General features: G+C 33.4%; 1 protein-coding gene, 1 long non-coding RNA gene and 1 pseudogene across 2 annotated transcripts; all 3 read left to right on the forward strand.

Annotated features, from left to right (window-relative positions):
- The first annotated feature begins 642 nt into the window (after positions 1-642).
- CDH9 (cadherin 9) lies at positions 643-64,835 on the forward strand. The gene is made up of 11 exons (XM_028517943.2): positions 643-913; positions 33,199-33,493; positions 38,935-39,054; positions 39,899-40,066; positions 42,202-42,389; positions 43,378-43,631; positions 54,788-54,924; positions 55,400-55,521; positions 59,150-59,267; positions 59,362-59,613; positions 63,851-64,835. Exons 1-11 carry the CDS (start codon positions 686-688, stop codon positions 64,336-64,338), a joined length of 2,370 nt encoding a protein of 789 aa, XP_028373744.1. The 5' UTR covers positions 643-685; the 3' UTR covers positions 64,339-64,835.
- A 13,254-nt stretch (positions 64,836-78,089) lies between these two features.
- LOC114502335 lies at positions 78,090-99,265 on the forward strand (annotated as a pseudogene).
- A 3,612-nt stretch (positions 99,266-102,877) lies between these two features.
- LOC118499299 lies at positions 102,878-122,751 on the forward strand. The gene is made up of 3 exons (XR_004901824.1): positions 102,878-102,889; positions 112,463-112,466; positions 122,659-122,751. It is a non-coding gene; the product is annotated as an uncharacterized LOC118499299 (long non-coding RNA).
- The last annotated feature ends 21,428 nt before the right edge of the window (positions 122,752-144,179 follow it).

The raw sequence follows: 144,179 nt of genomic DNA on the forward strand, positions 1-144,179 counted from the left end.
TGGGGTACTCATTTAAGTGAGTGTTGGAAAAAAATAGTTATCAATTGTAAAGGATCAATATGGTACAGTGTTACATATTGCAAGTACACTCCAAAGCGTATTTGGTATCATTTAATTGGCCTTGAGGCAACAACTCAGCCTCAGAAGACAAAGCAGGGGGAGGAGGAAAAGCAAGAGGAGAAGAAAGAGAAGAAGAAGAAAAAGCTTGTAAATTTAAAAGATTGTGGGCAGAAAACAGTGTTAAAGTATATAGTTTCACATACATGAATATTTTAATAAACAACCCACTTTTATTAATCTTAAGCAAGGCTCAGGATGATCTTTGATATATTGTAAAGATTAGTTGTTCAAAATATTTAATATTTTAAATTACAAATAAATCACTTTTGTATGCATTATAGTTACTATATTAAAGTCAGTGATTGACTTCCTGTTTAGTTTGCTTGTGTTACATATGTCTTCCAACTTATCTATATGAGGTTTAGAGAATAGTTTACGATGGTACATAGAAAAATGGTGTATATGTAACATTTTATACATAAAATTTAAATAACATTTAGAAAATTTTTTACAGTTTACAGGTTATTTTAAAGTGAAACACAAGCTAACAAACCATTTTCTCCCCCTACTCCTCAGGGGAAATAGACGGTACATTGAATTTGATATCCTGCTGAAGCCGCAGATAATGAGGACTTACCATTGCCTACCACTATTCATCTGGACCTATATGTTTTATACAGTTGATGCTATTCCATTACAAGAAAAAGCTAACAGTGGTTTACCAAGCAAAACGATACTGAGTCTGACAAAAGATGATGGTAAAATGCTACGTCGCACCAAGCGTGGCTGGATGTGGAATCAGTTCTTCTTGTTGGAAGAGTACACAGGAACAGATACCCAGTATGTGGGCAAGGTAAGGATGTTTACGTGATAATCTAGAAGCTGAAAGTGGCAGCAATTTTATTTTTTTTTTACAGTAATGTTTCACATCACTAATGATTACTCAAAAATATTTGGCTAATTATGATCTGCAAAAGGCATGATATTGCACAATATTTCAGTAGGGTAGGGGCAGGAATGTGATTTGACTAGTTAAATGTAAGTCTGTATTCATAGTATGCCTCAAACTGAAATAAGTTATATATGGACTTGATTTATTATTAATCAACTAGATAAGATTTAATCTTATATGTGCATCTAAACAATTAAAAACTTTCTTTGAAATTTAATTTAAATCATGGATAAGAGATAACTAGAGTGTTATAGGTCACAATACAAAAGCAATTATACCAAAAATCACAAAATTATATTTTTCCCTATCGATGAATAACTTATTATAATTAAGAATAGTATGATATGTATGAGAAGTAAATGGACACAAATACTTGTAGATGCTCCTGTTTCTTAATATCAAGTTAAACTGAACTAGTCCCTGCTTATAGTCCAGACCAAAGGGTTTGAGGCAGAAGGAGGAAGAAAAGAAAAAAAAAAAGAAAAAAGAAACTTGCTTTAGAAAGATTTAATAGCTTTCTAGTAGCAGGATGATGTTGCTCATTATCCTTCTGTAGAGTGTTGATGTTGCTCATCAGCAGTTGGGAGCAAATGACAATGGAGGATATGTTATTCCCTTCTTGAATTCAATTTTGAGAAACAGATTCATTACCTTTCTCCCTCTCTTCTGTGTCTCAGATTATGTAACATGATTCTTCTGATGCCCAAAGTTTTCTCTTTATCTATCTCTGCCTTAACTATCTCATTCACACTACTTTATATGCCAGGCAATTCCTGTATTCATTGTGATCATCCCCTATTTATGCCCGCTAATTTCAAATCATGAGAATAAAACATGCTAAACAATTTTGTTTTGAATGCCTATTTCCCATAGATCCTTGTTTATTTTTCTTGATTCTTAGCATGTGATAATAGAAATTATTATAATGACATGAGTATTGATTGATTCACTGCAACCTCAGACAAATATGATAGACCAGGCTTAAACTATAACAAAGAAGGACCTGATGTCACCAAAGTTATGCCTGTTGCTTTTAAACAAGACATACCTTTATTTATGAATTTTCCAGAACCTTAATCTGACTCTTTATTTTTTTGTGCATGACAGTATATATTTTTTCAGATGCAGCTTCCTTTCTCAGAAGTCTATTATTTCCACTTCTGTTGAAATCTGTCTCCTCTGGTTTCGTAGGTCAGATTCATTTTGCCCCATACAGCTCACCTGATGATTTCTTTGTCTCTCCTATTTCTCCTCAGGTTAGTCATCTGGCATCCTCCAGCAACCCACTTTAAACATCACTTTTCATTCCATACTTAATAACCAACATCCTGATATTTCAAGTTCAACTGACAGATATTTTTATGTCAAAGAATTTGAAATTGCTTTATGTTTCTTTTTCTAAGGCAATGTATAAAGGACACATTTCGTTCATGGGGCCTTATATAAAGGGTTTCATCCTGGGAGACTCACAGATATAGGGACATATAAAAGGAGACGCTCACAATCTTAAGACAATCAAGGCCACACTGCAAGCTTTTATTTTTAGCTGTAAACAAAAAATGATTTCTGTTTAAAAATTGAGTGTTCATTGATTAATCAACCACCATTGCTGCACTGATATTTTAAAATGTACATTGCATCAGGCCTTGGCTGGGTAATTCAGTTGGTTAAAGCATTGCCTCAGTGCAGCAAGGTTGCAGGTTTGACTCCTGGTCAGGGCACATAAAAGAATCAACCGGTGATTTCATAAATAAGTGGAACAACAAATGGATGTTTCTCTCATTCTCTAAAATCAGTAAATAAAATATACATTATGCTGTAGATATTTTTGTACCATTTTTCTTATTTTTAATTAATTCTATAATCTGCCAGAGGTAGCTACTAACAGTGGATATATAGTTTTTTTTAATTACTTTTCATTAAATCTTACCAATTATTTTGGGAAAATAACCTGTGTGTTTACCTACCAACAAACTAAGGTGTTCAATTATCTTTTACAGCCAGATCATGAGCCAAAATGGGAAGCCCATACATAATAATCATAACTTTTCTCAACTGAGAAGAACAAAATAAAATCTGTGTCAACTATTTTATGTTATCCATGGGAAACAATCTGCACATGAAAGAGAAATTTCAATGAAAACATCTATGCTACTTTGTAAAAAAATTACTTTCTCTCCTTTGTAATAAGGCCCTGTCTTAGATATGCCATACACCACATATTTATTTCACCATAAAAGTGCCTTTCTAACTACTTCTTAGCCTTCCTTCGGCCTGTTAGGGTCTGTAAATCCTCTCCTACTCTGCTCTCCAGACTTTTGCCATTATTATTCATTTGTGTATACAGAGCCTAGCTAGACTCTTACCCTGAACTTGGTTGAAACACATGAGTTTTGATGAAGATTTAACTGCTTGAACATCAACACAGATTGTCTTTTTGATCACACCTCTCTGGTTGTCCTGGGTAAACACAAGCCCGGTCTTCTCAGATCTCCTGTGCTGACAATATCCCATGTGAAGTAGAGGCTTACCATATTCACTGTATACCACCAGCATTGGGAAAGAATAGGTAACTTCTAATGGGAAGAGATTTTTACATTTTTTCTTAATTTTACAGAAACTAAGTATTCCAGAAAAATAAGACCCATACTAATTTATAGGTTATATAAAATTGTATAATGTCAGAAAAATACATGATCCTTGACTGCAAAACTCAGGGTTTGACTCTGAATTTAAAGGAAACAGTTTTAGAACAAAGAAAGTGGTACTAACAAGGTTTAATACAAGCTATGTATGCACACTTACACGCATGCAACTTCCAAGGTTCAGTCATGGTTACACCATTTAATAATTATGCAGAGTTTAGAAGTCAATTAAACTTCCTAAATATCAGATTCTTGTTAGGTTAAATTAAATTATCATTAAGATTTATTTAAGTCCAAATTTCTGATATATTCTAAGATTGTGGAGTAGGCTGTGACTGTGGGCTGGAGGAGCTAGTAAAAATGTAATAAAAAATTGCCTGTGGCTAATCCAAGGAGGGGGGATTGCTTAGGGCCTGATAAAAGACTCACAGCCCCCCCACCTCCACAGGCTAGTCCAATGGGTTAAGTATAGACCAATACCATAAAAGGGCCCAAATTCCAGGCTGAATTGTTTTTACATAACAGCATAATATGTGAGTCCCTGCTGAAAACTTTTGTACAAATGCATTATGGGTGGAACCCAGTCTGGGATGATAAATTTGCTTTCATTGTCAGGATGGACTGAAGGAGCAAGAAAATAAACCACGATAATATTTTTATAAGGAAATACTATAGAATGTTTGTATGTCATTTCAGATAGTTGCAATATAGGAGAGAAAAGTCAGAAGTGTTGAGAGAAATTAAGAGCAATTTTTGTTTTTCTCAATAATACCATCTGGAGTTTGGTTGCTTACTTCTGGCTGAAACTGTCAGATATTTACCAATTCTGTTTCCTGTACCAAGAGAAACCATTGGTATTTACTTAAGAGGATTACAAAGTCATAGCAATTGCCGTGTACCTTCCCTATAATTTGAATAAGTACATGTGACTGAATTACTTAGGCAGACTAGTAACGCTACTTGAGACAAATTAAAATACATTTAACAGAAGTATAGCAAAGGCTTCTACTTATCTGTTTGAGAATTTTCATATGCATTTGCTTCTTTGCAATTAGATTTAGTTCCTGAAGAATCCCTAGTTGTTATGGATTAATCACTAATTGATCATATGCCTATTGTTATTAAAATTAGCAGAATTTAAGTATTTGATTTTAATACCTGGTTATTAAAGCTCATTTATTGAATGAAAAGATGCCAAAATTACAGGTATAGCACTTATTTATTTTTAAGGAAAACATTAGGTTATATAAAACGATTTTGAAATATCAAGTTAATTGAGCATTCAAAGCTATAAATGCTCATAGCATTTTAATTCAAAGCTATGTTTTTCCCACTTACTTTGCTCAAGGCAATGGGCATAGTATCCAGGAACTGTCTATAAGTAGTCACCATCTGAATATTATATATCTTTCTTACAGAGTTAGCTATCATTTTTTCATAGTTTTTATTAAAAATTACTATTCCCTATCTAAAATCATGATTAGTGTAGCCATACAATCTTAGAATGGAAGAGGATTTTAACATTTATCAAGCTTTTGTAAAAATTCAATAGAATTGGTTTAGATGTTAACTAAAACAATGGAACACAGATACCAACTCCAGATAAGAATCTGATTTATATTAAATTAAGTTATCAAACTGTTGAGTGATCAAGCATTTGTACTTATCTATGTTGGCATAAGCACTAAACATTGATATTTTCCTAAAGCATACATGAAATAATGTATTTGGATACACAGGTTTCTTTTAAGCTTTAGAATATGGCAGTTTGATATGTGTAGACAAAGGAACAAAGTCTCAAATTTCCTGCAAGATGTTTGAAAATTTTTTATAGTATTACAGTGTTTTTCAGAATCAAAATAAATTACGTGTATAAAGGTTTTAGAATGCCATTTTTCATGGTGCAGTACATATAGCAGCTGCTTCTGATTTGAAAGTACCTTGTATCCCCAAATTCTCTTTATAGGTTGGTTGTTTAAAACTAGGAACACATGAGAAAAATATTAGGCATTAAGACTAGGTTCTCAGGAGAATGCACTAATGCTTATTTCACGTGAGTTATATAAAAATCTGCTTTTATGATAGAATACTATCATTTAATTCTTACTGCCAGTACTGTATAATCACATCACTGCATAGTATAGTACACTAAATAGCCTTTTTACATGAATTTATTTTAATTTTCAAAATATATTGCATACTCTTTCTTGAATGATACCTGTATCTCGGACAAAATATCTATAGAAAAATAACTCAAAGTTACTTAAATATGATTCAAAGTATTCAATACCATTAAACATTTCAGCCTCTGTTTTGTGTTACTCTAACTATGTAGTTTTAGTAATAGTCTTAGTCTCAGGATAAAACTTCCTCCTCCCTTATACTTGACCGATATCTAATTATGTTCACAGACCTTTTGCCAGGACATATCTAAGCACCCTTTCCACGATTGTTTCTCTTCTTGTTTTACACATTTACATCAAATGTGTCCTGTCACATAAAGCCCACCTTCCTTCTCCCCAGCTAGAATTTCTCATCAAAATTATATCACCTATCAAAATCTTATTCACGGCACAATTTTAATTATTCTGGCCTGTTATTTTACCACCTAGAATCTGTGACCTTTGAATCTGTGTTGGGTTTTAGTTCTCCAAAGTGTTTGACATTATATACATGCTCAAAATTCATTCATGTGCTCCGAGTAGACCTTTATTGAGCTTTTATAACCTGAGTCCTGAGAGACTGACACTATGAAACACAGAAAGAGCAGAGAAAATTTAAAATAAGTGTATTCCCTTTTCCTGACAGATTTTGTGCCAAACTCAACTCCTTCCTGTATTTCCATTGTACTTGGGGGTCCTAACTGCAGCCACGCTGCTCCTGTTTTGCTCTCTTGCTCTCAAACAGCACATACTTTAGATTTGCTTTCACTCCGGAGTAATTTCTATGCCCTTAACACAGAAAATTTCAAAAAGGTATTCATGATTAAAGGATAAGATTAAACAAATTCCAACTGAATAAGGAAGGGAACTGTAACTACTCTTAGAAATATTTGCATTTAAAATATTAATGATTTTTTTTTGCTGGAATATAAATAACTGTTAAACCATTGAAAACAATTAGAATGTGGTAGAAAATGTTTATTAGTATGATTACAAATTATGTGTGATTTCCCTGACATTCATTTCAGTACTTTAACACTGTTTCTAATACTCCAACATTATATCCTATTTCCAGACTTGTAGAACATCAAATCTACCCTTACATACTCATCAGTGTTAATGAGAGAAAGAAAAAGAAAGAAAGAGAGAGAGAGAGAGAGAGAGAGAGAGAGAGAGAGGAAGAAAGAAAGAAAGAAAGAAAGAAAGAAAGAAAGAAAGAAAGAAAGAAAGAAAGAAAGAAAAAGAAAGAAAGAAAGAAAGACTAAAATAGAATAAATCTTCAGGAGAAAACACAGAGAGGAATAGAAAAACACATATTTAAGCACAAGCACCATCAAGAATAACATAAATAGTTCATTTTTCAATTTCTTTCTCTACCTTGGTCATTTTATTCCTTCATTTTTATGCAATCATCAAGTGAATAGCCAATTATTTCTTATGTTTCTGATTAATTGATGTTTTATTATTATAAAATAGGGCTCTTTATGTTTGATAATACTACCTGTTTAAAGTTTACCTTCTCTGACGCAAACTTACCCACACCAGTACTTTTATGATTGTGTTTGTGGTGTTATATCTTTTTCTATCTTTCTGCTTTCAAGCTTTCTGTGTAATTTTATTTAAAACTCAGTTTTGTAAAGAGCTAAAATTTGATTTATGTTTTTTTCCACTCTGAAAATCTTTAACATTCATTTAAAAAGTGAAGTCCATTTATATACACAGATAATGAAATTAATTTCTAAAGATTTTAAATTTTATTCATTTTTAGAGAGAGTGTAAGGGAGGGAGAAAGAGAGGGAAAGAAATATTAGTGTGCGGTTGCCTCTTGAGCTCCCCCTACTGGGGACCTGGGCTGCAATCCAGACACATGCCCTGACTGAGAATCAAACCAATGACCCTTTGGTTTGCAGGTCTGCACTCAATTTACTGAGCCACACAAACCAGGGTGTATAATGTAATTATTGATTCATTTGAATTTAAGTCTACTATTTTCTTGTTTTCATTTATCCCACTGTTCTTTAAACTTTTGTGTTTGCTTTCTAACTTATTTGGGTGAATTCAGGACTTAAAAAATACCTGAATTTATGCTCTTTATAAAGAATCCTGAACTTGGTATAATATAAATTAATGTTATATGTTTTAGTATATGATGAAATAATTGTACAATAGTATAATTTAATTTCCCCTGTGGGACAGGGGAAATTATTTTTGTCATGTACTTCCTTCTGTATATACTATAAAATTCATCACACATTACTAATCTTTATTCTAAGCATTTTAATATTTATTGAAAAACTTACAAAAAGAATATTGTATTACTTATATTGCTTATATTATATTATAATGTTATAGTTCATATTATTACCTTTCCAGTCAGTACATGTTACACATTTGCATAGATCTGAATTTCTGTTGCTATCATTTTTCTCAACCTGAAGACTTCTTTTTACATTACTTGTAGTGTAAGATCTCTGCTCAGTTTTTAACCTTATGGCTGAATTTCTTGGAGTCTTACTGTATGAATTATCAGTGTAAAAGTCAGCTACCTGTAACATGTTGAATGTATTCAAAGTTTAGGGCTATCTTTTCTCTGGCTTCCTCTGTTCCCAGATTTCTTCCTCTCCATCTTTAGTCATCATGACAGCCCTGGATGTTGATCTCTGAGCACACACATGCACCGACTTGTGCACACAAACTCACTTCCCTTCTTTTGTTTCCCAGTTCCGTGCCTTGTTCTTCCCTTCCATGCTCTCTCCCTCCTCCACCCCTCCCTCCACCTTCCCCTCCCTTTCTCACCTCTCCCTCTCCTCCTAACTACAATTCCTCTCTAGCTTTGTTCTTTGGGTCTCTTTGAACTCTGCTCTTGATTCTCTCCCCTCCTCTTCCTTCCCCTTCTCCCTTCCTCCCTCCCTTCCCCCTCCTGAAGTCTATTCTCTCTCCACAGGCCCCTTTCTCCACAGTCCCCCCTCCAGTCCCACCAAGGAAGGCACATATATGCGCACATACTCTTTTATGCCATATTTTACTGTATCTTTTTATGTTTAGACATCTGTAGATGCACAGCACTTACCATTGTGTCATAATTGACTACATTATTCAGTAAAGTTATATACTGCATAGGTATTTAGCCTAGGAGCAATAGGTTATACCATCTATCTTAGGTGTGTAGTAGGCCATACCATCTGAGTTTGTGTTATTTCATTCCACCATGCTTATGCAACCAAATCATTTAATGATGCATTTCTCAGAACATATGCCCATCATTAAGCTATGCTGACCATAACACAAATAATGACTCTGGACAAATAATTCTGAATCAATAGACAAAAACTTTAATGAACATGTGGGTGTTTCTATGCATTTATATTGACAACTTTCTTATTCAAAGATGCATATGTATAAGTTAATATATGTACATCCTAATCATGACAAAGAGATTTTACATTTGTATATACCTATGTTAATAGAACCAAGGCCAGGATGTAGAAAATTGGCCATCCAGGAATGCACCCTGTCATTCATGACTTTCTAATCAATACCCTAGAGGCAACCACTTCGCTGACTCCAATCCTTTATGAGAAGTTTGACAGTCCTTGAGTTTAATATGTGTGGGTTTAAATGCCATGTCTGGCTTCTATCAATCAACATCATGGGGATGAGTTTATTGATGACACTGTGAATAGGATTAAATTTCTATAGGCAATACAGTTTTCCATTGTATAAATGTACCACAATTATTTGTTCTACTATCAATAGCTGATAGATGTGCTTCTAAATGGAGATTATTATAAAAATGCTATAAAATTTTATACATCATTATTTTCACATATGAAATTTTTCCCTTTGGGCATATTTCAGCAATGGGTTCGCTACATCATGGAGTAGACATATGTTGTTAGCAGATGCTAGCAAAAGGTTTTCCAAAAGATTGTACAAAATTACTCTACCCAGGAATTTGTGAGAATTCCATTTACTCCACATACTTACTAATGTTTTATATTGTTATTATATATTTTTAAAAATTTAATCTTTTTTGGTGATGTGTAGTACTATTTCATTGTAGTTTTAATTTGAATGACACTGAAAATTTTCAAGTTAGGCATGTTTTCATTTTATATTGAACAATTGGAGACCTTAGTTTTGAATTGAATGCATAGGCACTTACTCAATTTTTTTATTGTTACCTAACTTTCTCTTGTCATTTCATAAAGCTCTTTATTTATACTACATACAAGTCATTTATTAGATAGAGATATGGAAATTATTTTCTTCCAATTTCAGGTTACTTTTTTCATTGCTGTTATAGTGTCTTTTGCTGAACAAAGTTTATTACTTTTAATTCAGTTCAATTTATTAAACTCTTAAGGTTATTAATTTTGGTGCCTATTTAAGAAACATTTGCTCAGTGTTCAGGTAATTTTATGTATCATAATTAGGCCTATAAGCGAATTTGAATTCATTTATGGACTAGATCAAAGGGTCCATGAAGATCTGGAGGTGCACAAGCATCATTACTTTTAAAAAATCATGTATGTATCTAATTACAATGGCCTGTAAAAAATTCACATGTTTGTTTGTGTGTGCATGTATTTCTAGTCATTTTTTTTTTATCTTTTGTTAATCTGTGTGCTGATACCAAGCTGCCTTAATTATTGAAGTAATTTTTTTAAACTGGTCATTTAAATTTCCCAACCATGTTTCTCTTTTTTCACTGTGTTTTTCAAGGTCTTTTGCATTTTCATAAAACTTTTAAAATTAGCTTTTCAGTTTTCACTAGTTTCTAAAACTATTTCAGATTTATGAGATTAAAAAGACCTACCTATTTAAGAAAATATGTGATCCTGGATTGAATCCTTGGTTTAAATGGGAAATTACAATAAATATATTATTAGAATAATTGACATATTGACATTTTAATGTTAAATAGAATCATATTGTTAACTTTTTAAGGTTTGTAACTTTGTTATGATATATTAGACAGTTTCCTAATTCTAAGGTTATAGAGATGAAATAATCACCTAGAGGTATAAGAGGATAGGATACCTACAAATGGGAGAAGATAATTTTAGAACATATAATCCAGGTAATAATACATAGGACAAATACTAACAGACCTACAGAAGTCTATAAAACAATAAAAAATATGAACAGGTATATAAAAAATGGCAAATGTTTGGATAGCTATTTCAAAGAAGATGATATCCAAGCCTGCTGCAGTTATCCAAGTTATTAAGTCCTCATCTCATTAGGAAATGTAGATTTAAACCACTCCAATCCAGAGTGGCATAAAGTGCAAAGGGGAGATGATGTTATGCACATTGTGGGACTCTCACAGATTAAGATTAATCAACAAATGCTAGAAACATTAAAGGAGATTTAAAAGGAGAAATACACTATACTTACAGATTAGAAGACAAAAAAATGTAAAGATTAAATGTATTCCAATCAAGATTTCTATGTGTTTCTTTAACTTATTTCAAAATAATTTAAAATGTTGGGTCACTCAAATTGTGTGAAATAATTCTACACACTATTCAGCACTTTTACCAATTATCAATATTGTATCTGATTTGTTCCATCACTTGGTTTATAAAGGTTTTATGTTATAGTAGAACTATTTCCATTTGCTTATTGCTTCTAGGACTTACCTTTTTTAAATACTACAGGAGACTTGCAGTACTTGCGAAGCCACACTGACTTGGCAAGGATTCAATTCTCACTTCTGTTCTCTGCTTATCAAATTTCTGTTTAGTTTCTTAGCATTCTTGCTGACATTATCTATCTTACTTCGAGATTTATCTTATTCACATGAAGTTTAGACATCAGCTAAATATTTGGGGATTTTAACAGAGCCTTGCAGGATCAAATCTCTGTGACTCCCTCCTCCTTATGAGTATGCCCTCCAGTTTCCAGCTACTGCAGCAGACCCAAAGTTAACCATCTCCACAGCTCAACACTACCACTTCTTTCTCCTTGGGCTCTAGTTACACATTGTCCCCAACCCCATGACTAGAAAGTAGCCTCTGTAAGGAGAACAGGCAGAGGCCATTCAATGGTACAGGGTTTCGGTTTGGGGTGATAAGAAAGTCCTAGAGATGGATAATGGTGATGGTTGCACAACAGTGTGAATGTAATTAATGCCAATGGATTATACACTAAAAATACTGAAGATGGTTACTGAGCATGGTGTATATTTTACAATTTAAAAAGCTTGTTTCTATTATTAGATTGTCCGGAACTTAAGACTTTATTATTAATAAATTTTGACTTCTATCAGTGCCTTGTATACAATAGAATTCAATATTTTTTTGCAAAACAAAGGTTTCAACTTTCATAGAAAAAATAAAGTACTTATTTTTAAAAAGTCAACCAATGTGGGGATAAAATAAAGAGTAAAATCCCCTTTGCATCTCCAAGGGTGCTAGGAAGAAAGGAAAAGAGGAAAAGAGGGAGGGAGGAGGGAGGGCCTGTGGAATCAGTGATTGATGTCCCTTCTTTTCAGTGCAGTTCTGACGATCTCCACTTATTCCACCAGTACATCAATGAGAGTGAAGGTCCGAAGTCAGGGCACTAATTTCTCATCATCTTTGATTATCCAATCCTTTATTTTATTGTATATATAAGAGTTATGTAAAGTAATCATCACATCACTGTTTTGTTTTTACTGCATTTCCAAAAATGTCCTCTATTATATTCAGATGGTTTATTGTTTGAAAATACAGATACTTCTCCTTCCCTTAGTTCAATTCTTGGTACATATTAACACTCATTTCAATGTTATTTTTAACACAGGTTTTTCGATAAAACTGTGTGATGTTGTCATCACTATTATAAATACTGCACAGATTAAGCACACGATAAGAGCTAAAATGAACAGGCATATAACACATTGAACTTCTGTAGTGAAGTTTTTCAAAGGGAAGAAAACCCATGTATCATACCTCTTTGGTAATTTACCTGTATAGGTACAGAATCATCATTTTAATCACTAAAGATAGATTTTTCTTAATATGAAAACATGATCTTAAAAAATGGTACAGGAGAGGAAAAATAAGTTTTAAAATATATGATGTGGGGTACTTAAGTAAAATAAGACATATTAAATAACAAACTTTATATTCTTTTTTGTTCATTTTTGATGTACTTTGAAGTATAAAAATGCACTATAAACACTGTTTTGAACTTAAAACATATACATGCTATTAAAAGAGATAATGAGATCACAATACAAACCCAAAGAAAAAAATCAAGAAAATATCCATTAAAACATGTTCCATAAGGGTACATTAAGGCGAAGAGACAAACACTAAGCTTAGTGAATTTTCTTTTCTTTTTAAAGGTTTTATTTATTTATTTTTAGAGAGAGGGGAAGGGAAGGAGAAAGAGAGGGGAAGAAACATCAATGTGTGGTTGCCTCTCACACAACCCCTACTGGGGACCTGGCCTGCAACCCAGGCATGTGCCCTGACTGGGAATCAAACCTGCGACCCTTTAATGTATAGGCCTGTGCTCAATCCACTGAGCTACACCATCCAGGACTCAATGAATTTTCTTGTTAGAATAATTTGAAAAGTGTTGGTTATGAAAGAGTTTTAAATTGATAGATAATATTTTATAATTAAATGTTTGTGATGAATTTAAATTCCATTTTAACTATGAATCAATAGTTAATATGGCTCATACCACTAATCTTCAAGTAACTTCTTCAGTAAAAGAACACAAAATAGAATCAGTGTCATTGAGGTGATTGCAAACTAACATACAAAAGCAAATGACATATTATTTATTCAATCAGATATCTACCAGAATCATACACAGGGTATTCGGATCTTGGTGCCTTAAGCTTTGCAATTTCTTAAGCTCTAAATGTAAGACATTGTATAGAACTAATACAGAGAACACATTCAATAATCCTATTTGAAGCCACATCTCATGAGCACGTATCACTTCACAGCTGGATAAAAATATAAGCTTACTTCTACCTTGCTGCAGTTAATATCCTAAGAGGAGTGCTGGCTTATGTACACACACACACTGCTTTGTTATCATAGTAAGAACAGCTGTTTTTTATAAGGAAATTCAACTTCACAAGCAAGTATCTTATGGTAAATTCTCTTGTCAAAATATTCCAGCCATGAAGTTGATTTTAACAACATACACACATATGTCACATAATAATGATTCAGTCTATATTTCCTTCTTTTTGACTTGCAGGTTTATATTTAATGGATTTTGTGCATTGAAAACACAATGAATAATATTATTTAAAGTTGTTGCTACTGAGGAATTATTTTTCTAAAGTTGGAATGAAAAAGAAAGAGTGATAATACATTGCTGTAGTTAGCACTCCCTAGAGTATAAAAATTGCCTCTTGAAAATGATGTATTCTAGCTATAATCTTTGTTTGTGTTCTGTGAGATACAATATGACCAATGAGTGAATCCCAATCTTCTCTCATGTCATTTCACTCCTGGTAATATGTGCGTCATCTTGGCCATTTTTATGGTGAATAATTCTGAAATGGGACAGTGTACCTTCTCTTTTCCGATGTTCTGGTCAAGTCTAGAAATAGAGGTTCCCATTTTAGTTTTGCATAAAGCTGAAAAGAAGCCAAGTTTGCATTTATGTCAAAAGGAACTTCATAGAATAAAAGGTAACAAATGTGTGAATTGTGATAAGAATGGCCTCTTCTTGTCAGTAGTATTTCTGAGGGTTTTGTTGCTAACATCCTTTTCTCTGCTAAAGATCAGAAAATTTAGAGAAAGTAATAGTTTGTGTTGACATTCATTTTGAATTGTATGTGACAATTCCAGGACTATTTCTATCATACTTATATGTGACGTTTGAATCACTGTAGTATTCGGTGATATTTATAAGAAAGAAATTGTCTTATTTATACCTGTATACAGGTATACAGGACAAGGTCAAATTTGCAAAATTAGTTTTTTTGTCAAATAATTAACGTAAAATATATATATATTTATATATATATAGAAAAATATATATATTTTCTCTATATATATATAGAATATATATATATATATTCTATATATATAGAAAATTCAGGAAAGGCAGCGAAATGAAGATTCTGATTACAAATGAAACAACTTTAGCTTGTACTCAGTTATTCTATTATTTTTCTTTGCAGTGTTGCAGTGACTTAGTTATTTTCTATGTTTATCTTAGGCTAACAAGCCTGAGAAATGTGATGTGACTTAAACAATGAAGCTTGACCGTGACTGTCCAAGAAAACCAATGTAGGGAAACTGTTTCCAGAGCACATGGAACCACATAAATCATGTGTATGTGTAGATGCTGATACAGTGAAGTTGCTTTTCTTCACTCATTTCTAAGATTAAGTAAGTTGTTAGCAAAACTATGAATACACCTATGAGGATGATTCTTTACTGCTAACCGATGTGCCTCATGGTAATTTCTTCAATAAGCTTTGAAAAAGTTTAATTGGTTATAAAAACTGGTATTTAGATTAGAAACAATAAGTTAAACTGTACCTATAAACAAAAAGATGAAAAAACAACACCTCTCAAATTATTGGCTCTTACTTTTCTGTGTATGTCCCTGCTCCCTGTGCTTATTGTAGGCAAACATTCATTGCAAACCTGAGATATCCTAGAATAGTACCTGGAACTAAATGATACCAATACAGAGTTGTAGAGTTTAATTGGGCTCTACTGATACTTTTAAAATTCAAAATTCCTTCACCTGATAACTCTGCTTATTATTTATTTTAATTATTTTTCCTTTTTTTCATTGCTGACATCAGGAATCCTAGAATTTTATTTTGCTCTGCTTCTGTTGATTTTGCTGGTAGGCTGATAAATTTTCAATGCAGTCCAATTAAACTCTACAAGTATGCATTGGTATCAGTTAGTTCCAGGTTCTATGCTCAGACATCTCGGGTTTGCAATGAACGTTTGCTTACAGTGAGCACAGGCAGCAGGGACATACATACAAAGGTAAGGGCTGATTTTTTTCACAAGCCACTTAAATAGAATCCCTGCTTTAGCCTTACTTTCATGTTCTAATTTATCATACCGATATTTCAAAAATTTGAAATGATTATCATTCTGAAAATCATTTTCTGCCTGCTAACATAAGAACAGGTTCTCTATTTTATTCAAAATAACAAAAACAACACCAAAGCAGGAGTGAAATGTAATTCTTCTCCAATAAGAGTTGTGAAATGAGAAAGTTTGATACTTGTCAAGGGATTTTGAAGTGCATTTTAGTGATAAGTATCCTCAAATAACAAAGAAAATAATTAATAGCTGATGCAGCAATTCACCCACTAGAAATTTATCCCATAAATATAATCTTAGAAATATGTGAAGATGTATCTTTAAGAGTACTCACTATAGCACTCAATGTAATAACCAATGAAAATAACAGAGGAATCACCCTAAATATTCATTCATTGAAAATTGTATAAATATCAAAAAAATTATTCATTCAAGTGAAAAACAAGCACATGAAACATTTTAAAAAGGATGTAGAAGCTATCTGATATAGATTATTTAGTGAAAAAGTACATAGTTTAATTTTAGGAGGACAAAAAATATCAGGTAATTGTTGCATATATATACCTTCTGATATATTAGTCTCTGTTTTAGGTCAGTAAGACGAGGTCTTCATATTCACTTTGCCTTATATACTTGTTTGTACGTGTGTGTATGTATGTACATATTTCTTTAGTCTTTGGAACAAGCTATAAAGTACTAGACTGAAATGTCAGCAATGAATAGTTGCTGTCACCAAAAACCAGAGAAGACAGAGTTGCCATTCAATAAATTTGTGGTTGGCCATCTTTTCTATATAGAGTTTGAGAGAGTCTAAGGCATGAGTGTCTTATTCAAAATCAACCTAAAAGTAGTTTTGCCATAGGCACTTTAAAGGGGACTGGAGCCAGAAGCTATATCCACTGTTATCCTACAATGAATATAAATTATCTTGATACTATTTATGTTCTATATTTTCTTTCAGACAAAGCAAGCCCTATACCTCTAAAGGGGGGGGCTCTAAATGCTATAGATTAAAGATTATATCATTACCAGAAGTTCTAAGTGATTAATTCTAATGTGATTTAATGGGTCTCACCAACTATTGCTCAGTATTTATGTGTATCATTGTAATTGTATTTGCAAGTAATAGTAATGAGTAATACTTTTTTTTTACTTTTTAATGCTCATGAAACTATTCTGCATATTGTTCAAAAAGAATATAGTTTTTGTTGTAAAATATGTTGACTTAGCTCTCAAGAGGATTTTTTTATTATAAAATATTTTGGAAAAATTGATAAACTTATTAGAAAGTGAAATCTTTATGTCAGAATTTAAACCAACAACATTAAAAACAAAAAGTTAAAAGGAGAAAGTGTTTGTTGTTGTTGTTCTGTTTGACTCCATCCTGTTGGTGGGCAGTACAAGAAGAGAAGACAGTAGTTTAGGAAACTACCAGTGATAGGAGGCTGACTGCCTTGGTGAAGAAGGGTCAGTTAAAAGTCAGTAAGAACATCTTGTGTGTATTTTCTAATTGAACTGTTTATACTTTCCACAGTATTTTATGTTTAAGTAACTGATTTTTTTATGTTAACAAAAGTTATAAATGTTATTTCCAACCAAAAACCCCAGTGTTGTAATTGCATTACTAATTTGAATGATTAATGTGATGTGTAAACTTTTCAGTTATTTTAGAAACAAGATGTAAGCTTTTTGCGTCTGTGCATGAATTGTCTTGATTGTATCCTTATTTTTAAAAATCTACATATTTATTTATGTTTAGAGAGAGGGGGAGGATGAGAGACAGAGAGACAGAGAGGTGGGGAGAGAAATACCAGTGCAAGAGGGAAATAATTTGTTGCCTCTCCTGGGAACCTAACCATAGATTTCACCTGCGACTCAGGTGAAATGACTGGGTCATGTGTCCCAGTCATGTGTCCTGACTGGGATCGAACTGGCAAACTTTTGCTTTGTGGGAGGACATTCAACTGAGTTACACCAGTCAGGAGTATCCTCATATTTCATTAATAACTGTACTGAGTATACAATTCACATTTAGCAATAATTTGAACATAAACATTTAGAGCATTGATCACTCTTTTATCATTTAGTGTTCAAGATTGTTGATGAGAAGTCTAGTATTTATATAATGCACATTCCCCTGCAGGTGAACTGCCTATTTGCCCTTACTAGAAGCCCTGAGGTGATTCTCTTTATGTAGTGAAATGTCATGACAACAGAAGAGAAACAAAGTCAAATGAAAGAGATCCAAATTTCTATGACTTGTTGCTTTATCTCTTTATTTTAATTTGTTGAAGTATTACTAATGTAAAAACCTTTTGAAATGCACCAGTCAACGGAATTTAATACATTTTTAATGTGCAGCAATCACCTCTATTTCCTAAACATTTCATCACCCCAAAAAGAAATTCCATACGTACTAAACATTTGCTCTCTGGTCCCCCAACCTCCAGACCCTGCCAAAACTAACCTGTTTTCAGTCTCTAAGGATTTACCTCTTCTGCATATTTTATATAAATAAAATTATACATTGTGTTATATTTTATTTCTGTCTTCTTTCACTCAGTATAATATTTTGAGGTAATCTATATTATAGTATGTATCAGTGTTTTATTTATTTTTACAGTAGAATAACATCCCATTGTATAACTATACCAAATGTTCTTTAGTCATTCTCCATTGATGGATGTTTGGTTCCACATTTTACTCCTGTGAATAATACCGCTACAAACATTAGGATATGAATATTTATTTTAATACATGCTTTCAAACTTTTGGGCATATGTTATAGGAGTAGAATTGCTGGATCATATGATAATTCTATTTGTAACTTACTGAGGTACCATTAACCTATTTTTCAGGGTAGGTGAACTGTTTTACATTACCATCAGCAATACTAAAGCATTCCAATTTCACACCCTTGCCTAGATTTGTTATTTTCCATTTTATTTTCAAAAGTTATACAGTTGGTGTAAAGTGCCAACTCATTGTGGTTTCAGTGAGGATTTCTCTAGGGCACAGGTGACAAACACAAGGCCTGAGGCCGAATCAGGCCCTCCACCGTGTTTTATCCAGCCTAAAACTGGATAAAAGGCTCCTTGTTTCTACCCAGCGGCAGTGCCAAGCTCCTTGTGCCTAGTTAAGGAGTAGTTACATTTATACAGTCCTAAAACTACATTCGGCCTTTTAAAGGCAACCGCAAGGCTGATGTGGCCCACGGTGAAAATGAGTTTGACACCCCTGGTCTAGTGACTAATAATATTGGGCATTTTTCATGTTTTTGTTGCTGTTTTGTGTATATTCTTGGGAAAATAATCTATTCAACTTATTAAACTATTTTTAATTGTGCTGTTTACCTTTTCGTTGTGAATTTATAAGAGTTTTTGTATATTCTGGACATTAAAGCCTTGCCAAATACATATTTGCAATTTTTTTTCCCATTATGTAGCTTTTTTTTTTTTTTTACCTTCCTGGTAGTGTCTTTAATGTACACAGTTTTTTGTTGTTTTTTTTTTTTTCTTTTCTAAGACATCCAATTTACATATGTTTTATTTCTTTGCTTGGGTTTTTGGTGTCATATTTAAGAATACACTGCCAAATCCAAGGTTATGGAGATTTACTCTATATTTTCTTCTAACAATTTTATTTTTTTAACTCTTAAACTTAGATCATTGACCTATTTTGAGTTAATTTTTGGCCTGATTTAATTTTTATTCCAACTTTTGTCTGGTTATTCTTATTAACATTTTTGCTACCTAGATTCTTTCTGTGTTTCTAATTGTTCTTCTTTTATAATGGAAATTTTTCCTTGGTGAGCCTAAGTTCTTTATGAGTACAGTGAGCACACTATTTAGAATTTATTTAATGTAATTTTGTCTTCATTGTAGTGAGGCACTATCTTCTCTTTTTTTTTTTTTTTGCATTTTTATTGTTATTCAAATATAATTGTCTCCATTTTCCTGCCACCACTTTCTCCCACCCCATCCACCCCCACCTCCCACCCTCAATCCTTCCCCTCTTTGGCTTTGTCTACAGGTCCTTCATACTTGTTCCTTGATGACCCTTCTGAGTTCAGTTTTCTAATCTCAGTTACTTTCTAGTCACCAGTTTCCTTCAAACATGTCATGAGCATTCTTTGTTCATATCTATCACTGCTATCTTGTCCACTAGCCCCTACTTTCTAGGTGAACCTCACTTTTGTGCTTAGGGAAGATCCCTACAGAATGAGAGCCATTATTTTAGCAAGCATGTGTGGGTAGTTGGCAGGGAAAAAAAAGTCAGTCATCTTTCTGGTAAATAAGGAAAATTACTGTAAGACTTCTGATATCTTAGAAAGCATATCTCTTGTTTCAAATTAAATGTTGGTTAGGGAAGAAGGGTGCCAAAAACCAACTAATCGATAATACCATTTGATAAATCATTCTTTGGTGAACTCCCTCAGTGCTCATGTTTCTCATTTTCACTTTCCATGCCTGCTAACCTAAGAGGTCCATAGCACTAAAAACTAGTAGACTCCACTGTTCCTCACTAGATTGTTATTTGTTGTAGTTCACTGAATTCGGGCTCTTCTCTCACAATCATGTGTTAGTAAATCCCACCCATTTGCTCTCCTCGGGGAATTGGCCAAAATTAACTAATGCATCAGTTCATATTCTCAACATTATTTTCAATCCATTCATTTTAGCATTTCTTTTGTCTTGTTTCAGTTTGTTTATGAGAGAGAAAGAATGGGGATCTAAATTTGTTCTCTTATTCTATCATTTTAAATCAGAAGTCTCACATGACTTTGAGGTAATTTGTTAATATAATCATATGTGAAATAGTAATGATTTATTTAAAACATAGGCAGTTCCAGAACATATTAATTAATTTTATGCAGAGCAAGCATATCATGGTATAATGTGGAATCTGCATAATACCTATACTTATGCACTGAATTTGTCATTTAGGTAAGTAATTCTAAATATTCATAGAAGTAATTCTAAATATTCATAGAAATAATTCTAAATATTCATAGAAATAATAATGCCCGTCTTATAGCAAATGCAATTACAAATTTCAAAAAAAGTTTATTTATTTTAGTATTTTACTTGGAAATAAAAAATATATAAAAATTCAACTAACTCTATATTTTTGAATAAGCAGGAAAATTAAATTAAAAAATGGAGGTACAGAAGTTTTCAGATTAATCCCATCATAATATTTTAATAAAATGTTAAAAGCTAAGTACTAAAGATCAAAACTAATTAGATGTCCTCATAGACAAAGAAAAAAGCAGGGGAAAAGACAACTTTATGGACTTTACTGATATTTATGTGTAATATTTATTAAGCACTAACCATGGCTTAGGTATTTTATTATTTCATATATTTTAAAGAAAAATTAAGCCTCAATTCTAAGAGTGATTGATATTATCATGATTTTATGGAGATAAAGAAAGGTTAAATTACTTGTTCAAATCCCATAGCACCAATTGCAGATCTAGGATTTTAAATATGTTTGTCTGCCTCTAAAAATTCATCCTTTTGAACCGTTCCACTATACTGAAGCCTAGTGTAGCTAGTGTATGATATAGCAATAGTGTATCTGCTCACTGTAGAAAGATGAGTGTATGAAACTCTACCTGAAGATATGTGATAGGAAGGAAGAATGGTATCCCTACATCCTCATATCTAGAATATGTGATTTTAGTGTGTTATATGGCAAAAGAAAATTGAGGTTGCTAATCAGCTATTCTTAAAATAGAGATGATAGAGTAGATAGATAGATAGATGACAGATAAGTAAATAGATGAGAGGTAGATAGATAGATAGATAGATAGATGACAGATAGGTATGAATGTAACCATAAAAGAAGGTTCAGAGAGCTACCATGTGAAAATCACTTCACCTGCTGCTGCTGGTTTCGAAGATGGAGGAAGGAACTTAAGAGCCAAGGAATCAAGCAAGGAAATGGATTGCCCGAGCTTCCAGAAGGAATGCACTCCTGCTGATAACTTGATTTTAACCTTGTTAGATCTGTGGGACTTCTCATTTAGAGAACTGTAAGAACTGTAAGATAAGAAATGTATGTTACTTTAGGCCATTAAGATTGTGGAAATTCTTAGACCAGCAACAGGAATGTAACACAAGTTACATGGAAGTTATATAAGAAGAAGTGTTCCAATTTCACTATAAGGAAGTGGTGTACAAGTATATATGTATACTTCTACGTATTGTAACATTTAACCTGAGCCTTGAAGAACAGTCAGCAAATGATACTTCAAGAAGTATAGAGAAAACTTTCTGGGTAGTGGGAGCTAATGCTTGCAAAAAGAGAGGGAGCAAACAGCTGAAAGAGAATAGTTGATGACATACAATAGAGAGTGATGTTGGTTTTGGTTGACAGAAAGTGTTTAACAGCTTAGAAAAACAGCCTAACAGTTTGTTGTAAATTGTAGTTTAAATTGAACTTTATGATGACATATGACACAGCATTTTAGTTTAAAAAATCTTGTTGGAATTATTATAACTTAAAAATTATCTTATATTTCCTTATAATTGTTTACCAGAACATGTTTATTTCAGATGTAACAGCAATTCTAAAGCCAACAAATTAAATTCTTAACCTTACCACATAAACATAGCCATTTAACTATTTTTCACAGTCAACTCCTCTAAAAAAATTAAGGGAACTTTTCTCTTCTACCTCACACACCAACATTCCACAGTGATTCTGTTTTTGGAGGGCTTTAAATTGAGTAAACTGCTTTGGGAATATTTCAGAACTTCTTTTTACAAATAAAAACTAATATGGACCGATTATATATTACATATTTTTCTACAGATTCCTTTATTGAGTCCAAATGCAATTGCCATCAAATATATATATATATATTTTTTTTACCTATTTTTCCCACATTAAAAATGAGTAGGTCCTGTGATCATTCAGTTAATAGAAGTGTTTGACCTCAATGATAATTTTCATCATATTTCAAAATAACCAACTCTACTTGGACATTATTGTAGTCTTTACAGACTTATAAGCATATGAACTAATACTCAACTTCTACCTGTTCTGTATAATCTTCCTCCATGACTATGTATATAATTTTTTATTTTTACCACAGAAAGGGAGTTCTTAAGACTCAGAGTGATGATTAATTTTTTTCCAAATGGGGGCAGTTGGGCAGTTACCAAAAAGAAAAAGATTTAAATTTTCCAGAACTCTAGTTAGAGAGAGAATTAATACTCAAAATTGATACTAAATCACTAATGAAGGAAGCTGTGGAAAGTGTTACTGCTAATTGGAATTTATATCTTATAGAAAGGAATTAAACACAATAATGAGGTGTCAAGAAATCTTGTTTTAAATACCTTTTTGCAATAAAAGTCTATCATGACCTTGGGCAAGGTAATTAATCTGTCACTCTAAAGAATTTATACTCAATTAATTATATTGAGATACATGGTAAGCCAATATGGGTATAGTTTAGTGAGTGAGGAGGGAAACAATGAGTAGATAATTTGAAGAAGTAGAGAAAGAGATAGTCATGTAGGTTATTGGAAGTCACAGTAATCTTTTGGTTTTATTTGCTTCTTTGGTATGTGTGTGTATGCATGTATCTTTTGGGGGGGGGGGGCAGACAGTGGAGGAGGGAGAGGTAGAGAGAGAGAAGAGTGAGTTATTGGAATGAAAAGCCATAGATCTGCTTAAAGCAAGTGATTCATATAAACTAAATCTAGTTTGAAAAAAAATTACTCTGATTGTTATGTGGAACACGGAATCTGAAGGAGAAAGACTCAGGGAAAGTGGATAGGAAGCTACTTATTCAAGTGGTCAATGTTGGTGACTTGAACTGAGAAGTTAATAGAAAAGATCGAATTGACAAGGTTTACAGATAGAGTGAATGAAGGAGATGAGAGAGAAAGGAAGGAAATAATTTTTTTTAAAGATTTTATTTATTTATTTTTAGAGAGGGAAGGGAGGGAGATAGAGAGAGAGAGAGAGAGAGAGAGAGAGAGAGAGAGAGAGAGAGAAACATCAATGTGCGGTTGCTGGGGGTTGTGGCCTGCAACCCAGGAATGTACCCTGGCTGGGAATTGAACCTGGGGCACTTTGGTTCCCAGCCTGCACTCAATCCACTGAGCTACGCCAGCCAGGGCAGAAGGAAATAATTTTGATGTAATTAATCATACAAAGGATAGCACCATTGACTACAGTGGAGTGTACTGGAAAAGGCAAGGTGCAAGGATGGCTAAGAGAGAAATAAAGAACTCTGTTTGGACCATATAAAATAAAATGTGGATTATTTGACACATTAACAGTATGAAAAGCAGGCATTGAAATATTAGATTTGAAAAGACAGTAAAAATTATGAATGAAATGTCATTGTGAGAGTGCTTATATATAATTTCTCTACAAAACCACTTGACAAGGTAAACTACTTAGAAAGTACAAATAGAAGACAGAAATAAGAACTCATCATTGTATACTGATACATTTATTAGGGCAGCATCTATGACACTAAGAGAAATGTTTTGTGAATTCACTTGTAGAATATTAGTGCATCGATTTTACTTTAAAAATATTTTTGAAATATAATGGAGAACAATTTAGTAGAATGATAGTTATCACTTAAAATTCACACTGTAGTAATTAAATCAAAATGATATAAGGTTTATGTATGTCAAATTACTAACCTTATTAGATTTTCTAAAGAAAATTATGTATTAGTATAAACTTTAATGTTTTGCAATAAGAAATGAGTATAAATATGTTGTAGAAACATAAAAGCTTCTATAAACACTAAGGTTACACTGAAGTCAATGAGAAAAATCCACTGAGGCCAGTATGTTTTATGCTGATACGACATAGAGTGTTAATTATATAACATGATTCTTAATTACATATTTATTTTAATTTTCTTACCATTTTTAAACAGCCTTGGTATTCAGTTTTGACTTTTCTCTACTAAAACTGTGTGTTTTTAAGGAATGGAGACATTTTGGGTTAATTCAATGAGAATTAGTGTCTTAAAGCAGAAAATTTAAATTTTTAGAGATAATTTTGTTTTTTATTTTAACTGTACCTGTGCGTTGAAGATGAAAGTTTTGTGGGCACGACTGGACCACAGAAAGAGGTATCTGTGAGAACAGCATTGGGATGTCACTATTAAGGATTGATTAATGATTGTCCTTTCCTTCTGAGCAAAGACAAGTGATAAGGAATTGTCAAGTCAGACTTGCATAGAAAGACATATTGCCCAATATCAAGCTTTACTGATAATTTCAAGGGCATGTACAAGCTATGGAAGAACATAAAGTGAGAGAAGGTGCAAGGTATTCATTGCAAGTTCCCAAATCTCCAAGGAATGGATTTCTAGCACATGTCTAAAGAATAGGTCCCTAAGTAGATAGACAGTCACCTGCTTTTAAAAAACATTTCATTTAAGTTATGAAGCATCTCCATTATGTACTCACATAGCTTATGAGACATTTTCCAGAGGGTATGCCTCATTACTTGTAAATTCTTGACTTAAGTAGCAAAAGCAACCCGAAACCATTAACAGTCCACTAAACACTATGGCACTTTAAAGTTAAATATTCTCCTTCTACCAAATAACATTAGTGTTTTTAGGGCATTTTTTCAGCATGCTTACAAAAAGAGAAGTCATGTTCACCAGCCTAATTTCACCCTCTCTCCAGTACTATGAAGGAAACCTGTTGTAGGTGGACTGTTGGACTTCCTCATCAATCCTCTATCCTGGGGCAATATTTCTGTATTTCTAAGATGTTTTCAATACTCTGTGTTATAGTTTGTGTTGTATTTTCTACAAAGATTAATCTTAATAACACCATACCAATAAAATGGACTTAACTCACACCGTATTTAATAATAATTTCCTTTGCAAAGCTTCTTAGCATGGTGGTATCCCTTCAGAGTTATTTTAATAGTCTTTTGTCAGTGTAATTATTCTTATCTCCCCAGTGGCCGTGGTCATTTGAACATTTTTATATGCGTTGATGTATTTATTGAATGTGTAATTTTTATAAGGCCAAATTTTCTTCCTTTTCTGGACAGTTTTCAGAAGACTTTTGTAAAGTGATGACTTCTATTCAGATCATAAAATATTTTCTCATTCTGGAGAGTTATCATTCACACAAGCCTAGTTTTAATTTAATTCTATAAATCCATTTGTGAAGCATTTGTTCATCCTATAAGTTTGCCAAAGAGATTAATATAGTAACTTCCCTGTATACCATACATTCTAACTGACTGAGATGGTAACCAAAAAACATCATTTTATGAATTCTTTGTCACATTTGGTTTGTGGGTATAATAATATCGCAGTTAAAACAGGAAAGGGTTTAGAACACTGGCTGCCAGGTGTAATAACAAAACCTTGTTGCTCTATCTAGTGAAACTCAGTGAGTTACACCATTGTAAAGACTTTTTAATCTGTAGTATTCAGGACTTTAAAAACTATGATAAAAGCCATAGTTTTATGTGATGTCTTACTGTTGCTGAAGTTTAATATAGTATTCACACAATTGCATTTCCTTTTTTTTTAAGATTTTATTTATTCATTTTTTTAGAGGGAAGGAAAGGGAGGGAAAAAATCAATGTGTGCTTGCCTCTCACACGCCCCCTACTGGGGACCTGGCCTGCAACCTGACATGTGCCTTGACTGGGAATTTGAACTGGTGACACTTTGGTTTGCAGGCCGGTGTTCAATCCACTGAGCCACAGCAGCCAAGACCAAATTGCATTCCTTTTATTTGGCTGACTAAGCCACAGAGTTACTGGCCCTTAAAGCCACCAGGGATTATGACATCAGATAGACTTTTTGTGTAACAAATAAGCCCTCTTCCACCACTGTTGACAGCTCTGCTAAAGTTATTACTTGATTAATTAATTTAATTAGAGCATTGTTTTCTTTCAAGATCAATATCCAGCCATCACCAGTCTCCTAAAGAAGAGATTTTTTTTTAATCTCTTTATATGGGTTAGCAAGACTGTTTCATCATGCTGACAACATTCCAGGAATGTTACTTTAGTCCTACTCAGAATCTACAGATGAGCTCTTACCATATCCACAGAACATTTTAAATAGTGGGCCAGTGATTATCAAGTCACTACATGTATTTTTGCAATGACAAATGAGCAGGAGTTCAGTGTTTCTTCGGTAGGGATATCAAGTACTGAGGTCTTTCCCCCCACTTGCCACTGGTCCTTATTAGATTGGAAAGGGATAACTAAGAGTATCATTTTCTTGCCCTGAGATGCTCACCTGGAAATTGCATAAACACATTCCTCCCTGCTGCACTCATCTTTTTATGAGTACCTATTCCTTTTGCTATATCTCCCATTTATATTTATTATTTTTCCACCTAAGATCGATTGTTAATTTAGCTGGCACGTCATCTGCCTATGGAGATATTAATAAAAGCAGCCTTACTTACAGTTCTCAGCCATTTTCCACCCTGTCTCTAAGCAGATTAGGGATTTGGCAGGTAGAGGATCCAAGACAAGCCTGTTGCTTGATAATAGAACTGAATTTACAGGTAGCTTTAATTAGTCAATAAAGGTTGATGTTATGACTCATCTTAAATACCATTAGAAATATGAGCTGGTAAATTCAATTACTTCAAAATTAAACCTTAGGCATTAATTATATATACAAAAATTTTAAATTGCCCTGGCATCACTGGATAAGGAATAATGGAGGAAACGGTTTCATGCGTGGAAATGTGAAGTGTTTGTAATTGCATCCTCCTACTCCTCTATCCTTACATCTAGGGTCTACAAACAATTCCAATGACAGCTCCCTTTACTTCCTGTGATATTCAAAATTACAGCATGTTCATTAAATGATAAAGCCAACCTATAGAGCCTTTTCGTCACCTATTTTAAGTAGCAGGTGTCTCAATTACCTATTGAATAGAGCATTTCTCCACAAGCAGTGAGTTATGTGATACAGACATAAAAGATATTTCCTTGATTCTTTCTGTTTAATAATAACAGTGAAAAAATGTGTAACTTACTCAAGAAGAAAACTATACCTTTAGTGATGTAAAACATACTATTCTTGAAAATATATTAGTATAATGCCCTGGCTGGCATAGCTCAGTGGATTGAGCGTGGGCTGGGAACCAAAGTGTCCCAGGTTCGATTCCCAGCCAGGGTACATGCCTGGGTTGCAGGCCAGAACCCCCAGCAACGGCACATTGAATCTCTCTCTCTCTCTCTCTCCTCCCTCCCTTCCCTCTCTAGAAATGGATAAATAAAATCTTTAAATATATATATATATATTAGTATATTTGAACATTATTAAAACATCAGACATAAATACTATTATTAATAGTTCTTTTTAGCAACTATCAGCAATAGAGCATATGTCTTTCCTCATTAAAAACTGAATAAAATGATAGAAGACTTCAAATATATTTTTAAGGATACATCAGTATTGCTGATAATAAGAGTTGGACATTATGACATGCTTTGGAATTAAAAACAGTTTAAACAGAAATAATTTAACCATTAGCAATAACCATTAATAACCTTTAATAATAACCATTAGTGGTCTTATATGGATTAAGTTGTTGTAGTTTTCCATTGACTTTAAGCACAGGACATAGCGATATTAAGAGATCCTCTAGGGGACCTTATGTTTCCATATACTCTTCCTTGCCTTGCTTGTGGAATAGCAGTCCACTTTTCCCTGTAGAGTCAGGATCAATCACCCCAGGCAGTATAGTTACTCCTTTCTTTGCCTCTTAATTCAGAGGCATGAGGAATCCAAAATGGCCCAAGAATTGTTCTCCAGGTCAATGGAATCATTTTAGTGTCTCTTTGTGGACATTCCTGTTTCTGGAATTAAAAATGTTAGTCCATCATATTATAAGGTTGCTAGAATTGGGAACAAAACTTTTGCTAGTGAGTCACTAATAATAATAATGGTGCTACCCCTATTTTGATCTCTTGATTCTTAGACCCATGAGTCTAGTACCATATAGTGGGTGCTGATTCGGAGCATATACAGCATTCTCTGGATATTTGCTCTAGTCCTGTAGGTATTAGCTCCTAGCTGGCCCAGTAATTGAGTCTTCAGAAGGTCATTCCACAGTTCTGTCAAATCAGGGTAATGTGAACCATTGTAAGACCAATGAATTACATGAGCTTTCCATTCCCGTTCCCATTGACTTTTGCTGTGAAGTTATTTCCTTGATTAGAAAAAATGTTGTGGTGTTTATCATGATGATGGTAACACATTCTCTAAGTCCACAATGGTAACTTTGGCCAAAGCATTGTGTACATGGAAGGCAATTCCACATCCAGAGTATCTACTCCAGTAACAATAAAACATTGCCTCTTCCATGATGGAAGCAGCCCAATGTAATCAATCTGCTTCCCCTGGAATGGTGTCACCTCAGGAACTCAATGTTAGCCAGCTGTTGGCAGATCAGGCATTCAGCAGTGGACAGATGGCCCTGAGTGAGTGGATGTCGGAGCTGCAGAGATCACGCACAACTTCCATCTCTGCCCCGGTGGCCAGTTTGCTCATGAGCCCATGAGATGGCAGGAGTGGCTGGGGAAAGAGGCAAACTGACATACACAGAACAGTTCATTCTATCTACTTGTTATTAAGATTCTAGTCTACTGAAGTCAACCTTTGGTGAGCATTCACAGGGGATGCATGTTTTTTGCACTTTAAAAGAGATGTGCCCAGAAGATTCTTCCTCAAATTTTCTTTTCACCATTTTTTAAACTCATGGTCTTTTCAACTTGTTGAACATCCAGCCACACCATTAGTGACAGCTCATGAATTGATACAACCAGGTATACTGCCTGAAGCTCTGCCTACTGAGAGGATTTCTCCTCACCATTGTCCTCTAAGGATGTTCCAGAAAGGGGACTATAATGATTCAGCTGACCACTATGTAGTGATGCCTGAATATCATGAAGAAGTATCTCTAAATCAGGTCCAAGACTTTTCTTCTTATGTCAGCCGGTGGAAGGAATTCCTTGTGAAACCACAGGTACAGCCTGAGACAGAGAAGACAGTGTAGGATGGGGACCATGGGCATAAAGAGGGAGAGTGAAACATCAATGTGTGGTTGCATCTCCTGAGCTCCCTACTGGGGACCGAGTCCACAACCTAGGCATGTGCCCTGACTGGGAACTGAACCAACAACTGTTTGGTTTGCAGGCCAGTGCTTAATCCACTGAGCCACACCAGCCAGGGCTGAATGTATGATTTAAAATTAATAATGTAATTGATAAAGAATTTCAGGATAGTAGTTGAAGTTTTGTAATATTGCATAAGAAAATAGCCATTGGGCGGTTTCATTCTTAAAATGAAATTATGAATTAAAGACACTGTTTTAAAATATATGTTTAATTATGTGTTAAATTGTTCTTTTAAAATGCTGTTCTAAATGAACAGAATAAAGAGCATATATATCATGACAGAAACTAAAACAAGCATGAACAGGTTAATCTAAATAATGATTTTAACATATTAATTACTAAAATTATATAATTTGTCCAAATATTTTATTTTGTTATTAAATTTTAATAAATTTAGATATGTATTTACTCTGAAAATCTTGTAATTCAATCATTATTTTAATTTATCTTGGACATCATTTTCTGTCTGAACACCATAATTTTAATACTGAATTTTCCTTGAAATTTTTAATTGAATATAAGCCATGCAGAGAAATTAATATAAATATTTTATAAAATGTGCAAAATATGTAATACTTAAAAATAAAGAAAATGTTTATAAACTATATAACTGCATTCAATATTATGTATTTGAGTATTTTTATAAAAATGTATAAAAAGTTTTAACTATACTCTATCATGTATTTAACATGAATATCTTAAATGATTTATGTCCATACACACACACACACATACACACATATAATCATCATTTTAATGGCTAAAATTAATGCCATTGTACCTTAATTAGCCTAACCAAATTCATAAGGTGAAAACTCTAGCTCTTTCCACAAGTTTTGCCAAATTAGGCCTCATAATACATATAAATCCTCAATCTATCCACCTTTCTACGTTTCTCATCCTTTCCTCATAATTCCCTCTCATTAACAACATATTTTCCCCTCTTATAAGAAAAATACTATCAATACAAGGATATAGGTTCAACAATATTCATTATAAAATAGCTTGGAAAATATCTGTAAAATTCAGTCATTAAAAGAATGTTGTTTACATAGAGATTTTTAAGGTGTGAAATGTGTAAAAGAAGCTTTATATTATTTATTACCTGATTTTTCTAGTAATTATAATTAAACCTGTAGTGTACATGTGAAAACATACTGTTTAAAAAGGAGGAAATATTTGGGATAGAACGTGTTGAGATTCTAGATTTTTTAAGGAATCTCTTTATTTTCCAGTTTAGTGAGCATGGTAAACAATTTCAAATGTGATGAATATCATAATAGAAAGTGAAATGTGCTTCATAATTACAGAGCAGTCATGTCTATTTTAATCTACAGACTTTTGCATCAGCATTTGAGGGTCTCTATGGAGTCAGAAAAGGCATCCCTAAGAAGAAAATTTTAAAATGAGATATGATAAATATTTACTAGGGGAAAATGCAGAGAAGAGGAAGGACGTTAAAGGGTGAGAGAAACATATGCCAAAATTGGGTGTAAAGTCTGCAACAGTACTCAGATATGAAGAAAATAAAATGAGGCCCCCAAAATGGTTTATGTAGAATGCCTAGCTGAAGCGGTAAAGGTGGTAGCATCACGTATTGGAATGAGAACTGGATTATGGATGACGTATAAATAAAGCCACAACGCCCAAAAGTTAGAATTACCATAAAAGATTCTTTTTAAAAGGAATTTCATGCCCATTAATAAAACAAGTTTAGTAAACACACACGCCCACATAAACACACACACTCCATTTGCCCACTATAACGCTGACATTTGCATGAGACTAACGCAGATTTGTAAGGCTAGATTCATGGTGGTTACACACTATGCCTGATTAATTTTTAAGCTGGAACCAATATGACCAGATTTGTGACACAGATACAACTTCTTTAGTGTGGGAAACTGTTTGGAGTAGCACAAGAGAGGAGGCAGGCTTCATTTAGGAGACTGTTGTAGTAGACTAGCTAAGATATGATAGAAAACACAAAAAGAGTACTAACATGCCATGCCAATGGAAGCAGGTAGATGAGTGACGAAGATATTTCAGAGGAAAAAGGCTGCAGATGGTTATTTCAACATTGGAGTAAAAAATAAAGGAGGAGTAAAATGTGAATTCCAAGTTTCTAGTTTTGGCTAATGTAAAAAAACATATAAATAGTCAGATAATTAACAGATGGCATGTGGAACCAAAGAAATAGGTGGATCCAGGATGTAATGAAAACTGTGTAGCACATAATTGAGGTACTGTACCCTGACACAGCAGGTACAGGGTAGCTAAAGCTCAGGTTTCAGAACAGTTAAGTTTGCAAACATGTTAAGATTCTTTTCCAATGTAAATTGTCTGTGAATATTTGATTACTTTACCTGTTTTAAATACCCAATGAACCACCTTCTGCATTAAGAAATTTATTAGTAAGATGTGTATGTATCAAAAGAAAGATATTTTTTGAAAAATCCTAATATTTTTATTAAATTATTTATATGGTCAGTGGAAAAGCCCTGTGTCACTTAAAATTTCAAATGTCTATAAAATGTTAATTTCAAAACAAGAAGGAGGGAACACTGTGTTTGAATGAGTACCCTCCCAAATTCTTACAGAGAATAATATGCAAGATCAAAATCCTCTCTCTCCGATTGGACTCTCTAATGACAGAAACCGTGCATGTCTAAAAAATAGGCTGAAGGAGCTAAATTACTTTAAAACTACAATATTTTTCCTAAACTTACCAGCATTATAAGTTCAGAAATTCCTCATATTACTTCTTTGAGTTTAGTGATTTTTAAATGTAATCAAGAGTCTTTAATAGTATTTTGCACTCCAGATGTAGCTTAATAAACTTTTTTCTTGTTAATATACTAGAGGTTTAAATCTCAGTAACTTTCTATTCAAAATATTTTTGAAACACTGTGTCTTGAAAAAAGATATATTCATTTTCATCATATTTTATTTTAGTCCCTATGGTGTATAAATATTATTATTGAAAGGTTTTGAGAATGTTAAAACTGAAATGTTGAGTTTTCTCACAGTGAAAATTAAGATAACCATTGCAGTCATTGTCCCAGTGATGTTATATGGAGACAAATTGGTTTGTGCCAAACTCTTTTTTCTTTAATAACAATGTATATATTTACAGAACTCTTTTTTTGTTTGTTTCTACTTCTTTAAAGCTTCACACTGACCAAGATAAAGGAGATGGAAATTTAAAATACATATTGACAGGAGATGGGGCTGGCAATATATTCGTCATAGATGAAAATACAGGAGATATTCACGCTGCAAAGAAATTAGACAGAGAAGAAAAATCCCTGTACATTCTTCGTGCCAAGGCTATAGACAGAAAGACGGGGCGACAGGTGGAACCTGAATCTGAATTTATCATTAAAATTCATGATATCAATGACAATGAACCAAAATTCACAAAAGACTTATACACTGCCAGTGTTCCTGAAATGTCTGGAGTAGGTAGGTATATGTTAATCCATGTAAACTAACTTTTTAATGTGTTTGCAAGGTAGTAGTATAGACATTCAGACATATGATGTGTAGCCTGTTTCAGGATAAGAATCATAACCAAAACTAGCATTTAATGTTGTCTATCTCACTTATATGTGTTTCCAATGCTATATATTTTAATGTTTCCTGCTATGTTGTAACTGACATCTACGTGATTAGTAGTGAGGACAATTATTCTTTGCATTTCAACCAGTTGCAGCTCAACACAACTGCCATTCTAATGGCAGTTGACTTGAGTACATTTTTTGTCTAAAATGAAAGGAATACAAATAGTATCAGTAGTTTGGGACAGTTTTGCTTGCATTATTTTGCATAATAACAACTAATGCTCTTGCATTTGACAAATTTCTTTTGATCATCTCATTTGATGACTGAAACAACATAATGTTGTAGGCGTGAGAAGTACAACTTCAAATCCCCATTCTATTAATTAGGAACCCAAGATTCAGAAAGATTAAGCAACTGAATTAAGATCAAATGACTTGGTAGCATCACAACAATATTTGAATTATTTTCACTTATATGTCACTTCAGTTCCTATTGTGCAAACTGAAAATAATCATTTCATTTTTAAAGCTACCCATAATTTTAAATACCATTTGGTATGCATTATTTTTTTTACCTTTATGTCTGACCACATTTAGCTCCACTTTTATGAAAAGTTTAGATTAGTTAATGACATAAGAACTGACTTTTAAATCATAACATAGTCCTAAAAATAAACATAAAAAATAAGCTTACTATAATATCTAAATTATGCATCTGATGTTCACAAATTAATGCTATTTATTTTAATATTATTTAAAAATCACCTTTAAGTGTATAATTTTGACATTATTCTAATTAGTGCATTTTTCAGTCTAAAATAATTTTATGAGGAAAATAAACATATCCACGCTTTACTGAGTGACTGATCTAAAAGTGTTTTTTAACTTTTTGCCATTTATTCAGAAGAACAAAGAGTTTGTTAAAAAAGTTATAATTTCCTCTAACAGCAAATGAAATCTCATCTGTCTGAGAAATCTGCTGTTTTACTGCCTGTTCAGGCATTCATTTCAATAACAGGAAAGGGACTTACCAAATTGAAAGGAATCCTAGCCAATCACAAAGCCTTGGATGAGATATGAGCAGCTGTGTTCTCTTAAATGATTTAAAATACATATTATCTTGGTACAGTTCCATGAAATGTACTGGTGTGGTCCAGGAAGGTCAGCCAGGGGGCCAGTGTCCATATGCATCACGTTCTCTTTGTGGGATAACGTTTCAGATGGAGATACATCTAAAAACTCTACTCTCCACCTCAACTTGCTACTAATGAACATTTTAATGCAGTGTGGTATTCTTTAAAAAAAACATTAGTGCTTTTCTTGTTATATACATTTTGTCAGATATTTTGACATTTAACAGTACACAAACTTTCACTTTTCCTTCTCTGAAAAGGTGTGATACACCTATAGGAGTAAAATGTATAATTGAGATGACAGAGATATTTGGCTATACTATACTTTTATAATAATTGCTTTAATTTGTAAAACTTTGAATTTTTCAGGCATTGCCTCATTTTAAAAATCACATTTGTTAGAGACCATTGCTATTTAAACTAAATGACCTGGACTTTCTCCTATATTATTTTGCGTATTTAATGTAATATTATCACCCACACCAGAGTGGACAAAAGTAGTTTTACAGTTATAATACAAATAAATGATACAGTAATTAATACATAATAATACAAGAATGAACTCCATTTTATGTATTCACAACTGTAAACCTACTTTTTATATCCCCTGTAGACCCAATTCAAACATGTTCTTCTTCACCTGAAATACAAACACAATCTAGATTCTATTAGTACTCACGACATTTGTAATAAGACTAGTAGTGGACTAAGCATGTTTATATTTTATTTTTTTAAAGCCCTCCTCAGCCCTGGCTGGCGTAGTTCAGTGGATTCAGCGCGGGCTGGGAACCAAAGTGTCCCAGGTTAGATTCCCAGCCAGGGTACATTCCTGGGTTGCAGGCCATAGCCCCCAGCAACCGCACATTGATGTTTCTCTCTCTCTCCCACTCTCTCTCTCTCTCTCTCTCTCTCTCTCTCTCTCTCTCTCTCTCCCTTCCCTCTCTAAAAATAAATAAATAAAGTCTTTAAAAAAAAGTTTAAAAAAAAAAGCCCTTGTCTTGCTCAAAGCTCATGGTAAAATACAGAATATACAATTTATGCATGGAAGAGGGCTTGCTTATAATCTTGTCCAAAATACCCTTCCCATAAAGCAATCCATACTTTATTATATAAGATTTAAATTGTGGGCAGTACAATTTCAGATAATTCCAAGAATTAAAAAATAAGAATTTGGGCCATTGACAGTTGCATTTCTTCCATTTCTATACTTACAAAAAAAAAAAAAAAGTAAAAACCACAGCAGGCAACAATATGGCTATGGATGCAGGTTTTGGTACTAATAGATAAAGATAAGAACTACAGGGAAGTCTTAGTCCTATTTATACAGGATAGTCATTATTCTTATTATTAATAGTAACATCACAGCATCACTTGCTTCTTCCTCGGCCCACCCAGAGACTTTATATGCGCTTCTATCTTTAAATATGTAACTATTTACATGTGGAAGATATACTTGATTTTTCATATATTTTAATACATAAATAAAAATGAGCCCAAATGAGTTAAACTGACTTGTTCCACAATATACAAAGACAGTTTATTACAATGTTAATTTTAAAAAAATGTTGAACCTTGGCTGGTGTTGCTCAGTGGATTGAGCATTGGCCTACTAACAGAACAGTTGCTGGTTTGATTCCCACTTGGGGCACAGGCCTGGACTGCAGGCCAGGTCCCCACTTGGGGGTATGCAAAAGGCAACCATTCTATGTTTTTTCTCACATATAGATGTTTCTCTCCTTCTCACCCTCCCTCTCTCAAATAAATAAATAAAATCTTTAAAAAATGTTGATAAATGTCAAATAGAAGGATAAATATAATGCTTTACTATTTTTCTCTGCTGTAAAATTTTTGTGCTTCGGCAAAACATAGTTTAAAAAACTTCTAATTTTATTATAGTCTTAGTAATTCCTCAAAAGCAGCATTTTTCTAACTTTATTATTTTACTTAGAATGTCCCCTCCCTCAGTAATATTGAATATAAGTAAGAGTAGACATGGGAGGGAGGAATTGCATTTTACAGTAAGATTTTCTAGCAAGTTACTCCCCTACATAATTGAAAAGAATAAAGATAAACTCATTATAATTTTGCATATCTGATTTCCTCTTCTTTTTCTTATACAAGTAAACACAGGGCGGAGCTAAAAGGATGTCAGATGATGTGTAAACCACAAATAGTCTGACAGTTAAAGCCCATGCATCATCAAATAATAAAGAATGCCTCTACAAATCAGTAAATAAACAATGATTTAATTCTAATATTATTTTTAGTATATTAGTGAATTTGATGTAAGTCAAAGAGTTGAAAAACTATTAACTATTAACTTTGGGGGTAAATGGACTCTTATGCACAAAATAATTCTTTTATTCTAGACCCTTCTTTCCAATGTTATCCTCTGACACTCTCTGTACAGTTCTCCTCTTCCTGTTTATCTACTTTTTATTTTTCTCAATATATTTTATCTCCTTTTTCTTTCTCACCAACTGTTCTTGATTTTCCCTCTACTCATGTTTCTCTCAAAATCATATGCATTATTTCATTTTAATTATCAGAATCATGTGCCCTTCTCCCTTTTTAGTTGAAATCCAATGATCCCAATTAACTCTTAAAATCTGAAACACACTATCCTCTTCTGAGCAGAATGCATGACCTGGGTAACATATGAAGATATAAAATGATAAATGAGATATGTCCTAATTCAGGAACACGGTAGAGGTTCTCCACCTATGAATTCGATATGTAACATGTACCATAATACCCACAACACCAGACAGGCCATTTAGGAAAGTATTTAGAATGAAGTTTCCTTCCTCAGACTGGTGAGGTTGAATCCCATCCCCATCACTTCCTAGGTGTGTGATTATTAGCCACCTCTAAATGCCCCAAGGCCTAGCACTATGTTTATGATTAGGATACAGTAATAATACAAATCAAGTGCCAAGAACTCTGAGCATTGTAATTAGGGGGTCACTTTGCTTTGGTCTAGCTGGAAGTTAGTGTGTTAGTGGGTATTTTCTACATAATAAAAGAGTACATCTGGGATTGACTGAGTTAGTTGTAGCGTATCTCCTCACAGGACATACCAGTTCTATCGCAGTTGAGGAAACAGAGGCCTCAAGAAGAACTAAGCTTCTCATCTTTTGATAATTAATTTGAAGAACACAAAAGTCTTGTTGAATTTATCATATTAAACATGTTGGTTAGGAAATGAGCTGTTAGTTTAATCTTAATGCACAACATATTAATTTTCTGAATTTGCATTTACATATAGATGTAAAATTCAAAAACGTTCACTGCAACTCAATTAAACCAGTTATGAGTGTGTAATATTTGTGGGGCATTAATGTATATGAGAGGGCATTGTCCTAAAGAATATTAAAACCTATGTAAGAATGAGTCAAGTGTTTGAAAAATCACATGTAGTACATTGGAAAATGTCATGCAAACTCATTTTTCCCAAAGTAGGCTTCAGTTAATAGTAGTTGATAATTATGTTTTGGCTCTCTATAGAGAACTAATGAAATATAAGAAAAGTTAATCAACATATTATATTATGTTTAGCTCCTGAAGCTAACTCTTAAGACTTTTAAAAATCTTTTTAGAAAGATTATTTGTGAAGAAGTTTAAAGAATATAATTTAAATTTTATAAAATAAAATTAAACATAGATTAATGTTGATTATAGTATTGCACACTATAGAATTGTACAGTTTTTCACTGTAAAGGAAATATCTACCGATTTACACATGTGCAGAAAATAATATGTAGCTTATCAATAGCTATAATCAAATATGACTGTTAGCTACATTTTAAAGGGAGGCAACACATAATAATCATATATATATGGCATATAAAAATCTTGCAGGTCAATTTGATGTCATTTTGTTTGCTTCTGTGTTTTTATTAAAAAGGGCCTCTCCATTTTCATTCTATTTACAATGTACAGTTAATTTACTGGAGTAAAAAGCAGCATTTGTCTAATTGTACTCATTGTGATATGACATGTGTTTGATTTTGAGATAGCTCAAACCATAAATGCAGGGGGTATTTACATTTTAAAAAGAATTGAAGAAAAAAGTGAGTTTTTCTTCAGGCAGCATCATTTAAACAAATTTCTCCAAACTAACCATGGTCTACCCGTAGCAATTTTTCGAAAAGAGAGTTTCTAATTCAGAAGTATTTAAGTGTTTGTGTTTGGGCGGGGATTCGTGTAGGAACATCTGTCACACAGGTGACTGCGACAGATGCAGATGATGCCAACTACGGAAACAGTGCCAAAGTGGTCTACAGCATATTGCAAGGACAGCCATATTTCTCAGTGGACCCAGATTCAGGTACCAGCTTTTAACCTTTCTTATTATATAATGCATCTGGATGTGCAATTAATTTCTATATTTTTCTGTACTTCAAAAGCTAGCTATTCAGTATATGTTTCTACTTATTCCCCATAGTTATTACATGTGAATAACAAATTTCCTGTAAGTTATAGAGATTATTTGAATCATTAGCTCTTTGTACTATTTATTGAGCTTAAATCTGTGACACTAAATACAAAATTTCACAGAGATTCAGTCTAATGAACACAATAAACTAATGAACAGGACAGAAACAGAAGCATAGTTACATGGAGTAGACTGGCCACTGTGGGAGGAGAGGGGAGGGCTGGATGAAAGATGGTGAAGAGATTAACCCAAGAACATTAATGCATGAATCATGGACATGGACAATGACATGGGGAGTGACTGAATGAGGGGAGTGGTCGGGGCTCGGAGGAGGTGGGCAAAGGGAGAAAAAGTGGGAACTGTAATAGCATATATGCTATAAATTTTAAAAAGTCACAGAATTTCAGCACTGTATGTGTCATAGGAAATATTGAAACCTAAAGAATGGGGCAATCATCAAAATTAAGCTGACCTGATGATTTTTGAAGTTCATTTTTTTGTTAATCAAAAGATAATCATGTTGATTTAGAAAGACTAATTTCCTGAACAGTAGCCAATGGAAGAGTTCTTTCTGTTCTGCCAATTATGTTAAATTGGTTAGAAATTGAAGTGCGCATTTAAGTACACCAACATTTTATCTATTTTTTATGATTAACCTCTGTAAAATGGACCTTGCTGAGCTTAAACTTAAAAATCAGTGATTGAATTATAAAATATGTCTCTACTTTTCCAAAAGGCATTATAAAAACGGCATTGCCGGACATGAGCCGAGAAAATAGGGAGCAGTACCAAGTGGTGATCCAAGCCAAGGACATGGGCGGCCAGATGGGAGGCCTCTCAGGGACCACCACCGTGAACATCACGCTGACGGACGTCAACAACAACCCCCCTCGATTTCCCCAGAGTAAGAAAGGTCTCAGTGGCTTCATGTCCAAAGGCTCATCCAATACTTCACAAACAGAGGCTAATAGTTGTACTGGTAGTTTCATTTCATGTTTATGCAGAAAGGCAAATTTGCCACACTTGTCCTTGTAAAATATCACAATTTCCCGGAAATTGAAAGTCATTATGATCATTCTTATCAGTGAGAAGTAGGTGGTTGGAGAAAACATGCAAATGTTATTCTTTTGGTAACTTTGTCTTCTTCTATATTTAGAAGAGCAGTCAAGTTTTCCAGACTACCTTTTTCAACTTTCACTATGACCAACTTGGTGTTTTTTGTTTTTTTTTTTTCCTTCTCGCTTTCTTGGTTAGGAGTGTGAACTCTCAAATCTTACTGCCTGGCTTCAAATCTCATGTCTATGATTCATCTTGCCTCAGTTCTCTTGTCTGTGCATAAGAATTATAATTCCTTATTTAATCAATTCTGTAACACAGACTTGGTGCTTTAACAATCTCTGAAATCAGATACCTTATTAAAGTCAATGCAGATTGTGCACTTTGTCAGCATTTTTCATTTTCTTAGAGGCCCAAAGAGTTATGGTGTACCTTGGCTGTGATGGCATCCAAGACATGTTCAAGTTTGCTGGTGTCTGCTGCCTACCAGTGAAGGTTAAGTCAGTCAGTGCTCTTTCAGTCAAGAGCCTGTTGTACGCCATGAGGTCCTACTGCAGGAGATGCCCACGCTCTGCTGAAATTGTTTCCATTTTGAAATAAGTAAATGTATAGACATCCATATCTTAAAATGTTCAATTAAAGACCCTGGATTTAAATTCATGACATCGATTCCAATACAGTAAAACATTTCCCCAGGCTAATCAAATTTAAAATATTTGATGATTCAGCTCTGGATGGTGGACTTAAACAAATGATAAAAGTTAAAAAATAAAGTTTGCTAAGAACAAGAATAGTAAGCCTAGGTAACATAGAATCTAAACTTTGTTTTCAGTTTCCATAAATATTAACCAAAAAGTATGATTTAATGAATTCTCAAATGGTTTGTCATTCTCTAATTCTATGATCTATTATAAACTTAGCAAGAGGTTTATACCTACAACAGCAATCAAGAGCTATCCCTGAATTAGGTACATTAAAGGCATGATTTCATACAATCTTTATAATAAACTTGTAAGTCCATTGCTCTCATTATCATTATGATTTTACAGATGTGTAAACCAAGGGTTAAGAGAATTTAACTAATTTGCACAATGATGGAAATTTCAATCCAGGATGTTATATTTAGAAGTCCCTCTTGTTAATCACCATGCGACATGAAAAGAGAGTGGACTTTGAAGTCAGAGAGCCTTTCTTCTGCATTCTGCCTTCCCTAATTTTACAGGACAATTTCCCTGAGCCTTATCCCTGAGGATAACATACCAACCTTAGTCCTAAGAAAACTAACATTAGAATTAAATAAGTTAACATAGACAGTTCTAGACTTATATAGAGGTCAGCACCTATGAACTATTTAATTTTTTTCTAATTTTCATTCATATATTTTGTAATTGTTTTCCGATTTGTATTTTGAACACATAGCCAGAAACTATATAAAATGCTTTCAGGGGTAGCACAGTGCAAAATAGTGGTTGGCTGGAACTGTAGGAAACAGAAACAGTCATATCCCAATTAAAGGCATTAACACATAATATGTAAAAAAATATAAATGTATTGCCTATCCCTGAGTTAAAATATAAAACAAATGCTTAAGAGGTTAAAAAATCTAAATATTTACAACTTGTCTAGACAAACATTGTCGCACATGTTTTTATATGTGCTAAATTATTTAAAAGATTTACTTGGCTCTTGCCCTCAGTCAAAGTTCTGGATTCTAAGACCAGGCCTACAATCAATTATCTGAGTAACCTTGGGACATTCACTCATCTTTCTGGAACTTATATTTCTCATTTACAAAATGAGAGTGCTCTGCCTTTATAGGTTATTTTTCCAACTTAATAAATCTATAATTTTTGACAGCTTCAAATTCAATATGATGAAAAACTCTCCCAATTTAAAATTATTTAAATAGAAAGGACAGAGGAAATAAAGGATTTTTGTTATCTAAAGATGAAATGCTCAAAAGAGCTCCTGTTTAATTTTCAGGTACGTATCAATTTAATTCTCCTGAGTCTGTACCTCTCGGGACCCACCTTGGAAGAATAAAAGCCAATGACCCCGATGTGGGGGAGAATGCCGAGATGGAGTACCGCATTGCTGAGGGCGAAGGAGCTGACGTGTTCGACGTCCTCACTGACAAGGATACACAGGAAGGGATTATAACTGTCAAACAGGTTTCTTTTTGCTGTCTTCATTTTTTCATTGAGCACTTTATGGTTGATTTTTGCTTTCCAGTTCAGGGAAGAAAAGCCTAGGGTTTATTTTCCCATCCTTTACATGCTGTCTATCCTTCGTGGAAGTGGGGGTGTTGTGATTTCACTTCAAGTTAAACACCTTTATTATCGACACTTAAAAAGTGATAACAAAACCTCAACTGCTTGTGATTATAGAAGACACCATTCAAATCAGGGTTAGATCATCTCCAAAGTGCATGTTTTATGCTTATAAAGTGGGGAAACTGTGGAAAAATCCACAGTGGAAAAATAGGCATACAGCCATCACTTTATTTCATGAACGTTTTAGCATATTTACATTTTTGAATCTGACATTCTACTCAAGGCAAAAAAATCTGAAGATGCTATTTGCTTTGTGTTGGATTTATTGATTTTTAATGTAGTGTGGGAGACTATTTTGAAGCTTTTTATAAAATAATCCAGTTAAATATTAATTACATTCTATTGTCCTGATTGCTTGCTTTCATTCATTTCTTGCTTTTCACAGTGTTAAGATTAATACTACATATTTTTATTAATACCAGTTTTAGAAATGTAGGACCTAAGGAGGCAACTTATATGAATACTTTGGTAAATCTCTACTTTATTCTATATATCTTCTCATTTTAACTTTGTGTAATTTTAGTAATAATAATAGGAATAATAATAATCTATATATACATTAGATTATAAACCTGTGACTACAAAAGTGTGACATGTATTATTAAGTGGGAATTGGTATTAATGTGATTTAAATAATATTCAGTTACATCCTATAAATAAACATAGGCACAGCGATATTTCCTAACTTATTTGACATACCTGTGAAATAATATTTGGGAAAATTACTTAAAAAGAATTAAGAATGCTGGTTATTAAACATTGAAGTTGTCTTCCATTGTCACGCCTGCTCTATTAGATTAATTTTTCTTATTTTATTTCATTTCAGAACTTAGATTTTGAAAACAAAATGCTGTACACTTTAAGAGTGGATGCAAGTAACACACACCCAGATCCCCGATTTCTACACCTGGGACCTTTCAAAGACACAGCTGTGGTCAAAATATCTGTGGAGGATGTCGATGAGCCCCCCGTGTTCAGCAAGATCTCGTATCTGATAGAGGCAGACGAAGATGTGAAGGAGGGCAGCATCATCGGACAGGTTACGGCATATGACCCAGATGCCACAAACAATTTCATAAAGTAAGTGTTCTGAGAAAATGTAAGTTTGCAGAAAAATAATGCTGTGTGAAAAAAAAAATTGTACTGTACAATGTAATTTGTATAAGTTGATCAAGTACAAATACTATCCTGTAAAAAATTCTTACCTGGACTGTCTTCTAAGTTCTCTGCATATACTTAATATTTAATTTGACTCATCACTTCACAAGGTAGATCTTATTACACCTTCCTGAAGATGAGAAGACTAGGGCACTGAGCATTTAAATAACTTGCCAAATAATTAGTCAGTGTCAAGCTGGGTTTGAAAATCAGGCTGTCGGGCTTCAGAGTCTATAATTTTTAATCCCTTAGATGTTGTGATTCTATCACCTGGTACCTCTTGGATAAATGATAGTTCAAATAATAAGTGATCAAAATAAATTTGAAAATTATTCTTCTAGGAATGTTATTAAAAGATACCTTGGAAATTGTTGAAATCTTCTTTTGATAACAGTCACTAGGGATACCATATATAACGCCTATTGGAGAATTAGTTTCAATTATGTGCTAATGATAAAATTAGTAAAGAGTAAAAAATGGATAATGATAAAAATATTAAAAATTAATATAATGTTATACAGCATAGTCTAATACTCTCACAAAATTTGAATAATATATCAATTATTTCAAAGCTTTCTATGTGCCAGAAATTTAAATGATTCATATACATAGTGCCTAAGGAGACTGTAGATGATAAACGGATATCTTGGATGAGTGAATGAAGAAGGATAGATATGCCAAAGACACAGCATGCTGAAAGACTGCTATATAACACATTATGTGTTAATGTGTGGCTAGTAAAATGAATAAAATTCTGCTTTGTTAAAATTTAATTTTTAATTAAAGAAAATAAATGGTTAAATTTGTATTGGAAAAGTCCACATTTCCTTCCATTAATGCCATCTACTACACAGAAAATTAATAGGCACAATACTAAATATATCATTATTTTTTAAGATGTGATAACTGGCCCTAGCTGGTGTAGCTCAGTGGATTGAGTGTGGGCTGCGAACCAAAGTGTCACAGGTTCGATTCCCAGTCAGGGTACATGCCTGGGTTGCAGGCCATGACCCCCAGCAACCACACATTGATGTTTCTCTCTCTCTCTCTATCTTCCTCCCTTCCCTCTCTAAAACTAAACCAATAAAATCTTTAAAAAAATGTGATAACTACTCAATAGTGTTAATTTATAGAGCAACATTTTCACTAAATATCCTAATGAATATTTATTTTGTTGGTTGATTAATATATTACAGTTTATAAAATTTTAATCTGTAGTTAAAATTAAGAATATATATTAGCTTGAAATAGTTGGTTAATTTTAGTTTAATTACAATGGAATTTACTCAAAAATTTAAAATGAATATTTGGGTGCCAGTTATATATTATGTGTATTGTTCAACATTATTTACAAACATGATTTAAAATAATAGCAATGCATAGAAAATTATTCTGACAATTTTTATCAGCGTATATAAAATTTATTTAAATCTCTATGTTAGATAAAACAAATTCTTAAAATGAAGTGAATGGTAATCTAGTTTCTCCAGTGGTCTCCAGAATGTTTATATCCAAAATAATGTTTATTTTTATGCCATTGAAATTGTATGTGGCTGTTATATGTTAATTTTTTTAATTAAGAGGAGAAAGCTTTAAGTATTTTCATGTTTTTTGCAATATTGCAGTTGAAAGAAATCACCACATATTATAAAATGATAAGGGATTATTTCTATCGATAGCTAGCTACAAATGCTCAATGAGTATCTGTCCTTGATGATTTTAGCCAGATTCACTAATAATAATGAAATAATAACAATAGTCATTGTTGACTGTGCCTTTATTTCTTCCTATTTTCAGGCACCAAAATCTTCAGTTAAATTTCCGCATCCATGCTTTTAAAAAGTTGTTGATTGAGACTTTTGTCTATGAATGTCACCTACTGTTAGAAAGGTTTGGTCAAGTGGCAGTAGATTAACTCTTTCAGATAAAAAGTAACTTATTGACAAACTATTGAGCATTCATCAGGATGAATGAAACCAAATCTTAATAATCTGTATATGCTTTTCTCATTGCTTTAGTATGATATCTTGGATATTTTGAATTCAATAAATGTTGGTTAAATTGAGAGAGGCACTCTGACTCCTGCATGTTGCCAAGGGTATTTGTTTATTCAGAGAACATCAGGAGTTTCATCAAGTTGTATCAGTTTAACACTCCTCCCTACACAAATTTTTTTATTAATTATTAAGTAACAAGCAACAAAATATATGTTCTGTGAGTATAATTGTGGCATGAAATTCATGATATGAAATTCATGATATGAAATTGTCAAACAATTTGCCTGCATTTTCCTCCGTTAAAGAATTGTTGGTTAATTAAGCATTTGCTATGAGCTAAAACTGTCTACAAAGCTTTTTATTTTAGCTCATTGAAGCCTCACTACAAATTTATAAAATAGGTACTATTGTTATCTCCCAAATTTTACAGAAGTATAAACAGAGATGCAAAGAGTTTAAGGAACTTTCTCAAGGACTCAGCACAATTTGCAAAGGGAGAATTCAAACTCTTGTTGATCTGAATGTACACCCAGTTCTTTAGCAAATACATTGTACTCTGCTTTCTTACTATGCTTATTAACTAAAGGTAATTAATATAATGTCCCTCATTCATCGACTAATTCAACTGAATCCAGTGGTACAAAGCAGGCCTCAAGACAAAGTTATGCAAAAGGAAAAACAGGGCTTTTGTCTACTCAGATTTCTGTCTTGTGTCTCTCTGCTTTTTCCATTGACCACAATATGGAATTACATAAGCTCACACTACAGGTGTGTTTGCTTAAAGACTATGGCTTTATTTTTGCTCTTCATTTTTAACAAACCTAATGAAATATTACTGACCAGAAATGAACTGCAAAAATATAAATGATATGATTCAATAAAGCCTAGCATATTAATACGCCCATTAAAACATCACCAAAATCAAGATGATGTACAAATATCTTATGCTTTTCTCATATTCTTTTGTAATAGTTTCCTCTCAAACTTCCTGGAACCAAACCTCATTCTCAGGCTAACACTATTCTCCTTTCTGTCAATATAGATTTGATTAGACTGGATTTTCCTGAATTTATACAAATGAAGTCATACAGTACTTATCCACTTTTGTCTAAGTCATTTCACTTAGTACAGTTATCTTAGATTTCTCCCTGTTGTTAGGATTGTTCCATGTAGTTGTGTGCATCAACAATTTATTTTTCTAATTCCAATGTGTGGGAATAATCACAATTTGCTTATCAATTCACTTATTGGTTAACTTTTTGAGTTATTCCAAATATGTGGATGTTACAAGACACTTACACATTTACATCTGTAACTGTTTTTAATTAAGTAGAGCTCATACGATACACACATAGGAGTGTATTTTTATTAATTGTGAATATTTGACAATCTCATTATTTCTTAAACTTCTATTGCATAAAATAATGCACTGTCATGCAGGTGACACAGCACTGACAAAATTTCAGATTGTTTGGAGACATTCACACATGCGTGTGTACACACACTTATCCTGTTCTGTGTCTGGTGATATCAAGATACAATTTCACAAGTAAACTTTCCGGGTCAAAAAATTTCAAAAAAGCTTCTGCACACACTTTTCCTGTTCTGTACCTGATTGCATCAGGGTACAATCTCAGAAGTAAGATTTCTGGGTCAAAAACTAATAGTAAAATTTGCAACCAAAATGTGGCTGATAATTTTTTTTAAGTTCAAAGCTCTCTCAGAATTGTTTGATTTTTATGGGGACTAAAGTCTTGAAAAGACAGTGAACAGCAGTTTTACCAATAAAATCTCAAGAATTATGGCAGAAGAAAAATATTGGAAACAAATGAATCTCAAAATATGTAACTAAAATTATATTGCTAAGTCTTCCAATGCTTAAGGCCATTCCTGAAAATATATTATATAAGCTACCTCCTGTCAGCATAGAAATATATGACAAAATGTTTTACATATCCAATTACAGTGTGAAAACCCAGCGATAATGTAACAAGGAGGCAGTATTGTAGTGTGTGACTCTTTTGTTTGCTCTGGTAGCTTTTAGAAGAATGACTGATCTCCAGATCAGAAATAGGCTATGATAATCATCATGGGAAAACATTTTCCATGGAAAGCTTGGGAAGTAATGCTCACCCACCAGTACATCTGTTCATCAAACATATTTTCTGAAATACATCTGCCACTTTCAATAAGAGATTATGGCTACAATTAGCAGCTGTTGTCAGCTTTGCTTTACTTTATTAGTAATCATGGATTCCCCAGGTTATAGGTTTGTAATAAGCTCCACAGGTTTTGAAAAATAAAGCATGTTCTCTCATTTCACACCTATTTTATGCTCAAAATATTTAAAGTTCAATGAAATTTTAAAGAGTTCTTTCCTGCCATCAAATCGAGAGTAAGTCCAAAACAAACTTGCTAGTGAGAAATGAGTTATGCCTTGATAAAATGTGCCTGGTTCCACCGTAAGCTAAAATAAGAGAATAAAGGCTTTCATATATGTGACTCCCTGATATTTCATGATTTTATCACAGAGATTCAAATAATAATAATTTGGAAAAAGTCACTAATATCTGCAAAAGTTTTTTCAAACTTTGTAGCCACATCTCTTTTTGAAGGGTAATGAAGGTTTCATAACTGATAGCAAGAAAACACATTTCTGAAAAGCAGGACATGGAAAGGAAAGTGCATAGGTATAGCCTAACGATATGGAATTAGTCAGTTGACCATGCGTCTGAAATTAAGTGAAGGAAAAGGAAGGCTATCTTTGACATATTTCTTCATATTATCATTTTGTTCTGATGTTTGTAATTGAATTTACATCTTTTATTTTATAGTAGGTGAAAATACAGGGATCTGATGTATGTTTGTTAATGGTAGAACATTAAAAAAAAAGCAAACTACTAAAACCAGATTTCAGCTTCCTTAGGTTCAGTTTTCTTGTGATTTTTTTTTTTTTTTTGCTCACTATCTGCAGCCTGTGATTGGATGCAGTCTCTGAGGAAGATATTCATTCAAAAAAGTATGTCAGTGATTTTTTAAAATTATTGTTCAAATCCAATGTGAAGGGATGAAGAAAATGTTTTAATATGTCATCTGCTGGATCAGAGATAGCTTTGTCCTGTGTCAAGTGTTTATTGGGTTCTTTCTGGTCATTTGCTATAATCCAGTGCATTCATTATTAACAGGTAAACCAGAAGGTTGAAAATAGAACACTGGCTACTAAGTAGAAGAAAGTTATACTTGGGCTTTGAAAAATGGCAGGGCATTGTTTGCATTATGGCAAATTTCTGAATATATATTGGAAGTTGGTCGTGTTAATGTTGAAGTGAGCTATTTCTAAATCATCACAGTGATAGATCTTCATGAATTCTTCACTTGAAAGCAGTGCCTTTCAAGTTTGGAGCTAAAAGGAGAGCAACTGAATTTCCAGCTTATTCTGACTTCATATAAGCTCCAAGTGACTCAAACCTAGATTTGTGCAATGTTAGAACTGGTAACTATTTCTCCATTATAGAAACCTTCGTGCTAATATCTGGGGCAAGTAGCGATGGGCGCAAAGGGATATTTATTTTCCTTTTTGATCATCAATTTAAATAGCCATAAGAAAAAATGGTTAGCTATTTATCTTTCCAATAATGGAGAGAAACATACATAGGTGAATAGTGTAAATTGAGTCCCATTCAATGCGTGGATATAGTTGTTTTATTTTGCTCTTTGTTTCTATTTCAGATTATTTTTACTCTAAAGCAGAATTAAGAAAATTAAATCAGTATTTTAATGTTTCAGTGACTCTCAGCCCACATTTAGAACTAAATTATAGTTGAGTTGACACCTTGAGTTAAACAATCTCTTTGATTTCATTTTAATACCACTAAGCAATGCCGATTAAAAATATATATATGACTGTCATCCATCATTTTAATATATTAATGAATATCTTAAAATATGAACTATGAAAATATGATGCTTATCTGACAAGGAATTTTTGGTTAAAGCTAGTATAATTTTTGCTTTTAGGATATACATATATAACGTTTTATATATTTTCATATATTCATTATTTATTAATATATCTAGGTTTCTAAATATTCTCTAACTAGGATTTTTTATACCAGAAGATAGCTAGTCTTGGGAAGTTACTGTATGTCATAGGAGTCTTTCCAAACCCATCAAATGTCTTTTATAATAATTATGTAAAAAATTCACAACAATAGTTATTGAAAAAGTGAGGGGGTACTACCATTTCCAGGTAGCTGTATCATTCATTGCATTACCCTTCCAAAAGACAAGAAGGAGACAGAACCAAGGTTCCATATTTTTGGAGCAAGGTACAGAAAAAAATCTAGGAACATACATTTAAATTGTTTCAGCTATTTCACATTTGAGATGCATATACGAGGTCTGTCTGGAAATAGTTCAGCCATTGTTAATATAACAAGAACAGTTTCCACAATATCCATGTTAATTGGCAGCCAAGGAGAGTGGACTGGAATGCAGATCAGTGAACAATGACAACTTTACTGTGCTAGTCAGTGGGAGCGGTAGACACCATGGAGTGAACATGTGTACTGTGTGGCCATCACATTCAAAATGACTGAACGAATAGAGCAATTGACCAGCATCAAATTTTGCATTAAGCTTGAACATTCTTCAGCAAAAACTATTTAGATAATTCAGATGGCCACAGTTATGGGCAACTGGTGATTGGCAGCTTCATCACAAAAACTCATGCATCCATGTCTCATGCAGAGTTTTTTGGGGAAACATCAAATCACCCATGGATGCAGCCCCCTACAGCCCAAATGTGTTGCCCTGCAACTTCTGGCTTTTCCAAAAACTAAAATCACCTTTGAAATAAGAGATTTCAGACTATCAGTGAGATTCAGGAAAATATGACAGGGCAGATGATGGTGACTGGGAGAACTGTGTGAGGTCTCAAGGTGCCTATTTTGAAGGGGATTGAGGCATCCTTGTCCTATGTATGATGTCTCATGTATCTTTTATCTTCTTCAGAAAAATGCTTCCATATTCCATATTACATGGGTGGGTACCTTCTGGACATTACATGGTGGGTACCTTCTGGACAAGCCTTTGTATGTATGCCCCAAATGCACTTCAAAGCCATATTTGTGAGTCTGAACCGATCATTGTACAAAGTTTACTAGAAAATAAATTAGACAAGCACGAGTATGTACTATGTAAATTGTTTAAATTAATTTTGAATTCTAAGTTTACTAACATATGCCTTATATTCAGCATAGTTCATATAATAGACTAACTCATATTCTCTTTATTAAAACAACCTCAACCAAAAATACTCTATCATTTAGATAAATATATTTTTATCCAATGCTTAAAAATTGCCAATATTTTACAATGTTTATAAACCTAAATACATATTACTTATGTTTATCAAAGTCCATGCCTGATACTAAATATATTATAAATTTATAAGTGGAACTGTAATTTCTTAATTTGTTGGATTAAAAGGAGTTCATTTGTTAAGTGCTTGTAATAGATACCTAACAAAGACAACATTAGTTGCTGATTAGTCTGATAGTTATCCATTACTATCTTTCTTTTCTTTTTATTAGTGAAGTGACTTATTTTGTTTATTATTATTATTTAAATTATACTTTATTGATTATGCTACAATTGTCCCAAGTTTCCCCCTTTGTCCCTCCCTACAGTATCTCCCACTCCCTCAGGCAGTCCCTACTCCATTGTTCCTGTCCATGGGTCATGCCTATAAATTCTTTGGCTTCTCCATTTTCTATACTGTACTTTACATCCCCAATGGCTATTCTATAGCCACCTATTTGTACTTCCTAATCCCCTCACCTCTTCACCCATTCCTCCACAACACCCTCCCATCTGGCAACCATCAAAACATTCTCTGTATCCATAGTTGTGTCTTTGTTCTTCTTGTTTTGATTAGTTTGTCTTTGAGAGTCAATTGTTGATAAATATGTATTTATCACCACTTAATTGTTTATAGTTTTGATTTCTTCTTTCTTAAAAAAAAGCATCTTTAAAATTTCATATAATAATGGTTCAGTGATGATGAACTCTTTTAGATTTTTTTCTTGTGTGGGAAGCTCTTTATCTGTCCTTTGATTCTAAATGATATCTTTGCTGGGTAGAGAAATCTTGGCTGTAGGTCCTTGCTTTTTATATATTTGAATATTTTTTGCCAATCCCTTCTTGCCTGCAAAGTATTTTTTGAGAAATCAGCTGACAGTCTTATGGGAACTTCCCTGTAAGTAACTGATTTCATCTTTTCCGCTTTTAAGATTGTCTCTTTATCTTTAACCTTTGGCATTTTAATTGTGATATGTCTTGGAGTGAGCCTTTATCCATCCATCTTGTTGGAACTGTCTGTGCTTCTTGGACTTACGTGTCTATTTCCTTCAACAAATTAAGGACATTTTCTTTCATTATTTTTCAAATAGATTACCAATTTGTTGCTTTTTCTCTTATCTTTCTGGAACCCCTATGATGCAAATATTGGAATGCTTCAAGTTTTTCCAGAGGCTGCTTACACTTTGTTTATTTGCATTTTTTCTTGTTATTCTGATGGGTGGTTTCTTGTTTCTTATGTTCTAAATCATTGATTTGATTCTCAGCTTCATGTACTCTACCATTAGCTCCCTGCAAATTGTTCTTTAGTTCAATTAGTCTATTCTTCATTTCTGACTGGATCTTTGTTATGCTGTTGAGGTCCTCACTGAGTTCTTTAAACATCCTTATAACTAGTGATTTGAACTCTGTATCTCATAGATTGTTGTCTCCATTTTGTTTAGTTATTTTTTTTGGAGGTTTGAACTTTTTTTTCCATTTGGACCATCTTTTTTGTCTCCTCATTTAGGCAGCCTCCTTGTGTTTATTTCTATATATTAAGTAGGGCTCCTATGAATCCCTGTCTTGGTAGTGTTCCCTAATGTAACAGGTGTCTTTTAGAGTCCAGTGGCACAACCCCCTGTATTACCGAAGCTGGTCACTGAAGCTGCACCCCTCAGGGGAGCTGAGTACTCCCTCATCTTGTAGCTGAGCTTGGTTGCTTTGCAAAGTCAAAAGGAGAGATTTATTCTGGCCATTCAGCTTCAAGGACTGGCCAAGACCACTGACCACCAATCTCTGCCTTCTGTGGAATATCAGCTGGGCACAGGCACGGTGGTGGTGGTGGTGCTCTGACATGGTCTGTAGCTATCCATGGATGTGCAGGTTCTGGGGTTTCTTGGGTGGTTCAGGCCAAGGTCAGCCCCCACTTGTGTTTTGCCTGGGGCCACCCTGCCTGAGCTATAGAGTATTCTGAAATGGCTGCTACTTGTGCTGGGCTTGAAGACTCCCAAGCAAAGCCAAGCTGTGAATCTTGGCTGACTGCTGCTAGTATTGGTTGTGGGAGCACTTAGCAAAAGATGTTGCTTATTTGAGAAGATTTAGGAAATTGTGAAGCATGAGCCAAGACCAGCCATTCATATGGAAAATTCACTGTTAACAGATTAGGTGGGCCCTAAGTTGAGTAGCATGTAGTCTCAGAGGATCTCCAGCGTGGGAAAAACAGTGTTAGCCCAGTTGATGGAGTCTCAGTTATGGCACCTGCCTGCTGGCTCTGTGGGGGGTTTAGAAAAGGAACAATGGCCTCTTTCCATCTTTCTGTTCAGGAGAAAGCTGTCCCTCAGCTCTTGCCTTGTGCCAGGCACTTCATTTCCTCCCTGTAAGCCACTGATACATTTCAAGCTGCCAGTCCAGTGCAGCCTGGCAGCACTGTCAGAGTATGTCAGTCTGAGCAAGTTTGTCTGTGGGTTCTTTAAGAGGGACTCTCTGGGACTCAAGCAGTTTATTCTATGGACTCAGTCCCTCCTGTTTTTTTGCAGTAACCAGAAGCCTATTCTTTCTTTTCCTAACCAGTTTATCCCATGGTCTGTCACCTTGCTATATGACCTTTTTTCCATCTATTTGCTACATAAAACTCACCTAAGAATTTGTTAGGAATTCAGAATCCCAGCTTCCACACTAAACCCACTGAATCAAAATTGGTTTTTAGGCCTGCCTGGCATAGCTCAGTGGATTGAGCATGGGCTGCGAACCAAAGCATCACAGGTTTGATTCCCAGTTAGGGCACATGCTTGGGTTGCAGGCCACAGCCCCTCGCAACCACACATTGATGTTTCTCTCTCTCTCGCTCTCTTTCTCCCTCCCTTCCCTCTCTAAAAAAAATTGGTTTTTAACAAGATTCCCATGTGATTCATATATAAGTTGGCATTTTACTTTTCTGTTTTCTTCTGTTTTTAAGGGTTTGTATGATAAGTTTAGGCCTCTCTAGATAATCAATGTTAATCTCCATCTCTATATTTTAACCTTAATCACATCTGCAAAATAACTCTTATGATGTAAAGTAACATCATCACAAGTTCCAGGAAAATGGAGATGGACATCTTTTATGGGATGGCATTATTTTGCAAACCATAGAATGATGGGAAGTCTATGGTGACGTCTTCTGTATCCAGACCTAATAAGAAACATTCATGTTGCTAATGACATTTAATCTTTATTTGGTATAGGTTGGAGGGATAAGTTGGAGGAAGACATTTGATTCAGCTTAAATATTTTTTTATGAAGAGAGTCAATCAAAAGCAATGTATTTTACTACAGCCCCTCTGCATTTGCCTATGCTCTTAAGGACTCTGTGGACACGTGTTCTTATGTGATTTTTAAAACATGATTTCTATTTACCCAATGCAATTGACTCTCCCAAGTTTAAAATAACTGCTTAATATGTCTCAAACACTGCATAGGTCTGTAATAAGGTAACTAAATCAAGTGATTATTAAAAACTTACTTACAAACTTCCATACAGGTTTATGATTATAAATAATCACTTCAGAATACATATAATCATAGAACTGATACAGCAAAATATATCAAATAGTTTAAATAACAATTACATTAAATAAAAATTCAAAAAAGTTCTCAGCATTTTACTGGTTATGTTTTTATCAGAACATGGTGTGAATTTCTGATTGTGTGAACTAACAATCTTAAAATGATGCTTGGATTTAGGACTTTCTTTTCTGGCAGATACTCCATCGATCGGCTCACTGACACGGATGGGATTTTTAGTGTCCATGCAGAAAATGGCTCTATTTTCACCTTAAAGCCCCTGGACCGGGAATCATCTCCGTGGCACAACATCACCATTATAGCCACAGAATTAAGTAAGTGGGAAAGACATCCACCTGAATGCATTCTTTTTCATCAAAGTGGTAGAATAATGACATTAAAAAAGATTCCTGCTCCATGAGTGGAATGATTTCATCATTAGAAATATCTGAGAGGAATGATTTTGAGTGTGTTGCCTTTTTAATTATTCTAATAATTACTAAATATTCATCTCTTTTAAACTTGATTTTCTTGATACTTTCTTATAAGATAGAAATAAAAGCTAACCTCATTAAATTAATCAGTTTAAAACAGTTATCTCTTACCAATAATAGAGTCTTATCAATCATGCCCTCCTCTTTTTACCATGCTTTCCATGTGGACCAAGTGAGAGTGCTGAGATACCCATCAGCAATCCAATCACGTAGTGGATAGCACACAGATGATCTGCTGTTAAATTACAAATGGGGAGAATGGTATCACTGCTTCTCAGTGAATGAGACTGAACTCTTATCCGTGTTCTCATTGCAGATAACTCAAAACAAAGTAGCCACATCCCAGTCTTCATCAGAATTCTAGATATAAATGACCATGCTCCGGAATTTGCCACGTACTATGAAACTTTTGTTTGTGAAAATGCAAAACCTGGGCAGGTAAATAAAATTATTTTGAACTTTAAAAATGATATTTTTTCTTCACAAAGGCAGATGACATTGCCTTACTTTACTTGCACATGTATTTTATTTTTCATGCAAACAATTGTCAATCTTTTGTGTTACTTATCTTCCTTTACCATAAAACTAACAATGATCTAAGCAAGATTATTTAAATATGGTTTTTACTATGGACTCCATTTTAAAACAGGAAAAATGTGTGCCTTAATTCATGTAACAGTCCTAGATGGATTCATGATAATGTTGACACTAAATTCCAGTCAGAATGGAAATACATAAAAAAAAACATAAAATTGAAAATAAAATTGTTCTCTATTAGTATACAGGGAATCAATCATCATTTTGTTGATTCTATTTTGTTGCCTTTAGTTGCTCAGTTAGAACATTTTGGTCTAATATAAGCTATATTTTGTTTGTTATTTTTCAACTTGAATATTAGTGAGATTAAAATAAATATTTTAAGTCCTCTACAGAGCACTATTTCAGATATCTCTAAAATAATGTTAAGCAAAGTCAGAATATGTTTATTTTTGACACTGATAGAGTACTTTACAAATGACAGTAATGGCATAAATGTTACTGACAGAAATTTTAACCAATTATTTAGGTATTTCTTTAAGAAAATATAAGCAAATGAATCCTGTGTAATGTGATTATTTTTAATATAGAAAATAAAAGTGAAATACAGTCTTCTGTTCCAACAGAGATTGTAACGGACTGAGTGTTTCTGTTCCCCACAACCTTCATATACTGAAGCTCCCTAACCACTGCTGGGTATTTGTAGATGGGGCCCCTAAGGAAGCAGTGGGTTTTAAACAGCCATTACAGTAGGGCTCCAATGTAACAGGATTAGTGTCCCTTAAAGAAGAGACCCCAGAGAGGGCACGTTCTCTCCACGCACACACCTGAAGGCAAGGCCACGTGGAGATACACAGGAAGAAAGCAGACACCCGCGTGCCAGGAAGTGATCTCTCACAAGAAGCCCGCTGTGCCTGTACCTTGGTCTCAAACTTTTTATTTCATTTTACCAACAATGAATCATTACAATTATTGGATTAAACATTGGTTTTCTTTTTTTTCTCACTTTGCAACAGGTAATAAGCATATTCCCAGTTTGATAAATGTTTATTTTTAATCTGATGCTTAATATTTATAGCATAGTTATATATTAGACTATTCATCCATATACCTATTAATGAAAATTCACTTTAACAATAAAGTATTACTTTATCAGACAGTACTATATTGAGTACTATATAGTACATTTATATTTATACAATACTTGGCATTATTTTTATTTGATATAATTCTCAAAGTAGGAATAATTAAATTTAATTTATTCTCATATACTCTCAAATATGTTATATATCTAATATGTCATATTCAATAACTACCATCAAATGTGGGTAATTGCTTATTTATTGGGCAACATTGATTTCAAATAACTGTTATATGTAATATCTCATTATAATTTTAACATTGATTTCTCCAAAATATTGAGGTTGAAGATCATTCTCATAAATATGTGGCCGTTAAAAAAATATTCATGGCTCTATTAGTTTCCTAATTAGTTTCCTTGTGATGGCCTCCATCACAGATTATCGCAAATCGGATAGTTTAAACAGTAAAAATTAATCTTCTGACATAGTTCTAAAATCAGTGCTCAACAGGTTCATGTTCTGTCCGAAGGCACAAGTGCACCATTCTTCTTTGCCACTTCCTAACCTCGGTAGTTGCTTGGAGAACCTAGTGCCTCCAATCTCTGTCTCCACCATTGTGTGACATTCTTCCTGCGTCTCTTTCTCTCATCCCAATTTCTGTCATTTTATAAGGACGCGGTATTCATTGGATTAGGACCCATGTAATCCAGTATGATCTCATATTAACTTGATTACATCTGCAAAGAGCGTGTTTCCCAATAAGGGCACATTCATAGGTACTGGGGATTAGGACTTGGACATAACTTTCGGAGGGGCACAAGTCAGCTAACAATGGCTTGTAGAGGTTCTTTATGTATTTGTCTATTAGTAGGCTTTTTATTTGTTTATATGAGTTATTCATATGTTACAAATTAATGTTTTATGATGGTAAAGTATATTTGATATTGACTAATGAAAATTTTAATATATACTACTATCAAATGTCTATGAATTTTCATATATTTGATATAAATTGATATTCCTGTAAAAAGTAGCAAGGTTAAAAAGGACATCTAGTTTAGGCCTCTGATGTGTGTTCTCTCTTAAAATATGCTTCAAGAATGGTCCACCTAATCATTTAAAAAGCTCAGTCATATAATCAAAAGAACAATGTTGTTTATGATACAAATATTATTAAATAATAGATATGATTTTGCTATTCTGAAACATGATATTGAGCAGTAATATTAAGCCTCATGTAAATTTTTTCTATGTTATGCTTCAGTTTTCTAAGGAGAAACAGTGGGTCCCCTTAGCATCAATAATCATGCACTTTCAGAAGCATCATGCAAAAAGATGTAAGGTTATATCTCATTCTTTCAAAATGAATAAAATTATGGTTTATATCAAATTATAGAGGACAACTCTTGACTGATGAGTATGCAGATTAGTATGTCAAAAAAAGGTACACAACACCCAAAGCAAAACATACATTAAAATACTGTGAAATTCCAATAACTGTTTATCAAAGAATGTCCTGCTATGATATCTAAAAGTGGTACCACTTTTTTGAAGAGAAATTTGAAAGTCTGAGTTATTAATGACTGTGATGTCAAATCACACAAATTATAGGCCCTGGACTGGAAAAACAAACCCCTGATGTGTAGCTGAGTGTCTTTTCCACAACAAGCGCACAGTGGAATTTTTGTACACAGCCTGACCTTCCCTGCTCCAGTGGCCACCCTGCAGCTTACCTCTCGCTTACTGTGGGCACAGTGAAGAGGTTCTGCATTTTCTCAGAGCTGGCATGGATTTTACAAAACTTTAGAAGCATTTTTCTCTATATTTTTTAAACTTTTCAAACACCATTAATAGAAAGCCCAATATTTGAATGAAATATGAAATATGATTATACTTGTGGTGCCCCATAGCTTTAAAAGATTTTGATTTCTGATGTTATATGACATATTGTTCATTTTCCAAAGCTGTATTAATCATGTTTATAATCTCTAGGAGGTGGTTTTGCTAAGCGCTTATGTTTTTAATACATCTTTTATGTTTTCTGCCCTTGGAGACAACTATTATCTAGTGGATACAACAGATTGGTAAAAAATTAATAACAAAAAACTGGTACTGTCTGAAATGTTCAAAGAGGATTGATACTGGAGTGATCAATTCTTGCTTGAAGGTTGCACACTGCACTGGGCAGGAATCAAACAGTGAATCATAGAGATACCTTGTATTGGAATAATTGATGAACATTGTTTTATTCTTAATTAAATGTCACAATAAATATAACGATTAAAACAAAAACAAAAACTTTGGCACAGTTTTCTGAGATGACATATTTTTTTTTGTTTTCTTAATTTCAGTGGTATATTTAAAGCACAAACACTCATTAAAATTCTCTTGTAATAAATAACGAGAGTTGCTTTTTGTCGTGCTTTGTTTGATGTCCTTTGCTTCAGTTGATCCAGACTGTCAGTGTCATGGACAAAGATGACCCTCCCCGAGGCCACAAATTCTTCTTTGAACCAGTGCCAGAGTTCCCCCTCAATCCAAACTTCACTATTGTAGATAATAAAGGTATAGAACACTTTTTATATCAAAAATTATGAGACATTAAGTTGCAAAATGAAGAACTGACATGAGCTATCCCCTCCCCATTTGTTTTTTCCAGATAACACAGCAGGAATCATGACTCGAAAAGATGGCTATAGCCGCCACAAAATGAGCACCTATCTCCTACCGGTCTTAATCTTTGACAATGATTATCCAATTCAAAGCAGCACCGGCACACTCACGATCCGGGTGTGTGCCTGCGACAGCCAAGGAAACATGCAGTCCTGCAATGCACAGGCCTTGGTCCTGTCGGCCGGCCTGAGCACTGGAGCTCTGGTTGCCATCCTTCTCTGTGTCCTCATACTACTTGGTAAAGTTGCGCCCCTGAATGCTATATTGAACTTGCAGAATTCTCTCTGATTGCCCAGTGATCCTGCACTGAAAAGCACCCTTCTCTGTAGCTAAGGACTGATGCTTTAACTTTTAAAAAATAATTATCCTTTTAACCTGGAGAACAGTTGAGTGTTTGTCTGCAGAGATAAGTCTACTTTGCTACAGATTAAAAAAAGATAAAATAGCTGATGATATTTTATATTTATTGCTTTTTCTATCCCTACACAATTTAGAGCTAACAATGGTCATTGTTCTAATGATTTTTAAGGATCAATTTAATATTTTTATACACACTATAAGGGAGATACTTTTATTCTTCTACAGAAAGACTAAATAACTTACACAAAGTCACTCATTTAGAAAGTGTTCTATCTACGTTTAAAACCCAGCTTATTTGAATTCGGAATTCTCCTTTCTAACCATTAGTCTCAAAACCAAATCTATCTGTACAAATGCAAAACAATTGTTAAGCTATATACATCAGACACCTAAATGGCAAATGTATTGAAGTTTTCACAAGATAATTTTTCATAAAATGTGTTATATATAGGTGTAATACACCAAATTAAAAGCTCGTGTTCATTTAGACAAATTATCACTATGGCATTATGAAATATCTAGTCCTGCAGTGTTTTCTAAACAAAGTCATGCTTCCAATAGCAAATGCTTTATTTGAGCATGCCCTAACAGGACAACGATTTAATTCAATTAAACAGTTGTTCCACTGTAAAACATTCCTCCAAAATTGTTTCCAGCAAATATTCATCCAAAATGCTTATGCTTGGGGCAGGAGATCTAGCCAAATTTATGTTCCAATGCCCATATGTGCTGGCTCCTTTTCACTGCAAATCCTTTCAAACGATCTGGATGAAATCCCTTTGGCCAGATATCCTTGTAGGACTTCAGTGGGGGATTGATGAAAGTGAGGGGAAGCTGTTATTTTTCAGTTAAAATGATCCAACTATTTAGAAACACATTTTCGCAGAGTGTCAGAACATGCATGCTATCATCACCATCAGCAGTCCACATCTCCACCTGCTGCTATGAAGTTCGGCTCTTCAGTAACAAATTTTTGTATCCCCCGTGGAGATTAAATTTTGACCTACCCTTTTAGCTAAGTGCCACTTTGATGCTTTTCATATTGTTTGACTTGCTCACATAGTTCTGGTTTCTTAATTAATAACATAAAATCAGGTATACTTCAAAATTGATTCTTTCACATATTAACATAGCATGCACACATACATAAAGATATGCATGCATACATGGGGGAACAAAAGCACCCCTCCCAAATAAGTTTAGATATTATAGCATTGTTAAACTAAATTGTATATTTTGCTCTGCAGAAATCCCAGAAGGCTTCTTTTTTTTTTTATTCTAAAAGCATCACTTTCATCACATTCTATCCAGAGCAATATAGAAGGTACACACTTGTTCATCTTCCCAACTTATTGCCTAAATGTAGAGTGATTTGCTATTATTTTAGTTAAAATTGGTTAGAACCAGATAATAAAATGTCAGGTTTCATCATCACAGTTCCAATGCAGTCCTGCTGCTATTTCAAGGCTGCATGTGGATGACTGGACAGAGTTATTGCATTTATATAGTTAAGAGGGTCTGCTCTTGCAAGACAGTGATACAGCATGGGCAATAATATTTTACTCATGGCCTGTTACAAGTGGAAGAAATGCAGTTCTTGGTTTATATCCATGTTTCAAGACAAAGTAAGGGCTTAAAACCTAGGGCAAGACTTTTTAAACTTTTTGGTTCCTAGGACACCTGTGGCAGTCAGATAAAGCTTATGGACCTATTTAGAATAACTTAAATTTATAGAAATGAGATATATAAGATAAAACAAACCTGCCAATTGAAAAAAAAACTGTGCTTGATTATTGTCATATTGCCTTGCTCTAGTACAAGTCTAATCATCACTTGAAATAGTTGTAACTATAATGCAAGGTTAAATAAATGATTTGTATTGGTTTATAGTCACACATACTATTACTATCATGAGGGTTTATGTCGAAGTTCATAATAAAGAGAAATGCTAAATTCCAGTTACAGTTTAGTGAAAATAATGATATACTTTCTTCTATTTCATATCTTAGCCTCTCTACATTCCATCCAGACTGATAACCTCATTCCAGGGAAAAGAAGCAGATAATTCTGACCTGGCAGTGGAAAAAAAAAACACACACAAAACACTCAGAATAGGTACTAAGGACCATTTGTGAGAGTTAGGAAACATTATATTAGCTAATAAATTTTAAAACAATTTGACTATGTAGTTATTCTGTTGATTATAAAAAGTAGAAAATTTATAAATTAATGCATTAAATGTTAAGTTTATAAAGAGCCCTCTTTTACTACTGCATGATTCCCTAGGCTTTGGGATTTTAAATATATATATTTGACATAATCAGTTTAATTTTATCTTTTTCAGTACAGTATGTCTCATTTTTACTGAAATTTAAAAAAAAATTCTCTAAGGTAATTGTGGATGTAGCTCATCACTCAAAGCCCATTGTGTGGAGATTAAAAATGCTTTGAATGATTTTTTTAAACAAATTCTTTCTGCCAGTTAGTAGGAGCTGAAGAGCATTTGTTGGCCGATATAACAACAGCATTGACCAGGCTTTTAGTGGAGTTATGAAGGCCTTAAGGGCCAGTGTGAGGTATAGTCTCATTTGTTTTGTGTAATCTTGAGACAAAGATGGAGAAAAGAAATAATAGATTTTTGAGCCAACATTTCCTTGTAGCATTGAAACATGAGTAGCATTGGCAAAATATTTGACTGCCCTAAAGTAAGAGAAACCTATTTGTTATTTCAGGCAAGGTGGAAATGTGCTTTTGGGAAATATTTTTTAGTTATTTCTTAAATTTTGTTATGCATATAAACAGGGATATAGTACATTTTAAATGGAAAAGTTTGTCTTGACTGGTGTGGCTCAGTGGATTGAACGTAGGCCTCTAAACCAAAGGGTCAGTGGTTTGATTCCCAGTCAGGGCACATGCATGGGTTTCTGGCCAGGTCCCCAATAGTGGGTACATGAGAGACAACTACGTGTTGATGTTTCTCTCCCTCTCTGTCTCCCTCTCTCCCCTTCTCAATAAATAAATAAATAAATAAATAAATAAATAAATGGAAAAGTTGTATTTTAACAACAGTGTTTTTTTCCTTATTTTTAAAATAAATGTATTTAAATGGCATAAGGTAAACATTTATTTTGCATATGTTAACTGTCAAGTATGTTAAATTTCAGCAATATAATGTAAAATAAAGTATATCAAAGGAATATCAAACTTGATAAATAGACATATATAGGTAACTATATAATTTAGGTAAATAATAACACAAAACAGAAAGCATGGGGAGCATGAATTAACATTTTAGCCCAAAAGGTTGAATGCAAATATGGAATTTAAGGAAGTCCTCAGTAACAGGATATGATCAGAGCTATTTTGTAAGATGATTATATGCTTAAGATTCATTTGAGTTTGTATTTTACATTGCAAATATAAAAAATAATATTGAGTTATATTTGAAATCTTAAGCAGGCTTCAAAACCAGGTAAAGAAAGACATTTAAGTAAGCAGGTATGAGCAACAGAAGGGATGAGATGAGCAGCACAGAGATAGATATATATATATATATATATATATATATATGCATGCATATGTTATACATCTTTGTATATATTATATATTTGCATATACTTATGCATATATAATATATATGCATAACCTATGGATAATGTACACATATGTATATATGCACATACATGAGTAATGCTTTATGTATGTTCCCTTGGGTCCCTAAGACAATGTTAAATGGATGGTCAATTTCCCTTGTCATATAATTACTGCAGCTCTAAAATTTTAGTATTTAATAAAAGCATACATTTGGGAGAAATGAGGTATCACATATTTATAGTTGGCTAGATATATTAACCGTGATGGAATAAATCTTTTTCAGTGCCACAGCTCAGTGGGAGAGTGAGTCTTGAAAGTAAATAAATGACCCTGTAATATCTACTTTATCAATTCAGTGTACCTAGTCATTGGCTCAAAGCACCCTGCATTTGTATGACAGTTACTATTTTTATCCAATTTTAGCACTTCTCACCCCACACAAACTTGATTCACAGAAATGTGCTATGTATAATTTAAATCTGAATCATGAAATCTCTGTTTTTCTGTCTTTCTCTCTCCAGTTTTAGTTGTGCTGTTTGCTGCATTGAAGAGGCAAAGAAAAAAGGAGCCTCTCATCATTTCAAAAGATGATGTCCGGGATAACATCGTGACCTACAACGATGAAGGCGGTGGGGAGGAAGACACTCAAGCTTTTGACATTGGCACGTTAAGGAATCCTGAAGCAAGAGAAGAAAGTAAACTTAGAAGGGATGTAATGCCGGAAACTATTTTTCAGATAAGGAGGACTGTGCCTCTGTGGGAAAATATTGATGTACAAGATTTTATCCATCGAAGATTAAAAGAAAATGACTCCGACCCAAATGCACCTCCTTACGATTCACTGGCTACGTATGCCTATGAAGGGAATGATTCCATAGCAGATTCACTCAGTTCTTTAGAATCTCTCACAGCAGATTGTAACCAAGATTATGATTACCTCAGCGACTGGGGGCCTCGGTTTAAAAAACTGGCGGATATGTACGGGGGTGATGAGAGTGACCGTGAATAACAGTATTTTATGACTGGATCGATGTTAGTGGAAGTATTCTTTGTTACTGGGTTGAGTGGCCTGTATTCTCTTCCTTGGAGGGAATTTTTTAAAAGTCAAAATTGCAAACAATACGTAGGTGTTGTCTTAGTAAAGGTTTGCTTAATCAGTAAGTTTCTGTAAATGAATATGAATGACATAGATTTTTTAAAAAGTAATAATAAACAGTTCACCCTCTTTGCCTAACAATCTCTGAAGGAAAGTATATCACATCAATAATAAATAAAATATATAAAGGCTTTTTGTGCCTTTCCTTAAGTATAAGAACTTTATAAAGGTTTTCTTAACTGAATTACAGTTACCTTTACTATTAAATGAAATATTGTGCAACTGCTTTGTAAATTAAAATGGAAAAATATCCCTAAAGAAATAGGAATGAATATTACTGCCATATTTATTTAGTTGAAGAATGTCTTGGTGTTAATTTATTCATATTTTTCTAAATGTATATTTATATTTTTGTATTTTTATGAAATAAACTAGTATTTGTAAAAATAAATTTCATTTTATTTAATTCCTAGAAGCAGTTCTGATGTCACTTATAACAAAAGTTTTTTACATCTTTAAAGGGAAAACACGATAAAGTAAAGGTACTCAGGGAAAAAGTAGCTATGTTATGCATGCGATTTGGAACTGAATTACTGGAACTATAAAATAATTTTAGTACAAGTTTTGATTTTCTGCCTCAAAACTTAAATATAAACAGGTATTTATTGAGCCACTGGTGTCTACTCATTAATAAGATACAAGTCACATTTGGAATAGAAATTATTATAATTGTAAGTGATTAACTTTTTGTACAGTGCTTTACTATGAGATAGATGGGTGAATTAGGAGAGACATTCTGCCAGTGATGTTGTGTAGATGACATCTAAATATCTCTTCTTCTATGAATAGTAATTTTCAGAATGAGAAATAGTACTTCTGATTTTTTTCTTCATGATCAGATAGTTCATGCAATATAACTTGGGTAACATTTAAAGTGTGTATATATAAACTAAAGAAGTATTTTAATTATTTTGTTGAGTAGATACAGAGTCAGTGTATTTGAGGAAATATTGCAAAAACTAGTGACATATAGGCTAAAGACAACAAACCTGAAAAAATGTAAAATTTAATTAATGATTAGATAGTCCAAAAACAGAACATAGACACCTTCACACACACGGGAAAGAAGGAGATGGAGAATTATGCATATTAACTTTTTTGCAATGTTTGAAAGACTGCTGTATAGAACACTTGCCCTGGTCCAGCTTGGAAAATAAAACCTAAACCAAAAGAAATTTCACAATGAAATTCCTCGCTATCCATTTTCTGTGCCATTAATGATCTTCTTCTTTCCATTTTATTACTTATCATTCAAGGAGCAAAAGTCATGGTCAGGATAATTCTTAGGTGACATTTGTATAGAAATTTAATATTGAATAGTCTGTTGTCAAGACTTTTCAAATAACATATACCTACCAAACCACAAAGAGGCACAAGAGGCACTTTTGTGTTCTAGCATTGTATTATGTGATAACATTTTTTAAAAAGTAAGATTGTTTTAATAATTTTACCACAGATAGCTAATGCATATTAAAGATTTAATGTAATAATGTTAAGGAAAAAAATACTGGGCCCTTAAAATTATTTGATTTTTTGAATAATTGGAATGTTTCAGAAAATAGAATGTTTTCAGTTTTAATATCAGTTTAGAATATTTTTATCTTTTACCCCATAAAGTAGTTAGCGACCCCATTTCAAGAACTCTTTCAGCATGAATCAGACAAATATTTAAGGAGGATCATATAAAATATCAAGGTGGTCAGAAAAAATGAATTAGATAGCTATTAATGCCTCTTATAATCCCTTAAACTATAATCGTTAGAAAGATGAGTGACAATAAGTAAACAAATTCTGTGGAAGATGATAATAACTGCATAGGTAACAGCTGCTTAAAAAGAAGAAATTGTGTCAACTAAGAGATGGAGAAATCGATGATTACATCATCATTTGCCTGTTTGGGTTTGCCATTCTTTAAAATATATGAGTATCACAACAAACCAAGAAACCTACAAGTTTAGATTTACAATTGCTATGATTAAATAATATTTTAACCATATACTAGATAGAATAAGACATTGATTTTTTAGCTCCATTTGAAGGAATTTCAGTTTGACTACCAGTTTTTTGGCAATTTGGCAATTATATAGTAAAATTTGATTTAGAGTTCTTATTCCTTCATCTGGAAATGACCAATATACAGAATCTTTATTAGGACAGAGATAAAAGTTTCCTATTTAAGAGATATACTTAATAATCATTTTTGCTATAAATCATATTTTATTTGATCAATGAAATAAGAGCTATGTAATACCAATACTTCCTATAATTTTCCAATAATTCATGGAATACCTTGTGAGAAAAAACACATTTAGGAGTCAGATCAGATTTTATTATTTTTATACTGAAAATTTAAAAATAATTCCTTACCTTCTCCAGAAAAGTAAACATGAAAATATTTACCTTATTCAATCTGAATTTTGTTTTACTAGATGCACAAAATACACCCAATTATTTTAGTTTCTATCACTTAATTCTCATAGGTTAGTACATTTTTCCTAGATATTATACTACAAATGTTTGCCAAATGTCAAATGATGTGCTCAATATTTAGTATGATACTATTAATTTGATAAACTATTATGAATAATTAGGAGATTAACATAAAAGACATATAGTTAAAATAATTTATAGTCAAAGTTATAATAATGTGCATTCATTCAACATCACATTGATTATAGCATAAACTGTTAAATCCAAATACTGTTGTTAAATTCTGGTTCATCTTAAGTTAGTCACTATTTCAAAAAATCTTTTCAAAATTACAGAAAAGCATGAATAATATTTCCATTTTTTAAAAGCCTCACACTGAACTACAATTTCATTAGATGATCTTTGCTTATAAAAGACTATGGTAATGAAATGTAACTAGATTTCAGGCCACCAAATCCAAATGTCAGAATTATATCACAAGCCAGCCCAAAGAAGAGATAAAATAATAACCTTCTCTTCTGAAGTTTTAATTATCTTCATAATCTCCTAATCAATGGCTTGCTTTTAGCTCACTTTTATGTTATACTTGGCTGTAGAATGTGGATAAAATCAAGCTAATTGATCTTCAAAATATTTTCTTAAATATTTCATTGCTTTCCCAATTTCAGTAATAATGCATAGCTATTTCTAAGAATGAATATTAGTTGATGATAGTTTATATGAAACAGACACCACCCTTTCAGTCTCTGTGATCAAACAGCTATGTGTAGACAACGGTCTTATCTGACCTGCTGTCTTTGTTTGACAGATCGCATTAGCTAACATAGTGTTTGTTAACAACTGGGACAAAAAATCACCTGTTATTGCCAGCATCTACAAGTCAAAACATTTTGCTTATAAATCTATCCCTTTGGATGCTTCTTTCTTGAAGAATCTGCTAGTGAGTTTAAGACATTATCCCTTTATATTAATGTGTTGCTCAGTTAATTTCATAAATTGCTAGTTTTTATGTGAGACAGTTTGCTTTTAGATACTTTTATTTTACTGTTTCTAAACACATAATTATATAATTTTATAGCAATTGTTTTTCAACAATATAAATAACATTCATAAATGTGTGTTTTTTTACTATGATTAATTTCAATGTTACCAAAATTATAAGCACTATGGTTTAGTTTTCCTGCTATAATTTGCTTGCTTTTATATGTGTTCTTATTATTAATTTGGCCCCAAGCTCTTTGTCAATCATCTAAATTTTCTCTCTTGAGATTCTCAAGCACAAACAGCAGAGAGCCAATTTTATCCCATTGAAGAAATTTTTCTTCAGTCACTGAACCATTCCAGTGGATGGACTAATTGCCTTCTCTTCCAGGTGCATCCTGCCACTCCTCCCTCAATCAACCTGCACACTTCCCGGATCTGTCCTTTAGGGTTAAAGCCAGAGTTCCACAGCTCATGTCAAGCACTTCTGGTTTGCTTCCCTTGTTCTTCATCCTCTTTATATTTAAGCTAATTTGGTCTACATATCTTCCAAATACTGTTATTGCTTATTTGTCCCTAATATGATAGTTCCACTATGTTTTAAACAACAATTATTTCTTGGTAATCAATTAGTTTCTTTCTGCTTTTGCTCTAGATGTATTTGGTACCCTGAAGTTTTCTAAGTATTTTGAAGTGCTTTAACTCCTGAGTCACCAGAAATTTGTTTTATGAACACCTAATTGCTTCATTAATTTGTATGCCTTGCCTGCTTCTAAATAGGCACTAGGCATTGCATTTTTAAGTCTTATTATCTTGTAAATTTTGAACAGAATTCTAAAAATTTATGAATACTATTATTAACATATTTATTTGATTTTAATTATTATATATTTAGTAATTTATTATATATTTAGTAATATTTAATAATTATATTACTGATACAAATAAGAACTTCATATATGTGGATTATAAGGAGATATATTTTAAGTGATTGTATTGTTGAGATAAATATAAACATTCAGATAAATTTTTAACCATTTTCATTATGTTTATTCAATAATACTTTCAATGTAAAGTATCCTACAAATTTCATTTAATACCATTTATATACTTGGAAATCAGTATTCTCACACTCATTTAATAATCAAGTACAACTTGATGTGGAACAGTGTTTATATGAGAACAATTAAAATGAATCAAATGTACAAAGCCTATATGTTTATTTGAATTAGAAATTATAATTATCAAAGTATGGGACATTTACAACCACTCTCTAATGCTAATTTACAATGACTGTTTTAGTTGTGGGATATGGTTCAAATTTATTTATGTAGGAGAGTTTATTCTATAAGTTACAGGAATGGTCTACTAAGAAAAGTATGATTTTAATAAACAGTATCGTCTCACATTATAAATTAAATTATAATGTTATATCAACAAAGAAACTTTATAGAAAGGATCTTATGTAAATTAATGGTTAACAGAATTACTAACTTTGTAAATCCTTATCAAATGCAACATATGTGAGGTTAGATTAAAAAATAAAAAAATAGCACAATGCAGAAGTTATTCCTTTTAATATTTTACAATTCAAGTCAATAGATAAAACAAAAACCAAGTAACTCAAAGATAAACTGGTATTTGATTGAGGCTTCCTAATGATACAAAGATTAAAAACAGTAAGAAATATTGTTTAGCTTCACATGTGTTTTCAAGCTAGATTTTTAAAGAATGCAGCATATGAATGATAATTACTATATCTAATAAAAATCAATCAATCTCTGAATAAAGTGTGGTAAAAAACTGTTACTACTTAAATCCAGTCATTTTTTTTTTTAAGATTTTATTTATTTATTTTTAGGGAGGGAAGGAAGGGAGAGAGAGAGAGAGAGAGAGAGAGAGAGAAACATCAATGTGCGGTTGCTGGGGGTTATGGCCTGCAACCCAGGAATGTACCCTGGCTGGGAATCGAACCTGGGACACTTTGGTTCCCAGCCCACTCTCAATCCACTGAGCTATACCAGCCAGGGAAATCCAGTCATTTTTAATACTAAAATTTGAAGTCACAATGTAATGAGGATACTGACACCATTTTTTGATATCTGACCACTGATAGTTTTAAAGCCTCACTCTTCTCTCTTCTCCTTGAGCCACATCTAGACAAGCTGACAAGAAAGCCTGTGTGTTTCTTCCTTGGGTACAGACTGGAAAATTCAAACCTCAGCAGCCCGGCACACAGGAGAGAACATTCACCTGGCCCAGTGCCCTAGCCACAGTAACAACACAGGCCAAGTGTCCTTTCTTTCCTCTCTCTAGCCACTTCGAACTCGCTTCAGAGATATGACCTGCTCTCCCCAGGGATATCAACTGTGTAAGTAATGAAGCCTTTCCTATCCCACTGGTGGGCTTGCATAGCATCACCTGTTTGCACATGCAACCCAAGCCTGAGGGGGAGTCCATCTGCCTGATCAAGCGATGGCAACACAAAAATAACACACAGATACATCTAAGTTTTTTGAAATCTAAAAATAGTAATGTAGTAAGGTTAAAAACAATGTTAATAACATACATAGACATTTTGCAAATATTCTAAAATATATATTTTATTGCTTTTTGTCCCCATCTTCATATTTTAGAGATATTTGCTAATGCTTCTTTTAATTATGAAATTACTCAAAATTAAATTTTATTCATTTAATAAAATACTCAATCTTATTAAATGAAATATTTTAGTTGGAATATATTTGTGATTTTAATTATAATGTGATGTGTATTTGACTATTGTGAGAATAAAAAGGTTGGTAGATGCAAGAAAATAGCTTTATATTAATCTGCACTGAATGCTTGTATGTGTCAGGCATTGTACTCATCATTTTACATGGATTATTCACTTAAGTCTCAAAGTCTTTTATTTAGGTATTATCTTTGCCTTTATACTATATAACAGGAACTGAAACCTACATATGGTCACAAGTTATTAAGAGGTGAAGCAAAGTTTTAAGTCTAGGCAACTTGACTCAGTAGGATCTGATATTGAAAAGTATCCAATACTATAGTATCATCATTTTATGAAACTGAAAACATGATAGTAGCATTGAACTGTGAACTGTCTAATCATATTTGTCTCAGAAAATATGAATGGTACTGGATTTGCTTAAATATATGATAAAATGTCCAGTAAGAGTTTGGGGTTTAGAAAAACCAAAGGATATAAAATATTGTTCCGTGTAGATGGAAGGGTCTGAAATTGCACACACAAAAAAATGTTCTGAAAAAGGACAATACCTGAATCTGAAATCATGATATCTAATAATACTAGATATCCAAAGCTAACTTAAAACTGTAGTAAGCAGCCAGGTACGGAGTGAGTGCATCATTACCTTTCTTTAATGGTATGAACATCAAGGACAGGCAGGATGGAGCAATAGGGACTTTCATTATTGTATAACAAGGAACTAAAACCTACGTATGGCCACAAGTTAGTAATAGGGGAAGCAAACTTTTAAATCTAGGCAACTTGAAATACTGTTAAATAACAACATATATAATAATTTGCTTTACAGAAAAAATCCAATAAGTCAATAAATGTTTTACTAATGATATATACTTGCCAAAATATTAGGAAGATATTTTAAAAAATCACTAAGTGTAAAAACTAAATTGCAACAATATGGATGAGATTTATGTTGCTTATTTCTCCTTAGATGGAAAAATCAATTAGTGATTGAGGGCGACATTGCCACATAATTTTGAACATTATTGCTTTGCCTTAAAAAATAAGTCCTTAAGTCAAATGGAATGTGTGTAGCATCAGATATAGATTGTTGTATTTGAGTTCATTTGGGCTCTTCTGTTAAAACTAACAACCGTAGGTAAATTTGTACTCACACCTTGAAGGAAGGTTTCAATGGGAAGTGTGCCCTGTTGCACCTTACTTGGGCGGAGAAGCACTATGAAACAACAGCAATTTGAGGACAGAAGTGAGATCATACATTTTGAATTTTTGTATGATGCTTTGGCACCTTGAAAAGACCACCTGTAAGTTAATCTGTGGAGCAAGCGAATGAAGATGTGGGCTAGAAGCAATCAAGTCTAATTCCAAGCAGAAGATTGAAGATTACCCATGTCATTAGCCACATCCATTCTAAAGAGTTCAATCTGGAACTTGGGAACATAGTAGTGGTATGAGAGAATAGACAACTTGGCAGTGGTAACATGAAGCCCATTACTTATTTCTGTCACCAATGCATAAAATTATTTTTTTCATTTTTATTCAATTAAATAAAATTACAGTGAGAAGGTCAGGGAGACATTTGGATGGCTCTCCCCTCTATCCCCACAAACACTTTCCCAAGCATGGTGTTAAATTTGTCAAAAGGCAAATAGTTTCTTGGGTGCTAAGACAACTTTTCAGTGATTGAAAACCTCAGCCACCACTAAGGGTAAAATAAGAAAAATGTTGCACTGAACAGTTCTTATACTGATTCTTAGTCATGGATTGCATCTATTTAATTCTATATAGTTTTAAAGTATAGAGGATTATTCATATACATTGTTTGAGTGTGTTTGTACACTCAGGTTTTATTTTTATAGAAAAATCATACTTCAAACTGCAACTTACCCAGTCAATGGGAAAAATTGTGAAGCTTGGGGTATTCTAGATATTCTGCTTGTTTTCCTGTTTAATGGTGGCTTCCTACATTGATGGCATCATACTAATAAACTGCTTAATGTATAACAAATGTAGCTACCAATTTCAGTTTCAGAGCTGTTGATGTATTTGTTAAGTAATATCAAACATCAAGAAAATCATATAATATGATCTACTTCTTACTTGGATATTATTTATTGAATCATAGTAACCTTACGGCCTGACAGAAATGTCTGTCTAGTGACACTAAATAAGACAACAGCTCTGAATAGAAGAGTTTATTCTACTGATCTGTGCGTTAGTTAATAAAATAGTGGGGAAGTTACTTCCATTTCATGGTCTGCAAAATTAATTCCTTAACCTTCCAGCCATAATGAAAGATCATATTGTGCATTTTTCATTATTAATCCACTCACATACTTATTATCATGGAATTATATTAAATATTCTCAACCTTTTCTCATTAAAACTTTAATGCAATAACCATCAGTTTCATTCACTGAATAACAAATAATTAAAAGTAATGTTAAAAGATACTTAAATGCAAATCTATGTTAAATAAAAGAGTGAACTGAATTCCTAAAATATTTTATTTAAAAGCCTACTGTAATGCATTTGAAACTAATAGAACTAAACTGAAGCTTTTAGTTCATATATGATGAATTAGCATGATTTCTTGTTATTCTCAGCAGCTTAACAAAAATATGTTCTATTTATTCTTTAAATACTATATTTGTCTTCCTTTTATAAATAAATATCAATGCCACCCAAAAATGAAGGTCTGTAAATAAAATAATATTTCAAAAGAAAAACAAATGCTTACTTAATTTTAGGTATCACCCTGGCTGGTGTAGCTCAGTGGATTGAGTGCAGGCCGGGAACCAAAGTGTCCCAGGTTCGATTCCCAGCTAGGGTACATGCCTGGGTTGAAGGCCATAACCCCCAGCAACCGCACATTGATGTCTCTCTCTCTCTCTGTCTATCTCCCTCCCTCCCTTCCCTCTCTAAAAATAAATAAATAAAATATTAAAAAAAAATTTAGGTATCTATTTTTGATTAGTTCCTGCATATGTGGCAAACACCTTTGAGAATGGGCATCAAGGATGTGAACTTCAGATTAAGAGGAAATTCTGCTCATCTTTGAGGGGTTAACTCTGTTTCAAATTTTTTTGAAGTATCCAAGAAAAAAAAAAAAAACCAGTAAACGTAAGTGACCAAAAAGAAAAACCCCAAGCTAATATATACATATATTTTTTTCCAAAACAGAATAAAATCAACCTTAAAAAATGAGTTAAGCCCTCATCCACTGAGGACAAAGTGACAATGAGTTAAGGAGGTAAAGAAAGCCTGTTCTTTCCCCAGACCGAAGGAAATCTATGGAGGCTTAGTCAATAAGGACCTTGAGGTAACCACTACTATAACCCAACTGCTCTCTGACCCTTTGAAGGTGTACTATCTCTTTCCATTCTAATAAATCTCGCCACTATTGCTAAACGCCTCCTTTTCAAGTGTCTCTGAAATTTCTTACCTGTGGTACTGCAAGAAACTATTTGCTGAATGTGCCGGGTCAGACCTGCCCCATCTCAGCCCTCCTCTGGTGACAGGAAGAGCCTCCAGAATCTCCCCCATCATTGAAAATTAGGACACATGATAGATTCTCTGCTTTGAAGACAAAAGTAGAGTGAGGCAACTATTCAGGAGTTTAGTAAGCATCTAGTTAATGGGAAAAGGAAATGGATTGTACATTTTTAATTATCCTTGATCTCTTTGTGTGAATTCTGTGTGATTCTTTTGGAATACTTCTCCTGACTTTGAAAGGCAGAACTATGACAGACTGAAAAAAAAAATTGGACATAGATTTTCTGCACCTCTTCCCATCAAGAATAGATGAACAGTAGGTGTTTGGTGATTGGAGAGCGTAGACATTTCAGTGGCGTCTTAGTGAACCTCAAAGAAGTATTTAATGACACATTTTTGTCCTTGTCTTTTATTTAATTCATCAATAAATAAAGATGTCACATTCAATGTGTTCAGAATATTTAACTGAAGGAAAGTATTATGTACAAAAGAGTGGATAGTGTTTATAAAAACAACAAGGGTGAGTGATAACCCACTGAAAAATGACAATGGGAAGACTTTCTATAGGCAGACCTAAAAGAACAAGGAGAATAGCAATGTGACAGAAATAACCTATGAAATAGGGTTCTAGTCAGCATCTGTGAGTGGAAAATCTGTTTAATACTATACCATGTCAAGAAGAGGAAAACAATATTTTGATCTTTCTTTCTTCTTGCCACTTTATCTGCTTTGGGTGGTATCAATTGGCCAAACCCTATAAAAAAAAAAAAAAAAAAAAAAAAGAAGACCTGTGGTATGATGTATACATATTAGCATTCTGGAGCATACAGCAGAACAACACAAAGAAAGTCAGAAAAGTTTGGAATACTGATCAGGTAAGACAACAAAAAGGAGCCATCAAGGTTGTCTGTTATAAGACTTTAGTATAAGTTCCATTCAATATCCGTAACATTCTGCACATATAAAGCTAATATTTACAGAGTGCACTTATGTGTCAGGCATTGTGCTTTATGTCTATGAATGCATATATTCCTCTCAAAAACATTATGAGTTTAGCATCATTATTATCCTTATTTCACAGTTGAGGAAACCAGAGTATATAGAGTTATTTTTTCCAAGGTCATACAGCTAAAAGGAAGACTAGAGATTCAAAAACACAGTCTGGATCCAGAGCACATAATTTTGCTAACTTCTCTGCATTACTTTGAAAAGATTCTATAGTATTGCTACTGGTGAAATAAGTAATGCTGGCAGCTCTTACAACCCAGGGCTAAGAAGCACCACTGAAATTAACAGGGAGAAATTAAAGTAGATTGTCAAAGGAGCCTGAGTAGCTAGAGGTGCCAACAGTCTATCATTTTCCACAAATACTGAGCACTCAGCCAGGAGCCATCTTTATGCTCATGCTCAGTCAGATTGGAAGAGATAGTCTCTCTCATTCTACCCCTGGAGATTGATACACTTTTTCCCCTACAACCTGAACACAAACTCTAACACAGTGCTTTGTATTAAAACAAAAAAAGGAAGAAGGAAAATAAGGGAAAAAGAGAAAAAGAAAGATTGTTTAGTAAGTAGCTCTCAGCAGATCACACAGTTGATTTAAAGATGTCTCCTAAGGATCTCCTAAGGGAACCCTGAACAAGCTAAATGATCGCCAATGTCGACTCCTTCCAAAAGTCCCGACTCCAGTCAGTAATCATTCTTCTATCTCAAGGCCTGAATATTTCCTCACTGGACTGTGATTTACTTCAGAGGCTTTAAAAATCATCAGATTAGTTATAATACAAAGAACAATCTGAATAGAAGTTAATTTTAAATTATTTTTGAAAGGTAATATTACCCAAATCATCAATCTATATGCATTCAACAATTTCAATTTTCATAAACATTTCAAAACATAATTAATTCTCAATTCTATATATCTGTGATGGAATTACAATTTTTTAGATTGGTGGTAATAATATCTTGACTAGCCAAAAATATGTAAGAAAAAATTAACTTACATGGATAGCATAAACAGAAGTCTATTATTATAAAACATTATGAAGATCAAACTGTGATTATGTGATTACTTTGTATTCCAAAAAATTATACTACACTAAATACAAAAAGATTACTGGACTTTAACATTATACAATAACTTCTTGATGTTAATAAACCTGTAAAAAGTGAAGGTATTAGATTCCTAAAAGATGAAGTTAATAAATCCTCAGGAAATGTGTGTCTAAAAATAAATGATTCCTATTCTTTGTAATAGACTGCCTTTTTAAAAATAGTGACTGACAATAAAATAAAGTTTGAAAATCCACATAATTAATATCCTGGGTAAGATATATATATTTCCCTTTGTTTTTCAAAATTTAGTAAGTTGGTTTCCTTTAATGTAAGTTTTAAATGCACCAGGTATATTTACTACTTTTATTCATCTTCAGCTAGCTCCCATACTAGAGTGGTAACCCCAGGAGACACAAATCAAATCCCATGTATTCACTCATCCTTAGCACAAAGCACATGCCAACACTTAAGGATTAGTCAACATATTTGGGATGCATATTGCTTGTCTTCAAAGAGTAGAGCAGACTAGATAAGCCTTGCCTTATATAAGTTGGAGGGTGTTCAAAATGATTCTGTGGACAGAAAATTAAATAAAAAATAGCAATCTTTCCAAAAAGATTGTCTCCACTAATAAGACTTATTGAATAATAATAATCAAGTCAAAGATTATTTGCTTGTCCTATGTCAGTGAGAGAATTAACAAAAGACAGTAAACATAAAATTCTGTGAGAACCTTTCTCAGCAGCTATGCTCATTGGATTAGTAACCAATGTCTGAAAGAAGTATTTCTATTCTGGGGCATAATGGCAAAAAATTCATTTAAAGGAAAAAGATATTGGAGCAGACCCTGTTTTTGAGAGGTTACTGAGTGGCAGATCTGTCAAAACTCTGCTTTAAGGAGGAAGGACATGAGTAATTGATCACAGAGAAAATGGCTTACTTGATTTTATGTCTAAAGAGAACTATTTCTTAAATCACTAGGATGAATCACCAGTTGGCATTCATTGCAGTCATATACCAGTGAGAGCAGATGGAATATAAAATGGTATAAAACATGACTACTGAGAAAACAAGCATTTTAAAAGTTAATGAAAGAAAAAAAAGGAGAGTATAAAGGGGGCCTACTGAATGTTAATGAAACTAAAGCATAAAGAGAACCTCTATAGTTTTAATGATTATCTGAATGGTAAGTAATAATAATACTAGTAATATATGATACATATATGAAATGTATAAAAAATGAGACCTATATAGGTCTCATTTTTCTAAGCAGTATTTTAAGTACTTTAGGCATACACTATTACATGATCCTAAAATAACTTGAGTGGTGTGCTTTTATTAATCCTATTTTATTGATAAGATAAATGAGACTCAGTAGTTAAATAAACCATAGGGTATGGAAGATCAGCATTTAAATTGGAGGGATTCATCCCTATATGTTAGTTCACAGACTCTGTGCTATACCAATTACATTAAATGATACTTTGAGTACTGAGTTTGCATTTGCAAATTGATAAATGATATATTTTGGTGGAATTCCTTGAGTTTTATTAATTCATCAAAAAGAACTATCTACCAGGCACTGGGACCTTTGAGGAAAAACAGAAAACAAAAAAGAGAAACCAATATCTTCCTTATTCTTTACCTCACACCTAAGTACTTTTTAGTGTACAGTATTTAGTATTACTTATTGAGCATTTGCTATGGCTTTGCTACTATTCTAAGCTCTTTAAAGCTATTAATTGATTTAATCTACTATTGAGGTAGAACTATTATTTTATATATTTCTGATATAAAAAACAAATACAGAGAGAATGAACAATTTGCATACATTCTCACCATCGATAAGTAACAAAACTGGAAATATTCCCCAGGCAGTCTGCCTCTAAATTCTGTTGATGCAGCCACTATGGCGTAAGCCAGGGATATTTTATCAGAGAGTTATCATAATGAACTTTTAAACTGCTTATTTTAGTCAACCTCAAATCTGCTTCCTTAAGGATGAATTAAATAATGAAGCCTGAAGATGGAAAAAATTTTGAATAAGTCAAATATGATAGTTTATAGTGGGAAAATAAATCAGCTTTAAATAGCCAAGATTCGTATCAATTTGTTACAGACTAACTTGGCCATGACCAAAAAAGGCACTTATTAAATAGTTTAATATACGTATACTCATTAGAAAAGTATTTAATTAACAGTACCAAAGAAATTATATATTTGCAAGAAAAACTGAATTTAGCTTATGTATTAGATGTTCTCTAAATATAGAATGACGGCAATTTAGCTTTGTGAACATTTACCAAATGTTATCATTTGGAGAACTGTAATTCTCATGCTATTCAGAGGAAATATCCCTTACTTAGTAGAGTTTATCTGGACATCCAGCCAAGGCTTTAGTATCCTACTCATTCTACTGTTTCTCAGCCTGTATTAATTATTTGAATATCAGAATAAGGACCAGTGCTTTTACTGAGTTTCTTTTAGAACACTTTTTCTCTTATAATATATGCCTCATTTATAAATATAAAATGACATTTATATCATTTCTGATTTTGGTCCAGACTAAGATCATTCACTGAATTTGCCAACTTGAGAAAAGGATTGAGCACATTTATTGTAGATACTCCTAGAGTCAATCTGGGTTGAACATTTTTCAACACCAGAGGGCTTTTTAACCATAAGAGTTTCATGAATAATTTGTATGTTTTCAGCATTACATAAAATGAGACTTAAGCATCTAAAATTGAGCATTACTGATATTGACTTATTTCTGTTTATTAACATTGTAGGGGACACAGGAAGTAATCCATGTTATTCTAATTCTTGCAGTAAGATACAGTCCAAGGCTGAATTATAGCTTTGATGAGTATAAGAAATTGTGCCTTTGTAGGTCCCTTCTCCTGTAAAAAATAGAGTAAAATTCTATTTACACCTTGACATAACGATATTCAATTTGTTCCCTCTCTAGAAGAATAAAATACAACAATTATCTCAAACCTTGAAAGGACCAAGGTAATGGATATGTGGATGCTTGTTAATGGACTCACTTAGAATCTGCTGTGAGACCATATTGGCAGGGAGGAAAAATACGCAAAGGTCATAGTAAGGGCAAACTTGTTTTCCAGTACGTAGGAGATGTATGCTTACTTCTAAACACTAACAGCCATAGTCATATTTTTCCTACATCTGATTGGAATAGATCCAGTCTTTTCCCATGTGGTGAGTTTATCAGAGGGCCATGGTGATGATTGGCCCATTACATTTCAGAGTGAAAGAATGGGAGCCAGGGCAGAAGCCCTTGAGGTTCACAAGAGTTTATGGCTATTTATTGAAGTGAAAGTTCCTAATGTATTCACTTAAGAAGACAAAGCATAATTCAGTCCAGCTGAAAGAAATTTCCCCAAAGCATGAAGAAGTTGCTGCATAAATTAGTTCAGAAAATCATTTTAATCTTATGTAAATTCAGCATTTTGCAGAAATCCAACAACATTTTGCACAGTATCATTAAGACCATTATGCCCCAAAAGGGACTGTGGGAATCTATAATATTTCTCTTGATATCATCATCTTAATTCTTATTCTTCTGAATTCTTAAAACTATGTGATATATCAACTACCACTTGTACAATTTATTGGTTACGTTTTAATCAAGGTTACAATAAAAGACTCAGATAAAGTTTATAATAAAAGTATACACTTGTCTTTCCAGGTGGCACACTGAAAATTTGTTTCACACAAAATAAAAAAAAACAAACAAACAAATAAACAAAAAACTACCCTGGCCTTGTTGCTATTTGGTAGGAACATCCTTGTGTGCCACATTCCTAAACTACCAGTCCATCCTTGGTCGGGGCATGAAGAGGTGCAACTGATCAATGTTTCTTTCTCACATTGTTGTCTCTCTCTCTCTCTCTCTTTTCCTCTCTCTCTAAAAGTCAAGAAAAATGTCTTCTAGTGAGAATAAAAAAAAAATCAAAATACATTTTAAAGAAAAAATAGGGAAAATGAATACCAGTGTAACTAATCGAGTATTCTAAGGCTAAAAATGTTATAAAACCAAAACTAAGTTGTTATTCACCATAAAGGGTTTACTCCATGACCCTATGGGCAACAAGAAAAATAATAACGAAGTGATTTGTTTTATTATTTCAATTCTATTGACCTATGTCTCCATTTTAAGCCAAACAAATATAATGTGTAATTTAGCCAATATACAATGTGGTAAAAATAATTTAGTTTATGATTAATTGTATATTTATACTTATTAAGTCACTACATTAAATAGTATACATTTAGTGTAAATAAAACACACCTAGTGTAGCAAAGTACTAAAAATATAGTCATTCAATTTTGTGTCGAGATATTCATTAGGTAGTTTGTAAGACTGTATTAGGGATGAATGTTTAAAGACTTCCTTCTTCTTTGTGGTCCACCTTCATTCAAATTGTTTTCTGTACATCCATTCACTTTTGCTTGTTTCTATATGATTTTTATGTATTACTGTTCTCTAAATGATCCAATGTGTGAAAAAAAATTAATTAAAATGAAACCTCATTGTACTCACTGAGAAGATTTATAAACTCTCTGTGTCTTCTGCTCACTTTTCCCATGCTTTTATTTTGATCTTTGAAGATTCTACTTCTGCCACTTTGTGTCTCCTTTTTGTCCCTCCATCTCCCTTGCAATACTAACATCAATGCAAAATAGCTATTCCAATGTGTAGTGTGATCTTTTTATAATTTTATTTTAGAAGAACAGTTATGTTACCCCTTTGCACCCAGTAGGAAAAAATGCATATTTTTCTTAGGAATCCACTAATCATATTTGAATTAAAAATTTACCCTTGGCAAATTAACAAAATGATAATCATACCCTCAGGAAACAAATTATTCCCTTGTCAATGAAACTCCGGTTCTGTCACTCAAAAGTGTCCCAAATTATAGCTCCTGAACAAGATGAAAGAAACAAAGTTATAGAAAATAGGAAATAGAATAAGAACATTCACTTCTAACTTTTATGGTCTACCATGTGTAAATTTAAGTAGTACAGCATAATTTTTTATCTGCATTGGCATATATCTCTACCCATCATTATTCAGCAATGATTGACTGAGTTTTTAGATAAATGTAGTTATAAGCATTAAACATAACACTTTTATATTGAATGTATGCTGATAAAATTAAAGATGTAGACTTCTCCTCAGAAAAAATGTGGTTAAAGACTTTTATGATCGGTGCCACTTGAAGAAACAAAACAAGATAGGCCATTTTAAAACTTTCTGGAACCTGTTTTAACATCAAAATGTTGATAAATTAATTTTTAATTGATGCTTTAAGCAAATGGTTACTTTATCTAATGGTTAAATCTACAAGGCCCTGATAAAGACCATCTAAAATGTCTCTTCCAAGTGTAGTTTAAAACAATGTTCTCCAATTATAGCACTTATGTTTTCCATAGAAATTGCATAATGATTGTTCTCCCTGATCATGATGTCTAGCTTCTGCCTTCATTTTGTATATGAATGGTTTAACATGATGCCAAACACTTGACAACACTCAAAATTATTCATCTACATCAGGAAGTCCTGAATGAAATTGAGTCCTAAGATTTTATAGTTGAAGATAGAAACAGAGCAATTAATTGTTTCTGGAAAAACAATAATCAACCATGCCGTTTTTCTTACACAAAACAAATTCTAACTATATTCTGGTAATATTTTATTTTATTTTTAAAATGGTTTTATTATTTTATTTTTAGAGAGAGGGGAAGGGAGACAGAAAGTGAAGGAGAGAAACATCAATGTGTGGTTGCCTCTTTCAGGCCCCCTACGGGACCTGGCCCGAAACCCAGGCATGTGCCCTGACTGGGAATGGACCTGGTGACCCTTAGGGTCACAGGCTGTCACTCAATCCACGGACCCACCACCAGCCAGGGCTATTCTGGCAATATTTTAGAACTTACACATTTCCAGGCACATCGGGTTTTCCATAATCTCTGATGCTTACTCACCTTGTTTTTCACTCATTTATTCATTCATTGATTTATCCAGTCTGTCAGACACTCAATGTTCAGCAATATTATGGGATTAATATATGCTATACACAGATCAATGTATAATTAATAGAGCTGAGGGAGCTACACAATTTCATTGTAGTCATGGTCTAGTGGGTGTAACCTATATTTTAATAGAGAAATAGACCAAAATTAATTACATAGGTATATTATAATAGATAGTTAAGTTGCTAAAAGGAAAATAAAGCAGGTAAAGCGAGACAAATATTTTAAGTGGGTGTGTATTGTTTCATATTAGGCTATTGGGAAAGGCTCCCCAATAAGATAATATTTGAGCAGACACTATAAGAAAATAAAAAGATAAAAAAACCTTAAAAATTCTGGAGAAATATTTCCCAGATAGATAGAAAAACAAATGCAAAGTCACTGAGGCAGAAATTAGCTTGTGACAGCAAAGCATCAAAATGAGGGTGAGAAAGAGGTAAGGAGGTAAGAAATAAATTACTCATAAAATCATGACCCAAATTACATACAACCTGGGAGACTACCACATAGAATTTGAACTGCAGTCTGAGTGAGATTGGGAGAATCTCGACAACTTTAAGTGCTGTGATGTGTTATATTTTTAAAGGATTAAGTTTGATGTCATAGACCATGACTGCTGCCTAGAGGTGATGAAAAAGTGCTCAGACAAGGGATACATTTCAGTGAAACAACCAATTGTATTATTGACTCATTGGAATATGAACTGTGGTAGAGAAGGCTCAAAGATGATCCCATAGATTTTCTCTGAATAAGTAGAAGAATGGGTGTGCCTTTTTAGTGAGACTGGAGTAGTGCTGAAGGTGTAGGTTTGATGAGGCAATTATCAAGTTTTATTTCATGCACATTAAGTTGAAGTCTCTCCTAGGTATATCTATTTCTCCTAGATATACATGTGCAAGTAAAGGAGGAGGTGCCTTTCTGGAGGTCAGGAGTAAGACATGGGCTGGAGGTATGGATTTTCAACACAATGAGAAGGGCTGTGTCAATGGAGTCTTTAGAATCAAATAACGACTGAGGTGTTTTCAAATGAGAAAGGGAGGAGTAAACCAGAAGATTGAAAAATTGTAATTAAAATAATTTCCTTTAAGTTAGGAGCCAATAAAATTTTGTCAGCTGCATAGGCGTTCAGAGTCAAAGCTAGGGATATATTAAAGCCAGGATATAGTTGACGAAAACAACTCAATAGAAAGAAACTATGCTGGTAGAGAAAGTAGAAAGAGGGGGCAGTTTTGGAAGTGAAGGTAAAGAAGAAAAGAGATAAAAATCACGAGTGGGTCTTGTGCTTTGTAAAGGAATCCAAACAGTGTGTACACTGTGATAGGAAGACAGACAAGGACACAGATTGGAGATGGATTTTGTGAACTTGTTGCTAGATGTGTATAGCCATTCTCTTCTTACTGCTTTCATTTTCTCAGTGAAAAAGAGCTAAGTTTTCTGGGAACAAGGCAGGAAAATGAAGTGGTAAAATGATTTAGGAGAGAAGGGAAGATGCGACATAGGTACCTAAGAGAGGGCCTCTGTGCCATCAACTGCACTTCAGCTTAATTCCATCTCAAGTACCAGCACTTACTCCTTTGTGCCCTGATAAGACTCTAACCCCCACTACCAAGAACAATTGACCACTTTCCTTTGGGTTACTACTTGACCCTGAATCCTGTGCTCCTGTTAACACTGTCTGGCACTTAAGTTTACAGCAGTCTTACTCTGATAGACTGTAAGTACCTCAAAAATGTAAGAACTCTTGTAATTACAGTGCCGGATGTGCGTAGTGACTTTCATGAAATACTCTCCTACTATGGTTTATGGAAGGAACAAATGATGTTATTATGCAATTAGGAAGTCTTAGATAAGAGATACAACTTAAAGTCCTTATAAACTTTACATATAAGACAACTCCCTCAACATGGTAACTAACTAATATTCCAAACATGACACTATTTAGAGTCCCTGAAATCTGTATAAGCACCAATCTCTTCAGTGACATTTAGAGTAATTAAAATGTCTTAATGCTTCTGAAGCCTAAATCCTGAAGCTTTTATTATTTTACTAATAAAATCAGTCAATGAAATGTGTTTGTCCTGGTTGATGGACTTTATTTTGACATATATTTAAATCTATATGTATATATAGTATTCCATTCAAATACTTCTATTTATTTTGTTTCAATTAGATGGTAATTTTTACTTCAAATTTCAATATGTGCCTAAATAGTAAGTTTAAGATTAGCAGTAATTTCAGAATAAAAGAGTTATTCATTTTCATAACAGTCATGCTTGAGAGTGGACTTTAAGATATGATTACATTGAATTGGCTTGGGATGAATACAATTTTACTAACAGTTCTATATTGTCAGCCAAAATTACTTACATTTTTTTACTTCTAGTTATGATTACTTCCACATATAAAACTCTTTACCATAAAATATTCTTTGCTCTAGATGTATGACCCACACGCCTACTTGAATCAACCCCTGGTTAACTCAAAGGCAAATCAAACTCAACAATACCAAAGAGAAGGCATGATCTTTCTACACACCACAAAATCATTATCTTCCAGCCTTCCTGTCTTAGTAAATGAACTGATTCAATCAGTTATATAAGTGAGCAACCACAATACCGCATGCTCCTGTAGCCTTCATTACTTAATCCATTATCCACACCCTGTCAATTTTTTTCTCTTGATTGTCATTCAAATGTATCCACTTCTTTCCACATGCAAAACCACTTTCTTACCCCAAGATACTGACATTATCATTTCTGGGGTTTAGCAATAGCCTTTTTATTTGCCTCTTAGTACTTCAGCTTTTTTCAAAGTATTTTGTTTACACTGCATTAAGGATTATTTTTACAAAGTTAAAATTTTGTTACTACATATCCTAAAAAATAATATTAAAAGCAAACAATGGATTCCCATTGCTCTTAAACTCTTTTACATTACAGGACATAGAAGCCTTTCCAGCTTTGCCTCAGATATACCCCCCACTCTCCCTGGACACCAGCCAGCCTGTCCTTACACAGTTCTGCACATGAGATGTGCTTCTGTTCAAAGACACAGTTGTCTCCATTGCCTGGAACATTTTCCATTCTGCTTCACACATCCTTCCACTTGTGAAATTAATTTTTTTCCAGTTTCAATTTTAAGTAAAACCTTCAGAGACGTTTTCTCTAATCTACTTAAATTATCAACTCCTCCTCTTATAGCATTTCAAAGTTAAAACATGTACTGTTTTCATCACAGCTATGGTATTTTACAGGTATTTGTTTATTTCTGATTATTTGCTAGCTTACTAAATATCCCATTAGACTGAGATTCCACAAGTTAAGAAACTTGCATGTGTATTTCAACTTTAAACTGAGCACATAGAATGCTGTCATTAAATACTTGAGAGAATAAACAAATTAAAGAATACAGAGGCAATGATACAGAGCAATAATGCTCCATAGAGTATATAACACAATATATACCCAAAGACATAGCCACTGGAGGCATTCTGGTCGTAAATTAACTGAAACATGTTTGTACCTTTCTTTTCTTTTCTTTCCTTTTCTTTTCCTTTTTCCCTTTCTTTCTTTCTTTCTTTCTTTCCTTTCTTTCTTTCTTTCTTCTTTTTTTTTTTATTTGGATGAGAGATGCCAGAGGCAATTCTGGAACCAATTGTTCTGAATTATACAAGCTAAAAGAAAATGAGGATTCTGGAAACTTTTGTTTATTTTGTTTGAACATATGGCAGCTGCTGATATAAAAAACACATGCTACATAAAATGAACTAAATTAACATGAAATAACAAAAATCAAAAACAAAATATCTTAGATGGATGGTATATTTACCTATACAGGAAAATTTATTTTCCTAAAGATTGGGTTGTAAATCATTACTCAAATACTTTTATTTCCAAAAGGTCTTAATTTGAAGCAAGTTCATTTTACAATTGACAGCAAGATGAAGAGTTTCTTATACATAACTGTGTTTTTAAATTTTGTTTTGCAAAAAATAAAGATCTAATATAATACTTAATAAACCCAATTTAATATGTGTTAAGGATATTCACTAAAAATTTTAAATTATCACCTCTAATTAACACACATGTTAAATATCAAATTAATGAAAAGTTTCACAAGGGCAATAGTTTCTAGAATCAAGTTTTTAAAAAATATACACACTGTTTAAAGTTCACTTTATCCTTAATTATAACTCCTCAATTACATTCTATAGTTTTTACAGCTTCAATAAAATAGCCCTTGCAAAGGAATAGGAAAATTGTATGTCCCTGGAGGCTGTGTCAGTCACTAGCTGCTTGGCCTTGGGCAATCAATCCACTTCGCTGTCCTGGATCTTGCTTTCCTCCTGTTTCCGATGAATACACTACTCTCAATTATTTCTAAGGGAACATTCAAAGCAGTAATTCTGTGGCTTGATTTTCTAATTCAAATAGGATACTCTACTAATGTAGTCATAGATTTTTATCATTAGAGTTTCTTTAAAGGGAAAATTATAATAGTTTAAAGAAAACCACAAAAGCATATGTAAAAAGAGTAAATAGACCTAGGGATTAATTCCCAATTTGAACTATTTTGTTGCTGAGAGATTGTTTCCATGGTACACCCCATTCAGTCAAAATTCCTCAGAAAGAGATGTCTGTATTGCCATTGTTTGCTCTGATAGTACCAGTTGTTAACAGTCTACCCTTCCTTTTCAAAACAGAGATTGAAGTGAGGACAAAGGATGGCATACTCCAATCTCATTACTGTGCCAAAATTTAGTTCAAACTCATTATCATTGAAGAAAGATAATTTTGTGCTCTCTCAAGATGAGATACTCGGGGATACAGCATCATTATCTTTCCTTAGAGACTATTAAAAAAAATTGTCTGCAGAGAAGTGAAGGCCAACAAAATCGCCATCTCATCTCTTTCAAACTAGAACATGCTTCAACTTTCTATATACTACATTTGTTTAGAAATGAATTCCTACATTGCAAGTCAGAAATCATTAAGTTACACATTCATGTGTATGTATGTATATACACATGCATGCATATATTTATATGTGTATCTATTTACATACACACATCTTGCAAAGTCATTGTGTGTATCATTTACTAAAGTTATTCTCTGACATACTTTTTCTAGTTAATAACTAATCATGAATATCCATTCAAATCAATTAATGAAGATTTAGCTTACTGTTTTAGATAGCTAATTATCATTTGTAAAGTCATTTCCTTTAAAACCATACTTAGAGCAGTGGAAATCAGGTAACATATTATTCAAAACATTTTGCTTGCTACATGCAATCAGATTGTTGAGTTTTGCTCTACTACCATTTTGTTAAAATTAACCATTTAATGAAACTTGTGGCTTATTCATTGCTTGTTACTTTTTTTTGAATTTGTACTTTTCTAATGTATTGTACCTTTTTATACCTGAGGTACATGCCACAATACATAATGAGAGAAAAAGGAGTAATTTGCTTCAGCATATTTATATTTTATATAATAACATATTCAAATTCTACATTGTATTATGTTAATCTTATTAAGTTTAATGTGACCTGAGACCTCAGTTAATTTAGATTCAAAAGTATTTTAATGATTAAATTAGTATACAACTTTAATATGTTTAATTTAATATAAAATAAAATATTTCTTTTAATGTTCTACTCCAAAATCATTGGATTCAGTCATCCACCCGTACACATACAACATAAGAGTTGGCAAATATCGAGTTATATTGTTAAAATTAAATTAATGTACACCTCAAGTATATGCATTTCTTTCCATTTGTATTTTGATTTAAATAATGCCTTTTAGAAATTATTGTGAATGTTTAAATTTTTGCCCTCTGCTAATATCTGCTCTTATCCCTGGTTTGCAGATCTCAACCCTTGCAGCTAGTACCTATCTTGAGAATATATATGCAATACGTTGTAACTGCTTGCTTGTATAAAAGGGTACATTTTCTTTCTTTCTTCTCTTAGTGGTCTGGCTGTTAAAACATCACATTCTACTTTAGTTCTTACTCAACAATGAAACTATGTTATTTCTCCATTACCATTGTGAGGCAGTTTTCTGGGTTAAGTGAGGATTTTGATTTGAGTTATATTTCCCGATGCCTTACAGTCTTCCAAAGAACCCAGTAGTGCCATAACTTGATTTCAGACTCCAGGACTTTTGGATACTAAATTTTTACTGTTTAAAGCTATCCATTTATCAGTACTTTGTTATGGTCACTCTACCAAAGTAATTCATATGTTAAGACTGGACTTTATGTTTAATGACTAGGGAGCATTTTAAAATCTTAATCCTTGTTTGTTACGCTTCTATTAACAAGTGGCCTGTTTATTCAAAGTGGGGAAACATTGACGATTTAGGATTCTGGTATTTCTGGTGTTTATGAGCATATTGCTTCCCAAATAATTATACCTTTTACCATCATTTGATATAATTTGATAACATAATATGTTTCACAAACTTTGTAAGAGACTAATGTCTCAGAAAATGTTATTGACTTCAATAGAGAACTTATCTACATAAAATCTTTGTAAATCCATATGCCTGTCTCAACTCTAAAATTTTCTATCCATTTTGAATTTGTTATTGTGTGTAGTATAATAAGGTGATATAATTCATTTTTCTGCATTCAACTGTCTAATTTTCCCAACACCATTTATTGAATAAACTATCATTAGTGCATTGTATGTTATTGCTTCCTCTGTAGAATATTAGTTAACTCTAAATATGTGTGTTTGTTCATGGGTTTTCTATTCTGTTCTATTAACTTAAATATTAGACCTGAAATGCTAATAATAATCCAAGGAGAAAACATAGGCAGTAAAGTCTCAGACATTGTTTGCAGCCATACTCTGTCTGATATATCTCACCAGTCAAGGGAAACAAAAGAAGAAAATAAACAAATAGGGCTAAATCAAACTGAAAAGGTTTTGCACAGCAAAGGGGGACTCAACAAAATAAAAAGACAACCCACTGAATGCAACAGATTTGTCGATACATCTGATAAAGGGATAATATCTAAAAGTTATAAAGAACTTATAAAACTCAGCACCAGAAAAAAAACCCTCCAAACAACCCAATTTAAAAAATGGGCAAGGACCTGAATAGACACTTCTCTAAAGGGGACATACAGGTGGCCACTAGACATATGAAAAGATGTTCAGAGAAATGCAAATTGAAACCACAATGAGATATCACCTCACATCTGAGAGAATGGCTATCGTCAATAAATAAACAAATAAGTGCTAAAAAAAGATGTGTAGAAAGGGGAACTCTTTTACACTGTTGGTGGGAATGCAGACTTGTGCAACCACTGTGGAAAGAAGTATAGAGGTGCCTCAAAAAATTAAAAATGGATCTTCTTTTTGACTCAGTTATTTCACTTTTGAGGATATATCCAAAGGAACACGAAACACTAATTCAAAAGAACATAAACACACCTATGTTCATTGCAGCATTATTTACAACCACCAAGATATGGAAACAGCCCAGCTCTTCATTAGTAGATAAGTGCATAAAACAACTATGGAACATTTACACAGTGGGATACTATTTGGTCATGAAAAAGAAGGAAATTGTACCCTTTGCAACAGCATGGGTGGACCTAGAGAACATTATGATAAGTGAAATAAGCCAGTCAGAGAAAGACAAATACCATATTATCTCACTTATATATGACATCTAATGAACAAACTGAACTAATAAGAAAAATAGAGAGACTTATAGATAGAGAGCAAATAACAGCTCTGAGACGAAGGTTGGTGATGGAGAGATCCAGCTAAAAAGGAAAAAGGAATTCATGAAATGGACAACAGAGTGGATATTGCAGGCCAGAGGGGGATATAAGGGCTTAAATGGTAATGGAAGAGATGTAATAAAATTCAAAAAGAAAAAAATGAAATGGCGCATATTATTGCACATGGATGAATGAAATATAATGTGGCTGTAATTGTGGTCAAATTGCATAACATGATGTAGATTTGTAACCAAAACTTTTTCAACTTTTACCTAAATATGTCCCTGAAACAACAGAAAATATTTCCAGAACTTATGATGTTAACCTGTATTTAATACCCACTCAAAATATGTCATGATTAAACATGATCAGTTAAAAGAGAAATTTATTTTAGTAAGGAATCAAAAATGCCTGGGGATCTTATAACATTTTAATTAACTGCTTACTGGTCTCATATCCAGCATGTTCACTATAGTTAATGCAAATTTTAACTCTTTTCAGAGTGATTTGAATTCTCCTTTCCCAGTAAATTAATAAATTCAGGCTTTATGAGAATTGTTTTGCCCCTGTGGTAATTGTTTTGATATTCTTCAATACTTCAATTCACAGGGAAAACAAGGTGGTATATTTATACTTTTATACATAATGGCGGAGACCACAGTAAAAGAATATCAGTTTTGTCTAAGACCATCTCACAAATTTTCAGTTTTAAATGGATCTTTATTTGAAGTGGTAATATGAAGAGGAATTAAGCAAATTTTCCCTTGTTCTAGCTCTCTTGGATGGATAGAAGTCCTTTGTCATTATCATGGATGAAGTCTCTTTTAAGGGGTTAGAAACTGATTATAGCAGGTGGTACATTTGTGGGAATGGCCTTGGATATTTTGTCAGAGCAAACAGTTGGTCCTCATTTGCCCCTGTTTGTCTCCGAACTCAAGTCACTGGGTAGTGTCAAATGAATAGAAATCTGGACCTAGATAGGGAACTACTTTACTTAAAAGGAAGACAATTACAAGGGAAGGAGCCTAGATCTCAGAAATCTACAGATATCTTAAAATTAAATGGAAAAGTTTTTTTTTTTATGAAAATGTCATGAGGAGGAGTTACAAAGATTAGTAGACATATTTAACAGAAAGTTGGGCCAGCAAGGGAAAAATGATCAGAGTCTTGCTATAGTTAGACAATTCCTAGGATGAGCTGATATGGTCTTGGTTCAAATTTTTAGCACTTGTTTTAGTCTTGGGAGAGGTTGCTACTCAGGGACCTGCAGGGAGGAGAAAACCATGATGAACTTTAAGTCACGACAATTGAGAACTGTTTGTCAGCACTGATGCAAGCATTCTGCAGGGATGGACAGGAGCTGCTTGATAGTTTTGTTGACCAAACAGAATTTTATTAACACCAAGTCTTCCATCAATGCAATCGTTTTTCTGTTGTCCTTTTAGGAATGTCAGTAAAGCATACTAAGTCACTCACAGTCATTTGGTGAGTCACTCACAACACCTCCTACACTTAGAAACCAACAAAACTGTGAAGTTTTAAAACCAGTCCCTAGGCAAATGCTTTTAAAAAGTATATAAGAACCTTGAATCTATTTGTGAAAAAACAAATAAGCTTATATTAATATTGAGATATAATTGCTCAAGTATACTATTATTTAATGATGCTTTACTTTCTATGTGTCCTGAAGTAATTTAAAGCTGAGTACATTTTATATGAAAGTGACACTGAGAAATTACAAAACACTTTTTTAAACAAATACTTATGTTTATGTTTATGTATATTATCCTTATGAATAAATATCAATTTGTATTAAGTGGTATATTCTTTTTAGTGTAATAGTGTGAAATTTATTTATGTGTGGTTTTAAATGTCCATTTTTAATTACTAGTGTGACTGTATTTAGTTATATTTAAAATACAAAGATAATAGAATATTCAGTCACATAAACTACAATCCAAACTTGGTTAAGGCAGAACACCACAATAAGCTATATGGATAAAAGTATCCAGATAATGTATTTGCAGGTTAAAGATTTTCCATTTATTATTGGCCCTTCTTACACATGATAAATGAGTATTTATCAGGTTGTTTAATTACTATAAATCATATTTTAATACTTTTATTTAAATTAAATATACTTAAAAATGTACAGGTAACATTGTAAGTGAAAAGTGTCTTTGATTCTTAAGTTTTATGAAGAATGTTATATCCTATTTCCTGTGACTTGAATGTACAACTGATTTCAACTGTTTTGACACTCTAACTGAATTTTGAAAACACTCTTACCTCTAAAATATATAAAGAACTCACATGACTTTATTCCAGGAAGGCAAACAATCCAATTAATAAATGTGCAATGGACCTAAACAGACACTTCTCAAAGAAGGACATCCAGAAGGTCCAAAGACATATGAAAGGATGCTCAGCATCACTAGCCATCAAAAAGATGCAAATTAAAACCACAATGAGATACCACTTCACATCAGTGAGGATGGCCTTCATAAACAAATCAACAAACAATAAATGCTGGTGAGGTTGTAGAGAAAAGGGAACCCTAGTGCACTGTTGGTGGGAATGCAGACTGGTGCAGCCACTGTGGAAAACAGTATGGAATTCCTAAAAAAAACTTAAAATGGAACTGCCTTCTGACCTGGCAATTCTACTGCTGGGAGCATACCCTAAGAATCCTGAAACGCCAATTCAAAAGAACTTATGCACCCCAATGTTCATAGCAGCACAATTTACAATAGCCAAGTTCTGGAAACAGCCTAAGTGTTCATCAGTAAATGAGTGGATCAAAAAAACTGTGGTACATTTACACAATGGGATACTATGCAGCAGAAAGAAAGAAGGTACTCCTACCCTTTGTTCCAGCATGGATGGAATTGGAGAGCATTGTGCTAAGTAGAATAAGACAGGCAGTGAAAGACAAATACCATATGATCTCACCTATAAGTGGAACCTAGTCAACAAAACAAGAAAGCAAGCAAAATATTACCAGAGTCATTGAAACGAAGAACAAACTGACAGTAACCAGAGGGGAAGAGGGAGGGGTTAATGGGAGGTAGGGGAAGGGTTGTCAAGGAACATATATAAAGGACATGTGGACGAAACCAAAGGGGGTTAGGGTCAAGGGTGGGAAGAGGGGATGGATGGGGGAGAAATGGAGACAACTGTACTTGAATGACAATAAAAAAAAGGAAAAAAAAACTACTCAGTCATGTTTACTGCACTTTTATAATGTTTTGGTATTTGTTACAGGCTACAGTGATTTATAAAGGTTACTAAACTGTATATTCCTTATTTATTAAAATATTTTAATAAATCCAAAAAGGAAAACACTCATATAAATATCTGAGTGAATAAATAGACATATACAATATAAGACCACTCTTTTGTAATTGATCAATTAATCGTATAATGATTAAAAAAAGAAATAGCATCCTGAAATAGTAGCACTAATTGTACTAGTTACAATAATCAGATTGGGGGTTCATGCTGATCTTCCATAAATATCAACAAAGAAGTCATATTTTCAAAAATGTATCTCTTCCCTGGGTTTTGTCATGTTGCCATATTATAGACAATGAAAGCTGGTGACAAAATATTGATGTTTCCAAAGTTATTGTCACCAGCAAACATCTCAGCTTGAATTCATTTCTAGTCTAAGAATCTTTTGTCTAAGCCAAATACTACAAGAGGGATGAGAGATGATTGAGCAACTAATATAATCACTGGGAAAGGTGTTGTGCTATATGATTCTGTGTTGACCTAGTCATATGACATTAGACTAACTATTTCATCTATAAATGTCTCAGCTTCCATATTTGCAAAGAAGTGTTAATATTTGCATTCGTATTACATTTGTAAGATGTAGATCATTTATTTTCAAAATAGGATAACTGGGACCTCAGCCTTACCTCCTTGCATGAAATAACTAACCAGGAGAAATTCAAAAATAATAATTATACTTGCAAATAAAAGATGGAGTGCTGACTGATGTAGTTCAGTGGATTAAGTGCTGGCCTGTGCCCAAAGGGTAGCTGGTTTGATTCTCACTCAGGGCATATGCCTGGGTTGTGGGCCAAGTCCCCAGTAGGGGGTGTGTGAGAGGCAACCACACATGGATGTTTTTCTCCTCCTCTCTTTATCTGTTCCCTTCTCTCTAAAAATAAATTTAAAAAAAAATTTAAAAACCTTTAATAAAAATGAAGAAGTATTATAAAATTAGTAAGTCTTGGTCCACAATACATAGTTAGGTACCCATGAGGACAAACGTGTTGAAATTTTTAAAAAATTAGATTTCATAAATCTAATTTGGTATACATACTATATATTGATTATTGTGCTCACTGACCAAAATTATAACATGGAGTCAGTATAAAATGAATATTCAGTTAAATGAAGACTACAAATACTTCATACCAATTCAGATTAGGTACTACACTTGAACAGCAATAAAAAAAGTGAAAAAAGAAAGGAAAATATTCTTTTCAAAAAAGTTTTATTTCACAATTGCTGTTACGTAAGTTAGAATGTTGCTTCATGTAATCAACATGGCTGTATCACAGAGTAACATATCTACTTTGCCTTCGATTTGAAAGGTCTAGAATTTTCTGGTGATTCTGTATGTTTGGAGAAAAACTGAATTTCCAAGGATTCCTATTTGCTACTTTTATTTATATATTACTATAATCAACCAGTCGAAGAAGTAACGTCTCATTGTTCAATGTAGAGATCACATTATGTTAGAGAAAAGAAAGTTTACTAAAAACATACACCTGTCAGTGTGAATAGCGAAGTGATTGTTCAAAAGAATGTTGTGATGGAATCTGCGTTTTGGTGGAGAGGAAAGAACAAAGAAGCTCAGAATTGAAAATAACCTGGGTGCTACAGGAAGCGAGTGCAATTGGGCATAAGAGAGGTTGCTAAAGGGAGAGGGGGTGTTGTGAGAAGAGAGAAAAATGAAAAGGGGATAGAAATGCCCTGAAGGCACTTCCCCGAGTCACACATTCTTAAGGCTTGAGTTCATTTCTGGGGACGCTATACTGTGACTGCTAAAATTTTCTATAGAAGTATAATCATTACCAGAGGACAGAATACAAAAATAAGGCAATTTTTAATATTCTAATTTGAAACACCTTTCAGAGATAAAATATCTTAAATGACTCATTAAGTAAATTTGGGCCATTTTAAGATATCATATTTACATTGATAACATAGTGAATAATGTGCAATAACTTAGAAACATGAATGCAAGCATCCCAGGTGATTTATGAAACTGACTGTTTTCTATTTTGTTTTTAATTCTACTTTAGTGATTTAGTACTAGGGAATAAATCAAAATCTTCATCATTGTGGGATTGCTTTTCTATTTAACTTTTTATCTACATGTATATGGATATACAGGGTAGTGCAAAAGTAAGTCTACAGTTGTTTGTATGGAAAATTACACAATAATTAACAAATAAGAATACAAGAATAAACTCTGTTTTGTGTAGCCACAACTGTAAAACTACTTTTTTCCCAACCCTGTATATGTCTATATCTATATATAAATATAAATATAAACATATATTCTACATACCTAAATGACAGCTTTAAAGAGAAATAAAACATTATTCATTTTGAAAAATACAGAAATAGAGCAGTATTTAGATATATTTTCTAAATATAGTTATGACCTGATAATATAGAAGACAAAGAAAAAATTTAATCTTTAAGCTTTATGTCATAGAAAGGCACATTCTCTGATTTATGAGATAAAATTTGACCCTAACCCACAGATCACATACATCACATATATCACATCCTGAGGGTTATGGGCGATTGACTGCAAGTAGTCATCATTATTCAGTGTGAATACACAGTAATGACATTGACATTTGTAAAGTACACAGCAGGAGTCATGCCCACCTTTTAGTACTGCTCATTTTTTATGACCTCCTGTAAGAGAAACTTAGTACCTTTTTATCTTTACTTTTGTTTTTCTTTTTCTTGGGCTTCTATAATTTGCTTACATGGTTGTATTTACCACAGGTGTCATTTTTCTAGTTAATAAGCTTATACTAATTAACCACTTAAAGCCTATAATTTGTTTCCAATATTTAAAACAGCAAATCTTCTAAATATGAACATATACACCAAAGACAACTCCAAATTGAGTTTTTAAAAAGTAAGCCAATAGCCTTACATTTATGTTTATATAAATAAACTGTCCAAGGAATTTACCTCTAAAATGATAATAATTTAAGTATAATTACATTTTTCCCCATTTGATTTGTTTCAGAATGAAAAAAAATCAGAGATTAAGTGTTTACTATATAATGCTAGTTGTATTCTGATGAAAGATAATGAGTTTAAGTTAATTACTAATTCAATAATTTATATAAAATAAAATTTTATATTTCAAATATATTTCCTAAAATTTTACAACTCATTTTGTTATGCAAGCATATTTTGTCATAAAAATTAAACTTAGTCATTGTCCAGGTTATCGTGAATTGCAATTTATTATGTCCTTGTTAATTTTGTAAAAAGAAGATAAATAAACTGGACGCATGGAATAAAAGGTGGAGTAACAGAATATTCCAAAGACCCTCCAGAGGTTAGGGACTGTGCTATGCATGTCTACTGCACTGTCTCCTTTCATTCCTCAAATATCAACATCACCAACTTCATGACATTTGAAGAGATCGATACTCAAAAGAGTAGCATAAGTTGTTCAACATCTAAGGGCTAATAAGTAGCAGAGCCGGAACTGAGTGGACTTTCAATCCCTGTACTTTATTAAGTATATTCTTCGCTAAAACATAACAGTTTTTCCTTTTGAAAGTAGTTGAAAATTTGTCACAAAACTACCGATATCATTTTTACATTATTATTCCTACAGAATTTTTTGTACCTTTTAGTGTGCTTAAAATGGGATTTCTCAATGTATGTAAAACATCAGTTATGAATCTATTTTCTCTACAAAATCCTATCTCATTTACTAGTGGCAACCAAATTCTCACACGGGCCCTTGTGCATGTGTGTTGGGACCATGAGGTGACTTGTCTTTCTGTTGGGACCCCAGTAGTCAAGTAGTATACAACAGGCTTCCTTGTTACCTAAACATCAACAATTCCCATCTGAGACTTCCTTGTAGGAGTGACTATAGCCCATTCCTTCTGAAAGTTAGAAAGCCCAGTTACAGAAAACCGCACATCTCTCTCAGCTAGGGGTCAGACAGGAGGCCTGGTTCTGGCTGCTGGCATCCCAAGTAAAACACACTTGGAGCTTCTGAAAGTTCTAATAGACCGACAGATGACAGGAGTGGAAAGACCAGCTCTGCTCTTCATGCTATGGGACAATATGTTTAGAATATTAGAAGCCAAAGGCTACTCTCATCACCAGAAAGAATAGTCAAAAGATAACAGAGACTCGGATGCTGAAAAATTCCAACACTCTTGAGTGATTAAATGACCCTGGAGAGGAGCCGACGTGAGAGTTCTTGTGCAGCGCATCTTACCCTACTTGGGGAGACTTTGTTAAAGAAGCTGATGGATTGGAGTTGTTAACAGTGGTGATGACAGAATGCTTTGCGAAATGAAAGGAGTCAATGGTTATCCTGGCCTCTTCATTTTTAGTCCAGAATTGCTTCAGAATACCATAGTGATAGATCAAAGTGATAGATCAAAGGGAACTTTAGTAAGTTTCTCCATTACATGGACAGTGACAGAATTATGGAGGGGAAATCTTGCTAATGCTGTACAAACCAGTCTTGTTGCCAGTAGTGCCTGGCTGACCATTCTTTGTCCCAGAGGAGGAGATTATTTGACCTCACAGATGTGTCTCAGGCTCAGTGGCCTGTTGGATGGTCTTGATGATGTAGCAAAGATGGACTGTGCCACCCAGGACAACCTCATACAAGTGCTACTATTTTGCTCCTGGAGAAAAATAACAAATAAAATAACCAAAGAAAAAAGGCCGTGTTTTGCTTTTTAATTCATCGAATGCTTAAAAATATATATTTAGAAATACTGCATAACTTTCCAGTTTTGAACTTCTTTTGGCAAAGACAGTAGAAGAGTGTTTGACTCATCATTAGCTGCTCTTATTTTTTTCACTCCAGAAAAAAAATTTAAATGACCCTGAGGGAGGAAACTGAAGATTCTACTAAAAAAATAACATATTCAAGTTGGCAACTTTGACTGTTTCTCTGTCCCAGGAATCTGTAGTAATCTCCATGTTTTTCAGGCATGTCTAGCAGTGTTTAAAGGACAAGGGACCAAAGAATGTGAAATTAATCATGGCAAGAAAGTTCAGTATGGTACATTTGCCTTTGCCAAAAAAGCTGTTCATTTTCATGTCACCACACTTGGACCTCACAATTTTTCTGTCAATGACAAACAACCATGACTTGTTCTTTTTTTTTTTTTTTTTTTTTTTTTTTGCCTCTTGGTGATCACAAGGTTGAACTTTACTGCCAGAGTTAAGAAAAGTATCAAAGCATCTTCATGGTCAGATTAAGTTTGTTAAACTAGTGTGTGCAGTTCATGAGAGACTCAGTAACATGCATAACATTCAGGCTAAGCCAACAACAGCAGTGTTCACAGTTCAGCATTCATGAATATGAAGGACACCATTCTGCCCAACAGATCTTGGAGCTCCCAGAGGATTTCATAAATCATTCTCTGATCTCCCTGACATTCCCCACTTTCAATGAACCAATTAAACAAAGAAAACAGGCCAAACTTTGGATGGTTGTTGATTTCTATTCTCCACGGTGTCATCCATGTCAAGTTTTAATGCCAGAATGAAAAAGAATAGCCTGGACATTAGCTGGATTAATCGATGTGGAAAGCATAGACTGCCAACAGCATCATTCTCTATGTGCCAAAGAAATGTTCAGAAATACTCTGAGATAAGATTTCCTGAAAAAAAAATCAAATAAAGCTTATCAGTGGTGTTATTACAATGGTTGGAATAAGAAGCCTATTCCCTAAAAAGCTGGGGTCTAGGATATTTACTTCAAGCACCCACAGATCTAATACCTCAGACCTTCAATGAAAAAGTTTTACAGGAAAAGAAACCATTGGATGTTGACTTCTGTGCTTCCTGGTGTGAACCTGGTAAAATTTTCCTCCAGAGTCTGAGCTCTTGGATAGGATGATTAAAGGAACATGAAGACCGGAGAAGTAGACTCTCAGGTTTATGCTCATGCACTCCAGAAAGCTGGTGTCAGGAGCTACCTGTTAAATTTTATTCAGATGAAAAAACAAAGAGAAATATTTAGAGAGAGTACACAGAAGTCAGTGACCCAAAATAGATCACTACCTTAACACATGAAAGGTTGAAACACTTACAAAAACATGGGGAGAGAAATATAATGAACTTTAATGATAGTGAAGTTTAAGAAAAATTGAAAAGAAATTCTGATGACTGAGATCAGAAGACATTTTTTAGATCAATACTACATTTTTGATGAGAATAAATAAACATTACTTATTGGAAAAATAAAATGACACTGGAATTCACTATCCTTAGATTTCTTGGTAACTAAGTAAGTAAATAGTCACTCTTTGAGAACTTTTAGCAGTATATTCTATAATTGCAACACAAACACCCCTAACACATAAGAGATCTTCAAATTATCACATATCATAATGATTCAGGTTATGCATTTATACCCTCTGCCCCCATTGTTTGTGTTAAAACATAAGAGATGATATAAAATTTTTAAGTTATTTAGGGCTAAATTTTACATGAATGCTAAGAATACATACAACTATGAATAAAACTCTTTATATGCAACGGATTACAGAAAGACATGCTGAAAATTCAAATGTGAGTATGAATTACATTTGGTCTTGATGACAATAAACTTTATTTATTTTTACAATATTACTTATAGTTATGCATTGATTATTGATTAGTAAAATGGTCTAATATGACTTTTAAGTTCTCTTTTCTAGTGTCTACTAATTAACTATTGCAAAATTCTATGACTTTGTTTATGACCCTGCACTTTATGTCCAAAATAATCTATACATGTCTATTATTACTAAAAATGAGCTCAAACTTCTATAAAAATTCTGTAAAACCAGGGATAACTGGCTTTTCATTCTAATGTTAATACATTTCCCAAATGGAGATGATTTCTTAAGCAGCCTTTCAAGCTTTCCAAAGGAACAATGTTCATTGCATCACTCCTTCGTTACACTGTAAACTTCAGTTTAGTTTTCTACCTGTTAATTTTTTTTTTTTAGAGAATCCTGCTGTGTTTAGGGAAAATCACTAGAACTAGTTGATGCTAGAGTATGGATACCCAACAATTTTAACAATTTCCTAAAAATGAAGAAAAATCCTTCCCTGGATTGAATTTGAGAAACATAAAATTATTTAGGGCTCTAGAATCTGATAGTACAATGATTGTCAAAACATAATTTCTTTAGATTAGTATAGAATAACTTTTTAGTCATTATCTTCAAGATGGTTTGGAATTAAGTTGACCATGACAAAAACACTTCAGTCTTATATAATTAATAATTTGAGAAAGTGCTGGAGAATGGACTCCCCAAGTAAACTAAATATAATTTGTACTCTGAACAGATTCCATTTGATCTTAAAATTTCACAAGTATTCTTATACTGTGTTATCTACTAGGCACTAATTTCAAATTTTACTGTAAAAGGGTCTTCTTTATAAAATGAAAAGATTTAGGACAGAGTCTCCAGTGATCTATCAGCAGTCTATTTGATGATAAAAAAAAAAGAAATGCTACAGTAAAGGCATAATTAATGTATACCTTTATGTATTAATTTCTCTACCACTTTAGTAAAAATATTGAAAGTATTACCACTGACTGCCACTGTTTTTTCAGTTCTCTTTACTTATTAGGTGCTAAACTATTGTTTTTTTTTTATGATTTTGCACCCTCAAATAGTAATCAACTTATTGCTTAATAAACGAGTATTGACCATATATGTTTTTGTAGCAAATGACCAAGAATATATTTTATATCATTAGAATGAAAAATGTTCATTTCATCTGTCTACCTATGTATAGATATATATGTATTTGGATTAGATAGATAGATGATAGATAGATAGATAGATAGATAAGAAAGTGATGATTAGATGCATTAAGCTGCATAAGCTTTCAGTGTTAGAACCAAGTTGTAAATTCAGATCTCTTAATCTGAGGTGCTACATGCTCTCAGTAACTAATCAATAGCCTCTGTGTCTCTGAGAGGTAGATAAACAAAAGTAGAACAGGATGGGAAACAGGAAAATGAGATTGAACATTAGAGTTAAACCAAGAAAACATCATCATGCTCATAACCACAAGTTACCTCTTTCACTGTGGTCAGATTTTTCCCAGGTACATCTCATTTTTCATGAAGCAATTCTGGTTGACACTATATATATATAGAATGTGTATATATAGAATGTATATATATACATATATATATATATATATCAGTGTATAAATGTTTATACTGTTTTCTAAATAAAGAATGATTGAGACATCTAGTTAATATTGTTATTAATTTATTCTATTTAAAAAAAGAAAAAAGCATACTTACACATAAGATTTCTTGATTGAAAGGAAGAATACTTAATGGAGTATAGAAAAACAGCACATTTTTGTCACAAATCAAGATGTAACAATTTGTAGTTAACAAATATTTTTATCAGATAAATTAAAGAGTAAAACACTGTTAAAAAACATAGAAACTCTCCAAAAGACCCACATAGCTCAGGAAGTTGTACCTTGTTAATTTGTTATCTCTGCTGTAACAAATCGCCATATGTTCAGTGGCTTAAAACAACACAAAATTAATATATTAACAATTCTGGAATTCCGAAGTCCAAAATCAACCCCATGGAGCTTCAGGCATGGTGTCAGAGAAGTAGTTCCTGCTAGAGTTACTTGGAGACAACCCATTTCTTTTTAGTTTTCTAGCATCTGGTGGTCACCTTGATTTCTTACCTCTTATTCCTCCATCTTAAAAGCCAGCAGTATTGTGTCTTCGCAGCTCTCTCAGCCTCCATAGTCACATGGACTGCTCTGCTTGCCCTTTCTGCTCCTCCTTCACAAGAAGAGTTGTGATTACACTGTAAACAAGTGGAAAGTCCAGTATAATCTCCCCCATTCAATAGTCTTAATCACATCTGCAAAGTCTTCTTTTCCATTTGAAGTTATATACTAAAATGTTCTGATATTTAGAAAATGAAGAACTTTGGGAGGGATCCTTATCCTGTCTACCAAATTGACCAATAATTCATGTACTCTGATTATATCACTGGTGTTAATGCATACACTGATCCTTTTAGGAAGACCAACATCTCCAATTTTCCTGAACTGGACCTGTTGTATCACTGAGATTCCCATGTCCTGCTGTTACCCTCATTTCTGGATAAACAAGGATAATTTGCTTCTTCGGCCCCTAGGAAACTCAAGTTATTATTCATGCCTAATAAACAAAAATACTTTGACATCGGTGTCTTTGGCAATGCTAAATTTTATTTATAGAATATTTAGCTGGATATGGAGATCATGGAGGTAATAGTTAAAGGATTAGGTGTAGAGAAGACTGAAAAGATTGTAAGGTATGTGAAATACAGCAAGAGTCCTGATACATGATATATTCTTAATGAAATTTCTTGGTTACTGCTATGGATTTTTACTGCCAAATGCACAACTAAAGCTAACTTCATCCATCTTTAAAATGTGTCAACCTGTAGCTCACTCAGCTGAAGTCAGATATGGAAGAGTAAGAGTCCCTCAAAGAGGATTTAACTAAAATAAAAGTTGAGGGATACATTTTGAAATCACCTTTTAAAAAATATTTTATTTGTTTATTTTTAGAAAGAGGTGAAGGGAAGGAGAAAGAAAGGGAGATAAACATCAATATGTGGTTGCTTCTCTTGCGCCACTCACAGGAGACCTGACCTGCATGCAACCCAGCATGTGCCCTGACTGGGAATTGAACCTTTGGTTTGTAAGCCTGTGCTCAGTCCACTGAGCCACACAAGCCAGGGCAAGAAATTATCTTTTTATTTATTTATTTTTACTGTTGTTGTAAATGCTCTACTTGTAGGATTGATTATTGTCATGTCAAAACTATCATTCATGAGATACACAAACAAAAATCAAATTTAAAAATCTCTATCTGTGTATGTATGCATGTATGTGTGTGTATATATATACGTTTATGTCCTGTATCTATATTTTGCACAACTATAGCTAGATTTTCTTTGCAAGTTGCTAAGAAAATACTTCAAGAGAATTCCTTTGAGTGACTATTTGGATGCACATTTGTAATATTACAACATGATAAAAAACGTGATAAGTTATTGCTTAGAAGCCATGACATGTTTTTAACTATTGGTGTTAATTCTAAGGTCCATATTAAAATAATAGCATTATTATTTTTGTTAAATTAAAACTATTTTCTGTTCAGGATAAGTTCTTACAATGAAAATATTTAACTTGATATAATTAAACTGATTTTCCTTGGGATTTAGGTAAGGTTTCTAAAAAAAGATACTTTCAGCAAAGGACACAACTACTCTCCAAGACTTTTCCTATGTTTTAACTCAGTGTTTAAAGGAGATTTAACTATTCTCTTTTCCCAATATCATTCCTCTAAATCTAATATTGAATATATTTGCCAAATACAAAATATAGAAAAATCTCCAAATTCTCAAACTATTTTCTCCATAAACTTCTCAGCAAAACTTAGAACCATTCTTCAAATATGATAAACATCAAACACATTAAACACACAGATATGTATATATATAGATATATATAGATATATATGACTATGATAAAACATAAATTCTGCTAAGATACTAAAACACATATTTTCAAGAAAGCAAAATCTTACTACATACTTCCAGAAAAGTTTTGGAAGAAATACAGAAAGACTTACAGAATATACTGGAATTTTTAAAATAAATTAAATGTATGGATGTTATAATTATTCCTTCAAAAATCTCCATTGGTTCTTGAATGCTATCAAAAAGAAGTCCATGAAAGATTTTGCACAGGAAAAATAAGTAATTTGAATACAAACAAGTAATTGAAAAGTAAGAAACACTTGAAAGGAAAAATAAAGTTTTTAAGATATACTAATCTGTTAATTTTGCATCCCACAAGAAGAGGAATTGAAATACAACCAGATGTAGAGATAATTCTTTACTTACAAAGTGTGAGCAGCTAAGCAAGAAAGAATATTCATTATAATTAAACATAAAATAATTATAATATTGATAAAACAATGACCACTTACTTATAAAGTAAAACTTTTTAAAAAGTAGCCACAAGGTGAAATCAAACTTACAATTCAATTATTAAGCAAATTAAAATTATGAAATCAATCTGGAAATTAGAGGAGTTGAGAAGAAATAAGATACAAACCATGGCTTTTGGCTATTTTAAATCTGAGTTTGAATGAAGGGTGTCATTTCACTTTTAAAAAGATCTTAACCCTTCACATAAACTTCTCAATAATAATTAGCATGCTATGTATTGTGTTATGTATAAGGTTACATAAAATCACATTCCATCTTCCATTGGTTATTTCTGGTAATACTTTTTTTCTGTTCATTTTTATCCTGATGGTATACTTGCCTTAATTGTGTGGTGAATAAACTGTCAAAACTGAAATGTCAGTGCTTAATGTAAAAGTTTAAGAAAAACGTCTGTAGCTATGTGTAAAATTTATGTGCATACTGTTATTTTAAGATAACCGCATTTGAGCCTATAAAACTTAAAACAAATCATCAAGTTTCAGCTGAAAACAGAAAATAAAAGAAGGATAGCTTCTAACAGAATCAAATAGATTTTGGCTAAAGTCTATTTATCTTGAGGTTCAATTATATACATTCAGGTATCAGTTTTTTCCTATTGAATTCCAATTATAATGGCAAAAGTTTCCTTATGGAGACTTTGAACTACAAGTGTTCTACTGAGTTTATCACATTTAAATGTGAGGATTAAGTGATGTAGGTATTATGACTCAGATCAGTAAGAGAATGTATTACTCTGGAGGATTAAGATTACAAGAAAGAAAAAAAAACAAAGAAGATAAGGAAAAAAGCTCTTATGTATTGCTGCATAATAAATCACCTCACAATTTAGTAGCAATAAATTTATTTTATCTCTCATAGTTTCTGTGGGCCCAAACACCAGCTGTGCTAGAGATGGATTGTCCTGGTTCAGGAGCTCGAAGTTGCAGTGAGGAGGCTGGGAGGGACTGAGCTTGCAAACACCTGATGGCTAGACTGCGTGACCTGAGGACTGACCTCCAAGATGCTTCCTCACTCACATACCTGGTCAGTTGGTCCTGACAATTGGCAGGAGGTCATAGTTCTTGGCCATGCAAACCTCCTGATAAGGTTAATTGAGTAGGCTTCTGGAGCAAGAGGATTAAAGAAAAATGATGATGAAACCACAATTTATTTAAAAATCTAAACTTAGAGCCTTACACCGGCATTTCCACAGTATCATTGATTATATGGGACAGGGAGGACTACCATATGTGGGGGTAAATACCAGGGGCTAAGTTCATTGGGGGTCATCCTGTAGTCTGGTAGCCACAAGAAGGAACAAAGATATCTGTTTTTGAAAAAAATAACCCTATGTGATGTATAAAATTGTTTTATTGTGAATTCTGTAGCAGAATCTGGATTGAAGGATCAAAGGGATCCCTCAACATATTGGGCTAAAGATTTATGGTCATTGAATCTCTCTAATTTTGTGATCTCACCCAAAGTAAGAGTGTGCACTGAGGCTTTGCACAAGTCACTGTTACATTTAGGTTTCCCCAGTTTCTTCCAGCTTTGCTGCTAGAGAAAGTCACTCAAATTTGTAAAGACGCTTAAGGGTCAGGGTATCTTTTTTTTTTAATATAATGAAATGTTGCACTTGGAATTAGATTGCTCTATACAAAACTACTCAGTGATGCTGAACTCCGAGTTTGCTGCTCTTACTATAAGCAAGTTTTATGCTTTCTGCATTATGTATTTGTTGATGTGATTGAGTCCCTCAAGACGGCAGCAGGTTCCCCCCGCCACCCACACTCTTTATGTTAAAGATGAAGCCTTTATTTGTACTGAACAAACAGGATTTCATCCAGAAATTTATCAAGATCATTTTTTCTTTAGAATGAAATAAGGGATTATTACATTTTCATTGTATATTTCCTTTTATAAATGCAAGTTGCTTTCTTCTTTCCTCATCTTCTTCTTATTTGAAACCAACTAACTAGAATTCCATTAAGAAGCGTCATGCTATCATGTGTCCTCAGATATGCCTGAGGACTACATTCGCCATAGACGGTATATTCTGTAGTCCTATCTATACTTTCTTTTTGCTTAACTATACTGTCTCAAACTTGACTTTACTGACCCCATTTCTGTTCAATTATTTAATTTCTTGTATAAATGCCAATAATGCTGTTCTTAAACTTACTCTAGATGCTCTGAAATCCCGTATTCTCTAACGGGGCAGTTAGAAACCTTTTTTCAAATATAATTTGAAAGCATAGAACATTTAAAAAAATAAATGAAATTTCAAAACGAAGTAAACAGATGAAAACTAATAGCAACATCTCATTTAAATTTCTTTACAGCCTGGAAATATCTGTCTTATTTATACAGTGTTTGCCAATCTTTACATAAGCACACATACATACACACTGAAAACAACTGAAATATTTATCTGCAACATTGTCTCGACTCAGGCAGCTATAATTATTTATGTGACTAATAAGTTGCATTTAACTCAGTTGTATCCCAGTGTAAGTCTTTATAAGTAAGTTGCCTTCACAATTTTCCCAAGGAACAGTGAACTGTGGAAATGGGTGAAATGAGTCCTGAAATACATTTTGGATTTCTGATCTCAAAAACTGAGAGATGTTATTTTAATTGAACTATGTAATGAATTTTTAAAGCAGCAATTGGAAACTAACACTTTTTTATAGATGTTTTATTTGGCTAAATAGTAATCTGAGAAATGAATATAAAAGGAGATTTAAAATAACATAAGGGAGTCCAATACCCCACCAAGGAAGGCAACGATTTGTAGCTTTGCCAGAGATAAAACATATCAGGCATTTTGAATTGTTAAGGCATAAGAGATAAAACATATCAGGCATTCTTAAGATGTTCTTAAGGAATCTTGGAAGAGGTTCCATTTAAGTTGAGATATAAAAATGTCAGACATTTAAAGACAAGATGGGGAGTTTGCCAGAGAGAATCTTTCTGATTATGATGAACAGTATGGATGACAGCACCAAGCACAAGTGTGGCAGGACGTTGAAAATTAGGTGGAGGAATACTCTCTTTAATGAGGGAGAGATGAGCATCTTTTCTTTTAACTTTAGTATGTTTGACATTTATCAGTTTCTCAGACAAGTAGAAATTTGTGGGAGGAGAGAAAGATAGAGAATGATAGTAGACATCATTTATATCCCATGGTTTCAGAAATGCAATTAATGAGAAATTATGAGTTTGTTGTTCTTTCTAATGCAATTTATTTCAAACACGGAGTACATAAAAAGAATTTTCTCCTAGATTTAAGAGATATAGAAAACTGAAGTTTCAACTTGACTCTGATGATATTTTTGAAATGATCTAGCCCTCCTGGGAAATGAGGAAGAAGAGAGGGACATATTGAGGGAGAGGACGAGAGAGAGAGAAGTGAGACTTTTAAGTGAGGATATGAAAAAAGGGCTTCTTGCCCTGGCTGATGTGGCTCAGTCGGTTGGAACATCATGGTGTAAGTGAAAGGTTAGGGCCCGTTCCCGGTTGTGGTTGGATCTCTGGCCTGAATGTCTATGATCTGGTCTGACCTCCAGTCTGGGTGCATTCAGGAGGCAGCCAGTCAATGCTTCTCTCTCTCAATGGTGTTTCTCTCTCTCGATTTCTGTTCTCCCTCCCTCTCTCACTAAAAGCAAAGAAAAAATGTCCTCAGGTGGGGAAGGGTTTAAAAACAGATTCCTTGCTGAGTTATTTTGTTTTTCTTCATTTCTAATGTTGACACTTTCACAGATGTCCCCATTGTCTCCTCCAACTTTTCCTGCCTCACCCAGTCCCCACCCTCCTTGCTGAATTTAAATTTATTTATGGAAGAAAAAAGAAAAACAGAAATTGCATTGTTCTACTTAATCAAAGCAATATGTAATAGAACTTTAAAAAAAAACAGTGGTAAGTTTCCTACAGGAAAGAAAAAAAAAAAGATATCCAGAAACCTAAGTATTAGAAAAGGTAGGGGAAAAAAGAGATAAGGAATAAGTGCAATGGGGATATTTCAAGTGAAATGCTATGTTCAGTGTACTTTGCAGTGTGACTTTCCTTATCACCCTACATATGCCGAGTACAATTACAGACTGCACTTCACTCTGACATTATTAGATGACTTCTGGAAGCCGGTGAAGAGAATGAGTTTCTTGCTGGGAATGTCTCGTGCCAACAGCACAACCATCTATCTAGATTACCTTCCATAATTTAGTAGACTGCTTTTCTGTTAAATATCAAAGAAGAGCAGAAAATAAATTATATGCTTCACTTTAAAATGTGAATAGTCTACATCATTTTTAGATGTGTTCATTTATTTTATTTATTTATTTTATTAAATATTTTTATTTAAATTGTTTTTCCTCCAAAATCTTTCTCATCCTAATATTAGTTTAAAAAATCAATTTATATGGACATATTATGTGCAAGTGTGATGGTACCAGTTATACTGATGAGAAATATCTGGTGATATTATGGAAAAACAGTACACTGCATTCTAGAGTACTGATTAAAATACACAAAGTTTTGCCTATAATTAGCTAAATATTCCATTGTACATTGGTATGTGTTTCCAGAATATCTATAGGGTATACTTGGAAGGGGCATTTGATAATCTATTTTCTGAGAATACACACACACACACACACATATACACTATATATAAAATATGCACCATATAATACATATATAAACATACATGTTTTAAAGAGAGCTTTAGAACAACCATGCTGATATTAATACAGTAAACAGCTTGTTATTTTGCTCCATTTTATGTTTATGAGGAATTCAAGGCATGGAGTGACTATTTTTAAAGAGATTATATTAATCAAACATGAAAGATACTGTATTAATTTCTGAGGGCTGCCATAACAAGTTACCATGGGTGGTTTAAAACCAGAGAAATAAATTTCTGGAGGCCAGGATTCTGAAACCAAAGTGAAGGCAGGGTTATGCTGCCTCGGAAGGCTCTACCCTGCCTCACATCTCCCAGCTTCCGAGAGCACCTGCAATCCATAACATTCCTTCGTTGGTAGATACATCACCCAGTTTCTGCCTCCCCTTCACATGGCCCTCCCTGTGTCTATTTGTGTCCTCTCCTTGTCTTTCAAGCACCCCAGTCATTTGACTGAGGAACACATTAATATAGCACATTTTCAATTTGATTGTTCTTCAAACGTGCTTCATTCAAATGAGAACATGTTTACATATCACAAGGGTTAGAACTTGAACACATCTTTTTGGGAGACACAATTGAGCCCATTACAGATGCTACAGATGTTCAATCCATTATTTCATTTAATCCAGTGGGGTAAGTAATAATACTACTTCTATCATTTGGTTGAAAATCCTATAGCTTAGAAATAGAATCTCTTTTACATGATGGCTCAGCAAATAAGAGGTGGAAAGGAAGTTCTGATTCAGACAGTTTTGCTGCAGACTTCAAGGTCTTAACCATGCAGTACACATATGTAATATTCCAGCTAGATGTCACAGACAGGCCTTTAGACAGGCTGTCTTTTGACCTCATAGTATTTCCTTTATTATATCAGAGCTACTTACTAAATATCCATTTAAAAATTATTTCTATTATTATTTTGTTTACTGGATAACAAGATTATTTGAAAGTTGATACCAATTTGTCTTTATTTTTTAATTGCTGTTCAGTTACAGTTATTCTTATTCCCCCCCCCCCCCCCCCGGTTGCTCTCTCCTGCCCTGTCCAACCCCGGCTCCCAAGGGCAATCTGTACTTCACTGTCCTTGATCTTGGGTTCTTTGTACATGTTTCTTGACTTGATCCTTCCCCCTCTTTACCCTGTTATCCTCCCCCTCCTCCTCTCTGTTCAGTGTCAGTTTGTTCTTTACTTCTATGTCTCTGGTTCTTTTTTGCTCATTTGTTTGTGTAGCTAATAAGGTCCCACTTACAGATGAGATCATATGGTATTTGTCTTTCGCTGTCTGGCTTGTTTCACTTAGTATAATACTTTTTGTTTCACTTCATATTTGTTGAGTGATCAAAGCCAGGCACTTATCTAGCCACTAGGTATACAGCACTGAAAAAAATACAAAAATCATGCTCTCTTATAGTTTATGGCTTAGTGATGGCTTTATAACTTGGTTAAAGATCCTTCATTGAACAAGGGAAATTATGTGTGCATATGTGTATTTATGTATATGCATAAGTATATATGTATCTAATACTATTATGCAAGTGATTTGATTTTAAAGGAGACTTCCTTAAAATATCATTGTAAGAAAGTAATAAAGGAGAAAGTTCAAGTAAGGTCTTCAAAATGGAAATAATGATTAAAATTTGACCATTTTTTATAACCTATAATTTGGGAAATTTTTAAGAGAAAGAATTGTTTTATGTAAAAATCAGGTAAGTTAATATATAGGTGCTAGGGAAATTTTCTGAAGTACATGCAAAATATTTCTGTCAGAAGTGCTTGGTGCCTCTACAATGCCTTAGCTAATTCTGTGGTAGGGTTTTTCATTCACACCTGTTTGATGATTGACTAGTAATGAGCAACCAGATGAACTTTGAAAATGCCACCTTCTGATCAGTACCCGAGGTGCAAGTCCTAAGGAGAATACAAATCTCTGTACAGGAGGTTTCTGCTCCTGTAGTTATCATTTCTTTACTCTTAATGCCAAATTTCTATCAACTTTGCTTGACACATAAGGGCAATGGCTATTGTTTCTTTTTTTTAAATTGGATTTATTGGGGTGACATTGGTTAATAAACCATACAAATTTCAACTGCACAACTCAATAAAACCTCATCTTCACAGTGCATTGGCCACTCACCACCCAATGTCAGGTGTTTCCCCTGCCCCATTCATCACCCATTTGTCCACTTCCACCTCCTCTAACTCTCCTTTTCCTCTGGCTAGCACCATACTGTTTTCTGGGTCTATGTGTTATATATGTATATATCCAATCATACATACATATAGATGTTGGGAACTGCCCTGCCTGGTATCAGAAGCTGTAACCCCTGCCTAGGCTAAGGCTGAGGGAGTGGCCTTGGACCGTAAACCAGCAAGGAGACAAAAGCTTATCTCCCTGGCAGGAGTGCTGCTTCTGCTGCTTCATTCATAACTGAAACCCAGTGCTTGTTCGGTTAGCCAATGACGGGTAAGATTCCCCAAAGGGGGAATGACCTAAGACAGGCATGATCACGTGGGAGGCCCCCAAGGAAGGACTTTGTGGGCTACAGCAAAAGGGGGTGATGGACCCTCCCTCCTTGGCTGTGATATAGCCTGAGTCCTCATCCTCTGGGAGATAATCTCCTTATCACTTGGCTGCCTCACTTCCCTTGCTCCACCTAAGCCTGAAACAATGACAGGGTGGTGCAGCTCTGTGCTAAAAAGGGTGGGTTCCCCGAGTGATCAGGCCTAAGAAAGAATATGTAAGATCCTGTGAAACCTGCTTTATTTAGAATGCTCTCAGTTGAATAATAAGGGTCCAAGGAAGAAGTAAGTTTGTTCTTTAAAGTTTTATAGCTTTTTGATCCTGACTCAAAATAGGCCCTCAGACTTCCTTGTTATCTATTGTTTGATCCTTACTTCCTAACAATGAGTAATGAGCTTTACCTGAATTCTTATGCAAACTAAACCAATAAAAAGCCTCTCTGGAGGGGGAACCGGGCGCTCTCTTCATCAGAGAGAGTGGCCATTCTGTTCCTGCTTCCCCACAGGACTCGGCTGTTTCTGTGTATGTTTTTCTCACGTGTTGACGAGCCATCCACAGCGTTCCGTGGTCACTGCCTGCGGGTGATGGCTTCATATATACACATGCATACATATTTATGTGTATACATGTATATTTATTAGTATATATATCCAATCAAAGATATACGCATACAAGTATATGTATCCAAACATATATATGTATGTATGTGTGTGTGTGTATGTATGCATTAAGTACACATACATATGATTGGGTAGAGCCAGAAAAGCATAAAATACCACACAATAATAACACTACATTGCTTTAATTTCCCAAATATTTTATGTATTAGTTTTCTTAGGATATAAGGTCATATTTTCAGTACTATAGAAAAGTTATATGACAATATGGCACCTGTTTTTGGAGTTAATATCATTGTGTTCTCTCTATAATTTTATTAAATTTTATGAAAGATATTTTATTCCCAACTAGCAATGCCATGGACAGATGGGTTCTCCACATTTATTTTTATCACCTGCCTATTATCATTGTTGTAACTGACTCTGATTTAGTCTTTTGCCTAACACAGCCTTAAAGCTGAGTTTGTAGGGCGAGTCTACTAATTATAAATGACATAAATAAATTACATAAATTTTCATGTATTACCTTTTCTTTGCTTACTTTTATTTCTAATTTTATTTTTAAAATTTAATATTTCCCTTAATTATTCTTTCAAGCAAACAGAAGAAAGAAACACAAACAAGATATAATAAGAAAATATCTATTAACAGTGCTTATGACTGAGGAATGACTGATATTTTATTTTCCTCATTTCTTTGGAGAAAGACCGCACATTTTATCTTCAACATAAAAAGCAAGTGTTAAAAAAGTTAAATATAATAAAGTTTTAGAATAATTTATTGACATAGTAAAGGCCCCACTATATTATGGTATTGATCTAATATAACATGCTCTGAACTATTGGCTGTGCAACTTTGCTATTCAAAGTGCAGTTGGAGGCATCGCCTGGGCTTGTGAACATGATGACATTGTGAACTATCTCTATGGCCCAGCACAGAACTATGGAAATCAGAACATGCACTTTAACAAGGTTCTGGGTTCTTATTCATATGGCTAAGTTTTGCAATCACCACTGGAAAATATATCAAACAAAATATCCCAAGTATAATAGATTAGTAGTCCAAATGCTGGAGTGTGTTACATGTGATGTGTTCTACATCTGTGTAGTGCATCTTACCTTTATCAAATTTTGGAGGTAGCAAACAAATTTTGGAGGTAGCAAACAAATTTTGGAGGTAGCAAAACCCTGGATATTACAAACATATTTGATAAAATATCGTTAAAGTAGAAATTGTTTAACATACTAAAGAATAAATGTTCCATATAATGTATTTGAAATCATTTGTCTGGGCCAAAGAAAAATAAACAAATAAGAGAAAATTATTATAGTGCAGTGGGGTAGAGGAGGACTAAGAAACAACATTAGGTCTATAATGGAGTCATTTTCTTCAATTTCTTTATGCTGAGATGTTGCTTATATACAGAGAAAAGTATGTTTTTACATTTTTTCAATAATTCATTTATTGGATATTATCTATTTATCCAGATGTTAGACACTATATGTACACTTATAAGACTATATTACCAGTCAAGTTAGTAGCAATACATAAAAGTATTTTTGTGTATGCTATTATAATATGAAAAGTATTATTATTAATAACTTTTATTTAAAATGTTATGCAGAGATATAGTTACATTATTCTTTTCAAATTCTCATTATTTTTCTTGATCCTGGCAGTGTACTTTCTACTACCTTTTTCAGAATATTTCTTATATAATATACATCTTTAAAATGACTTGCAGTAGGTTTTCCTTCAAAGTTTCTACATCACTAGTTCGTAGAATGCGCTGCAATCGTCGACAGAGACAGAGTGAGCTCTGTCTTTTAACAAGTGTGAAATCCTCTCTGTGAGTTGCTGAATGAAACTTTAGAATTCATTTGCTTCTCTATATCACATCTCAATCTTAGTGAAATCAACTCCTGTCTATAATTCTTAGTGGAAAGATCTAGAAAGGAATTACATTGTTTACCTCTTTGAGTTCCTAATCATGCCCATCCCTGGTTCAATGCACAGAAACACTAAAAGAAAGGGGTGGAGAAAAGGTGGACAATTTTCTCAAAGATTCTATTGATTTTGTTAACTCTGGCAATATTTTCCAAACATAAATCTATGCTGATTCTTTCACAGGGCTTTTACTGCTCTAAGGCATTTTCCTCGGGATTTAAATACAAACTGCTGCCCAGCCCTGCTGAGGTGAAGCTGGAGTGTGTAAATCAGCAGACAGCCCTCAGGGGAGCACACTGTAGCGCTTTTGTCAGAGACCTGACCTGTCAAAGCCTGTGCATTTTGGTCCTAATGAAAAGGCGAAGAGGGTCAAATATATGGTGACAGAAGATGATTTGACTTTGGGTGGTGACCACACAATGTAATATACAAGCGAGGTATCCTAGAACAGTACACTCAAAACCTATATATATTTTTTTAACTTTTGTCACCTCAATAAATTTAACTAAAAAAGGAATCTTCCAAGCCTGCCTTTAAGAGGTATTTGCATGATTAAGATACAGCAGAAAATGAGATGAAAGGCTAAAGCTTACAGCAAGCTCATGGAACAAATAAAGAGAAAATATCCCACAATTATATTAAAATAACTACATTATATGATTTTAATTTTATATAGTACTAGGAACTCTTCTTACCACTTTACATATAATAGCCCTTCCAACCACCTTAGACTGAGGCCCATTCATTACCTATTATTTTACAAAGGATAAATTGAATACTATATAAGCTCTATCTTAGTGATGTACAGTTTTCTCAAATGTAAACCTTTCTTAAGGACACACAGGATCATAATGGTATCCTAGACTGATGGAAGAGCAAATCACCGAAGGTCACACAGATAATACTCACTAAGGTGTATTTTCCCATCAGGCATCTGTCTGTTCTCTTCATCATGCTTAGACACACATTGCCATTGGCTGGAAAACAATTGTGAAACATGGTTTTGTGATAAACATACTTGTTGAAGATCATTTAATGTTCAAATTTGAGGCAGTCACTGAGTACAATAACCTCAGCCATCTTAGGTGGTCAAGAAGGGCCTGATTTTTGGAAAAAGCCACTCCAATGCACCCTCACTTGAGGAAAGGACCTGTGTTCAAAGATGAAGCCAAAGAGGAATCTACTAGCAGGATAGATGAAAAGGCCTTTTATATTCTTAACTTTCTCATTTTGTTTGGACTGCTATGCAGAGATATTTGTGAAGAAGTGGTATTCAAACGGATAATTAAAAACATACTCAATTTCATTTGTTATCCAATATGTATACAAGTGTGTTTAAGTCTAAAAGCACATTAAACAAATATCATAATCTGCACTCTAGTATACGATTTGTCAACATATTTCATTGATTTTATGTGTTTCCAGTCACAGTACATTCAGCTACTTAGAAAGGGTCATGGAGTTGGAATACACGTAACTATCAATTTCAGCTATAAATCTTATATCAAAATACAGATAGAAAAGCAGTAATATTTACTGAAAACTATCTTTGTAAGTTTTTCTATTAGTGTATTTCACACTGTATGCATTTCACATTTATGGTACTTATATACTGTAAAGGAAGCCATGTATTATTTAGGTAAACATGTTTCTTTAAGTCCAACATTGTGTCACTAAATCTATGTTAATATTGTTGCCTTATGTTCTTAGAAATACCTGTGTTTTCTGATTCTTTCACTATCATCTTTTCCTCAATAAATCTTGTCTTCAAATGGAAGTTTTCCAATGTTCATAACCTCCACGGTTACTTTTTTCCTTTTCCTCTATTCCAGCACATGGATCAATCATACAATGTTGTATGTAGCATATTCACTTAACCTACTGCTTAAGAATTCTTTAACACCAAGTCCTAAAATACCTCATATCTGTAGAATGTCTTACCATTGTGAATCATGCTTGGCATATGGTCATATGTAGAATGTGATATAGATTTGCACAAGAAACACTGAAACAAGACGTCACAGTTTAACCAATGTATTAAATCATCCCTGGTGACTGTTTGTCAAGATGCCATAATTCTTCTACCATTTATTGTGTTACTTTAAGACATTTATTAACCAACTTTCTGGTGTAGCTCAGTGGATTGAGCATGGACCTGTGAAACAAAGGATCAACAGTTCGGTTCCCAGCCAAGGCACATGCTTGGGTTGCCGAACAGGCCAGGTCCCCAGCGGGGGATGCATAAAATACAACCACGCATTTATGTTTCTCTCTCTCTCTCCCCCTCCCCTTCTCTCTAAAAATGAATAAATAAAATCTTAAAAAAATAAAAATAACCAATCCTATAAAAAAGAAACTTATTAATCTCTCTATGCCTCTATTTAATAATCTGTCAAATAAACTCCGTATAATATCTACTTCATATGTTTATAGTGAAAATTGACTAATGTAAGCTAAAATATTTATAATATTCTTTGTCAATAGCACATATGTAGTTGTGGTATATTATTTGTGTTATAACAGTTAATATCACTGATGGGTATTAATGATATAAAGCTGAAAAAAAGAATGCAAAGAAAGTGCCACTTCTGAACTCATAAGTAGTAAACACCTCCATAGAAAATGGTAGGATGACAAATTATTGTCTGAAGCTATTAATGTGCTTTTAACAGATACAGGGAAAGATGCAGAAAAAAAACCCCACCTAATTGTAGCTGTGGTAACTACTCTCATGTATGTTAAAACAATACTTTGTTAAGTATATGATTGTCTAACCACTATGCTATACACCTGAAACTAATGCAAAATAATATTGAATATAAACTGCAACTTAAAAAAAGAAAAATAAATTTAAAAAAGGAAAACAATAATACTTATATATTAGTTCATTTAAAATTTATGATTGTGAATCTCGAATGGACACCTGAATCATTATACTGTGGTTCTATCATTTGACATATCACATTCTGAAATGATTATTTTAATTCCATCTCTTTCATCAATTACCACACATCCTTCCCTCTCTCCATTCTACATATATAGCAGATGACCTTCCCTTATACTTTGTCAGAAAATGTAACCCATTTCTGTGTAATTGGTTCATTTCCTAACACACAATATGAAATTCTCTGTACCCCTTTTATTGTTCTTAAACCCTTACATACTAAAGGAAGCTTTATTCTCGTGCCTGGGATAAGTCTCTTCTTGTAGTCCAAAGCTATTTGCAATCCTAAAATTGTCTATTGCTCACAAATTATCATCTCGTGTTATCATTCTCTCTACATACAAAGATGATGTAATATCTCATGTCTTAAAACACCCACTCTAACATTCCTACTTCAAAATGGCTTAACTGTCTAAATTGTTCAGTGATAGTACACAAAGTGGCATCATTGGAAGACAGCACTGTAACTGACCACCCCTATTTGAATTAAACATCATCCTAGCCTCATGAGTCCCACTACTAAGCAATTAGTTTTTCTTCTGTCTTTAAATCCAACATTGTATTACTAAATATTCAAAAAGCATGAGTGTTTTGTCTTAATTCTTCCTATAATCAACCTATTTCTCTTAGTATTGCTTTCCCAGCATTCCATGGAACTTGCACTTTCCTAGAAACCAACATCTCCACCAATTACATTTTCCATTCTCATCTTATTTAATTTGACATCACTCTTATAATTATCCCCATGTTTTTATTACAATGTCCTAAACTGCTGATTCTTAAAGTTAGATGTTTCATAATTGTTTTTTTTTTTGACTCCTAACCTTTACAAAAGTCAGCTCCTAAAATTTTTCAAGACTCATTCCTAGGATAACTTCCCTCAGTGATGTTTGCTCAGGGGTTTTATCCTATACAATGGCTTTAAATACTTTAGATTTGCTTTTACATTTTATAATTATCCTTTGAGCTTCACATTAAAGACTCTAAATACTTTTTCAATAACATCAACTTTATATATATCTTAATTAAAATGTTCAAAATAGAATAAATTATATTTTCCCCCAAACCTAGTCATTCTTCCTTTTTATTCCCCCCAAAAAATCTTCGCCGTACTTCCCTTGTTTTCATCTCACGATTGGGCAACATCTAGCAAATACAAAAACAAACAAAAAAAGTGGAGACATTTTTATTCTTTCTTTTCCCTTTTCATCCCTACAATATGTAATCACTGTGCAGATCTACTTGTCTTTGTTGCATCTGCCACAATTACAATTCAGTGTGTTTTTCACTGTTGGAGGACACATACAGATTTTGCGCTATCTTTAAGATAGATTTTTTCCTCATAATTTCCTCTTTCAAGAGAAAAATTTCAAACTTTTATTTGCCTAGCTAAATAATCTAACAATTATATTTTATTCTCCAGGAAAATATAGATAAAAGCAATTACTTTCCAAAATTGTCATGATGATTCAATGAGCTGATGTACATAACTGATTTAGTGGGAGGTTTGCCCATTAAAATTCATTGGTGTTTATTTCAATTACATTCAATTGAGATTTGAAGGATCCAATGTGACAATTATATAAAATATTATCACTGATGCTATGATGGTGTTTTAAAATATGTTTACAGGTAATTATAAAAACCCATTACATTTTACACTAGTGTACAAAATTATTTAGTTTTCTCAATAGTTAAATTAATTTGTCATTGCATCTTAGAAATAATCACTAGCAAATGCTCAGTGGTAATAAATGATGTACAAACTATCTAATTGATCTCACATTTCTTAGCTTTATTTCCCCTTGCCTTCAGTTGTTTATTGTTTGAAATGGTAAAGGTCAACCACAAGGACAACATAAACCTGCTAGGGTGAACTGAAGGTCAATTAACCAGAATCTTTGAAGCCATACTTTGAAGATTCATGAAACAGAAATAGAATGAAAAATGGATTGAGAGATCAGAAAGATCTCTGAAGGAACTCTAGAGAAATGATGGTATTTTTATTAGCTTTTAGAAATAAAAAATACTTGTACTTTAAGGCTATCTTTAACAGTTGCCAACACAATAACTTTATGTGTTTGTAAACTTTATGTTATATTGTGCTGCAATCATAATATGTAGTACTTTGATGTATTTTTGGTATTGTATTACATCAAATTGAAAATTCTGAAAACTACATAAAATATTTTATCTCAAAGCATACTGTGAAACTTCTTCATTGGGCAGTTAATTTTTCCTCCCTTGGAAAATTGCACGTAAAAAAGACATACCTATTGAATTTTCATATAGAATTACTTATTGACACACACATGGGCAAAAATAGGTTAACTTTTTTGTTTGTATTGAATGTAATATAATAATTAATAAATAAAAACACAAGAATAAACTCTGCATTTTGCATACTGACAACTGTAAACCATCTGATTAACTATCTATTTAAATTTAAAGAGAATAAAACTATTTAGGTTTACTAATGTAGTTTGGGGGATGAGATGAAGCACTTAAAATATTATAAATTACCAACACTTTTTTCTTGTTGTGAGAAATGATTTATTTTGTAAAAAATAAAACTCATAAGTAGTACAACACTTACACTGTTTCAAAAGAAGGACCACTGTTTAGCAAAAAGTATATTTTAAAGAAATGAAGATAAGCTATGTGATTTTCTTTCACAAACAAAAGTTTTCAATTTTCTAACCATCTTTGTGATAACAAATCATTGTAATTATATAGATTACTAGATACTTTCTGACATCTAGTGACTGGAAAATAACTGCTACATATTTATGAACTTTCTTCTGGAAAAATTGCATATTCCACAAAATTTTTAAAGTATAAAAATCTATAACATACCCTTTACCCAAATGAATCACCCTTAATGATAACATTTTATAACCACAGTATAAAATGTCTGTCCAGAAGGTATCCAGCCATGTGACATGAAAACTGGAGACATTTACTGAAGAAGATACAAGAGCCAAAAAACATCATACATAGGAGAATGATGCCTTTGTCCCCTTCAAAGTAGGCACCTTGGGACCTCACACAATTCATTGACAGTCTGAAATCTCTTCCCTTTAAAAGATGATTTTAACTTTTGAAAAAGCCAGAAGCCACAAGGCACCAAATCTGGGATGCAGAAGGGCTGAGTCACCTGGGTGATTTGATGTTTCACAAAAAAACTCTGCAAGGGATGTGATGCATGAGCAGGTGCGTTGTTGTGATGAAGTAGCCAGTCATCAGTTGCCCATAGCTGTGGCATTCTGAATCACTCGTACAGTTTCCATGGAGGAATGTTCAAGCTTAATGAGAAGTCTGATGCAGATTCATTGCTCATTTTGAATGCCAAGGCCACACAGTACATATGCTCACTCAGTGGCATCTGCAGCCCCTAGAAGTCTGAAATTGGGTCACCAGTCCAAAGCCACAGTCTCAGTAGGGCCATACTGGAAGTCCTAAAGGAGAATCCATTTCTTACCTCTTCCAGCTTCTGGTGCCTACCAGCACTCTTTGTCTTGTGCTCATAAAACTTCAGTGTCTTCCAGCGTGGTTGTACTGCCTTCTCTTCTGAGTCAAATCTCTATCTTATAATGATATGCATGATACTCTCACCTTCTTAAGGCTCAATTTTAATCACATTAGGAAAGACTAGTATTGATATAAAGTAATATTTACAAATTTCAGGGATGAGGATGGAGATATCTTTTGTGGGGTCACTTTTTAGCCTATGGCAATAGTTTTTATCTTCTTTAATTTTTCTTTTATTTTTTTACTTGATTAGAGGTTTGCCAATTCTGTTGAATTTATCAAAGAACCATCCTTTCAGTTCATTAATTTTATTACTTTAATTTTTCTTTTATTGATTTCTGTGCTAATCACAATTAGTTCCTTCCTTTCACTTGCTTTGGATTTAATTTGCTTTTCTTTCTCCAGTTTTTTCAAGTGAAAACATAGGGTATTGATTTTAAAACTTTCTTTTTTATTATGATATGAACATTTAATCTTATACATTTTTTACTAGTACTACTTTAGTTTAGACCATGCATTTTGACACTTTAGTTTTTATTTGAATTTTTTTTGGCATTTCTCTTGAGATTTTCTCTTGGAACTTTATATTAATTACATTGTTTTATTTTTAAGGTTTCTGGGATTTGCAAATATCTTTCTATTTTTTTATTTCTAATTAATTGTCATTTGACCTTAGAGGATTCTCTGTAGGATTTCATTTCTTGTATTTGTATTAAGGTTTATTTAATGGCTCCAAATGTGATATAACTTGATAAATAGTCAATGTCCACTTGAGAAGAATGTGTATTCTGTTCTTAATGGGTGGAATGTTTCAAAAAATCAATTAGACCAAACTGGTTTGTTAGACTATGATTAAATTGTTACTTATTTATGCTTGCATAGTCTATTACATACTGATAGAAGAGTGAAATCTTCAAATGTAACTATGAATGTCTACTTCTCTTTTCATATATATTATATTTGGCTTCATGCATTTTTTTAATAGTTAAGGGAGAAGACCCCTGATCTTAAAACGGTATTCTCATTTTTTTTTATAGACAGAAGATAATCCTAAGGATATGTATGCTTGACTCTTGTCCATTTTTTAGGAGATTTTATTTATTTATTTTTAGAGAGAGGGGAAGGAAAGGAGAAATAGAGGGAGAGAAAAATCAATGTGTAGTTGTTACAGGGTGCAGCCAAGAGGGGTGGCCCAAATAGGGATTTGGAATGGGGTCCAGAACTCAAGGTGTCCAGGAAATATTAGGATGTCCTCACCCCTTCCCCTTTAGGTGTGGGTTGGGGGAAGGGACACATGGAACAGGGCCATTGAGTGCTGTTCCGTTCAGCAACAGCTTTGCAGCTAACCTCTGGTGTGGTCATTTAACATATCTATAACCTTTAACTGGTTACATGGATATGTTAAATAGCTGTGGCCATGCTCTGAGCCAGGGGAATGGAAGTAACTTCCCCACCAAGATGTAACTGGGGGGCACGTCCCCTGAGTTACAGCACCTGCTTGGGAGCTTGGAGATGATTGGCTCCATGACATGGGGCCACACCTGCCCAGACTCAGGATGGCAGCCCAGTAAAGCTGGAAGGCTTTGAGAGTACCAGCAGGTGTAACTGATTATTGGAGGAGTCGGAAATGGGACTGCAGAGGAAGATTGGTGTGGGGATTTAAACCCAGATGCAACAGCCATTGAAAGAAGAACCATGCAGCTTTGCCAGAGTGGGGACCCCCCGCGGCTTTAGAAGGGGGAACGACCACCTGGCTTTAGCAGAGACCCTGGTGACACAGCTAATGGTGCTGGGAACCGAGGGAGGCCTACCAGCTGAGATGGATTACTGGGAAGAACCAGGGGCTGCCTGAGCCTCGGACTTCTATTTCTTTCCCTGAGATACGGTACCCCAGACTGAGCAAAGGGGGGAAGGAAGGACTGTGTGTGTTTGTGGGTGTTTTAAGGGACTTTGGGATTTTGATGAAGACATTAGGTCACTACTTTAAGTCCGTATAGCATTAAATAAACATTTCCTTTCCTTTTCATGAATCTCTGGCGTTGAGACATGTCTTTCTTCTGGAGGCAGACATAATGAACCTGGGGGGTTCCTTTTGGGTAATAGTATATCATTTCAGGCCCCCCGTTTGTTCTCTAACACAGTTGCTTCTCATGTGTTCCCCACTGGGAGCCTAGCCGACAATCCACACATGTGCCCTGACTAAGAATCAAATTGGTGACCCTTTGGTTTGCAGGCCGGCACTCAATCAACTGAGCCACACTAGCCAGGGAAGCCTCATGATTTTTGAAGCCTTGTGTTTAGATACATACCCACTTAGGTATATCTTCTAGAAAAATTATCCCTTTTCAATTAATAAATAGTACTGTAAGAATTTCATATTTTCATTGTTTTGAAATCTACTTAGTCTAAAATAAGTACAGCTAATTAACTTTATTTTGAGTTAGACCTTACATGATAAATTTTTATCATTCTTTTTCTTCTAACTCTTTATATTTATGTATTTAAATTTAGATTTTTGTAGGCAGCAAATAGCTTAGTTCTACTTTAAAAATCAGTTTAACATTCTATCTCTTTTAACAGTTGTGTTTATTTACACCACTCTCATTTGAACTGATTATAGATAAATTTGGAAAAAATCTCTCAGTATTCAATTTGTCCAATTTGCTCTGCATTTCTTTTCCTACTTTGTCAGTTGTTTTTCTGGTTTTAATTCAGTATCGAATGATTTTATAGTTTTTACATATTCTCTTTTTTCATATTATTAAATTTTTTTATTTGTTCGATTTTTTTCAGTGGTTTCCCTAGGTTTTATAATATACATCTTTAAATTGTATAAGGCTGTATTAATGTACTACTATGCCATTAACATGTAGTGAATGAACTTACATTCTCAATTTCTTTCTCTCATTTCATGTTTTTTGTCATAAATTTTACCTTTTCATAGTTATATTGCTATATATGCATAAGTAGATATGTGTAGTATTACCATTTCTGAATTAAGGAGTTGTCATTTATTCTATAGCTGATTTATTTCTCTGTGTGATCCAAGTTTCTGACTATATCATATCTCATCTTCTTGAAGAATTTTCTTTAACATTTTCTGTAAAGTAGTTATACTAACATTGAATTCCTTCAGGTTTGGTTTTTCTGACTAATTTTTTTTCTGTAGTCTGGAAAGATGTCTTTTACTGGAATTGAATTTGGGATTAATAAACTTTTATTACCTCACCCTTTTTTAAACATTTTAAAATTATAGTTGACATTTATTATTATATTGTATTAGATTCAGGTGTAGAGTATAGTGGTTAGGTAATCGTATACTTTATAAAGTAATATGTATATAAAGTAATATGTATATTTTAAGCACTCATGTAGCACCATACATAGTTAATAAAATATTATTGACTACATTTCTTACACTGTATTTTACATCCCCATGACTATTTTGTAATGGCTGGTTTGTACTTCATAATCCCTTCACTTCTTTTTGCTTTTTTAATTGTTGTTCAGTTACAGTTGTCTTGCCTTCTTCTTCATTGCTCTCCCCTACCCTGCAGTCCCCACTCCCAAACTCAATCCCCTCCATTGTCCATGCCCATGAGTCCTATATTCATGTTCCTTTGCTTGTCCCTTACTCTTCTTTTCCCCATTATATCCTTCTCCTTGTCCTCTAGTCTCACTGTTTGTTCTTTATTTCCAAGTCTCTGGTTTCATTTTGCTTGCTTGTTTGTTTTGTGGATTAGGTTCCTCCTATAGGTGAGATCATATGGTATCTGCCTTTCACCTCCTGGTGTATTCCACTTAGCATAATGCTCTCCAGTTCCATTCATGCTGTCACAAAGGATGAGAGCTCCTTGTTTCTTTCTATTTTGTAGTATTTTTCATTGTGTAAATGTACCACAATGAAGTTTTTTGATCCACTTATTTTAATCTCTTTAGTTTTACCCAGCAGTGAAAACTCCCTTCTGGCAACAATCAGTATGTATTATATGTATGATATGAAAATTCCCCTCTGTATGTATGAGTCTATTTCTTTTTGGATTGTTCATTTATTTTTCTCTTAAATACCACATGCAAGTAGAATCATATAATAATTGTTTTTGTGTGTCTGACTTATTTTACTTATCATAACACTATGTAAGTCCATCCATGCTATTGTTGCAAGTGGTAAGATATTATTATTTTTTATGATCCAGTGATATTCTATTGTAGCACCACATTTTATCCACTTGTCTATTGATGGGGACTTGTATGACTTCCATCTTGGCTATTGTAAATAATGATGCAAGGAGTGCATATGTTATTTTGAATTAATGTTTTGCGTTTCTTCAGATACATAGCACAGATGAAAATGCTGGATCATAAGGTAGTTTCATTTTTAACCTTTTTAGGAAACACTGTACTGTTGTCCACAGTGGCTGCAAAAATCTGCATTCCCAACCACAGTGCACAAGAATTCCCCTTTCTCCACATCTTTGCCAGCACTTGTTGTTCATTGATTTATTTATCATAGCCTTTCTGACAGATGTTTGGTGATATCTCATTGTGGTTTAAATTTGCATTTCTCTCCTTTCTCTGATGATTAGTGACATTGTGTATCTTTTCATATGTCTATTAGCCATCTGTAAGTCTTCTCTGGAGAAGTGTCTATTCAGGTCCTCTGTCCATTTATTGGATTGTATGTATTTTGGAGGGAGTGGTGTTGAGTTGTATATTTTTTGATGAATTTTGGTTATTAACCCCTTATGAAATGTATAATTTGTGAATATCTTCTCTTATTTGGGAGGTCATCTTTCTGTTTTGTTCATGGTTTCCTGTGCTATGCAAATGTTTTTAGTTTGATGTAGTCCCACTTGTTAATTTTTTTTTTCTTTTGTGTTCCTTATCTGAAAAGCTATTTCAGAAATGTCTGAGATTTTACTGCCTATGGTTTCCTCTAGGAGTTTCATGGTTTTGAGCCTTCCATTTAAGTCTATGATACATTTAGAGTTTATTCTTGTATATGATGTAAGAGGGTAGTCTAGTTTTTATTGATTTTGCATGTGTCTGTTCAATTTTCCCAATCAATTGTTGAACAGAGTCTTCTTTACCCCATTGTATGTGCTCCCCTTTTTGGTCATATATTAATTGATCATAGGTTTATTTCTGGTTTCTCTTTTATTTTGTATTGTATGGTGTCTGTGTTTTTATGTCAGTACCATGGTATTTTGATTACTATAGCCTTGTATTATAGTTTAATATTAGATAGTGTGATGCCTCTTACTTTGTTCTTTTTTTCTCAAGACTCTAATGACTATATGAAGTGTTCTGTGGTTCTACATAAATTGTTGAAGTGTTTGCTCTAGTTCTGTGAAAAATGCCATTGATATATCAGTAACAATTGCATTGAATCTATAGCTGTCTTTTGGTAGTATGAGCATTTTAATGGTGTCAATTCTCCCTATTCATGAACACTGTATATGTTTCGGCTTATTTGTATCTTTTTAAATTCTTTCTTCACTATCATATCTTTTTTGACTACACTCCTTTTACATTCTTGGTTAAATTTATTTCTAGGTATTTTTATGCAATTGTAAGTGGAATTGTTTTCTTAATTTCCCCTCTTGATCATTCATTATTGCTGTATAAAATATAGCTGATTTCAGGATATTTATTTTATATTCTTCTATTTCACTGATTCATTTAATAATTCTAGTATTTTGGGGTAGGTAGATTCTTTAGACTTTTCCATACAGAGTTTCATGTCATCTGCAAATAATAATAGTTCTACTTCTTCCTTTCCAGTTTGGATCTTTTGAGTCTTTTATTTCTTGTCTGATTACTGTGGCTAAGGCTTTCAGCACTGTGTTGAATAAGAGTGGTGAAAGAGGGCATCTCTGTCTTGTTCTTCATCCTAAGGGAAATGTTACTAGTTTTTCCCTGTGGACTATGACTTTAACTGTGGGTTTCTCATTTATGGCCTTTACAGCATTGACATATGTTTCCTCTAGTCTAACTTAGCTGGGAGTCTTTATCTCAAAATGGTGCTCAGTTTTGCTAAATGTTTTCTCAGTGTGTATTAATATGATTATATGATTTTTATCCTTCATTTTTATGTTGTATATTGCATTGTTATGTTGATATTGTACCAACCTTGCATTCCAGAAATAAATCTCACTTGATCATCTTTTCAATGTATTCTTATTTTGGTTTGCTTACATATTCTGAGAGGTTTTTAAAAAAATTTATATTCATCAGAGATATTGTCCTATAATTTTCTCTTTTTTTGCAGTTTCTTTTATCTAGTTTTAAACTCAGGGTAATGCTGGCCTCATAAAATGAGCTTAGGAGTCTTCTGGAATATTTTTAGTAGTCTGAAAAAGATAAATTTTGGTACTTACTTGAATGTTTCATAAAATTTAACTGTGAAGCATTCTGGTCCAGAACTTGGGATGTTTTGATTACTGCTTCAATTTTGTTGTTCTAATCAGTCTGTTCAGATTTTCTCTTTCTTCTTTATTCAGTCCAAGAAATTTCATGTTTCTAGAAATTCATTCATTTCTTCCAGATTCTCCAGTTTGTTGGCAAATAGTTGTTTGTAAAATTTTCTTATATTCCTTTATAAATCTATGATGTCTTTTGTTGTTTTCCTTTCATTTTTTATTATGTTTATTTGGGTCCTCTTTTTGTTGATAAGTCTTGTTAAATGTTTATCAGTCATATCTTTTTAAGAAACCATTTCTGGGTTCATTGATGCTGGTATTTTTTAGACTCTGTTTTGTGTATTTCTGCTCTGATCTTTATTATTTTCTTTCACTCATTTTGGGCTTTGTTTTTTTGCACTCTTTTTAGTTTCTTTAAGGGTAAGTTCAGATTATTTGAGATTTTTCTTGCTTCTTAAAGTAGACCTGTAATGCTATACATTTTTCTGTTAGAACTCTTTCATTGTGTCCCATAGATTTTGTGTTGTCGTGTATTGATTTTCATTTGTCTCAAGGAATATTTTTATTTCTTCCTAGATCTCATTAATCCATTTATTGTTTAGTAATGAAGCCAATGTCATTAGGCTTGATGTGTTCCAGAGGTCCCTTAAACTATCCTCATTTCCAAAATTATTTCTTGTTGTTGTTCTTCTTGCTCTGATTGGGTGGTTTCTGCTACCTTGTTATCCAAATTACTGATCTGAGACTCTGCTTTATCTAATCTGCTGTTAATGCCTTCTAATGTATTCTTTCAGATATTTTATGCTTTATTCCTGACTGGTACTCTTTATAGTTTCTATGTCTTTTTTTTATGCTTACCATTACTTTGTTTAAGTTTTTACTAAGTTTATCTATTTTTTTCTAGGTTTCTCGAACATCTTTGTAAACAGTGTTTTTCTGTTGTTTTATTTTGTTTTATTTTAACTCTATATCTGGTAGGTTTCTTGTGTCAATTTCATTTAGTTCTTTTACTGGAAATTTTTCTTGTTTTTTTATTTGGGTTATATTTCTTTGTCTCCCCAACTTGGCTGCCTCTCTGTATTTGTTTTTGTATATTAGGTAGATCTATCACATGCCCCAGTCTTGGTAGGGTGGTCTTATATAGTAGGTGTCCCGTGGAACTCTCTGGTGCAGTCTCTCTGATCATCTGTTTTGTTAGATGCTCCAGAAACATCCATCATGTGAGTTATATGAGCCCTCCTATTATAGTTGAGACTTGATTCCTGTTGGCTCATCCATGGGTGAGGCTGACCCTCCAGCTGTCTGTGAGTATTGACACAGTCCTCAGTGTGTGAGCTGCTGTGCCAAAGCTGACACCACAATGTGGGATTTTCCCCAGCAGAATCTAATGTCTGCTGAGTTCTCCCTTTGGGTGTGCTGCTTGTGGAGTTAATTTGACTGTGGTCTGAGGTGGTCTGAAGTCAGCCAGTGGAGGTTCTGGGGCCTCTTTGGAGAGACTCTGGTACTTGTCAATGTTAGAAGTTCCCTGTAACAGTCTTGGTCTACTTTTTAAGAGATCAAAGCCATCCACTGTTGGCTGCCTCTGTTTGGCATGGGTGTATGTGGGAAGGCATAAGCTGCCTACCAAGTTTGGCTTCCACCAGTACTGAACCTAGGGTAAGTTAGCAAAAGACACAAGACATCCCAAGATCTGGCTCTACTTACCAGCTGGGCCCACTTATCACTCTTACCTTCTCAACCTTCTTTAATGTGGTTTCTTCTGTAAATCCTTGGTAATAAGACTTGTTTTCAGCTATTCTTTGTTTTTTTTTTTAAAGATTTTATTTATTTATTTTTAGAGAGGGAAGGGAGGGAGACAGAGAGAGAGAGAGAGAGAGAGACATCAATGTGTGGTTGCTGGGGGTTATTGCCTGCAACCCAGGCATGCACCCTGGCTGGGAATCAAACCTGGGACACTTTGGTTCCCAGCCCGCACTCAATCCACTGAGCTACACTAGCCAGGGCTTGTTTTCAGCTATTCTTGACTTGGTTATTCAGTTTGAGTATTCTATAATTTACTTATAAGTGTGGTTTTGTTCTGGAAGGAGGAGTTACTTCCACCTACTCTACTGCCATCTTGGATCAAATCCTTGTTTTCTTTTTTACATTGTTTTTGTTAAGTTTGCTGTATTTTTATCACCATTTCTCTGAACATAAAATGTAATTCTCTGACTTAATGATTTTCTCATAGTCCTTGCTCCTTAGCAATTTGACTATAATATATTCTAGTGTGTGTATATGTGTTTGTGGTTGTGTTTTCATTTGTTTATATGCATGCATAAGTGAGCAAGTGTGTCTTTTATATTATTTGACCTTCTTAGAACAATGGTTTGTTGTCTGTTATTACTTTTGAAAATATATCAGCCATTCTTTTTTCAAACTTTCACTTTCAGGAATTGCAATTAAGCATATGAGGTCTGTCCAGAAAATAGCCATGTACTATGAAAAAGTAGAGACATTTATTGAAGAAGATGCAAGGTACAGAAACATTGTACATAGGTCAATGACACCTCAGTCTCCTTCAACGTAGGCAGCTTAGGGCCTCATACAGTACTCCCAGTTTTATGTTCTTCCTGAGGAATTCTGGTTCATCGGTACCAGTTTGAATCAAGTCATTAGCAACTGCAGCACAATCTGCCTTCTGCTCTGTTAGTAGAATGCATAGGAAGAATTTTGCCATGACAAGTTTCATACCATGATCCTGCATCAAAATCTTGGACATGGTATTTTTTGTAACTCCCAAATCAGCTTCCAGTTCTTGCATTGTCCGTTGCCAATCTTTTTTGACTGCAGCCACACATGTTCAACATTCTCAGGAGTTCAGTTTGTTGCAAGCCTTCCAGAATGTGGATCACTTTCAATAGATTCTTGACGATCTTTGAAGTGCGTGTGCAACAGTTTTATTTGTGCTGCACTCATTGCATCTTCCCTGAAGCCTTCTGAATCATCCAAAGAGTTTCCATGGAGGAGTGTTCAAGGTTAATGAAAAATTTGATGCAGATTCATTGTTCTCTTTGCTCAGTCATTTTAAATGAAACAGGAATGCAGTATACATGCTCACTCAGTGGTGTCTACTACCCCTCACTGACTAGCACAGTAAAGTTGTCATTGTTCATCCGTGCACACTCCAGTCCACTCTCCTTGGCTGCCAAGTTACATTGATGTTGTACAAACTGTTCTTGTTACATTAACAGTGAATGGACTTTTTCCAGATCCCATATATGTTGTTTAACATTATGCTACAATTCTTGGACTTTTTGCTCCTTTTCTCTTTTACTTTTGCTTTCTCTTGCCATTTCTTTTTGTGTAATTAAATCACCCTATCTTCAAAATAATTGATTCTTTTCTCAGCTTTGCTGAATCTTCTGGGCTCATTACAGACTTTCTTCAGCTCCATACATTATTTTTAATCATTTCTATTTCCTTCATTTTTTTTTTCCTTTCCATTTTACTGCTGAAATTACCTACCCATTGTGCATATAATCCACCTTTTTGTTAGGGGCTTTATTATTTTAATCATAGTTATGTTTAACACTCTGTTTATTCTATGTTGTGGTATGTCTAGTCCTAGTTCTCATCATTGTTTTTTGATATCGTTCTGCATGACTCATAATTTTTTGTTTGTTTAATAGTAAACATGTTGTATGAGAAAGTATACACATTAAAACAAATATTTTCCTTTTTATTCAAAACAGTTTATAAAAATGTTTTCTTTGTTGTTTTAGTTCTAAATATGTAAAAGTTTTCTGCCCTGGTTGGTTTGGCTCAGTGGATTGAGTGCTGCCCTGTGAACCAAAGGGTTGTGGGTTTAATTCTCAACAGGGCACATGCCTGGGTTGGAGGCCAGGTCCCCAGTAGGGGGTGAGGGAGAGGCAACCACACTGATGTTTCTCTCCCTCTCTTTCTCCTTTCCTTCCCCTCTCTAAAAAGAAATAAAAATAAAATATTTAAAGTATTTTCTTTATTTTTTATTTTATGCTTGCATTTTTCTGAATTATGTTCAATTCTCAAATTATGCTACTTAGCTAGCATTGTTATTAAATTATTTATTATTTTTGCATTGTAGCCAAAGGAAATATATGATTTTATTATTCGGTGTTTTCTGAGACTTATTTTGTTGGAAGTGAATATGGTCTACTTTAATTTTAGATATGGTTGAAATAAATGGCTATTTTTCAAAGTAAGCTTATCAATGTCAACTTTAAAAAAATCATTTTTATACCATAGAGAAACTTCATATAGTTTATTTTTAGCCATATCAGAATCTTCCTCTCCTTCTCTTTCTCTTTCTCTCTTTCTTTTTTCAGCCATTTTTTTCAGCTCTTGAGTTCTAGAATTTGGGATCCTAACAATATTTTCTCACAATAGAGATGAAATTCTTAACCCTGTCCTAACAGAGCAGAAGGGATATCTCTTCCTTTCTCTCTCTCTCTCTCTCCCTCTCTCCACACACACATTTCATTATTTAACACAAGCAAAGATAAGATCTTCAATACATAGGTCCATACTGGCATGTTTTTCAAACTTCCATATTATTTTAAAACTACCACTTTAAGAATACAAATGTAAAACAGATATAAATTTTCTCTAAAAGACATTGTATATAGCAACTAAACAAACAAGTCTATATAAGTAACCAATCTGTATATGTGCATGTGTATACACATGTGTTTTTGCATCTATAGAAAAGACTTATTGTGATTAGTCCAGCACTTTCATAAACAAGGGCGTCAGGAGATGGAGTGAGCATATCACTCTAAAGATTGCTTCCTCTTTTGCAGAGAGAGAGAATAGCTATGTTATTTCAGAACCCCTCTCCAGTTTAAGTTAATTAATTCTGTAACTGAAAGGGTACAGAACATACACAAAAGCAGCTTCATACATAGTGGATCCTTAAATCATAAAGTGGAATTTGATTTTTTTAAATAATATTTTAAGCTTCATCTACCTTATCATAAGTAAGCAAAAAAAATGAAAATTATTTGATTGTACCTGTTCCTAAATGAACTATTCCTTTTTAATTTTTTTGAATATGCCATTTTGATTTATTTCAGTGTCTTCTGTTGTAGAGCATTGGCTTTTTTTCAGCAAGAATGATTTCTTTAGTTTTTAATACTGTTTGCAATGCACATCATTTACCACATTTACCCTTCATATCCTAAATCTTTAGTGCCTGACCTCATCTTAATCCAATCTTTGTTTTTGCTTTTCTTCTGGATCAGATAACAGAAATGGATTCCTTAGAATATGCTTTGAGTTTTATAAATCTTGTTTTCTAAGATTGCAGCCATCAGTGGAGTAAAGAACAAAATCTGTGTGGGGAAAATCTACACCAATGTGTTTTTTAGTCAACGATAACTGCCACAGTGAGACTTACAGAGCACCCAGCAGCCAAAATTGCATCAGCATCTATGCAGCAGCAGCAGCATCTTCTGGACAAAAAGGAAAAAATGTGAGATGACAGCGATGAGACTGTAATTAGTGGAAAATAGTTACTTACTAGTAAAACTCTATTTCTTCTCAGGCTATTATTAGAAACGTAAGTAAAACTTAAAATAGAAAATGTATAAGCTCTAATTGTTTATGAATCTCTAAATTAACTTTTCACTTAAATATGGTATTCTAAGTATGATTTGACATCCTAATTTTTAAAGAAGGAGATAATGTTACCTAATTATGAAATATAACTGGATCTTCTGTTTAAATAGTTATGTGCAGTTGCACTTTTGACTTTCACATTATGAAAACTGCATTATCTTTTTCAGCTGGCATTTTATCTTAACACTTTAAAACAACTTTTGTGAATTAATACTGTAATCAACTATGTATAAACAAGATCATGTGTAATAGTTACTTTTTAAAAAAGGTTTTATTTATTTATTTCCAGACAGAGGAAAAGGAAAGGAGAAAGAGAGGGAGAGAAACATCAGTGTGTGGTTGCCTGTCACACACATCCCAACTGGGGATCTGGCCCTCAACCCAGGCATGTGCCCTGCCTGGGAATTGTACCAGCAACCCTTTGGTTTGCTGTCCAGCACTCAATCCACTGAGCCACACCAGTCAGTGCTAATAGTTACGTTTAAATACAGTGAGTTGACATTTGTTTTCTTGTTTAGGGATTTCAAATGAAGCTTATTTTAATCATTTAAAAGTATTGATAAAAACATATAAATAATAAGGAGTTGGACAAGACTAGAAACCAGTAATTATATTTGAATGAGGTTGCCCAACCTCCCTTCCCTCAGGAAGGTTACAAGACCAGACTTCAGATGTTTCATAAAAAGAACACTTAGTTTGAGCCTATATAGCACACTGTAGTACACAATAATTGCACCATAGATTTACCAATACTACAATCAGACATTAATGGGAGGGAATTTTATACGTTTTATTTTAAAACAGAATGAGCAGTATTCTCAAGCCCTGCTTTCTTTGACCAAATGCTATTGTTTATTTATGTAAAAGCCACCTGGATATAGAACTTTTAATCTTTCGTAGTTTTATGGAAAGGCAAAATCATGATTCACAGTAGTGGGCAATGTGGAGTTTACTCTATGATTTTGGGTAGAACTGAACTTTACCAGCACAGGTTTGCATCAGATATCCCTGAAAGATGATTTTAGAATCGTGTTAAACATTATGTGTCTTAGCAGCCTTCTGCCTTGAGCACAGCAAACTGCCTGCTCACCCTCCAAAACTTCGCATCCGTCTCTCTCTTATTACCAAAACTTGAATCTTTCTTTCTTTGAGCTAACTATTGAGTTCTAGAGTTTGGAATCCTAAAAATATTTTCTCATAAAAGTCAGTCTCTAGCTCAAGAAATTCTTGCACTAGCCGCTGAGAGAATGAAATAATCTCCACATGATTACATGCATTAATTTCTAGCCTCTTTAAACACAGACATACACTCACCATCTTTTCCTATTTTCTGCTTCAAAGGATCTTTTTCATTTAGAGGTGCTAGAAATTAATTTTTTTGAAAACAGATAATTTTCCAGGTGCTTTCATATTAAATATTGCCAAGCTCCACATGTGAGAGAATTAGATTATTACTGGATCAAAGTCTGAAATTTATTCAAGTAAAACATGATTTTAAAAGTCCATATGAAAAATTCATATCTGTGTATTTCCTATTACATTTCAAGTTATGTTACATGGTGACATTTTTTTTTTTTATTTTACGTGTAATTGATACTCTCGGCATTATAAGCCAGGGAAAAGAAATAAGATGATTTTTTCTGTATATTTATCTGAGTTTTGTACTGCACTAAACTTTTGTGGAAATACACCTCAAAGAAGTTATTTAATGTGATGATTTTCTTGTTGCTTTCTTGTGTATTGTGTGTTGAGTGGAACAATGATGCTTATCTGTTTTTGTGTATATAAACCACTCTGTAAAAATAAAGCTATTGAGATCTATTTAAAAATGCATTTGCGTCAAGTAGAAATTCCATCTCTCTTCTCTACAGGATCCTGTCAAATATACCTATCAATTAGCAGGACTAATTGATATCAGGGATATTCACAGTGGGTCTAAGTACCATACAGCCAATAAATGTTCTTTAGATAATTCAAATAATAATGACTGGGCTTAATGTTCAAGAAGTTATCAAGACTCGTAGTAATATTAAATGAAAACAATGGAAACTAAAATTGTTATCTTCAGTTAGGAGTCATCAATTTTAGGCTTAAAAGGTGTTTGAAGGCAAGAAAACTCCAGCTGCCTATGTGGGTCTTCCCTTGAAGCTGAAAGAGGATCAAACCAATAACTTCTCTACCTCATAGTAAGGTATTCTTGGAGGAGAATGTTAAAGCATGATACAACACTTGTGAAAGTGAAGTAGCTTTCAGCTTAATCTTGAAATAGAAGAAGAAAGTGTTTCTCCACTAAGCAGTAGTAAGTGCTTCTTTCAAAGTTAAATCTGAACTACATAATTCATCAGAACCAACCAGGTGTTTAGATCCACTTCTCTTTCTCTCTCTTAACCTCCTTCCCTACCTCTCTCCTTCCCTCCCTCCCTACCTCTCTTCCTCTTCCTCCCCCTCCTTTTTTTCTTCTCATTTTCTCTCTCCCCTTTCCCCCTTCTACCTCTCCCCATCTCTCTCTCCCCATCTCTCTCTCTCTCTCTCTCTCTCTCTCTCTCTCTCTCTCTCTCTCTCTCTCTCTTCCCCCCACCATATATCTTTTATTTCCACCATAGAAAATAGATATGAGTAGCTTGGGTAGTAACAGTAGTTACAATTTTGAAGAATTGTTGAAGTCGAGAGTGTAGACAGCACTGAGTTTCTCATTCCTTGGTTAAATGTTTTTACAGTTTTACAGGAGGTTTATTCAAGAAACCTATCACGTACACGTGAAAACACATTATTTGGCTCTAGGAGACTATTGACATTCAACAGACCAAATGTTGTTAGAGGATAAACAAAAGTTTTTCTTCTTTTTTTTTTTTTTTCAATTTGAGAATACACACACTCAAAAGTACCAAAACATTTAAATACACAATTTAGGATAAAAATCATCCAAATAATCAGTACACATATAGAAATTTCTTGGTATCACTAATTGAAAAGAAATCTAAATTAAACCCAGAACAAAATCTAGCCTATAATGATGGCTAAACTAAAACATAAATGATAAAACAATGTTATATAACTGAAACTTTCACACACTGTCAATGGGAAGTTATGTTTGTTCAGCCATTCCATTCAACTCAGTTTTGCTGTTTGGATTACAAGTTTTGCCTTTATCATTTGTGTTATTCTTAAGTCTCTTACTCATTTTGATGTTATCATAAATAAAAGAATTTTCTCAATTTTAGTTTCAGATTGTTTAGGGCTGGTGAAGACAAATACAATTAATTTTTATACACTGATTTTGAATTTTCTCACCTTCCTGAATTTGCATGCTCATTCTGGTAGGTTTATATTTATCTTGAGATTTTCTATGTCTTTGATTATTCCCTCCATGAACAAAGATAGTTTTGCTTCTTTACTTCCAGTCAGGATACTGATTATTTATTTTGCTGGTTGAATAAACCAGATAAATTTACCTTGTGAGTTCTTGCTTGAACTGTTAGTTATATAGAAGCTTCCACTTTAATTTTTATGTATATGTAAATTTCCAAATTACCTTTTGGTATAGATTTTTAATTTAACTATGCTGTCTTTGAAGCCTAGACTTTGTATGGGCTTACTTTTTTATTCATCCAGGTTTGTCTCATGGCTTATAATATTGCCTATCCTAGACAATGTATCATGTGCACTTGCAAAGAACATATATTCTGCTATCACTGGGAAGTGTTCTATAAATGTATCTTAGGTCTGGGAGGTTTGTAGTTCATTCCAGTATTATTCAATACTGTGTTTAGGAATGGCTTAATATCCCTTCATTTTGATACACAGTTTTATTTAATATAGCATTCTTCATTGATGGCCAGCTTCATTCAGTAATTTTAATATGCCTTCTATTCCTTTAGGCTTTCATTGTTTCTAATATGCCACCTATTACTCATAATTTTTTAAACTTGAACACCCAGTTTTCTCTTGGTATTTTAATAACTATGCCTTCATCTTTATTCCTCTTGTTTAAGTATCATGTAAAAATGGCTTTGAGTCCACTCTCCCTGGGCTTCATTGAGCCTCTTGTGTATGTAGACTAATATATTTTTTAATTAAATACTACACTGAAGCAGAAAATTCATCCTTTCTTCAACTTTTCATTCTATCCAGGCTCCCAAAGGATTAGATGATGCCCACTGGTAACGCATTTACTCAATCTATTGGTTGAAATAATCTTTCAGAGACACCCTACTGACAGACCCAGAAATAACATTTTACCAGCTGTCTGGGCCTCCTTTAGCCCAGTCAGGTTACCAGGCAATAAGAGCCATCACCATAGGCATCTCCTCAAGCAAACCATAAGCTTCTTTTCACCAGGGTTGTGTTTGTTTTGTTATCTATATATATAGGTAATTTAAATATGTAGTGGATATGTGATTTGTAGATTAAGTTTGGCCATTTACAATACACATTCAACTTGCTTCGTAGGATGAAAGGTTATAAATATCATGCATTAAAGCCAAATTTACCATTATTTAACTTTTATTGTTATTATTTATGTTTTATTGTATGGGAAGCTCCTTTCTCTTCAGTATCATGTAACCAATGTCCTAGTTAGTTTAAATGAGTCCAGCATTTTCACCTTTCTTTATTTCTCTATTAGTTCACATAGCCATAATATCATATTTGTAAAATTATAATTTTCATTTATTCCTGTGAAAAAGATGTGATTAAATAACATCATATTTAAAGTTAAACATATTTTAATATATGGAGTGAAACCTATACAACATACAGTACAAAATACAGGTTAAGTAAAAAGTTCACTCCTACAATAAGATTAAAGAAATATGACTCATGCTCACTGTGATAAAACCAAGAAATGGCAACATTCTAAAAAATGTTTGGAAAAAATAAGCAAGGATGGAAATGTGGAACATTTATCCCTATGTTGAGTGACAAGTGACAGGAAAAGTGTCTTGTACTTTGGAGTTTTGATACAGCAATTAGAGGTTACTACATGTTCTTAAGTTCTAGTTTTTTTCATCTACAAAATAAGATGTGTAAGATGATTATAATGCTAAGTGCAAAAGATTTATATGAATATAAAATGTTAATATTAGCATGCTACAACTACTACCATCACCGATAAAAAACAAACATTTCTTATCATTTATCTTTTTCCATTTATTGTCTCATTTACTCCTCAGATATACCCCATGAGGAGCATCTTGTATTTTTGCATGCAATAAAGAATGAAGAACCTAAGCTTCACTGAGATCAAATAAGTTGCTCTTGAACATATGACTCTTCTTGTGAGCAAAGATTGGAATGCATGCAATGTGAAGTCTTTACACTTAACTACAATGTGTAATATATGTGAATATTCTCCATTAGGAGACTAATCATTTGTATAATCTTGCTCCCTTATTCTGGATAAAAAGAAACTTTAACATATTCATAACATATGAATACAAAGCAGTCAGTAAGCACGTGTCTGCTCCTAACTCCTGGTGAGATTCACCTGCAGTAATACAAATCAATTGGAGTATCATTCTCACCACACGTCTGGCAACAAAGAGCTCCCAGTGAATGGAAAATTACAAGGGCTGGATTTATTCCATTTACCAAATGAAAACTACAATCTTGTCTTTTTCTTAGTAGAGAGAGATCCAATAAAACACTTCATTCTGCAAACGCCAAGCACTGCTGTTTGGACAGTCACAGCACCAACTCTTCCTTTCATAACTGTACATTTGTGGGTTTTGTGTACCGACCAATCAAGGCTATTTACTTCACTTAGAACGTCTCCTGCCAAAAAGGCAATTTTGTGTATAAATGGCTCTAATCTGGGAAGCCATCCAAAAGAAGTCATTCAGGTAAATAACAGTGTGATTTACATGCAGGTGCAAACCATAAACTTAGAAATAGTTTGAAAATGCGAACTAAAGATAAAGAACAGAATTAACTAGACTTTCCCTTTGATATTTCAAACATTCTAGAAATGTTAAATTCTTGTTTGATTATCATTTTTAGATTTGAAAGTAACTGTCTTTGAGGTTTGTTTATGCATTTTGCATTTCTAAAAATAAATATTAACATCATGAGTAATGGCTACATAGTATCAAATAGCCAAATATACTAGTAGATTAGAAAAGAGATTTTTCCTGCTTGACAAAAAGAAAGACATGAAAAAAATCACTCTAAATAGATGCATTCATATATGAAGACACAATGCAAATATTCTCTACTTTTATCTTTTCAGTCCTTCACAGAACTATATCTTACTTGTTTTTCAAGCATGAAGCAATCATATAAATCATCAACAAAACAAAATTAGAATAAAAAATTAGAAGAATAGAAAGGTCATGGGTTGTGCAAGAAGTTCAAAATATATCTATCAACAATATTGCCTCTGGATCACTTTGAAGTTAAAAACAAATCATGAGCTATTGAAACTATAAAATAAAGGATTGGATCATGTTTTGTGAGATGTAGAGATGTGCTGTGTTTCTTTGTCTTGAATACTCTTGAAGTTCTGATTGGCTGACAGCTGTATCTGGGATGCAGGAGAAACATACAGGTGGCACAAAAGTTAGTGGAGCATCCAAAGACTGGTATTTTTGTGTCAGCACCAATAGGTATTACAAATGAAAACTCAAGAGCTCTGAATATTATTTTTCTTATTCAGAAATAATGCCTTCACTGACTAGCTTTCAAAAGTTTTATGTGGGTAAAATGATGTGATAGTTATAAAACATTTCTTAATCAAAGTAACTCATAAATGGGTTTATGAAAATAAAAGGAAAAACAATTTTAAATTATTTAATGAATGAATGTAATGTTTTATAAAATGTTACTAGCAAGTATCTTAGATATTCCAGGCATTACACCTTTTTAGATTTCTATGTAAGGGATTTAACAGCAGTGTTTCTGACATGTTAAACAAAATGTGACATAATCTTCCTAAATGTGAAAACTAAAATATATATCAAACAGATGCATCTTTTGGTTCTTTATAGCCACTGCTATGTTCCAAGTAGTATTTTTTAAGATTTTATTTATTTATTTTTAGAGAGAGGAGAAGGGAAGGAGAAAGGGAAACACCAATGTGTTGGTTGCCTCTCATGTGCCCCCTACTGGGGACCTGGCCTACAACCCAGGCATGTGCCCTGACTGGGAATTGAACTGGCAAACCTTTGTTTTGCAGACCCATGCTCAATCCACTGAGTCAAACCAGCCAGGGCCCAAGTAGTATTAAAATGTTTTCTGTATGACATCAGCATTCTTCAGGAGAATATAGCCTGACTATTTCTCAAATAAGTAGATGAATATTGACCTTGATGAGGCCTTCCTGAAATATCAAGTAGATTGCTGGTTTATAGTTATGCATTCTTGATTTACATTTTATTTTGACATGTATTAAACTTTGTTATATTAGTAAAGCACATAATTATTTGAATCTCCTTTTATTCATTTATAATAGTTGGTATAGAGAACATAGGAAATAGATGGAAGACAGAAAAGAAGGAAGAAGAAGGCATTTCAGAAATAAATGAGGGAGTTAGAAATTAAACCCATGCAAACCCTAAGCCATTAGTTTATAAACCTGTTCAATAAAACCTCTTTGTCCCAGGGGACGAGTGAACTCAAGGAACGAGTTCTATGATGGAAATCACCAAGAAAATTTATTTTTCCCTTTTCTACAAAAGTATTTTAATGTAATAGTATTGTATATCTATTCAGGTTCCTGTGTATTGTTCCTATAAAGCCTTACTTTATTTTCCTAATTTACTTATTAATTAGTAATAGTTAAAGTATAGAGAAGACTTTAATATTTTATCTAAATTTATGACCCTGAGATTAGATCATTTTTAAAATAATTCTTGTGTGCTAATCAAATATGTTAATATTTAATTGGATAATCATAAGTATGTCTTCTAAGAAAGTGGTGATAAGTCACTAGAAAATAAAACTTGTTTTAAGCAAACATTAGGTAAGGACTTATTATGTGATAGGAGCCCTAGCACTATTGGTGATTGAGTAAATGTGTGAGAGATGGCTACCCAAGGAACATCTGGTGATCTTTAACAAAAGATGTGGCTATAAATAAAGGTACATTTGTATAGATATTTTGGAAATTCTACTGGGGCCAAGGCAATTGAACAAGATGAAGGAAGAAATGGATATTTTATTTATGAATAAAATCCAGGTAAACTGCTCTTTCCAGAAGTAGATACTCCTGTATGTTAGGAATACCTGCTTTAGTGATCTGTGGAAATGCGGAAATGCATGTGGTTAAAGACAATATTTTGTACACACACAATATTTACATCATCATTTATTAAAGTCTGATGGCAATATAATGGGCATCTTTTAGCTAAACATTGCATCATACATGTTCATACCATCATTAGTGTAACATATAAAACACAATTGACATAAATAAAATTTAGAAAATTTAACAGATGTAAAACTGTATAATCTATAGTGAAACTTCCCAGGAAAGCACTGCTCCCAAAATAAGCACCCAAGCATGTCTTGTTCATTGTCTTATAGAACATGCGCTCAAACATGTTTCACAGCGTTTCCTGTCCTACACACGCATACGCATGCCTGTGCAGGCACACAATGTTCCCACATGTGCTCCCAGCTACACAGTGTTCCAGCACCGGGAGGTACAATTAATTACATAATTTAGCCTGTTAGAACTTATTATAAATGATAACATATTCATTATCTACTCAGGGTCTTATCTATATATTTGTGTGAATATAAATATATACTAATTTATGTAGGCTACATTTTAATAGTGAAAATGCTGAATTAAATGCATTTTATGTGAATTTCAAAAATGAAGAGCCAAATAATGATCCTGGCAGAAATTAATAAAGCAAAGTAACACAAACGACAACAGCAGCAAACGAAACTCTTCTGTTTGAATATGTATGGAATCTGCTGAGTCAATGAGGACTTGAAGGCCCATACGTGAAGAAGATGGTTCATTTATGTGAGCCAAGGTCAACTTTTTACACCTGCTTTTCCTACCTGCACATTTGCTGAGGTTTGGCTTGGGAAAAATCATCTAAGAAGTCTGCATAGGGATGTTAATATAAAAGATTAAAGCAGTGCTTCAGGAAATCTCACAGTAGGGTGCCACAAAAATTGAATATTAGTGTTACAAAGACATTCAAGATATTGAGGACAAAATTCCAGTGAGAAAGAAAGTACATGCATATGAACTTCACAGTCTAATCTAGTTTTCAACTTGTGAGTTATGGCTATTGTGAAGATTTTTTTAGTGTCCTTACAGTACATTCTGAAGACAGTTTGGTGTCTTGGTAGCTCTGGCACAATACAAAAGCTGGGCCCTGCATTCATCAATGATAAGCCTTGTGTACTCGGTCTGTAGAAGGTAACTGAGGTGTACTTAGTCTCCAAATCCACCTTGGTCTGTGCAGATCCTGAGTAATTTGACATGAATTGTGCCCGGGCTGATTACTGGAAAATGAATTGTTTTTCTAGGAAGATAACATCATTGAGAGCCTCCTCAATTTTTCGTATAAAATGTCTAAAACCTAATAAAAAATAACAGGATTACAGCCTAATAGCAACTGAACAAGTTATTAAAAATTCATAGAAATGCAAAGGTTCAAAGTGCAGTTGAAACAATTTTTACTGCAGAACTTAAATTACAAAATGTCAAGAACTATTGTAAAGCTCCAAAAATTAAGACACTGCAGTATTGGTGAAAGGTAAGAATAAAAACCAAAGGAATTACATATTAACTTCAAAATAAACTTGCATATATAAGGACATTTCATTTGACAAAATGACTTTACAGGACAGTAGGTAAATGAAGACGTTTTAAAATAAATAGTGCTGAGTAAATAATGACAAAAAATTGATAGTTTCCAATTTGTCTTGAAGAAGAAAAGTACATAGCGTGAAAACATGCAAAGATATCATCCATACCTTCCAAATGGCTAAATTGAAAGAAAGATAATAAATATACTGAGTACTGGTAAACATATAAAGCACCTGGAACCATATTGCATTAGTTGCTGAGAATTAAAATTGGGAAACTACTTTAGAAAATGATTTGACAGTATCTTTAAAAACTGAAAAGACATGTCTCATTATTAATCTATATTTTTTCCCAAAAGAAATGGTTCCATGTTTATCAACAAGACATGCACAAGGATGTTTATATCAGCATGACTTATAAGGAGCAAATGTTAAAGCAACTTACATATTTATTGATTTTGATGCATTTATATTTAAGAATAAAATCACAAACTGCAACTACACACAATAACACAAAATAAATAATGTTGAAAGAAGCCTGGCACCAGGCACAGAAATGAAATGGTGTCTGATTCCATTTCTATAAGTTCAAAAGCAAAAAAACTAGTTTTAGAAACCAAAGTACAGATGCAGAGATGATGAGAATGGGGTTTAAGGGATGTTTGAAAGTTGGTAACACATATCTTGATTAAGATGTGGTTTCAAATGGGAGTTCACAGTGGAAAAAAAACATTTTTCAATAAAGCACATTTAAAGTATGTACTCTTAAAATCTGTACATTTACAGTCTGTTCACAATATTTTTAAACTGAAAAATTCTGCCCAAATTAGAAGTATTTATTGTCTTCTAGTTAGAGCAATTAGAGTTACCTTTTAATTTTTATCATTTTTTTTCTTTTTGATATGCCTTAGAACTGTATAAGTTATCAACTAAATAATGAATTAAAATTAATCTGAAACTAGAACTTTAAAGAAAACATAAACTACAGCATTAAAAACAAAAATGGGATGGAGGATGAAAAGAACCACATAGATATTATTAAAGGGGTATGTACTTTTGTGATCTAATTTTGATAAGCAGATATTCCCAAATGTAAAATAAAGCTGATTTATTTTAAAATAATAGTATGTAAACACATATGTAGTTGTTTTAAACATTATTTTCTCCATGTTTTGTGCTTAAGTAACATGTACCCTATTATTATTAGTATTAGTTTCAGTACTAGCTTTAGTATTAGTATTATTTGTAATATTCTCATCAGCAAAACACTAACTTTTTTCACTTAAGGTATGGGATAATTGATCAGTTTAATCCAGAGAAAACTAAAAATGCCAGAAAAATGTCAATTTATATATCCAAGTTATTATTATTTTTTTGGTTGAATAAAAGCAAAAAGCTTTTAAAAATTGCAAGTGTGGCCCTAGTTGGTGTGGCTCAGTGGATTGAGCACAGGCCTGCAAACCAAAGGGCCCCAGGTTTGATCCCCAGTCAGGACACATGCCTGGGTTGCAGGCCAGCTCCCGGGTAGGGGGCACTTCAGAAGCAACTACACATTGATGTTTCTATCCCTCTCTCTCACCCTTCCCCTCTGTCTAAAAATAAATAAAATCTTTTAAAAAAAGAAAAATTACAAGTATCATGAGGTTAGGAATGAATGTAACTAATTAATTGTATAAAAGCTACAAAACATGTGGTTCAAGCCAATAATGAAATAAAATACATTTTGATATTAACATTTTTCTGAATCTGTTAGACCTTCAGGGTGGGGAAAGTTTGGAAGAACAACCTTGGGAGACAAAAAGAGGCATAAATTGGCCTAAGTCTGCTCTTAAGCC

This window comes from Phyllostomus discolor, chromosome 3 (assembly GCF_004126475.2).
Source record: "Phyllostomus discolor isolate MPI-MPIP mPhyDis1 chromosome 3, mPhyDis1.pri.v3, whole genome shotgun sequence".
NCBI lineage: Eukaryota > Metazoa > Chordata > Mammalia > Chiroptera > Phyllostomidae > Phyllostomus > Phyllostomus discolor.

Excerpts from the sequence above, each read along its gene's own strand:
- CDH9 (XM_028517943.2), top strand. The coding sequence starts at position 686 with ATGAGGACTTACCATTGCCTACCACTATTCATCTGGACCTATATGTTT. Across the intron at positions 914-33,198 it reads ATACCCAGTATGTGGGCAAG|CTTCACACTGACCAAGATAA; the intron begins GTAAGGATGTTT and ends ACTTCTTTAAAG. Across the intron at positions 54,925-55,399 it reads CATTATAGCCACAGAATTAA|ATAACTCAAAACAAAGTAGC; the intron begins GTAAGTGGGAAA and ends TTCTCATTGCAG.